Source organism: Chionomys nivalis, chromosome 18, assembly GCF_950005125.1.
Source record: "Chionomys nivalis chromosome 18, mChiNiv1.1, whole genome shotgun sequence".
Taxonomy (NCBI): Eukaryota; Metazoa; Chordata; class Mammalia; order Rodentia; family Cricetidae; genus Chionomys; species Chionomys nivalis.
The window spans coordinates 41340664-41469100 of record NC_080103.1 but is presented as its reverse complement, the minus strand read 5'-3'; the positions used below and the strand labels follow the sequence as shown (position 1 = coordinate 41469100).

General features: G+C 43.6%; 1 protein-coding gene across 2 annotated transcripts; it reads left to right on the top strand.

The window, feature by feature from the left end:
- Positions 1-52061: 52061 nt before the first annotated feature.
- Positions 52062-126022, top strand: Sgms2 (sphingomyelin synthase 2). 2 transcript variants are annotated; one of them, XM_057793540.1, is made up of 6 exons: positions 52062-52198; positions 105747-106438; positions 111635-111752; positions 117543-117696; positions 123113-123279; positions 124539-126022. In XM_057793540.1, exons 2-6 carry the CDS (start codon positions 105984-105986, stop codon positions 124740-124742), a joined length of 1098 nt encoding a protein of 365 aa, XP_057649523.1. In that variant the 5' UTR covers positions 52062-52198; positions 105747-105983; the 3' UTR covers positions 124743-126022. The 2 variants fall into 2 exon arrangements, with proteins under 2 accessions (XP_057649523.1, XP_057649524.1); XM_057793541.1 differs by lacking the exon at positions 52062-52198 and adding an exon at positions 53302-53336.
- The last annotated feature ends 2415 nt before the right edge of the window (positions 126023-128437 follow it).

Below are 128437 nucleotides of genomic sequence, written 5' to 3'. Positions count from 1 at the left end.
AAAAAGGTCACAGTGACCCCAAGTTTTATCTTTAGGGCAGTGATATAAGCTTCAAGATTAAGTAGAGAAAGAATTGGAGGTAGGAGCAAAGATGAATTTGTAGTTCAGCAAAGTGTGGTCTGGGTGATCCTCATCTCAGTTCTGGTTCTGCAAGGGGACCAGAAGCAGGTCTCATTGCCTGAAGGGAACAATCTGGTACCCATAAGATGATCACTCTGGCTCCTGAGTAATGCCTACCCATCATAGATAATTTTTTGCATGTGGGATGTGACCCATCCTTTGATGCTCTACTGTTCCAAACTAGATGACTTCAGGTTTAGGGACAGTGGCACTTCACTTAACTTTGTCCCTGAAGCCTTAAAGGAAAATGAGATAGATTATATCTCAAAGGGTTTTAAATGGCATTCCTGGAGTGATAAACATGGATCCATGCAGAGATTAAAAAGGCTAAACTGTAAGGTGATAGGCACAAAGTGAACACATATATGCTAGGCTTTCAGCCTGCGTTTTGTTACCCTGTTGTCCCATTCTTTTTAGAAAAAAAAAAAAAACCAGCTTCTAATGTTTGATATCACTGTTTCACTGTCGGATATCATTTTATTACTGCTTTCACCTGCCTCTTTCCCATGCTCAGAAAACTACTGTTTGATACATACTGTGGTGGTTTAAAATAAAATGTCCCCCCCCAAAAAAAAGAGAGCAGGACTCTGTTGAGGTAGGTATGTCCTTATTGGAGGAAGTGTGTCACTACTGAGGCAGGCTTTGAGGTCTCATATATGCTCAAGCCATACCCAGTATCTCAGACCACTTCCTGTTGCCTGCATATCAAGATGTAGAACTCTCAACGCCTTCTCCAGCACCATGTCAGCCTGCATGCCACCTTGTCCTACCACGATGATAATGGACTAAACCTCTGAACTGTGAGTGAGTTACCTGATTAAATGTTTTCCTTTATAAGAGTGGTCATAGTGTCTCTTCACAGCAATAGAAGCCCTAACTAAGACACATACCTTTGTTGGGTTTCCCTAGCTGTTTCATGAGAAAATATATCTGGTCTCTGCTTCCTTATCTACATAGAAACCAAAGTGGGTTTTTAAATGTATGACGGTTGTTTCTTTTTGTGTGATACTTTATGATAGTAACTGTCATTTTAAATTTTAAAATTATTTCAGTATACTTCCATATACAATGTAACAGTCTCCCCTTTTTGGTTGGAGGGGGGAATCAAGTCTCACCAAGAGCCCAGTCTTATGTCTTGCCATGAAGTACAGGCTTATCTTGAAGTTATAATCCCCCCTACCCAAATCTCCCATGTGGTAGGAGCTTGACAATTGAAGTGTGCCAATCTTCAAGCATGCTAATCACTTTTAATGTGTAAATTCCTCCTCTAATCACTTCCATTTCTCCACAGCCTCACTAAAAGCTGGGGTGGAGGAAGATTCCAACCTAAGTTATTATGGAAATGAATGGAATCTCTGAGATTAAAGACCAATGAAAGCTGGGTATGGTGGCACATGGCTTTAATCCCAGCACTTGGGAGACTGGCAAGTGGATATCCATGAGTTCAGAGCCAGCCTAGTCTATATGTCAAGAGTTCCAGGCCAGTCGATGTTACATAGTACAATCTTATTTATTTATTTATTTATTTATTTATTTATTTATTTATGTTTTTTTTTTTTTAAGACAGGGTTTCTCTGTAGCTTTGGAGCCTGTCCAGGAACTCACTGTGTAGACCAGGTTGGCCTCAAACTCACAGAGATTAGCCTGCCTCTGCCTTCCGAGTGCTGGGATTAAAAGTGTGCGCCATGACCACCCAGCCACATAATACAATCATATCTTCAAAAACATAACTAAACTAAACTAAGACAGAAGGAGCTGGGTGGTAAAGTCATTGTTAAAGTCATTGGAGTACCAGCTAACAATTCTCATGTTGTGATATTAATCTGACAGAATCAAACAAGTAAGTAGATGGATGGCTGGCACTGATAGGGACTGAAACTTAAGGTAAAAGGAATTCTTAGTTAAATATAAATATATATAAAAATGTGTGTGTGTGCATTATGCATGTGTATATAAAGAGCGTATGTGTCTTAGTCTGTTTTTTATTGCCATGATAAAACACTGGTTGAAAGCAAGTTGGGAAGGACAAGGTTTATTTGGCCTGAATTTCCCAGGTCACGATCTCTTAACAGAAGTCAAGGCAGAAACTCAAGACAGGAAACTGGAGGCAGGAATTGAAGCAGAAGCCATGGAGAAACACCCTGCTTGTTCCTCGTGGCTGTCTCAGCCTGCTTTCTTATACAGTCCAGAACCATCTGCTCAATGGTGACACCTCCCACAGTGAGCTAGGACCCTCCACATGGGTCATTAATCAAGAAGAGACTTGACTATAGGACAATCCGATGGAGGCAGTTCCTCAGTAGAGAGTCCCTCTTCCCAGGTATGTCTAGGTTAGTGTCAAAGGCTGACAAAAACCAATCAGTACAATATGCAAATATATTTCTTTGTCAGCTGGGGGGAGGGAGGCTCAAAAGAAGTCACATCCAGCAAAGCAAGTACCTAACACCCAGATATTTAATTTCCAGGGTTTACAAACAAGAAAATGCTTTCTAATATCATTTCCAATAAAAAAAAATCCAGGGCTCCATGGCAGAAACTATCTAAGGTGATCTGAAGCATATTTTACTCAGGAAATAAGAAAAATTCAGGCCTTGGGACAGAGTTCAGTTGGCAGAGTACTCGGCTAGCATGCATGAAGCCCTAGATTCGATCCCAGCATGCTGTGAATCAGGTGTAATGCTGCAGAAACCCCAAATCCCAGCTCTCAGGATGGGAAGGCAGGAGAACCAGAAATTCAAAGTCTCCCTTAGCTAACTGGTGAGTTTTAAGTCAGCCTGGGGCCCAAGAAACTTTGAAACAAGAGAGAGAAGAGATGGGAGACAAAGGAAGAGAAGGATGCTAAAAATAAATAAATGGGTTGTGTGCAAAGATCTGTCAAAGGAACACAGGAGCCAACTGAGCTCCCAGTAGTCGATGGTGAGAACATTTGAGCAATGGTGGTGTTGGAGTATCAGCAATGTAAAACCAACTGCTGTGAATCTGCTGGTACACACGCGTGACTGAGTGGGTTAATGGAGAAGGAAGAGACCTCCCGTGCAGAATTTCAGATAGTTGATGTAGAGCCTGTAAAGATGCAGGGGCCCAAGCCTCTGACCTGTATTGTGGGCTATACATGCTTCCTTCCAAAGAGCACATTTTAGAAACAGAGCATGAAGAGCAACTTGGTTGTGACAAAAGTGGCAGAATCTCCCACATCCAGGGCCGGTGAACAATGAGGTTGCTAGTGTGTAGCCGTCATACAGTAGAAGGAATGATGCTCCACCTCTGGGATATTCCTCTACTATCAAATCACCTTCTAAGGCTTGTCATAGGTACTGTTAATATAATATAATACATAATAATTATAAATCAAATTCCAGTAGTGAGATATGCTACAAAATGCCAAACAAATTGTCCTCAGAATTCTCAAGGCCAACAAAAACACTGGAAAATCAGAAGCTAGCCCACTCAGGAGAAGGCTAAAGAGACAAGACCAAGAAAGAGAAAAAAGACAATAAAGAAAAGAGCAAAAAGTAAGGTCATGATCTAGGTAGGATCCTGGTGCATAATAGGATATTATCATTGGGCTGGAGAGTTGGTTCTGTAGTTAATAGACATTGCTGCTCTTCCAGAGGCCCCAAGTTCAAAGCTTGGCATCCCCATCAGGCAGCTAGCAGTCGTCTGTAACTAACTCCTCCAGAGGACCCAGTGCCCTCTTCTGGCACCTACATACACAAGCACATATACATATACACACGTATACATAATTTAAAATAATAAAAATAAACCCATTTGGGGGTTTTGTTTTTTATTATTTTATTTGTTGAGGTTATAATATAAATTACATCATTTCTCCCTTCTCCTTTCCTCCTTCCAAACTCTCCCATAAATCCCTCCTGGCTTTCTTTCAAATTCATGGCTTTCTTCCTCATTTATTGTTGTTACATGTGTTCTGTATGTATGTTCCAAAATACATAAATACAACCTGCTCAATCTGAAGAATGCTGTATGTATGTTTCCACGACTGATCTTTTGGTATTCCATAACCAATTGTACTATTCCCTGGGAGAGACTATTTCTACCCATCTCGGCATTGGTTTGTTGCCAATAGTTCATTGTGTAGGGTTGAGGCCTCCTGAGGCTATCCCTGTCCACATTAGCATGTCTGTTGAAGCCATCCTTGTCCAGCTCATGTTTAGGCAATCATGTTAAGGAGACTTTGTAGGTGTAACTTCTGACATGACATTCCTAGAAGACACAATCTCGCAGCAAACTCCCTGTTCCTTTCACACTTTTAAAAAAAAAAATGTATTTATTATGTATACAATATTCTGCTTGTGTGTATGTCTGCAGGCCAGAAGAAGGCACCAGAGCTCATCACAAATGGTTGTGAGCCACCATGTGGTTGCCAGGAATTGAACTCAGGACCTTTGGAAGAGCAGGCAATGCTCTTAACCACTGAGCCATCTCTCCAGCCCCTCCTTTCACTCTTAAAGCCTTTGCTCAGTCTCTCCTGCAGTGATTCTTGAGCCTTAGATGCAGGAGTTGTGTTGTAGGTGTGTAAGTGCCTACACTTACCACACTAAGGTCACCAGACATGGCCTCAAAAATTAAAATCCAGCAGGTTGGAGAGGCCACAGCAAAACCAAAGCTGTAACAATTTTATTGAGAGCAATCAGGCATTGTTTACCTTTATCAGAAGCAGAATATAATGGCAGTTGCCAGGATCAATACAGTTGTAGTTGCCAGGACACCGTAAAGCTTGCAAGTCATACTGGGTACCCAAGATTAATGTCTAAGACCAATTGTACTGTCAACCTCCATGCTTCATTAACTGCTAAGAGGACATACAGAGACCCACAAAGTGGCCTGAATGGTTCGCAGCCCAAGGGAGTGCATTGGTCTCTTAGGAACTGGAAGGTACGTTGTGCCCCAAGAGCCATGGGCTCTAATCTGAAAAACCTTTAATGCATGCCTCTCAAGATAGCTAAGCCAAACCAACTCCATGGTTCCCTGTATGAATGTATTCATTGGGACAGAGCTCCACAACTCTGCATTTTGATTGGTTGTGGTTTTCTGTAATGGTCTCTATCTATTGAGAAGTTTCCTTGATGAGGGGTGAGGACGACATTCATCCGTGGACAGGCAGTTAGAATGTAGCTAGTGATTGGGCTGGTTTAGTGAAGTGGTGGTTTAGGTTCTTCTTCTCTAAGATCCATGAATTAACTATCCCTGGGTACTGGGTAAATTTTCCAGCATCAGGCATAATTTCCTACATGTTGAGCAGGTCTTAAGTCTAAGTAGACAGTTAGTGGTTACTACCAAAGTATATATGCCACTGTTGCACCTTTAGAGTAACCATGTCATGCTGGTCCTGGATGTGGTTCATAGACGTCATAGCTGGATAAGACTATTGGTTCCTTCTTTCCTTTAGAAGCGTGCACACCACCTTCTAATTTCATGAGAGCTAGTCCTCAAGGAGAAGGTAGTTGGATAAGTTGCAGCTCAGGGGTCTCTGGTCCTTGTGTGTGAGTGAAGTGCATGGAAATTCAGCTAAGGAAATAAAAACTAACAAGTTGTAGTTCGTCGTGATAAAGGGCTGGAGAGATGATACAGCTGGTAAGATTGCATGCTGTTTTTTCAGGTGACCAGGGTTTGGTTCCTGACACCCACTTCAGGCTTCTCACAAGCTCCTGTGCCTCCAGCCTCAAGACATTCAGCATCTCTGGGCTCTGTGGGCACTGAACTTACATGTGCACAGATGCACACACACACACACTTTGAATTATTTTTCAATCTTAAAAGAAAAAAGGAAAGATGTTAGACACAGTTTGGGCACCCTTAGTTCAAGGGACTAGAACTCATTCACAGAAGATTAAAGGTGACAGACATGCTCAGCTTTTGTCCCAAAAAATCAAACTTAAAATAAAGCAAAGGACACTTCAAAGACAGAAGTTTGCCCCTAAAACATTTGTATATGTACTAATGGTAGAGGTTGAGACAATTATCCAAGTAAGTATTTGCACAGGCTTTGCTCTCAGAAATCTTACTATACTTCTAAATACTACCACAGCCAGCTCTCCTGTGCAGAGGGTGATCATCAGCTTCTTCAGTAACAATGGTGAATTCCTTCTCTTCAACTCTTGCTTTGCTTTGTGATCACTAGCAATTTTTAAATGGGTTCAGATCCCCAGTACCCATTTAAAAGCTGAGCACCTCTCCATATGTCTTTAACATCAGTTGCTGGGGAGGCAGAGATGGGAGGAGCCCTGGAGCTTGCTGACCAGCAATAATGAACTCCAAGTTCACTGAAGAGACCCTGTCTAAAAGATAAGATGGACAGTGACTAAGAAAGACACTGACATCAACTTCTGTCCTCCACATCCACATTGTACATGCACACCTGCACACCAACATGCACATATACTCACATACATGCCCAAACATATGCATACCACAGAGAGAGATTTAAAGGAAAAGGTTGACTCCTCATATTATGTGTTCTGTTTGGTACTTTCTCTATGTCCTCCTGCATTTTAGAGACAAACAACTTTGGTAACCTGCTATTTTCTTTCTTCAGTTTTTAAGACACTGTTTAGCTACCTTGACGGTTTCTCCCTTCAACTAAGCTTGGTGGTGCATGTCTATAATCTTAGCATTAGTAAGATGATGGCAGGAATATCTCAGCTACTCTACATAGTGAGGCCCTCTCTCCGGGAAGGCAAACATAGGTAGGTTAGAAGGGGGCAGAAATGAGAAAAGGAAGGAGAAGAACAAGATTTGGAGGGAGGAGAGAAATGTGCGAAGGTGTTGGTGGAGACCGCTAGTTTGTTCCCAGGTACCCAGACTGTGAATCACACAAAACTATATTATTTGAAATACTGCTTAGCCAATCTCTTAAGCATATTTCTAGCTAGCTCTTATATCTTTGGTTAACTCATTTCTATTAATCGGTTTATCACCATGTGGCCATGGCTTACCTGCAAGGTCCTAGCGCATCTGTCCCCAGTGGAGGATACATGGCTTCTCCTGACTCTGCCTTCTTTCTCCCAGAATTCAGTTTAAAATCAACACATAGACAGAAGGATTTCCCACACCAGGAAGGGAGAAGGAGAAGAGAAGGGATGGAAGAAGAGAGAAGAGAGAAAAGAGCAGAGGGGAGGGGAGAGGAGAGAAGAGGTGGGAAGGAGAGGAAAGTATGATGGGGGAGAAAAGAGGGAACGGAGAAGGAAAATGGAAGAGAAGAGGAAAGAAATCCTTGATCTCTGGTTCTGACTTGAAATTTCAGTCAAGAGTCTATTCACATTTTGAAATAATCACTTTAGATTACAGGAATTTTACAAACAATTCCAAAGTTGGACACTAGATGGCAATGTCTGTAAACTATGCTCTTTGCTGGGACTCGGTGTCTGAGAGTGGCAAAAGTTAACTCTGTTTAGGGTTCCTATGGAGATGGGTTGTTTTTGCTTTGTTTTAGTTCTATTGGGATGTAAAAATGTATGAATATTTAGGCTGTTCAGATTTTTATGTTGTTTTAAAAAATCAAATCGTTTTTGAAACAAGATTTTTTTCTCTGAGTGTAGTACAAGCTAGTCTGAAGCTCACTGTGTAAGCCAGGTCATCCTTGAACTCACAACAATCATCCTACTTCAGACTTTTTAAGGGCAAGCGTTACATGTGTAAGCAATCAAATCTAAAAGACAATTGAATGTATTTTTATTATTCTCAAAAGGAACCCTATGGCATTTCATTCTCCAAAGTAAATTCTTTTTATATCTTGCATGATCATTAATTTTCATATTTAAATATTTTCTCATTTCCTAAAAGTAAACTTAATTCATCACACTTCAAGTAGATTTATTGTTTTGAAATGGCTAAGTTTTGTTATTTAAAATCACAGGGGGTGCAAAAGTGAAATGTGATATTTATGATAGAAAGACATGCTTTCCTTATTTAATATATTTATAAGAGTTTAGACACAGAGACTAGCAAATAAAATGGAATACTTCTTTGAGGCATAATTATTTTAAGTACATACAATTTTAATTCCGACCCTCCAGATGCTGAGGCAGGAGGACAACCAGAGCAAGGCCAGCCTGAGATAGATAGTAAGACACTATATTAACAAAGTAATAAAGTCACTATTCTGTGAGTCTTCTATTTTTCTTAGGAAATTAAACTGCCAACTGGCATTTAATACATAATAAACATGTAATCAATTAAGTAAAACATATTTGTAATTGTCAAAGTCATTTACAGTTGTTAGACAAATATGCGAAGCCCAACTCAGAAATAGACCTGAAGACCTTGGCCAGATTGTTTAGCATTTCTGTAATATGTTGTCTTTGTCTGTCTTGTGATGACATAATAGAATACCTCCAAAGGAGGTATTTTAGCTTATAGCTTTGACGGTCCAAGGTAGCTTCTGATGAAGAGGCCGTCGTAGCTCAGAGCAACACATGCTGGACCGGGGCTTTTAAAGACAATGAGGACAGGAGAAGGGCAAGGAGAAGGCAGAGTCCAGGAAGGAGTCGAGCTTGCTGCTTATAGGAGTTCATGCTCAAAGTCTAAACCAGTCCTGAGAACTCCGCACTGAGATGAGCATGAGTCCCTTCCAAGGCTGGTGTCCTGTCATCGGGTCGCCTCCCGCAAAGTTCCACCTTAAAAACCTTTTCCCACCTCCCAATATTGTTATGTCACAGCAAGTTTCTAGGGTCCAATGCTGTGTGGGAATAGGTGATAGCAGAGCACAGCAGGGGTCTTCAGGAAAACGAAGTAAAACTAATGCGAGCAAAGGTCTTCAGAATACGCACTGAAGTGATCGCATTTGAGGTGTACAAGTTAAAGAAAACCTACTGTTGTGAATTTTTGAAAAGATTGACACCATGTGATTACACATACAGTTACTATATGTAACAGTCATATTAACAGACTTTTCCAAAACCTTATTAAGGGAATCTGACTTCATTGAGAAGCTTTATAAATTTGGCATGGTGGTGTATGTCCATAACCCAGCCCTTAGGAGGTGGAGGCAGGAAGACCACAAGTTCAGGGTCATCCTCAGCTACACAGAGAGCTTAAGGCCAACCGGGAATACATGAGCTCCCAATTCAAACAAACAAACAAACAAAAAAAAATGAAAGCAGAAATGGAGTTACAATGGTTTTAATCTTGTAACATTCGGTGAAAGTCTCCAAAACTGTAAAGCCATTGGCTGATAGAGTTTCAGGAGAAATTGGCAAATATACCATATAAACAGAATTTTCAGTATCTGTTCTTACTTCTTTCATTATCAGAATGTCTCCCTGCTAGGAATCATTAATAGTAGTAGTATAACTGTGGATTAAATGATAAAAATCCTCAATTTTTTGAAGCTTAGATTAAAATGAAGAGAAAAGGAGGGAGGGAGAGAGGGAGGGAGGGAGGGAGGGAGGGAGGGAGGGAGGGAGGGAGGGAGGGAGGGAGGGAAGGAGGGAGGAAGAGAGAGAGAGAAAGAAACATAAATAAAGTAAAACCTTGCTAAATACACCCAGGATATCATGAACTCTGACACAGAGAAGATGTTTACCTCCTGTCCATCACAAACCTCGATACCTGGACTCAATTTTTCCAAACCGGGAAAACAAAACTGTGTTACCCATCCAAGGAATCCCCAAATATCATTGACGCTTCCCTGAAATCCATTTAGAGAGCAGCTACCACTAGATGGCGCCAAAGCCAGACTTAGGACCACTTTGGATAGCGGGAGAAAGTAGTATCAAGATATCAGACTTCTGATGGTGGCGCACGCCTTTAATCCCAGCACTCGGGAGGCAGAGGCAGGCGGATCTCTGTGAGTTCGAGACCAGCCTGGTCTACAGAGCTAGTTCCAGGACAGGCTCCAAAGCCACAGAGAAACCCTGTCTCGAAAAAAACCAAAAAAAAAAAAAAAAAAAAAAAAAAAAGATATCAGACTTTTAAAGACAAGAAAAAGAACAAAGTCAAATGTTTAGAAAGGAAAAGGACTTCTTTGTTGTTTTAGGAGACAGGTTCTCTCTCTTTAGACCAGGCCTGCCTCTGCTTCCCAAATGCTGAGATTAAAGGCATGTTACACCATGCCCTGCAAGATGTTATTATTTTATAGGGAAATAATAGCTTCTATAAATATCCTAACCTCAAGTAATAGACACACGTTTCCCATTAAGTCAACATGCAAAATTCAGTTGCATTTCAAAAAATAAAATAAGCACTCCATAAACATTTCTCTGATATAATGATGTCACATAGTAATACCACTTAAATGGCTCAGAAGTAAAATATCTAAAAATAAATCTAATTAATTAAAATAAAATTAAGACAGTGAAGCTGTATTGTAAATACTCACGTGGAAATGTATTTTGTTCATAGCAATGGAGGCCTAATTAAAAAGAAAAATACTAAAAAAAATCCAATTCCTGCAAATTTGGCATATAATCTAAATCAAATTATAAGCAGAAGTTGTGTTTCTATAACAAATTCTTAAATTTCACTAAAATAGAAATATCTGAGATAATTGTGTTAACTTGTTTTTTATTGCTTTGACAAAACACCTGAGATAAATAACTTTAAATGAAGTTATTTATTGTGAGTCACGGTTTTAGAAGATTCAGCCCACGGTCACTTGACCCCATCCCTGCAGCCTGTGGTGGGATTGAACATCATGGTGCAAAATACATAATGGAGCAAAGCCGTTCACTTTGTGGCCACCAAGAGCAGAGTAAGAACCAGAGACTGTGAATGAAATACCCCAAGAACCCACACCCTAAGTTTCTAGGAATCTGTCCTAGGCTAGCATAGGACTGTGAAAGGGTGGAATGGGAGGATTATAAATGACATTTTATTGGGACAACCGATGAATTTTAAAATTGATCATTGATTAGGTAGACATAATAATATACTATATTATAATATAGTAAGATATATTAGTATTACCTTTTCTGACTTTGATAATTGAATATCTTTACTCTTAGAAAATATAGTTTAAGCCGGGTGGTGGTGGCGCATACCTTTAATCCCAGCACTCGGGAAACAGAGACAAGCGGATCTCTGTGAGTTCTAGGCCAACCTGATCTATAGAGTGAGTTCCAGGAAAGGTTCCAAAGCTACAGAGAAACCCTGTCTCGAAAAACAAAAACAAACAAACAAAAAAGCCTAGGGATTTGAAGCAAAATTATATCATAACTCAAATGATTCAGAACTAACAGCATACATAAAAGAGAGAATAAGATTTTGATGTGACAAAATGATAACTGAACTATAAGTATACTTCGAATACTTTGTAATGCGATTTAAACTTTTATAATGCCTTAAATTATTTTGAAATTAAGTGCTAAAAATAGGAAGGAAATACATGAGAGAAAAACAAAAATAGCAACTTTTTAATTTTCTCCATAGTTTGACTCTTTTTCTTATGCCAAAAGCCTAAATGAATTGAAAAACTTCAACCCAGGGCAAGATGACAGGAAAAGAAGGAAAAACTCATATAGATGCACCAATAGAAACCTCTATTTCCTGAGGTAAGTAAGGGAATTATGTACATATGTATTTGTGTAGACATGGAATGCTGTATCTTATAAGAGAAAGAAACTTGGCCTAGTGGGTATGAGTCTGTATCTCAGAAGCTAGGCGCCCTTGAGGCATTTGGCCTTGAATATGTTTATCTCTTTTTACTCGAGGTTTCTCAGCTGGAAAATGGAGAATAAAATGGTTCACTGTGTCATTTTGTTGGTACACGCTTGGCAACAAGAGCTCATTAAACGGTGGTTGTTATTGCTGTATTTCCTCGAGCAGGCAGTTTTCCAAAGAAACACCTCCTCCTGTTCTCCACAGACAAGCAGGACAGACCAAAGAAAAGACTGTGTTCACGTGCCACTTGAACTACAGTGTTGATTACAGAGACTTAAAGGAACACAAATGACTCAACGGCGGTCAGTTACACTATAGAAGAGTCCCATGCGTGGACATGACTCACAGAACACTCTGAGGAAATGAGGTGGCTATGTTAGGAAAGAGTCCCCAGCCACATGGATGACTAATGACTGCGCCTGCTGCAATCACTGAAGAGGCCAGAGGGCAACTCTCAGGCACCTGCCCTCCTGGAGACTTCTACCCTACCAATTGTTTACCTTCTATACAACCCTGGGAAGAAGAAGGACCTTGGGATCCTTGAGAATGTTCCAGAGCACGCCTTGAGCTCCACCTGCCTCAGGAGTCAGGTGCCCTCCTGCATGGGAGAGCATTAACAGGCCCGACCTCTTGATGGTCTTCTGTGAATGATCATTACTGCTCTAATTCAAGATGTCAATGCTTACAGCCAGCCCCAGTGAAAACAGCTATGCTGTACAGCCACAAAGATAGAGCTTGATGAAAGTGATAAGGGTTTGGAATAATTCTAAGACTCATTAATAGGGAAGCTATCTAGAAATAAAGATTAATGTAATGTTTGAAATCATCAGATAGTTATAGCACCAAGAAGCTCTATGTAACATTTCCCAATTCACTCCATAGTCTGGAAGGAGGAGACTTGGAGAAAAAAAAAATAGACATTTCTATGAAAAGGTCCAGAGGAATATCCCAGGGGATTGCATCATCAAGGAGGTGAGCTTTCTTCATAAACATTTTGGAAATGAGATAGTTTTGAGGGGGAGTAGAAGGTTTACAATGGGTTGTAGTTGGTTGGTTGGTTGGTTGGTTTTTTTTTTTTTTTTTAACTCTTTGGAGATCCACCACCCAGATCCCAAAAAGATACACTGAGACTAATTCTTACTTATGAATACCTGGCCTTAGCTTGGCTTGTTCCTAGCCTACTTTTCTAACTTAAATTATCCCATTTCTCTTTAAGGATGTGTTGCCTCTGGGCTTTTTACCTTCCTTTGTCCTATATATCTTTCTTTCCTTCTTACCTGTGGGTAGTTGTGTAACTGGGTGGAGGGCCCCTGGTTCCTCCTCTCCTTCTCCTTTCTCCTTTTCTTGCTCCTTCCTCTTCTCTAGACTTCTTCTCCTATTCATTTTCTCTGCATGCCAACCCCTCCTCTCCTTTCTCCTGCCCAGTTATTGGCTGTTCAGCTCTTTATTAGACCTATCAGGTGTTTTAGGCAGGCAAAGTAACATAGCTTCACAGAGTCAAACAAATGCAACATAAAAGAATGCAGCACATCTTTGATAATAATCTCTTGATAGTGGTTATCCTTAGGAAATAGTGTGGTTAGGCAGGGAGATAAATTCTTTTTTTTTTTTTTAACTTTCTCTGCTTCAGTATTACCTATGTTGCTATTGTTAATTTTTAACAGAAAAAGTATAAGTCATAGAAGTAAAACTCTTCAGGGAATTGTTGAGCCTCTCCAATGACACCCATGCTAGCAGCTCTAGACCATCAGGAGACTCAGCAATGTTTGGTCAAAAGTGAGATCCCAGTCCCCTGACACCCCTATATCCAAGTACTCTGGGGTGTTTGGGTTGGAAGCATCATCCCAACCCCTGGCATTCATTCTTGGGGCACCAATGGAGTACCAATGGAGGAGAAAGCTCCATCTCAGGCCCCCTCCCCCTGGGAGTTGCCTTGGTCCAGACCCCACCTCGGGAAAAGCCCACCAAGCGATGACCCCTCCCCAGGGAGGGTCAGGACCACTCCCACAGACTATTTAGTCTGCCCCTTAAGAGAAAGAACACGTCGTCTCTGGGTTTTGTGTGGGCTCCTCTCTTTTTTGTCCCCTCGCATGCTCTGGGCCACCCAGGAGTGCTGTATTTATTAAGCATGGGCATCTTTTATTTTGGTCTAATTTAGTCTGAATTATTTATGTGGGCAGAGAGGTTGGTCTTAAGATTATTCCTAACAAGGAGCCCCCTCTTAAGGAAAAACTGAGTGCAGTGTTCTTTGAGGTTGAACGCATTCTGGAGTCAGTGTGTTTCTTAGGTGAATAGGAGCTATGTGTTGTCACAGTCTGGCAGTGCTCCATGTAAGTGGGAGTGAAAAGAGCAATCAAAACTTTTTCAGCTTTTCCCTTTTCAGATCCTAAAGGACTTTACAGATAGGCGGAGGTTTCTAAGAATGTCTTCTCAAGTTTAGATTCTGTGGGGTTTTTTAATCTGTTACTTTATAGAAATTAAAACACAAAGACACAATCAAAGTCCTAACTGAATTTTTTTATTGCAACTTTTAGAAAAGTGTAAAATAAAATGGAAGTGTTATGCCCAGATCATGAAGTCTCCCCAAAACCAACTAGTAGACCAAGTCCTGTGTGTAAAAGCAAAGAGCCTTTTATCTTACACAAGCTTGCAAACTCAGATTCTCCATGTGTCCAATGTATTCAAGAGACTGGAGAGCCCAGAGCTCAGTTGGGGTTGGGTTTTTATAATAGAAAAGGTACGGGTGAGGAAATTCTAAGGTTCAGGACCCCTGATTGGCTGACATTTGTCTAGGGGTGTCCTGGTGAAAAGCAATGGGTGTGTGCTGGCAGGTGATCCTATCTACAATGGTTGAAACATTAGGAATTTCCTTTGGATGGTCTGTTCCTGGGTGGTGCCAGTTTATGGCTTTTCCTGGAACTGGGTGCTGCCTGCAATAGCAGCTGTTTGGCCTGGGCCTCATATATGCCCAGGCTGCCCTGGGTCTCACATTCTCCGCTTTTCACAAGTACGGATGGCAGGACCCAATCATGGGTCCTGTGTGCTGGCCAAAAACTGCAGGCCCGGGCTGGAGAGATGGCTCAGTGGTTAAGAGCATTGCCTGCTCTTCCAAAGGTCCTGAGTTCAATTCCCAGCAACCACATGGTGGCTCATAACCATCTGTAAAGAGGTCTGGCGCCCTCTTCTGGCCTTCAGGCATACACACAGAATATTGTATACTAAATAAATAAATAAATAAATAAATAAATAAATAAATAAATAAATAAATATTTAAAAAAAAAAAACTGCAGGCCCATTTCCACCTTGTCTGAAGGTCAGAGAATTTGGAGACTAACAGGCGTAATTGCACCTTCTAACTCAGGAGGTGGTTGCCTGGCCCTTTTGAAGTTAAGATAGCTCAGTGCCATTCCTGATGGGTGGTCAGGATACGCAGGTGTGCTTCTGCTCCTTTCTTTTGTAACTGTGAAGTCACCTAGGGAAGGGTGGTCTTCAGTGTACATGACTTAGAGCACCTCCCTACCTAGACAACAGAATGCTAAGGATTTGATGTCTCAGAGTTGACTGTGTGAGTTATCCTTTGTATCATGTTGATAAAGTCTTTCGTTACCTTCTCGCCTGTTTATATTTATGCTGTGGAAAAATAAACACGGGCAAATTACAGGGTTTTAGTAATCCCTGGAATACCCTCCCAATACTTTCTATGTTTTCTGTCTTATTATTTTTATGGTCTTCATATCCTTCACTTAGATTCCTTCAATTCCCATACCCCTACCCTGGGAAGAAGTATTTTTGTTGAGGCTAGTCCTCAACAGTCCTGCTTACCTAGAGACTCAAGAGGGTAGTATTGGGTCCCTAGTACCATTGGCTTACAGATTTTTTAAGGCCATATAATTCCTCTTTGGTTCTGCATAAAGAAGGTCAAGTGTCTTATCCTATTGCAGAGTTACTTTAGTTAATAAATCTATCAATTGACAATTGGGGCCTATTTTTCTGGTGTGTCAATGGGCACAATAAATAGCCATTTCTCCCAGGTCAGGGAGTTCCCCCTTGTCTCAGCATTTTAACCTATTTTGGGCAGGGAACATGGGATGACATGTTCATCTCCATCATCACTTTGAACCGACATTGTTATCAGGGCCCAAGAAGGCTAAAAGGCTAGCCAAAGGTAAGAAGGGAATTCAGGCAATGGGGCACTCACCAGAAGCATCTGGTTCTCAGACTCTGTTGAAGGGACAGGGAGCGTTTATATCAGCTGGACTGGTCCACATCAGCGTTCAGCAAGTCAGCCATTTGGAACAGCTTGTAGTCAGCAACTGATGCTTAGATGTGTCTGCCAGGCAAGTGGAAACCTGTTGAGATAAGTTTAAACTATCAACAGAAGTTAAAATTTATTTACTTAAAGGAAAATAATACATTTGAAACTTTTAGACCCATATTGAAATCCATAGCATAGGAAGAAAGCAGATAATGAGTATCTGTAAAACAGTAGGAATAGACTCATACCTTTGAGTCCTAGCTAAAATTACAGATTTTGGTTAGAAGCATGTATATTTTTCTACTGTCCAGAGAGTCACGTATGAATTAGACAGAGATGTCTTTGGCCTGATGGGAAACACCTTAAAGTCTATACCTAGAGGCAACCAAAATAAATAACCCAAACAGTAAGTAGTCATTGTTTTATCAGCTTATCAGAACTATTGTAATGGTTTAAGTAAAATGCTGCAGGTCCCCGAGTGGCGGCAGTGGACAGCGGGCCATGAGACACTCTGCAGGATCCTGAGTGGGGGAAGGCAGTGGGCAGCAGGTCCCGAGACTATGGCAGGCCACAAAGGCAGCCAGTCCCAGGCAGGGAGCCCCCAAGTGACCCCATGGGCCATGAGTGTCAGTGGATTCCAGGCAGGAAGCCATGTGGCGGGTGAGAGATTGAGATGGATATGCCATGCAGAGTGAGGTTTATAATTAATGTAGACCTCTGTGTGATTTATTTGGGACTAAATGGCTGTGGGACCTGGTGGGCAGAAACCTGTCAACAGAATGGCATGCCAACATGGAGCTGAACAAATCTACTTAAAAGCCTGATAGAGTTTGGGAAGTTATTCCAGATAGAAAAGAATAGAGTTAAGCACGGCTTCTTGATAGCAGCACTTTCTCTGGTCTGCTCTGCTTGCTAGAGGCTTCCTGACTAAGCTTTAGCTGCAAAACCTTGCAGCTCGGGCTGGAGAGATGGCTCAGAGGTTAAGAGCATTGCCTGCTCTTCCAAAGGTCCTGAGTTCAATTCCCAGCAACCACATGGTGGCTCACAACCATCTGTAATGGGGTCTGGTGTCCTCTTCTGGCCTACAGGCATACACACAGACAGAATATTGCATACATAATAAATTAAAAAAAAAACCTTGCATGCAGCTCTTTTAAGAGGTCCTACCATGAAACACTTAATGAGTGCTGGCACCCATTAAACCTAGGCTTTTTCTAATTCTGTTTGATTTGGTCTGATTTGGACTATTGCATTGGTGGAGAGGTTTTTTGGAATGCAAAAGCTTTTCACCAAATCTTTCTCACTTTTCAGACAACATAAAAACTCTTACCAGAGTTGTTCTTGTGGTTTCCCTCAGTAGTTTATAATATATTGTATGACTACAATATTTTAAACAAGAACAGAAACATGCATATACGAGAACAAATTTTTTTTTTTTTTTTTGGTTTTTCGAGACAGGGTTTCTCTGTAGCTTTGGAGCCTGTCCTGGAACTAGCTCTTGTAGACCAGGCTGGCCTCGAACTCCCAGAGATCCACCTGCCTCTGCCTCCCGAGACGAGAACAAATTTAACTTTAAATTTACATCACATGAAATCCCGCACCAGTGTGGAACATCTGAGACTAACAGCAGTTTTTTTCGTACCTTAACCAATAATAATTTGTAACCAATTCCTCTAAGTAATGACAGCTATTTATAACTCATTGGATCTGAATAACCAAAGCAGCTTTAATGGAGGGAAGTCTGGCTACAATGTCACAACATGGCCACCGCAGCTTAACACCTGCAGCCAGTGACTGTGACTCATTGCCCTTGGCCGGCCAAGCTAAACTGTGGCCAGATTTAGCCAGAAGTCGAGGCACACAGCCCCCAGGGCAGATCAAGGGAACCCATCCGCCAGCATGGGAAAGGGCAGGATGGCACTCAGCATAGGAAAAAAAAGAATGTTAACTTTTCCAACCGTAGCAATTAACCCCAGACTCTTTGTTCAGTGTTTGAAATCCTTGGGGCACATCTGCCCCCTACAACTGTGGCTGGCAACCTTGCTACATTGCCACAAGGCTGTATAGCCCAGCCACCCATCCATACAAATGGGCTGCCCTGCCACCTGGTGCTAATATGGCAAACCTGTTCGTGTTGCCCCCGCACTACAGGCCAAGGCTGCCTCCTTTCCATGAAATGTTTAAGGTGGGTAGATGTTGTTTGTCTTATCCCTTTTAGGAAAATCCACCCCTATGCTTATGGTCCTATCTCTAAAGTCCTGTAAGGGATCCAGTATCAAAGTCAAAGAAGTCGTGCTTGAGTCTGTCTCATGACATTAGTCTCAGAAGTCAGAAAGAGGACGTACAAAAGACAAAAACAAAAAAATGCCTCACAGAGCAATACAGTCCTCCTGGTGCCCCGAGGCAGAACTGAAACTGAGACTCCATGAGCATCCCGCACATCTACCAACAGAAACCAGAGAGATTCACTCTCATACAGAAGGATCCCGGGACCCAAATACAAAGGACGCTGGGGATGTCTCCCTAGGTACCCTGTACCTGTAATCTTTCCACACGTCCACAGAGTCCATCTCTCACAGATTTTGGGCCCACTTACAGAAGAATATCTAAACAGAGAGACATGAAACAAAACTTACACACAGAAACCTTATCGACTCACTGAAGGCTCTACAGGGTGGTGACCCACTGGGCTTGGGGGATCATGGAGAGTCCCCAAATGTTATGCCCGGATCACAGAGTTCCCCCCAAAACCCTGTACGTAAAAACAAAGAACCTTTATTCTTATACAAGTTTGCAAACTCAGACTCTCCGTGTGTCCAACGTATTGGAGTGGTCAGAGAGACCCAGGCTCAGTTGGGGTTGGGTTTTTATAGTAGCAAAGGTAGGGGTGAAGGACTTCTAAGGTTCAGGACCTTTGATTGGCTGACATTTGTCTAGGGGTGTCCTGGTGAAAAGTTATGGGCGTGTGCTGGCAGGTGATTCTATCTACAGTGGTTGGAATGTTAGGATATTTCCTTTGGATGATCTATTCCTGGGTGGGGACAGTTTATGGTTTTTCCTGGGAACCTCGTGCTGCCTGCTATGGCAGTTGTGTGGCTGGGCCCCATGTGTGGCCAGGCTGCCCTGGGTCCCACAGGAAGCACATAGCAAGATTTCTCAGTATTAAACTATTGATATTGAGAGTTGAATAACAATGCTTTGTTGTAAGGTTAGGTCTCTGAATGATGGAGGTGGGTCTTGTATTAATCTGTTGCTTTTATTGGTTAATTAATAAAGAAACTGCCTAGGCCCATTTGATAGGCCAACCCTTAGGTGGGTGGAGTAAACAGAGCAGAATGCTGGGAGAAAGAAGCCGAGTCAGTGAGTCGCCATGATTCTCCCACTCCAGACAGACACAGGTTAAGATCTTTCCTGGTAAGCCAGCTCGTGGGCTACACAGAATATTAGAAATGGGTTAGATCAATATGTAAGAGCTAGCCAATAAGAGGCTGAAACTAATGGGCCAGGCAGTGATTAAAAGAATACAGTTTCCGTGTAATTATTTTGGGGCATAAGCCATGCGGGCGGCCAGGTGCCGGGGACGCAGCCCCGCCACTCATATTACAACATCTGAATTCGATGCCCCAGATGCCAGAAGCAGCTCACCATCCTATATGACAACCAAAACATATTGTCTGACACTGCCTAATGTCCCTTGGAGAACAAAATGGACCCACATTGGGAGTACATTGTAATGGAGTAATATTCAGCTGCCAAAAATAGTGGATTATTTCTATATGCATTTATAAAACGATTTCCAAGATAAAACAATAAATAAACAATGAAAGATACAAAATTGCATGTACATTGTTTTATGCCAATACTGCAATGATTAAAAGCCTGGGCTTTGGAGAAAGGTTGCCTGGAATAAAATTTTGACTCTTTCAACCCAGTTAGGTGGATTGTTTAGACAGTTACTAGATTCCTTTATTTTAGAAATCTCCACCACCGTGGAACCATAAAGCAAGATAACTCTGCCTACTCCTACACAAGTTAACACCGAGCTGCTAAAAGAGTAGTAACATATGCTTGATAAATAAGGCATATTTGATAATCAATATTTATAAATGCTTACGGTCTGCTCAGGTTCATTCACAGGAATATTTGTCTAACCTTGTCCTTGCTCACTTTTAGGCTTTAGCTATTTGGATAAGCTAAGCCATACAAGAGACTGCACTATTCTATAATGGAATGCTTGGTTCCTTAGACAAAAATCCCCATTCCCACAGGGGCTTGAAGAAAGTTTCTGCTGCCTGGCAACAGAGACATTCCTATCTCTGGTGAGAGAAACTTGTGGCCCTTCCATAAACACGTGACTGGCTCCTATTTAACTTGTCAAGGTCAATGCTTTCTTATTACTTGGTCAGGAGCCGTACCCTAGCTCACGCCCGGTTTTTCCCCATTTAGTCCTATGTGTAACTATAGAATATAAAAAGTGTATTCTTTTTTCAGTAAACACATGGGCAGCCATCCTGATTCACACTCAGATTGTGTCAGTCTCCTCCTTCCCCAGCCAACTCCAGATGGGACCCGAGCCCCTCTGAAGCACACCTCCAGCTGTGCAGCTTACTGGGACCCAGAAAAAACACAGTAAAAACCACCTGTGATAGCACAGAGATGACGTGATCCAGGCAGAAAGCCTAAAAAGAGTCATCAAGGACACCTGGACCTGAGTAGCATTATGACAGGGGTTTAGAATACGAGGTCAATGTGTATTAGGCAATCACTTTTAGATACTAGCAATGAGTAAGTAGACTTTGACATTTAAAAACCCAATGTCATTTATATTAGTGTAGGACCCAGCCAGGACAAGTTCAATAGAGGCCCGAATCTCAGTAGTTTACACTAAGACGATACCTGGTTCCAAGAAAGACCACAAACTGAGACCACCCAGACACCACTCAGGAACAGACCACCCAAAGAAAATTCCTAATGTTCCAAACATTGTATGTAGGTAGGATCACCTGCCAGCACACACCCATCGCTTTTCACCAGGACACCCCTAGACAAATGTCAGCCAATCAGGGGTCCTGAACCTTAGAAATTCCTCACCCCTACCTTTGCTATTATAAAAACCCAACTCCAGCTGAGCTCTGGGCTCTCCCATCTCTAATATGTCGGACACTCAGAGAGTTTGCTAACTTGTATAAGAATAAAGGCTCGCCGGGCGGTGGTGGCGCACGCCTTTAATCCCAGCACTCGGGAGGCAGAGGCAGGCGGATCTCTGTGAGTTCGAGACCAGCCTGGTCTACAAGAGCTAGTTCCAGGACAGGCTCCAAAAAACCACAGAGAAACCCTGTCTCAAAAAACCAAAAAAAAAAAAAAAAAAAAAAAAAAAAAAAAAAAAAAAAAAGAATAAAGGCTCTTTGCTTTTTCATTTATAAGAAATATTAAGCCTCTGTGTGGTAATTTGGGAAGTGGATGCTGGGTATTTAGGACCAAGCGGCTCCAAGACAGGAAGCTTTGGCCAACAGTCTTCAGAGTCCTTTTACCATGGAGGAGAGATGTGTATTCAGGCAGCCTCCTTGACTACTATATAATCAAGGCACTGACTGCCTCCATGAGAGGGGCAGTCTGACTTGGAAATTCCAGGCAAGCATGGCCCAAGTGTTTTAGATTGACAGCTCCTCCACATCCCTCTACACCTATGGCACTGGGGTCTTCAGACAGTAAAGAAGCATTGGTGTGTCACTGACCTCTTTGTAGCATTAAGTATCTTTTATTAAATCTCATTTTTTTTTATTCTATAGTTTTGCTTAACAGTAGTCCTGGCTCATAGCTTCAAATAAACAGTAACTTTATAATCATTTTTATTGATGTTATTGCTACACTATGATAACTCTTTGCTTACTTTTCAAATTTACAGCTAGGTCTTCGAAACTCAGAATATCAAGTTGCTGTTACAGGAGAGGACAGATCTCTCTCACTCATGTTCTCGCAGCGAGCACAATACGGGTGCACAAATCAGATGCATTTTTCTCACAGTAGAAGTCATGGCATGGTGCACATAGACACACGCCCCCATACAAACATGCAGAGAAACTGAAATAACCAGCTCTATAGTCTGAAACATGGACGTTTGGATAGGGCTTTGTGTATAGATAGCACAGCAGTTCCCAGGCAGGATTCCTTCATCTGAAAAACGGTCACGGGGAATGCGAGTTGTATAATACTAACCACCTTCTCCTGAGGGAACCATCCATGAGGACCTAGACAGGAAATTTATCTTCACTAGGCACAGATCCTTTGCCAAACCCATTTGAAAGCCGTTCATTTGGAATGGGTTTTTTGATCAATCTAATTTGCAGCCAAGGCCCCTTCCTGTCCTGTAATCAAAATCTAGAGTAACAAAGCAAGCAGAACTGGATCTCAGGCATGAAAAGACAGATAGGAAAAAACCCTTGGGAAAACCACCAGTAAGAATACAATTGAAACGAAAATACACGCCAAATTGCGTTTAGATAAAAGGCACAGAAAACTATTTTTATCGCCCAAACAAAGCAAGATGTTTAGTCTGTTGCTTTCTCTGCAGTCAGAGAATTTCTTCTTTGCACAGGGCGGTTCAGGGGTACGCAGGCTCTGGAATCAGAGTCCCTGCTTTTTGATACCCCTTCCAACCATTTCCAATGCTGCACTCCTGGCCACGTACTAAAGCGTCTTCAGGCCTTAGTCACGCTTATAGATGAGGGGATGCAGCAATCCTTGTTTTATGAGATGGTTGTGAACACACATTAGACAATACAGATAACATGTTATACCCGTGTCGGACACAAAAAACACCTGTGTTTATTACGAGTAGTAGCAAGATACCATAGTTCTTTGTTGTCATTATTGTCTTAAGACAAAGTTTCACTATGTAGCCCTGCCTGGCCTGGAACTACTATGTCAACCAGGATGGCTTCAGACTCACAGAGATCAGCCTACCTCTGACCTGGGTGCTGGGATTAGAGGTACGTGTCACCCTTCCCAGACTAATAGTCGTTTTATAGAACAATAATAGTAAAGTAATTAATAGTTTTTAGTATTACTGTAATTCCTAGTATAATAAAGTAATGATTCTCACTATTATTGTAATGAATAAAATAATAGTAGGGTAATTAAAAGTTCTTAATACTATAATTCATACTATTAAAACTCTTCAATTAGTTTTCCAACTTTCCACCTGAGATTTCCAACTTAGGAGATAACATCAGCTAATTAAGGTAGATATCCATCTATCTGCCTTACAACAGGTACTGTTTGTGTGTGTGTGCGCGCATGTGTGCTTGTGTGTATACGTGTGTTTGTGTGTGTGGGGGGGGTCTATTTCATTTACAAGTGGATACCAGTAATGAATACTAGTGTTTTACTACAAAAGAACAGAAAAAGCCCTTTAATTCCGGGTACGCTACCCTTGGGTTATAAAAACAAGCTAAAATTATGGAAAATAAAGATTAGAGGACACTGTCTATAATTGTAAGTACAACTATCCCCTAAACCGCTCTCAAAAATAAGCCATTTTGAAAACATCACACTGAAAACTGTGATTTAAACCCCTTAATTTAACTTTGCTTTGCCTTTGAAGGACAAAACCTCCTTGAACTGTAAATAACTCGACTTTTAACTCGACTCTGTCATTGAGTTTCCCAGGTCCACCAGCCTCTGACTACAGAGGGCATGGGAGAGATAGGCCCCTCACTAGCCTTGCTCATGTACTGACTAGCCAGATACCTTTCTGAGCTAATTGCAGCTCCAGACCAAAGGGCTCCAGGGGAGGAACAAAGGCCAAGCCAGCAAATTGAGCCCCCCTGGTCATTGTCCTTCTTTCCAGAGTTAGATTCTCCCATGTAGTAAAAGGGGAGGAAGGAAGGAAAGAGGAAAGGGCTACTTTATTTTCCGATCATATACTTGGAAAATGTCTTCCTTCAGACCTGTACCGATCCTAAGTTATTAGCTGTTGTAACCATCACAAATGCGCAAATGCAATCAGGTGAAAGCTAAAATAAGTTTCAAAACAGTTTTGCCTGTGTCGGTGGTTGGCAATGCTGGCTCCTGGGCCTTGTGCCCTGAGACCCTGACATAAGTGGTCTCCATCCGCATTTATAATCTAGCAAGGTGACTTTAATAGGCAGCCATGGCTGAGGTTCACAGGTCCACTCTTTCTAAATGAGTTCTTGAGAGACTTGAAACCAAAGGACCCCGTTGCTGGAGCACCAAGCAGCATCTGCTCAGATTCTTGACATGTTTAGATGCCAGGCTGGGCTCCAGGCACACACAAAAACTTGAAGACTGCATAACATACCTGTTATTCATATTTCTACCAAAGCAATACTTTTTAAAGAAAAGTTTCCCTCATTTTTACTAGGATAGGGATCTATAACAGCAAGTATTTCTGATGAAGCAAATAAACTCATTACAATCACCAAGTTTGATTTGAAAACAAACCAGTACTTGAAAAATAAGGGACTAGGCATGGTGGTTCATCCCTTTAATTCCATTGCCTGGGAAGCAGGAACAGGTGTGTAACTGGAGGTTTCTCTCCTGCCCATCAGTTCTTGAATGAACACTCTGAGGCTTAATTTAATTATAGTTGCTATGTGACCAGTGGCTCAGGCCTATTACTAACTAGCTTTTACTTTTAAATTAATTCACTTTTATTATTTTATATATTACCACGAGGCTTGTGGCTTGTTACCTTACATCCTGCTTCTCTAATGGCTGTTGGCATCTCCCTCGACTCTGCCTTCTTTCTCCCTGTATTCATTTTGGCTTTCCTGCCTACCTATATTCTGCCCTGCCATAGGCCAAAGTAACTTTATTCAGCAGCCAATAAAAGCAACACATATTTGCAGTGTACAGAAGAATATCCCACATCACAAGTGAATCTCTGTGAGGGGGGACAGTCCACTTCACACAGAAAGTGTGGTGGTTTGAATGAAAATTAATCCTGTAGGCTAATAGGGAGTGGCACTGTTAGGAGGTGTGGCCATGTTGGAGGTGTCACTGGGGGTAGGCTTTGAGGTTTCACATGCTCAACCCAGACCCAGTCTCTCTCTCTCTCTCTCTCTCTCTCTCTCTCTCTCTCTCTCTCTTCCTGTTCCCTGCCAATCCAGATGTAGAACTCTCATCTCCTTCTCCTGCTCTGTTTGCCTGCGGGTCTCCATGCTCACACCATGATGATAATTTACTAAACCTCTGGACCTGTCAGCCAGCCCCAGTTAAATGTTTTCCTTCTTTCTCAAGTGCTAGGATTACAGGCGTACACCTCACCATACCTGCTCTATTGAAAACTTGAGGTCCAGCACATCCTAGATAAACAATCCATTAACTGAGCTATATCCACAACCCCATAAGAAGTCTTTCACAATAAAACCTCCCAGGAATAACGTCCGTCATTTAACTGTGAATATGCTTTCTAAAATCCTAAGGAAATAGAAGTCATAAATAGAAAAACAACAGCAACAACAAGACGAAAACACAGACAAATGGAACAGGGCTAGAGTGATGGTTCTGTGATTGAGAGAGCACTGCTCTTCAGTTCCCAGCACCAATAGGGCAGCTCACACCTTCCTGCAATTCTAGTTCCCTGGGGCTCCATGGCCTTTTCTCAGCTCCTTAGTGACTGCACCTACAAGAACAGACGCCCACACATGGATACACAATTAATGGTAGTAGAGTCGAGTATGGTAGTACACACCTTTAATCCCAGCACTGGGGAGGCAGAATCCTGAGGCTCTCTGTGAGATACAGGTTGATCTGTCCACACAGTGAGTTTCAGGTCAGCCAGAGCTACATAGTGAGATCTTGGCTCAAACAAACCAACAAATAAGTAAATAAAATCTTTCTCTGAGCCTGACAGTTCTATGGAACACACGTAGGCCAGTGCTTTGGACAGAGGAACGAGACAGCGAAAGAACGGATGACGGAGGACTTCAGACAACAGGGAGTCACAAGACTGACATGCTCTCCATCCTCCTCAGAGGAAAAGTGAGTGTGACCTTTTGCTACTCTGCTGTGCACATTTAGCTATGAGAAGGAAGACCTCCAAAGTGAAATTCCCTGTAGATGCAAACATAGGAAAAATTCAATTTGTGCTCCGGATGGCCTGGAGATTCGAACCACAAGAGGGCGCTTTCACAAAGCTCAACCCTTCTTGGATTTTATTTGATTATCAAAAGAATTGTTAATAGCAATAATGAATGTGGCAAGTTTTAATAAAGGGTAAAGAATCCTATGTTAGAGTAACATATTAACTACAAGCAAATAGGATTTGTCAAGGATAAAAAACAGTCATGTTAGTCTGGAGGAGCTTGCATCCGTTGTAAATTTCCACATCAAGCCGTTTTGACACTGTAGAGGGAAACTTCATCAGAATCAAATCCGCTATAACATCAGAAGCTCAGAATTTGGAAATTCAGAAATCCACTGCAGAAGCAAATGGTAGATCCTTAACATTGGAGGAAATCTTCAATTCTGCCTGTTCAAACCACTGGACTCTGTAACAGGCCCACTAGGGAGCAAGCGTGTATTCACAACGACACACTGTGTTCCAGTCCATGCTACTTCCAGGTTTTCCTAAGAAAGTCTTATTTTTAAGACTTTCTTATTATTTTATGGTGTGTTACATTTCTTCCTACTGCCTTTGTTTATACTGGGAAAACATGTTCCATTTGTTTGATTAAATACAATTAACCTGTAGCCAGGAGGCTGCATGAAAAACTAGTTGACAGGAAGTGGTAGGAGGAACCAGGTGTGTTCTTAAGTGGCAGCGAGCATAAGGTCTTGTGGGTTTCTCGGGAGATGCAAGGAAAGAGAAAATGTTAGCTACTTGCAACTCAGGCTCTCTGAGCGAGCAGAGTCAGTTCAACATTTGAATCCTGAGTTCTATAGAGGAGTAGAGATCTAGATAAAGTTTCCCTTAGAGGCTTTGAGAGAGCCGGTGCATGAAGGAGCAGAATTCCCATAAGCGGAGGCCTTTATGGTAGAACCACTCCTGGTTGAAACGGAGCTGCAGTTGCTGAATAGGAAGGACAGCAGTTGCTTAAGGGGCAGCCACTGAACTGGGTGAAAAACAGTATTAAATGCTGTGGAAAATTATTTTAAGGTATATTAATTTTTTTTGCGCTGTGGAACATTTGTTTAACGATGTAAAGATGGGTTGCTTTTGTTTATGCAACGTTTGTTTAACTCTGTGAAGCTGTGGTTCTTTGCCTGTCTAAAACACCTGGAAATCTAACCAAACGCTGAAGGGCCAATAGCCAGCAGGAGAAAGGATGGGCGGGGCTGGGAGGCAGAGAGGATAAATAGGAGGGGAACTCTGGGAGAAGAAGGAGCAAGAAAACAAGGAAAGGGAGGTGTCAGGGACCAGTCATTCATCCAGCCCGGAGTAAGAATGAAAGTAAGATACACAGAAGTAAGAAAAGGGAAAAGCCCAGAGGCAAAAAGTAGACAGGATCCTTTAAGAAAAACTGGCAAGGAACAAGCTAAGCGGAGGCTGGGCGTTCATAGGTAAGAGTCAGCCTCCACGTGTGATTTATTTGGGAGCTGGGTGGCTGCCCCTCCCACACCAAGAACAAAAAAGCCAAAAGAGTAAGAGCAAGGAATAATAATAATAATAAAATACCAACAAGTACAAAGCCTCCCAAGGAAGGAATGTCCCATATCCCTGAACAGAAGTTCCAGCAATCATTGCTGAACTGATGATGGCCACTTCCCTTCTGCTGGCAGAAACTCTGCTCTGACCACATCCACTACTGAGCTTGCAAGATTCAATGATTCAGTGCCCTGTGCCAAGGTTCCTTTTTTGTTTGCTTTTTGGTTTTTGTTTTTTTTTTGTTTGTTTTTGTATGTTTGTTTTTGCAATCCTCCTGCCTTAGCTTCTTGAGTACTGGGATTACAAGTGTGCACCACCTCTTTTTTCTCTTCTTCAATTTGTAATAAATTTTATCACAGTGTGTGTGTGTGTGTGTGTGTGTGTGTGTGTGTGTTGCACCTGAGTGCGTGCGCATGCACAGGTACGGAAGCACAAAGCTCTGTGGGAGTTGGTTCTCTTCTGCTGCATGGGTTGTGGGAATCAAACTCAGGGCATCAGGCTGGGCAGTGAGCAGCTCAAGCTGCTAAACCGCTTACTTCATGGGCCTGTTTTCTCCTTCAAACGCTCCATTTTTATCCGCCATCACTTGAACTACTTGGAACATTTGACACTAATGACTGCAACGTGTGTTTAACTTGAAGCCTAATTGAATTTCTCCTCCTTAAATGAGATCAGTTAGCCTGTCAGATGCTGTTATGACAAGCTATACTTTTCTGCAGAACACTTGCTAGAGTGTCTAAACAAATACTTAAGAGCCTGGACCTCGCTGCCAAACCTGTAGGCTTCAGACCTTGGCACAGTATGGAGTAGATGAATGACCTTAGCCACACTTTCTCTGTAGCTCAGATTTTTCATCAATAAAGTGACAATGATACCCATATATATATTTATACCCATGATGTATATTTATAGATACTATAAATATCAATAACAATATTTACAAATTCCTTAGAACATTGTAACTGTCAAACAGTAAGTATTAGGTATAAATAACAATAAGAAAAAAAACCTGTTCTCCACAGCTGTAAGCTCTGTGAGGGCAAGAATCTTTTCCTTTCTGCTTAGCATTTTATGCTTAGCTTCTCCTGTATTCTGTATTGAGCTGTTTGCTCATGAGTGGAAGAATAAATGGAGAAGGGAAAAGAGAATCAAACTGTGTTGGTGGAACACACGCTGTTACTGTCTCACATGAAGAACACACCTAGGCTGGGGAGACAGCTCAGTAGGTAGGAAGCACTGGCTGTAAAAATGAGAGGACCTGAGTTCAAGTCCCTTGCACTCACATCAAAGCCAGGTGTGGCCACAGGCGTCTGTAACCCTGGCCCAGGGGAAGGGCTGGGAAGACCTATAGATCCCAGGAACTTGATAACTAGTTAGACTACCTGATCAGCGAGCTTCAAGTTCAGCAAGAGTCCTGGTCGAAAGAAACTATCATGGATCCAGGCATGGTGGGGCATTGGCTGGAAGCTGAGGCAGGTAGTTTTCTGTGAGTTCAAGGCCAGCCTGGTCCACATAGTGAGTTCCAGGCTGCCAGGGCTATCTCAGAACCCTGTCTGATAAATGAATGAATGAATGAATAAAGAAAGAAAGGAAGAAAGAAAGAAAGAAAGAAAGAAAGAAAGAAAGAAAGAAAGAAAGAAAGAAAGAAAGAGGGGGGGAAGGGAGGGAGAGAGGAAAGGAGGGAGGGAGGGAGAGAGAGAAAGAGAGAATTAATCCTTCCACAACTAGTCCATAAGTTCCCTGGAACATCTTCTCTTCTCCTCCAGGTCAGTTCTCCTGGCTTTCATGTCTCTGGTTATATAAGCTGAGCTATGAGCAATGCTTCTGGCCTTTTGGGACTGGCAACCTGAAAATTGCCTGAGGGTTCAGGACAAACGACCACCAATGCTAAATATTCTTTCCCGGCCCTCAGGGGTGCTCACTCCCTTAGTTTTGGTGCCTCACAAGACCACAGTCCACCACCTCTGTATATTCAAGCTGAAGCCCAGGCCTTTTCGTGAGTGATGTATGGTGACTTTAACTCTAGAAACTGCTATTCATCAGTGAATCAAGACATTTGGCAGTCTCCTATTCAAAGTGGTTTTCTGAGTTAAGATCTTATTTGGACTAGATCTAAAGGTGTGGTTCCCACTGGGATTGCATATCTATCTACTCAGGAGCAAGTAAGGGTGGATTCTTTTTTTTTTTAAATTGGTTTTTCGAACTGGGTGGTGATAGCGCATGCCTTTAATCCTAGCACTCAGAAGGCAGATCTCTGTGAGTTCGAGGCTAGCCTGGTCTATAAAGTGAGTTCCAGGACCACCAGAGCTGTTACACAAAGAAATCCTGTCTTAAAAAAGCAAACAAAACAGCCGGGCGGTGGTGGCGCACGCCTTTAATCCCAGCACTCGGGAGGCAGAGGCAGGCGGATCTCTGTGAGTTCGAGACCAGCCTGGTCTACAAGAGCTAGTTCCAGGACAGGCACAGGCTCCAAAACCACAGTTTTTTGAGACTGGGTTTCCATGTGTAGCCTTGGAGCCTGTCCTGGAACTGGCTCTGATGGACTCTTTATGAAGTCAGTTTGCATTACAGTTTCTGCATTCTCTCCATCTCTTCAAAGGAGCCCTTACCAGCATTTAGACTTGGCAGGACACTGACAATGCCACATATTGTTTGCCTAAAAGGGAAGGTTACCGGTGTAGAAAAAGTCATCGCTGCTCTTAGATGGTGGGCAAGATCTTCAGATTCTTTAGAGTCTGAGGTAACAGGAGCCTGGAGGGAGGGGATGACAGCAAACAGGCTTTGTCTAATGATCCTGCAAGCAGCTTCCCCGTGGACCACTCGCTTACTCACTAGATTGTGGCGCTGATAGCAACCAAAATTTGGAAGCCATAATACATCTAATGGGTCCATCTGTACTTGCTCTTTTCCTTCAGGCAGAATTATTCAAGCTTCTTTGAGGAGATAATTTCTTGGTCTTTGAAAAATCAAGAGAATTAAACACAACAGAACCATGGGATGACTAGGTCAAAGGTCAAAAAAAGAGGCTTCAAATAAGATCTCTCTTGTTATGTAAATGCCCCAATTACTTGTTTTATATAAAATATAATTAATTTGCATTACATATAAATATGTGTATTGGGCTGGAGAGATGGCTCAGTGGTTAAGAGCACTGGCTGCTCTTCCAGAAGTCCTGAGTTCAATTCCCAGCAACCATATGGTGGCTCACAACCATCTGTACTGAGATCTGGTGCCCTTCTCTGGCGTGCGGGCATACATGGAGGCAGAATGTTGTATACATAATAAATAAATAAATCTTTAAAATAAATAAATAAATATATGTATTACTTTTGTTTCAAAACAGGGCCTTCTCTAAACCAAAAGTAGTCCTAAATTCCAAAATATGTGTTTAAAGAATGTTTCAGGGTCTCAGCAGGTAAGGGTACTTGCCACCAAGCTTAAGGATCTGAGTTCAATTCCCAGAGCCTACATGGTGAAAGGAGAGAACTGACTCCCAGCTTCTGTGAAGTTATTGTCCTTTATCTCCACACTTGAACACTGGGGCATTCATGCACCAACACACACACACACAGACACGCACACATGCACGCACGCACGCTCTATATTTCTCAGTCAATATTTAAGAATTTTTAGTGTGTTGTGTGTAGCTCAGTTGACACAACACTTACCTAAGATGAACAAGATCCTGGTTCAACGCCCAGCAGTACACAATCCAGGTGTGTGGCTTACACCTATAATCCTAGTACCGTGGAGGTGGAGCCAGGTAGACCAGGAGTTAAAGGTCATCTTTGACTATATAGCAGGTGTGAAGCCAGCCTGGGAGGTCTGCTTCCAAGGAGTCATCTCCAGCCTCCTCGAAAATTCCTGGAAGCATGTTAGATTTCATCTTACAACTTACAAACACACGGAAACATCAGTGCATAGGATACACATATGTGGCTGTCAGCTTCCCGCCACTGTGACAAAAAATCAAGGACAGCCAACTTTATTTCTGTTTATTGAAAAAGGAGCTCACCATGCAACCCTGGCTGGTCTTTAGCTCACAGACCCCTGCATCAGCCTCCCAGTCCCTGGGATAACAGGCATGCACTGTGGTACTCACCTGAGATAACCGAACTTTAGGGAAAAGGGGATTATGTAGGCTCTCGGTGTCAGTTGGTGGCCCATGAGTTCCAGACCTAGACGTGACACATTGTGGCAGGGAGGGCGTGGAAGAGCAAAGCTGACAACTTCATGGCAAGAAAGATGGGAAGCAGCAGGGTCCTAATCCCCTTACAAGGGCACCCCAGGAATAAATGTCTACCTACCAGGCCCTACATCTTAAAGGTCTCACCTTTAAGGTTCGGATTGGCAACCGAACGCTTTTTGCTGTTGTTTTATTTTGTTTTTCAAGGCAGGGTTTCTCTGTGTAGCCCTGGCAGTCCTGAAACTCACTCTGTAGCCCAGGCTGGCCTCGAAATCAGAGATCCTCCTGCTTCTGTCTCCCGAGTGCTGGGATTAAAGGTGTGTGCCACATTCACTGGACCAGGAACCAAACTTTTAATACATGGGCCTTTGGAGAAACATTTCTTGTCCAAACTATAACAATTCACCAAGTTAATTTGTAATCAAGATCTCATTTTTTTTCTTCTTGATAGCAATATCCCAAACTCTCCTCTTGCTGAGAAACTAGTTCGCTTGGTGCTCTCAGCATTTACTCGTTTTCATTGCTAAGGACTTTACTGCTTATTGGGAGATTTCAAAGACTGTTTAGTATGAGAATGTTAATAAGAGAGAAAATTCAAAGCATGTTTTCCATCTTGGTAGTATACTAATCTACTTGAGCTGGAACTCCAGACAAACTGCCAAATCAGGAAATCAGAGAGGCCTCTCCACAGTTTTAATTAAAGCGGTGTTTGTTAGAAGCAAGAGGATCATTTCCCCCTTTATTAGCATACTCCCCAAATATTAATAGACCCAGGAATCAACCCTCTTGGGGCCATTACTTAGGAGATTAGGAGGCTGCCTAAGTGAAACGCTAAGTTTCTTGAAACTAAAGCAACTGGGGAAAAAATAATTTATGTTGAAACAAAATATGGTGAAAAGCCTTTGGAATCATTTGGATTTTAAATAGTCATCAGAATTGGGCTCGCTCTCCTCTGTGCCTTCTTCACAGTTCCTAGAGAACCATGAAGGACCCCAGCGAGCTATCTGTTTCCAAATCTTGTCAGGAGGAGTTGAAGAGAGTTACCTTTTTACAATGTGTCAAGTCAAATTGCCACATGTTTAGTAAGTCTGAACTCCGTGGAGATGGCATCACGTAGGCTCCAGTCTATTCCCTTGGCATTTGTGATGGAGCTGTAGAGCCTGTCACTACTTGGTGGCAGGGTAGCCTTTGCCTCGTGGCTTCCTTTTGCAGCTATGGGACAAATCGCTGCTGAGAATGGTCTCTTGGGCAGTCTTGGATGTGGTCACTTTACTAACCCCACCTCTAGGTGGCCCCTGCATCATCTGTGCTCTTCCCACAGCCAACTTCTAACCCGTGATTATCTTCACATCAGAGACAGTCCTTAGTGGTCTCCAAGGCCAAGAGCAGGGCTGGGAGCATTCCACAGAATTGTTGTTAGAAATTCTCCCTCTGAGCCAGCTGACTCTTCAGTTCTGGGGCCATTTCTTTTAAGTGTAGTTCCCTTACAATTCCTAAGTGGCTTTGGCCATGCATAATTCATGGCTTCTATTTTTAAAGTGCAACAAGAAATCAATAAGAACATAAACACACCCACTGTTACAAATGTCCTCAAAACAGTTGTCATCCTGGGCCATGCTCCCCTTTTCTCAGAGGTAACCAGAGCAAATGGCACCCTTCTAATGCCAGTTACTTCACGCAGGCTGAGCTGTGGTTGAATGAAATATTCAATAGCACTAAGGAAGAACATGTTACTTTGGAACTGTAAGTTAGGATGAGCAGTTTGAGGAAGCATTGGAAGGCAACAGTGCTGTAGGGCAGTTGCAGTTCTGATGTTAAAGAATATCTACTCTATTGGTTATCATGGGTTGTTTTCTAGATAGCAAAATCCTATTGAAATTCTTACCATGCAACCCACAATCTAGCTTTTTTTTTCATTGCAAAATGTTTGGCTTATAGCTCAGGCTTATTGCTAAGTAGCTCCTACAACTTAAATTCACCCATTTCTATTCATCTATTTTTTTTTGTCACATGGCAGGAAAGCCTTCATTCCTGCCTTTAAGATGTTCTTGATCTCCTTCATAATGAGTGACCCCCCCCCATTGAGTGCCTTGCAAACCCTGTGTATCACTGAAAGGTTCCTGAGTGCGCCAATAAACAGACTAATGAGTGAAGTGAGAAACAGAAGCTTACTGAACAAGTATTTAAAGGTCCAGTCAGGTCAGAGGACCCTGGATCGGAAAGCAAGCAGTAGTCTGTCTGGGTGTCTGTCTGCACTGTCTACCTTTCTGTCTTTCGTCTGTCAGGCTCTGTGTGTGTGTCTGTCTGTCTGTCTCTGTGCCTCTCTCTCCTCTCTCTCTCTCTCTCTCTCTCTCTCTCTCAACAAGGTTTCACTTTGTAGTCCTGGATTACCTGGAACTCACTGTGTAAACCATGCTAGATTCAGACTCACAGAGACTTGCCTGCCTCTGCCTCAGTTAGGTTAAAGGTATGTGCCACCACCCACCATCACCACAACCACCACTACCTTCACCCCTCTAATTTTCTTTCTTTCCTCCTCTTCCCTTTTGTTCTTTCAGTTCTTTCTTTCTTTCTTTCTTTCTTTCTTTCTTTCTTTCTTTCTTTCTTTCTTTCTTTCTTTCTTTTTCTTTCTTTCTGGCAGGGTCTTGCTGTGCTCCTCTGGCCAGCATCGTAGATAAACATCATCAAACCTGGAACACGATTATTTTATCGCTACTCTTTGAGTTTAGGAAACACTACATCCTTAGTTTTTGCCACTCGTTATACCATTTGGCACCATCCAGTGTCCGGTACTTACCATTTTCCAGTTGACATATCAACCCCCTGCTCTTTCGTTTGTTCTATATGGAACACCATGTCCAGAGCAGCACAAGGATCAGTGATTTGCTTTAATAAAGAGCTAATTAGATAGGGCTTCTCTTCCCAGCTCCTCTAGCAGGTCACGTGAGCAGCTGGCATCAGATTCTAATTTAATACTCTTCTAGTATACACTTTTCTTTGAGTTTAGTAGCTCATGACAATGCATCAAGGATCCCAGAAACAGGGCACCTTGGGAACATTATAATACAGCAAAAAGGTCATTCCCTTCTATCTTAGGGTCACTATTGCTCGATGAAACTTGGGGAGGAAAGCGTTTATTTCACTCACAGTTCCAGTTAGCAGTTCATCATCAGAGTCAGGGAGGGCAGGACCTCATGTGGGGCTGGAACCTGGAGACAGGGCTGATGCAGAGGCCATGGAGGACCGCTGCTCACTGGCTTGCTGCCCATGGCTTGCCCAGCCTGCTTTCTTATAGACCCTAGGACCACCAGTCCAGGGATGGCACCCCCACACACAATGGGCTGGGCCCTCCTCTATCAAACACTAATCAGTAAAATGCCCTACAGTCAGATTCTACGGCAGCTCCTCAGCTTCTCAATCTCCTCTCAGATGACTCTAGTTTGTATCAGTTGACATTAAACTAACCAATGCACCTTCTTTATGTCTCAAGTGGGGGCACCAGAGCGGTACATGGCTCCCCATTAGCAAAGGCCCAAGGAGTCACAGCAAATCTTGAAGGAGACTTTTAGGAGAATGTTTAGCAGGATCCCTGGAAACACTTGAGTAGCTGGCGGGAGATACACTTCCATGTAGAGAAGTTGGGCTTGTCCATGGAAACTATAAAGAAAGTTCCAGTCAATGAAAAAGAACAAGTTCAAGGAACTTGTCACCAAGTCTCATAACCTGACTTCAATCCTCAGGACACACAAAGTGGGAAGAGTGAACTGACTCCTGAAGGTTGACCTCTGATCTCTACACACATGTGCCCCAACACACATGCACACACACAAAAAAAAAAAGGAAGGAAGAAGAAGTAAAGAAAGAGGGAAGGAGAAAAAGAAAGAAGGGGAGGGAGAGAGAGAAGAGAGAGAGAGAGAGAGAGAGAGAGAGAGAGAGAGAGAGAGAGAGAGAGAGAGAAGCCGGAGAAATGGCTTGGTGGATTGGAGCACTTTTTCTCTAACAGAGAACCTAGATTTTATTCCCTACACCCACATGGTGGCTCATACCTATCTGTATCCAGTTCTAGAAGATCTGTAGCTCCCCTTTGAACTCTGCATGCACCAGATACAAACATGGTAAACATATATACATGCAGGTAAAATATTCATCCATATAAAATAAATAAATCTTTTTAAAAAGTAATTTTAAAAAAAGGATGGCCAACAAATGGTCACATCTCTGAATCTAAATGATTGGTACTTTTGTTTCAGTGTTTGAAGTAATCATAGTGCATAAGACACACAATTTTCCAGACTGATTTGATTATATCAGGAAAGTTATGAATTGACCTTTTGGTCATCTACTTACCTAAAAACTCACCCACAAAGTCATGGGCAGAAAACTAAGCAATAAAGGTGTCTGTGAACCAGCTCATGTCCTGGAAGGGTTCGTCATCCAGGACAACAGGATGTGTAGTAGAAGATAGAGATTCCAAAGGTGCTAAGTGTGGGGCAGGGGAGGACTTAGCCAACCTGCTGTCAAGATAAAGAGGGAAAGACGAGTCCCCTGTCATCCCTCATGGAGCTCTCTGGTTGCCAGTGTGGAAATTGAGGACACAAAAGAAATTATTCTTGTCATGCCCATCGAAAACAGAGTCAAAAGGTCACAGGGGAAAATATTCCCGGGTCACAAATGATTGTTCCAGGAGCTACTAGAGCCTCTTTATCTTCAAGACTGTATTTTTTCTCCTTAACAACTATGAGTGAACCGCCAACTGTGGCCTTAAACCTTGCACAGCCCTTGGTGTGTTCCCGAATCAGAGTTTGCCAGATCCCTGAGACAACTTGCATGTGTTTCTCTGTCCTAGTAAAGCCTCCACTTGACTTTCGTTCTCCGGGCCTCTGTATGTATGTCCCACATTGCATTCTCAGTTTTTCTTTCCCAAATAAAAGTTCCTTTACTGGAAGTTCTTCTCTGTACTCGCGCTTGAGAAATACATACTCTAGAGATAGATTCTCCTGCCTATAGCCCTCACTGATCAAGGTCATGTATATGTTCAAACATGGTTAGCATTTCTCCATACATGAAGGGGTCAGACTTGCTCAGATGATGTTTCTTTTCTTTCTTTCTTTCTTTCTTTCTTTCTTTCTTTCTTTCTTTCTTTCTTCCTTTCTTTCTTTCATTTTAAGATTTATTTATTTTTATTTTACGTGCGTAGGTGTTTTACCTGAATGTCTGTGTAACACGTGTATACCTGGTGTCTATGGAAGCCGGAAGAGGGCATTGGATCTCCTTCCTGGAGTTATAGATGGTTATAAGTCATCATATGTGTGCTAAATATTGAACCTGGATCCTCTGCAAGAGCAGACAGTGCTCTTAGCTGCTGAGTATGTGTGTGTGCACGCGGTCGCACACGTGTGTGTGTGTGTGTGTGTGTATGTGTTACTTGTGAGCAATTGCGCACGTGGAAATCAGAAGACAACTTCAGGTGTCATTCTCAGAGATGTCATTCACTTTCTTTGAGACTGTGTCTCTCACTGGCCAAAAACTCACCAAGTTCAGCAAGCCCCAAGGATCTGCCTGTCTCTGCCTCCCCAGCTCTGGGAATACAAGTATGTGTTGCCGTGCCCCTCTTTTCACAGGGGTTCTGGGGATCTGAACTCGGGTCTCCATGCTTGCATGATAAGCACCTTACCAACTGAGCCATCTTTCCAGCCTCTTCCACTGCTGTTTAAAACAGTATCATTGCTTCATGTACCTCTCCATTTTTTCAATATTAAATATTCACTTCTTTCTCCTAAATCTTAATTGAAAATCTAAGTACATGTTGTTGTTATTTTATATATATATATAGTTGCAAACAGCTATTTATAAGACCAGTGAGAACATTGGCAACAACAAAGTTCAGGCCTGAAAGGACCAGCTCCCAAGGGGATGGCCAATTTGAGGTGGCCCCATATGCACCAAGGAGCACTCTAGTTTCTAGCGTCTAGGTAACCAGGTTTATCAGTGCACACAGGTACACATCTGGGCCCAGGAGAGACAGAACACTCCAGCAGACCATTTTAAAGCAGGCCTCAAGCAGCCCCAAAGAGATAATTGGCCCCACAGCCACCACTGGATGCTATTTTGGGGAACAGGGCAGCTTATTTCTAACTCCTCATCTTCAAGAGGGAGGTGGGGGCAATCTCTAAATTCCAACGCTTGGAGAAAAGGAAGAGCTAGAAACAATCTGGACGCTACTGGCTTCTGTGTCTTCTCCCCAACAAAGTAAAAATGACGGCCTGCCTGGAGATGAGGGGAAGAAGAATAGTACTTGTCTTTACCCCTTTGCTCTTAATTTTAGAGGGCGCATTGCCAGGATGTTATGCGTTGAACTATTAGGAAATAGTGTGATATAGTTTAAAGGGGTTGATATGATTCCAAATACTGTGTGACTGATATCCTTACAAAATGAAGAGACTTGGACCCAGGAACAGACATGAACGGAGGACAGGCAACGTGCAGAGGCAGCAAGAACACAATATCACGGTAGAAGCAACAATTAGAGCGGTGCTGCCACAAACCAAAGGCTATCTGGGGCTACCAGAAGCAAGGCTGGAAGAGCCAGAGGAGAACCAGTCCCCTGGAGGCTTCAGAGGGGCACGGGCCTGCAGCAGCTTCCCTTCCGGCTTCCATCTAGCACCTAGAAGCGTGAGACCACAAATTGCTGTTACACTAAGCCCTAGCAAGCTAACTCACAAGATAAACGGCCTTTCTGCTCTATCCCACCTTCCCCTTCAAAGAAATAGTACCAGTGAAACGTCCTGGCAGGTGAAAGCACTCGCTGAACAAGACTGACGAACTGAGTCCTGTCCCTGGAACCCACAGTGGGGAGAAAAAGAAGGGGGTCTGGAAAGTTGTTCTCTGACGTCCACAAGTGTGTGTGTGTGTGTGTGTACATGTAACCTGGTCAGAATACTCAGCCCCACCCCCCCTTTCTTTTTCTTTTTTCTTTTGCTTTGTCTTTTCAGACAGGGTCTGATGTAGCTCAGGCCTTGAACTCCCCATGTATTCAAGGCTTGTCTTGATCTCCCTGCCGCCCTCTCTCACATGTCAGCCCACAACTCCCAGCCCCGCTGTGTTACTTTCCAGGCAGAGCTCTGTGTATCCGTGCCTGTGGTTCACCTTCTCTCTACTGTATCGTAGACTCCGATTATCCTCTTGTGATTTCCTCTGACACAGGGCGGCAGCCGCAGGCACTCCAGGCTCAGTCACCAGGATCTCTGGGTCTGAATACTGATTACTTCTCGGAAATGACCAATTTTTAGCCAGGTCTTGCTCCAGGGCTTCCATGATGCCTCCAGATACGCCGTGTGACCATCAATGCTCCACAGATTAACAAGACTGCAGTGTTCCTTCTAGAAGGTTAATGTTTCCCTTGCCGGAGAAAGTACAACCACTTCTCCATAAATCACAAGTTACAAACTCCTTCCCACCAGATCACATGACCTTCAGCTATCTTAAAACAATCTATCAGAAACACTGGTGCTGGGGAAGGGGGAGGGGAGACACTCCCTCGTTCGTGGGAGCCCTACATGCTGTACCTAATTCACCAGCGTGGCACGGCATACCTCTTCCAGAGGCTGTGGGATATGAAAAGTTAAATGAATAATAAACACAGTCTTTACTCATATAAAGAGTCAGTGGCGCAGCCATTCTCCTCGACTGATTTCCTTTTGGAACATTATAAGATGTGCAGGGTGGGGGCAATTCTGTCATTCATTTTTTTCTTTTTCCTGAGAAGCCCTAGGTCAGTAGTCTCAAGCAAAAACTGATTACAAATAAGAGAGCTTAGCCCTTCGCTTTATTAACCATTGCTTTCTTCATTCTCAGTCTTCAGTGCTCTGACCCCATAGTCTCCTCGAACAAGCAGGAAAACGAATACACTGGTTTGCAATCAGAATTAATTGTTGTTGTGTATTGGGTAAGTTTTGTTTCTTTAAGATGGGGTCTCACGAGGTTGCCTACCTTGAACTCACGATCCTCCTGCCTCATCCTGCCCAGGAGCTGGGAACACAAGTGTGGTCCACAGCACCCAACAGCAGTGTTTCTTTGTCCAGGGAAGAATGTTCCATCTGCAGCCGTGAGCAAGTCCGACCCCAGACAACTCCAACAGTCCACTCCTCTGAACTGTAGCCTCAAACCTTTAACTGCCATACTGTGCTAGTTCCTTGCATCCCTTGATCATGGCTGATCCAATCTTACAACCACTGTGTTCATTCTAAACTAATGATCTTTTAAATCTCTCCCCAGTTACCATGGTCCAAATTCACACTTCATAAATATGAACTGCAATCTTTTCTAGCTTCAGGGCTTCTGTGGAGCAGCCTGAATTCCATTCCCTCAGTAACTAAAGTTACTGAGTTTCTGTTTTATTCAGACATTGCATTGGACCTCTTGGTCTCTCCCCTGGATGGAGAGCTTCGGAATAATCACTGTGTCAGGGGCCCACAGCGAGTCTAACTTGATCAGTGCAGGGTGAAGTTTAGACAGTAGGATCTAAAGCTCTGTGGGAATCTAATGCACAGGCAAGTCACCATTTCCTCTGGTATGAGAAAGCCAGCCATGGAGACAGGGTTCATGTTCTAATTAATTTAAATTCACTGTGAGACAGGGTCGTACAGTCTCTCTCTCTCTCTCTCTCTCTCTCTCTCTCTCTCTCTCTCTCTCACACACACACACACACACACACACACACACACACACACACACACTACAGCTCCACTTTCAGGTTGACCTTCAGCATTGGCGAAGTTTTATCTCTCATCAGCTCCTGTTCTTCTTCTGGACAGTAGAAATTCAAATCTTTCTCTCAGACCTTTAACCAGATCCTGCCTCACTTTTCCAAGCAGATAATCCAACTTAGCATATGGTGATAACTTGCTATATGCCTGTAGGATGGATGTTTTCAAAAGTGGAGTGAAAGTCTAGATATTGAAATGTAGATATGAATAGGCTATTACTAAAGAACTTAAATATAAAGTATGAAAATAAAATTTTCTTTCCTCTGATTCAATTAGAAGAAAAGTAAATATATCAAAGTCAGACAAAGGAATATAACTAAAACTAAAAGAAGGACAAGATTAATTGTCCCAAAGAACCAACAAAAGAGGCTGGGGAAATGGCTAGGTGGGTAAAGAACTTGCAATGTGAACTGAAGAGCTAAGTTTGAGGACCCCAGAGTCCACATAAGGTAAGCGTTTGTGCATCTTTGGTCCCAGTGCTCCTGTGGAGAGATGGGAGGTAGAAACAGAAGAATCCTTGGGACCTTATGTTCCATTCCTCCTGATGTACAGCATACAGTGGGGGACAGCAAAGATAGATACTCAATGCTGTCTTCTGACCTCTACATTCATGCCACAACACACATGCACATGTATCCACACGCATGAATGTATGTACACTTACATTATAGTACATATACATGGTAAACACATATAACTTATACATGAATGTATATCATTCATACATACATCATATATAATTTATACATGAGTATATCATACACACATATCATATACATGATTTATACAGGAATATATCATACATGTATACGTCACATGCATTTGATTTATGCACACATACATCAGATGCATGTATCACACACATGCAATTAAAAAAATCAAGAAAAATGGGGTGAGGGTGGGAGAAAATGAAGAACATCATCTGGGATTGTGTAGTGGTGGTGTACTTTTTTTCTTCTATTTTTTCGTCTTTACTCTTTGTGGGGGACCTGCCAGCCAGCTCCCAAATAATCACTTGGAGACTTACTATTTCTTATGAATGCCCAGCTTTAGCTTGGCTTATTTCTAGTCGGATTTTCTTAAATTATCCTGTCTACCTTTTACCTCTGAGATTTCACCTTTTTTTACTTCTGTATATCTTTTCTTTCCTTCTTATTCTGTGGCTGGCTGCATGACTGGATGTCTGACCCCCGGAATCCTCCTCTCCTCTTTTTATCCTTCTATTTCTTCTCTCTGCCTGGCAGCCTTGCCTATCCTTTCTCCTGCCTTGCTATTGGCCACTCCGCTCTTACTTAGACCAATCAGGCCTTTTAGGCAGGCAAAGCAACACTGCTTCACAGAGTTAAACAAATGCAACATAAAGGAATGTAACACATCTTTGCATCATTAAACTAATATTCCACAGCATAAAAGAATGTAACACAGTTTTAACTAATATTCTACAACAGGGTAGAGCATAGTATTGAGAAATTAAATTGAAAACATTGAATTTTAAGAGCATAAAAGAAACGTTTTTAAAAAGAATGATAGACAATGACCTTCTTCTGAATCTATAAGCACTTGACACTAAATACCCGATGCAGACAAGGGAGCCACAGAAGCTTCATTCAAGACGACGTGTAGAGACATGATGAATAAGTTAATGGTCTATGAAAGGCTCTGGATTCTTTTCAGCAACACCATTAGTATAAATGCAAGGTGTTGTTCCATGCTGAATTTATAGATCATATTTGTGATATATACTGTAATGGCCACTGTTGGAAGCAAAAGTCTAAGAACGCTGAGGAGGCTGCAGAGAAGTCAAAGATCTAATCTGTTATTACTCATCCTTTATCAACTTTTTATCCATGCCCATATTTCACTGCAGTTCTAGGAAGTTGTAAAGATAATTAATGGAAGATTTATTACATGCTTGAGGCCATTGGCTGGACACTTTCTTATAGGAAGCACAGCCTGTGTAATTATTACCACCCCTTTATTACAGAACAAACGTGGAGGCACAAGCCAACTTGGGACATTTCTCATTATGCATTTCCACTTCAGCTACCAGCTGAAAACTCGGGTCTACCTAAGTTAGCATCTTCCAGGAATGCTACCTGTCTCTACACATTTTTAAAACAGCCTGCTTTAATCTTCATCTCCAGACCACTTAGGAAGGTGAGTGGTCAGGAGGTGAAATATGATCAATAGTGACTTCATAAACTGTATGGAGAAGGGTGTGTGTGGGAGGGAGTTGGAGTTGAAACTAAGGTAGGGAAACAACTAGAGACCAGCTCTGAAACAAAGAGGGGAATCCTGGCAGGCTGTACTCGCGAGTCCTACAGGGATTTGCCTTCCTGGTGCATATGCCAGGATCTGAAGGCTGACTTTAGCTTTATAGCTGGAGACTCCACTGTGCAGGGTGACTGGCCTTCTATAAACAGACTTACAACTAGTAACGGAATCCTCTCAGAAACATGAGCGGCAAGGGATTGCCCAGTCAGTGAAACACTTGCCTTGCAGGCATTATAGATGCTTGAGCATGATTCCCAGAATCCGTATCTGCAAATCCAGGCATGGTGATGGACACCTATAGCCCCAGTACTGGGGAAGAGGACACAGGAGGATTGCCCCCGGGCTCACTGGTCACATAGTCTACCATAGTATCAGGGAAAGGAGAGACCCTACCTCCAAAGAGGGACACAACACTTTCCTGAGGGTGACAGCTGGAGTTGATTGCTGGCCTCGGTGCGAATGTGTACCACACACACGCATGAGCACGCTAATACCTTGAAAAAGAATTCTCTCAAAAACCAGAAAATAATTATTGACCTGGTTAGAGACTTATCTTCCTCTAGCCTAGAGTTTATACCACTGTCAAACAGAGAAAACAGTCAACAGTGGGGTAATGGGGTAACCTTCAGTCTTTAGGAGAGATTTGGAAGTCCCTTTCAAAAAGGCACAGTCCCTGATGGAAATCCTGGCTAAGGTTTATTTAGCATGGTATAACTTGCCACAGTGGCATAGTCAGAAAGGTAGAGGATCATTAGGCTAAAACCCTCCAGAGTCTTCTTAATGTGAGCGTCATCTGGGCGCTTCTCTAGAACAGTACTTGGTCGCTCTACTCTGTGGGCTCATTAAGTCGCGCACAGATGGATGTCGCGATAGGGCTGATGGAAGCAGCAAGTTCAGACAATGCTGTTCCAGATTCACCTTCCTGGGAACCGCGTCATCGTCAACATAAGGCCTCCTTTGCTCCTGCTGAACGGAAGGAGGCATGCTCCTTCCTGCCACCCTGCAGCAGGCCCAAAAGTGGACCTGCCATGAGCCACAGGGACCCCACACTCTCCTTCTGTAGTGGAAGTGAGACCATCAAGGAGGAGCCAAGCAACCTGTTCGCCAATCACAGAGCCCTCATCTCCTCTCAATCAGTAGGTTTCAGTCAGTCAGAGTCTCCTGAGTAAGGCGACTTGTACCATCCTCTCCCCTAACTACTCCTGTTCTCTCCTCATCTATGTGTGATCTCAGTGGACCCCAGGCTTCACCTACTGATCAATAGGGAGTGGAACCCCACTTTCTGCTTTACTGGAATCAATCACGCTCTCCCTTTTCTCCCAAAAGTGACTCCCGATGATCCCCACGACATTTGTCCTTCGTCCCCAAGCATATCAAAGTACTAAAGGTTAGTGGCCCTTGGATCCGGAGGGAAGAAAGAATGACAAACGGATTAGTCATTTGGCCTCTGAAGGAAACAGCAAATATAAAACAAGACCATTTGTACTGGTGACATGATCCTCCTTGAGACCGCGCTCCTAAACTTGCATGAAGTCTGGCTCCCCTTGAGGCCCATAGGACTCCCACCTGTTGGAGCGGGAGTTGGTTTCAGGCTGCTGGTTCCAGAGAAGTTAGGAAGAACTTCTCCAAGTCCCTCTCCAGTGCCCCTGCCCTAGTTTGGGCTAGTTGTTGCTGTGATGAAACACAGGACCAAAAGCACGTTGGGGAGGAGAGGGTTTATTTGGCTTAGACTTCCGCATTGCGGTCTATCCCTGAAGGAAGTCAGGAGAGGAACTCAAGCAGGGCTGGAACCAGAAAATGGGAGTCAATGCAGAAGCCATGGAGGGCTGCTGCTTACTGACTTGCTCGACATGGCTTCCTCAGCCTGGTTTCCTGGAGAACCCAAGACCACCAGCCCAGGGATGGAACCACCCGCAATGGGCTGGGCCCTCCTTACCAATTACTAAGAAAATGCCCCACAACCAGATCTTATGGAGGCGTTTTCTCAATCAAGGTTCCCTCATTACAGATGACTCTAGCTTGTGTCAAAGTGACATAAAACTAGCCAGCACTCCCACTCACACATTACTCCTACATGCCTCCCTGTCCACCACTCCCACGCTCATATAATTGATTTCCCTGGCCATCCACCACCCCACCCATTGCTCCTTAACCCCTCTGGTGTATCCCCCAATATCCTATCTCGTGATCATAACCTTTCCCATATCCTTATACCCTTGATCTTATTTATATATCTTGATCCAGATGAAGTCCTCTCTTCTTTACGTTGCTTCCATCAGAATATTTTATCATGGCAACAGGAAAAGCAACCAGGATGGGGTGTTAGGGTAAAATGCCACAGGTGGAGTGGCTTCATCAACTAAAATTATTTTCAAACATTGGGTGCTAGACATCTTAGATTGAAGGTCAACTCTGATTTCTCTTGAGGCTTCTCTCCTGCACTGGTGAGTGTTCCTCTTAGGGCTTCATCAGCTGTGGTCTCTCCTCCATGCGTATCCATCTCTGTTAGCACTGTAGGCTCCCCTTCCCTCCGCCTATAAGGACACCACCAGATACAGTTAGGTCCATCTGACAGCCTCCTTGGCATTGAATCTCCTGTTGACAGTCATTACCTTCATATTCACACAGGACCCTACCTTCAAGGTCCTGCTTACTTTTTGCCTTTGCAGTAGCTCATAATCAATCTGCATAACCTAGAAAACATACTTCTTCGATTTGGATCATTTTCTGAGCCAGCAATATGTAATGCGATCCTTGTTTCTGAAGTCAGGCAGCAACAGCCCATCACAGCTCCCAGACAGCCGTGAGACTATAGTGTCCACCAACCAACATTACACAGGCTACTACACGGTGAAGCTGTCAGCTTTAGTAGGTAAGCGTTTTACATGCTTACATTTTCAGACTATGATGAGTTATCAGAGAAGGCCACACTGAGAACAGCTGTACGGTCACATTCTGGTGTACGGGGACAAGGGCTTCAATATACGAATTAGGGGAAGCACGACTCAGTCCATAACAGGGACTGAAGCAAACACAATGCCCACGTTTCCCAGATGCTGGTGGTTGACCCACTATCTCTCCCCTTACCTTCCTTTCTCATTCCTTCTCTTTAGCATTCCACCTTTCTCTGGTCTTGTTTTTGATTTTGAGAAAGGGTCTCAAGGAGCCCCCCACACTACCCTTGAATTTGTTAAGTAGCAAAAATGACCTTGAACTCCTAATCCTCCAGTCTCCACCTGCTGGGATTACAGGAGGGTACAAGATCAATCACCCAGTTTATGCAACACTGGGGACCTTTGGATTTCCCAAGGCCTTGTGAGTATCGGGCAAGCTCTCTCCCGACTCAGCTACACCCCCCAAGCCCCATTCCATCAAATTCAGAACATTTTCGTCATCTTCAAACACCCGCGCTCATCAGCAGTCACTCCTCATTTTCCATCGGCCCCCGATGTATAAATTTATATTAGTAATGCATTGGCTCTCCTTATTGATTGGTCTACAGCGGGTCTCCACACTGAATCCAGATTTCAGCCCATCATGGCCCAGAGAAGACCTCTGTGTCACCAAATCTGAGAATGTCTTTGCCTGTCTCTTCATTTTCTTTGTTCTCTCAGGAGCCTCCTCCTCAGAAGGAGGGCTTTGGCCGGGTTACCTGACTAACTTCTGGTTTTCATCTCTCTGTGAATCTGTATTTCAGCCTCATCTGCCGTGGGCCCCTCTTACCTCACTAATAACATCTGGTCTCCTTTGGACCTCCTCTCACTCTGGACTCCTTCCCACCTACGCCATCCCCTGCCCCTCCCTCATTCTCCCTCCTCCCTGGGACATTCATTGTTATTATTTGCTGACTATTGTTAAATGTCTATCGCCACATCATGCTTCTCTTCTGAGTCCCAGACAAGTATCAATCAGCTTCTCACGTGACATCTCTGTTCACACATTCCGTACTTGAAACACACCATCTCCCCCACAACCTGCTGCCACTTCAGTATCCCCTGCCTTGCTGCATCCTCTCAGTGCTCAGACAGAAGGAGCAGCCCTGCCGGCCTCACCTCTATGCTTGATTGATTAGCAGTTTCTGTCCATTTCCTTTCAAAGCCACTTGTTGTTCTCACTGCTCTGTCGATCAGACACTGTCATGTCAATCAGACGCCGCCATCTTGTACCTGGGTTGTAAAGCTGCACCCGCTCTCATTCTGCCCTCCGCACCTTCTCCTGTCGGGAAGTGCCATGGGTGAGAGTGCCAGCGAAAGGTGGTGCACAGTCTTTTTGTTCCTCTTCTGAATGCCCGAAACACATTTCTTTACTATGCGACCATCTTACTCACAGTGTAACAGGTCCTGACTATGAAGACCATCCAAAGACTGTTTTTTTGTTTGTTTGTTTTTGTTTTTTTTTTTTTTTTTTTTTTTTGAGACAGGGTTTCTCTGTGGCTTTGGAGCCTGTCCTGGAACTAGCTCTTGTAGACCAGGCTGGCCTCGAACTCCCAGAGATCCGTCTGCCTCTGCCTCCCGAGTGCTGGGATTAAAGGCGTGCGCCACCCACCACCAAAGGCTGTTTTAATAAACAGAAGGATGCAAAACAATTGCCCTAATTGTTCTCAAATTAAGAACTAAACTACTTGAGGGAGAGGCAGGCGAATCTTTGTGAGTTCAAGGCCAGCCTGGTCTATGGAGTGAGTTCCGGGACAGGTTCCAAAAGCTACAGAGAAGCCCTGTCTCAAAACAAAACAAAACAAAACAAAACAGACATACAAAAGCTGGGCAGTGGTGGCGCACGCCTTTAATCCCAGCACTTGAGAGGCAGAGGTAGGTGGATCTCTGTGAGTTCGAGTCCAGCCTGGTCTACAAGAGCTAGTTCCAGGGATAGGCATCAAAGCTACAGAGAAAACTTGTCTCAAAAAAAAAAAAAACCAAAAAAAAAAAAAAGAAAAAAAAAAAAGAACTAAACTACCAGGCAATGAAAGTATACACATTTTCACACACCAAAGAGCTGCCAACATGATCCCAAGGACAAGACGTATACACAGACCACATTCCGAAAAGGAGATGTATACAGCCGCCTTTGCTTCATTTTCAGTTTGCTCTGTCGTGTGGCATTCTGATTCTTTCCTTTTGGCTCACCAATCAGCTGACTCTATTGACAAGATACGGGTTGCTTACGTGTTGTAGAAAGCACAAAAGACAACATACACGAAAGGTTCTTCTCCCCATCACCTACCCTCTCCTCCCTTAGCCCCCTCCCGAATACTCATTATCATGACTTAGTCAAAACAGGGCTCAGAGACATCTGATATTTTGAGTAACTTAACCCCTTTTAATTTTCAAATCACATTTATTTAGAGTGTGTGTTTGTGCGCGCGCGCACGCTCGTGTGTGATGCCACAAGGCACACGTGGAATTTAGAGGCCAACTTTCTCTTTCCACTACGTGAGTTCCAGAGATTGACCTCAGTTATCAGGTGGGGCAGCACAAACCTTTATTTACCAAACTATTTCACTAGCCTTTAGCGGTTTTTGTTCTGTTTTGTTTGTTTGTTTTAATTCTAGCCTGCTTTCTAAAGTGGTTTCACTGTCTCCCTCCTCCAAACATTGTATAAAGTAGAACCATATTATTCTTTTTCTCCCAGTGGTTATGTGATATTCCATTACACAGAATTTTCTTCTCATTTGTTCCTGTTTGTGCATTCCTTTATTCCCTTAATGATTACAGTCCAGGCAGAATATATGACGTGAGGGAAGTTACAAAAGACACTTCCATAAACATCCTCATACAATTAAAAAAGAAAAAGAAAAAACAAGAAAAAAAACCACCTTTCCTATTGTTTCGACATTCTTAGAAAGGACATAGGGTGATCCTTAGATAAACAACCAAGTAGAAACTCAATAAAATTTACTGATCAAACACCAGACTTTAGATATGTTGAAAGCAGAAGATAAAATAAAAGATAAGTACTATTGATGTATTTTTCCCTGCCTTAATCAGTTTGCTTTATCAAACCAAAGAAACATTTGTGAAAGCTGATTTACAGGGCGCCCTGGCTTAGAAAAGCAACTGGTAGGAACCATTTACCTATAAGCTGTCTTCTGCTTCTCCAACCTTCTGAAACAGGGTCTCACTAGGCAGTCCAGGCTGATTGATCTCTGGATCTTCTTACAGAATCCTACCCAGGGCTCAGATTACAGGTACGTACCACCACACCCAGCCCTACCTAACCCTACCATACCTTTCTCTCAGGAACACTGATTTCCTCTTCCCTCCCAGGAATCCAGCTCACAAATCTGGGAAACACTGTACCGCTGTGTTTGATTTCCAGCTCTTTCTCTCCTTCAGAAAGGTCATCAACATCATTTAGTCGTAAAGACTTATTTATTTTTATTTTATTTGAATGGGTGTTTTGCCTCTTGCCTACGGAGGCCAGAAAAAGGCATCAGACCCCCTGGTAATGGAGTTCCAGAGATGGAACTGGGTCTTTTGTGAAAGCAGTCTGTGCTCTTAACCTCTGAGTCTTCTCTCCAGTCCAAACAAGCAACATTTTTGAAAAAATGATAAACCATGGATTTAGTTAACTTTATGCATTGCAAGAAAAGCTAAATTTAAAGAAAGACAAATCACCTCTTTCTGTACAAAGTTACTGTCAAAACATAGGCATTGAGATAAATAATTTGCTTTTTTAAAAATTGTGTTTATTTCTATGTGTATGGGTGTACAGGGATATCTGTGCATCATTAGTGTGCAGGGCCTACAGAAGCCAGAAGAGGGCATTGGAACCCCTCTGACTGCAGTTACAGAAGGTTGCAAGCTGCCATGTGGGGGCTGGGAATTGAACCCCTCCCCTTCTCTGTAAGAGCAGCAAGTACTCTTAACTGCTGAGCTATCTTGCCCAGTCCCAAAATTTTCCTTTAAAAAAAAAAAGCCAATGAGTGAGTGTCACAGAGAAACTACACAAGGTTCACTCATAAATATATTCTTACTCATTTGTTTTTGTGTTTAAAGTTTTTAGAGTCAGGGTCTCACTTAGCCCACGTTGGCCAGAAGTCCCTTTATGTGGAGGAGGGCAGGCTTGAAGTGATCCTGACTCTGCATCCAAAGAGCTAGGAATACTGGGCAGCATACTGCACAGGCTTTTAATCCCAGCACTAGGGAGGCAGAGCAGGTAAAGCTCTGTGAATTCAAGGCCAGCATGGTTTGTGAAGTGAGTGCCAGGACAGGCTCCAAAGCTACACAGAGAAACCCTGTCTCACAAAAACAAACAGAGAGCTAGGCTGATGGGAGCGCCTCACCACACCCAGTTTTATTTTTTTAAGTGGCCTGGTGGGAAAGCCAGCTGAAGCACAATAGGGCCACATGTCCCAAGCTGCCCATTAAACAGCCTTCTGCACACAACCTGTGCCTTTGTATCCGGCAACTGTGCACACAGGACTTTGGGGCTTCCAAAACCCTGTTCATGTACATGGTTCAAAAACCCTATAATGTCTTTTTTTTTTTTTTTTTTTTTTTTTGGTTTTTCGAGACACCGCCCGGCCCCTATAATGTCATTTTCTGAGTTCTGTAGAAATTTTTACTTATCCCTATCTCCTTAATGCACGCACATTTGAATCATAAAGTAGGGAGCACGGGACGGGGGGGTCACCCAAATTCACCTACATAGACTCTTGACCCTCTGTGTCACCCATGTACCAGACACTAAGCCTCTGCATTACAGCTGTGGCTGTTGAGAAAAAAAAATGTTGGTTCAAATTTCCATTTACTCGGACAGCATGCTAGCAAACCAATCCATTTCTATTGCCTTCTGGGCAAAACGCCTGGGCTTTGTAAATGTAAAATGAACTCCTACTGAAAAGGAAAAACAAACCCAAGGAAAAGAAATTTCATTGCTGATGCCCTTTTCTGGATTCCTACCTTTCTGGAGCCTAAAAACAAGGGCATTCCCCACTACAATGGTATCTAGCCTGTGGTTAATCGCAGGGCCATTTCATTTAACCTTCTGTATTGTGACATCATCTTAGGCCAGCCAGCTTGGGACCTCCCTCGCGTGCTCAATTCTGCTACCATTAAACACCAAATATGCTTATCCTTATTTTTGTTAATTATATGTTCATTCCCGTAGGACAGTCTGTGCGATCCTACACATATGCACCAAAACCAGAAGGGAAGTAGAGACTGTCATAAAAAAAAAATCATTTCTATCAGTTAAATTCATTAAAGGTTGAGCAGTTGCCTCGATTCCTAGTTAGACGACCATGGTTGGTTGACTTGGAGAACTATCACCAAGTATGGAAACTGCAGCTCCAAGGAAATGCCAAGTTTTGACCATTTTTTTAGACAGAAGATCCTTCCTACAACCTACTGCTGAGGTCATCAGAGAAACCACGCATGGTCACTTGTGCCCCCAAGGCAACAGAAACGCACAAGTCCATTTACATAGAAAGTCACTCTTCCAGTGGTCATTCTGGTTCCGGTTTCTCATCCTTGCCCAAAAGCAATTCACCTAACGGGGCAAATGGCAAGATGGTTAGCATCATTAACCTCATTAGGAGCAAGCACCCTTCCAGCTCACCTAGAGGTGCCACTAGGCGCGGTGACTAACCCCGTCAAGCGGTCTTATGATGTTTGGAAACCCACCCCCTTGACCTAGGCGGGGCACCACCCCTTGAGTCAGCGCGGGTGTCCCCGGCCCGCACACGTCGCAATCGGGAAGCAGTTTCCGAAACCCGAGGAGGTGCGGAGGTGGCTTATCCCTTCTCGGGCCCCACCCCTGAAAGTTACTGGGAGCGGCACCCAGAGAACTTTCCCAGATTGATCCCCGCCCGCGTTCAGGGAGGTCTGCCGGGCTCTGCGCTCAACCTGCGGCTGGGAGCCACCTCGCGCTGCCTGCCAAGCCCCTCCTTCGCTGCACCTTCTAGGGCCGCAGAGGGGAGGGTCGGCTGTGACCGCCTTCCGAAGAAGTCGCACCGGTTTTTCGAGCTCGGCTGGACGCCGGGAAGAGACACGGCCGCGGGAGTCCGCGGGAGCCTCGGGCCCGGGGTGAGTCACGGCTGGGAGCCGGAGAGGGCAGGCGAGAGTGCGAGAATGAATGATGTCAGGAGCGCGCAGGGCGAGGGCTGGAGAGGGAGGGAGGGCGGGCCCGCGGTAAACAGAGCTGCGCGCTGCCCCGGGCTCCGCCGGTCGGAGACCCCGCCCTCGGCGCCGCCGGAGTCGCCCGGAGCCCGGTTCGCTGCAACGCGGGGACTGCGGCCTGGGGCGGAGCGGCTTCCTCAGCGGGCGAGACCCGCACAAAGTTTGCAGCTTTCGGGCCCGGTCCCCCGGGTCCTTGGCGCCCAGCGAGTGCCCCCCCGGCGTGCGAGCACCGGCTGCGTGCGAGCGGTGAGCGCCGGGCCGGGAGGAGGATGGGCTGCGGGCTGCGCGTCCTGCGGAGCGCGCGGGGGACGTGGCTCCAGCGGGGACGTGGCTCTGACCGCCACCGCCTCCCCCAGGCCGCCCCGCCCCGGGCATCCTTCCTCAGTTTTCATCTGCTGGGGGTCAGCTGGTGGCTGTCTCTCCTCCCAGCCAGCTGCTCATTCATTTGTAACCCCTTTTCGGGCACTTGGTGGTGGCATTGAAATGGCACAGGTTAAACCGTAGATTGTGCAGCGCCACTCTGGGCGTCAGGGTTGAAGTTCGGGTGGCGAAGGAGAGATTGTCACTTGCTGAAGATCTGTGCACAAGAGCAGCCCCAGGCTGCCCAAGGGGACCACCCTGTCTTTGGCGTTCAGACCACAGACTCTGTGGGTTTGTCAGCACAGAGAGGTGGGAGTGGACCGTACCCTGTCACAGTTTGTGGGTCCGGTGATAGTTCCATCTCAAAAGCATATACTTCAAATGTTATTTCCTGTAATCTTTTATTAATTCGCCGTCCCTCTGTTTTCAAGACCTGCTTTTTCTATTCTAAGGTGACCTTAAAATAATTTTGACATGTGTTTGAACTTTTAGAGAGGTTCAACTCTTTTTGTCCGTGGGTTCGTGTGGACTTTATAACAGTTCCGTTCTTTGCATTTCACTCCTAGAGTCATCTACTAACCCTGAACCCTTGGTTTACATTTAACATCCGGAACCCGTAAAATGAGATTAGGACTACTTCAAACAGTGTTGACTATTAAATAAGGGATTAATGCGGTTAGTAACTGAGGATGGAGGCACGAAGGTCTGATCATAAACGTCTTCTCCAAAGCAGACTCCACTAAACTGTAACTGTTGACCTGTAAGGAATCACAAGTTCCAGGAGGCTGAGGTAAACGCCAGGTTCCCTCTGTCGAACCTGTCCGGCCCAGGTTAGCACGTGAAAGGCGGTTCTACTCCCTTAGAGTGGTAAGGGAGGTTTTTAAAGGAAGTCAAATGTTTCAGGGTGGATACCTAAGAAGGTTTTGTCCCCTCCCTCTGTTGTGAGAACTAATAAGTGTTTAAGAGACGTCAAAGCCAGCCCAGACAGACAGAGAATGAGACGCCTGGACTTTGCAGGAAGAAGGTATCTATAGAGCGCTATCTAGCATTTCTTTCTCTCTCTCTCTCTTTCTTTCTTTCTTTCTTTCTTTCTTTCTTTCTTTCTTAATAAGAAACAAGCAAAATTTGACTTGTTTTGTTTGTAGCCCATTTCATTGGTCCGCTTATGGTCTTATTTCATGCTGCTATCCTAGCTGAAGAGGGTTTTTTTTTTGTTTTTTTGTAAAAAAAAAAAAACTTTTATTTTTATTTTATTTGCATTGATATTTTGCCTGCATGTATAAGGATGCCAGATCCCCTGGAGCTGGAGTTATAGCTTTTTTTGTGGGTGCTGGGAATTGAACTCAGGTCCTCTGGAAAAGCAGTCAGTGCTTTTTTATTTATTTATTTATTTATTTATTTATTTATTTATTTATTTATTTTTTTGGTTTTTCGAGACAGGGTTTCTCTGTGGTTTTGGAGCCTGTCCTGGAACTAGCTCTTGTAGACCAGGCTGGTCTCGAACTCACAGAGATCGACCTGCCTCTGCCTCCCAAGTGCTGGGATTAAAGGCGTGCACCACCACCGCCCGGCCCAGTCAGTGCTTTTAACAGCTGAGTCTGAGCTTTCTCTCCAGCCCCTTGGATATTTTTTTTAAGCAAGTTAATCTTTAATTTGATGTTGTTAGTTTCATTTTTAAATCGAGCTGGTTGACCTATGAACCTGCCTAGAAACTCGGGAACACACCCGTAAGTAGTCTGTTTCATCCTGTTCTGAGCTTCTTTTTCCCAGAGCTTGGTAAAAGCCCTAGGAGGTATTTGGAAGGATCTGAAGCATTTGCTCTGACATCTTACAACGCTGAGGTGTGGGGAGGGGGCTGTGGCCACGAGGGGGCCATGGCCATGGAGGGTGGGGTGCAGAGGAGTCTAGGTGACTGGCAGGCCCTGCGTTAACTGTGCGACTCTCAGTGAGTTACGCTCTCAGGTTTTGGGGGACTTCAAACAAAATATACAGAGGTTATCTTACATTTGTTAAAAGAGATAGTGAAATACAGATTGTGACTTTTTTTAAAAGTGATACTTCCAGGTGATATTTTGAGGGAAAAGGTGGGAGGGGAGGGAAGGAAAGAGAGAGAGACAGAGACAGATAGAGAGACTAAAGAGTCAATTTTACTGTGTGGGGCTACCTGACCTTGAACTTGAGAGTCTTCTGCCTCAGTCTTCCCAGTCCTGGGATTTCAGACGTGCACTACCCTGCCCTGTCTCCTCCTCCTCCTTCTTGTTTTAGTGGACAATTCCTAATAATTCTGAACTAAAGAAGGAGTAGCCTTCCTCCGTCTTCTGGTAGAAGCAAATCCTGAACTAGTAGTATCAGGTAGCCATCCAACTCATATTTATTAAGTCATTCGACTTCAGTGCGGAACATTTATTAAGCACCTATTCTATACTAGCACTGGTGTATACGTAACAGTGCTGAGATAATGGAGATGCTGGTACTGCTCTTGTTACAGTTCAGTCAACAAAACCCAAGTGCTATGGGGTTGAAAAGCAGGAGCGCTGGGAGGAAACCAGAAATGACTGAACAGTGCCGGGCTGGCTGCCTTCCTAGTGGCCGTCTGATGGTTCTTGAGTTGGGCTCCTTTATTCTTGGGTGACTGAGCACAATGCAGATAGCTTGCTTTACCTATTAAAGTGATATTGACGAATTAACTTAAATACTGTCAAACAGACTCACTGAAAAGAAATATAAGGGTAAGTTAGCTCAACCAAGATTGATTTCCTTTTGGCAAAGCCTTAAGATAGAGCTTTAAAAGGATTACCATGTGTGTCGGTATCCCCACGTCCTGCTTTCCCTTATATTAGGATTAATGTTAAGAAGTAGTTAGAAAAATGGGCACAATAGACTTATCACCTTAAAAATCACTTAGCATTCTACCTTCCTGTTTGGGCACTCAAGTGCTGTGTGGGTTGAGATGACTGGACGGATGCTAGGGGTTCCTAGAACTACTCCCCACCACAGCCTTGGGAGGTGGCACTCTTGTGTGTCTGGGGGTCTTGCTTGGGTACCGCATGCAGTGTTCGTGGAGGCCAGAAGAGGAAGATAGGTCTTCTAGAACTCAGTGGCAGAAAGTTGTGAGCCTTCATGTCACTGCTGGGAGGCAAACCTGGGTTGTTGGGAAGAGCAGCCAGTGCTGTTAACTTCTGAGCCATCTCTCCATCCCAAGGTAGACATTCTTTAACTTTTTATTGGGGAGAAAGTGATATATAGAGTTAATTAACTTCCAAAAGTTGTCCAACTGAAAAGCTATTCTCTACAAACCGGGGCTTGATTTTTATGTATTCTAACTTTCCCCCCCAAACTCAATTATAAGCTACTCTTGTGTCACTAAGAAATTCTCATATAACACATATCATTTTTAGTTTTCTGAACCAATTCCATATTGAACCAAAACCAAGTTTGTTTCCAATTTTTAGTGTTTCTAAAGATTTCTTTTATTTTTAATTTTAATTATGTGTATGCTTGGGTCTGTATGGAAGTGTGTGCACCTGAGTACTGGTGCCCTCTGAGGCCAAAGGCCTCAAATCCCCCGGAAGCTAGAGTTAAAGATGCTTGTGAACCTCCCAGTGTGGGGGCTATCAATCACACCTGGATCCTGCATCTCCCCACTCTTCACTGCCGAGCCCATGTTTTCACTTTTTTTAATTAAATAGCAATATAGAATGATTATTTTTCAGTCACCACTTTGCTTTTTTTTTTTTAAAAAAGTGAAATCTATTTAATTTAGCTGTTTTCTTGAAAGGCTGTTTTTCAGTATTAGAAAAAATGTTCTGTTTGTTTATTTTTGAATCTCTACTGAAGATATCAAACCCAGCCCCGGCTTTCACCAGGGTCACCATCTCTAGGGCCTCTCCTTTCTTCTCACTCACTTGTTCCTTAAAGCTTTGGGCTTGAGGATCAAGCTTGGTGGAGCTGCCCAGCGGGAACTGGTTCTTTACTCTGGGGATTATCTGATGAAAAGAGAACATTCCAGCTTTCTTAAAGGACTGTTTATGTTTTTATTATTAGTCATGAAGCTAACCTTATTTTTTGAGAAAATACAGCAGAGAAGAACCGGGTTAATTTTGCCAGGCAGCTCTGAAAAAGAAATTTTATTTCTACAGTTACAGTGAGATAGCATTAAATATTTTCAGATATTATGTTTATATTATTATATTTAGTATATTAACTTTAGAATAAATTGCATCAATTTTTATTTATTTATTTATTTGAGATACATAAATAAAACTACATAGTGTCTCACTATGTAGTTCTGGCTGTTTCTAGAGCTCACTATGTAACCAGGTGGCCCTTGAACTCAGAGATCCACCTGCCTCTGCTTCTTGAGTGCTGGGATTAAATGGGTTTCTTTTTCACCTTTTCAAAAAGTTTGTGCCTCACCCGTATGAAATTGTCAGGTTGACTTAATGAAAATGCAAGCATTGCCCGTTGTTTTCATTGCGAGTAGAGTACATTTCTTTGTATAAAGATTCTCAGGTTTTACAAGTATGTCAAGCCTTCTTTGTTACTGAGTCAAGTTTTTGATGTTGCCTTCTATTTCCAGTTAATATAAACTTTATGTTAGCCAGTCGTGGTGGCAGATACCCTTAATACCAGCTGTGAGTTCAAGGCCAGACCTGTCTTCATAGCAAGTTCCAGATTAACTATGGGCACATAGTAAAACCCCGTCTCAAAAAAAGTAATTGATTTATCTGTATGGTTTTGCAAAGCCTATTAAGATGGAAGGAGTGTGGGATTCAGCATCTTTTAGATACCCGGTTCAGTTCAGTTGATCTACCGTGGCTTGTGAGTCAAAGGAAGCTTTAAAGGAACAATAGCTAGGATTAAAGTGTAAATGGGATACTGAATGTGGAGGTTCCCCTTGCCTAACCTTTATACCATTTGTTATAACAACTTGAAATGTTGCCTTATAATTTTAATTTGTTTATTTTGTATTTAAATTGATTTCACATAAATGCTTTAGAGCCTGTCCTGGAACTCACTCTCTAGACCAGGTTGGCCTCGAATTCACAGAGATCCATCTGCCCCCCCCCCCCACCGTGATGTCGCATAATTTTTTTTTTTTTTTTGGATTTTCGAGACAGGGTTTCTCCCTAGCTTTTGGTTCCTGTCCTGGAACTAGCTCTTGTAGACCAGGCTGGCCTTGAACTCACAGAGATCCTCCTGCCTCTGCCTCCCTGAGTGCTGGGATTAAAGGCGTGCGCTACCACATAATTTTTTAAGATAAAACTTTCTGCACATTCTTACATTTAAAGACCTATTTTTATTTTTTTACCTGTGTGTGTATAGGCAGTTGTGGGTCACCCATTTTGGGTGCTGGGAATTGAACTTGGCTCCTGGAAGAGAAACAAGTACTCTTAACCACTCAACCATGTCTTGATCTTTGTACACATTCTTTATTTTATTGCATTTTATTTGTTTGTTTCTTTATTATGTTTTGAGACAGGGTTTCTCTTTGTAGTGTTTTGGTTCCTTTTTTTTTTTTTTTTCCGGATTTTCGAGACTGGATTTCTCTGTAGTTTTGGAGCCTGTCCTCGTAGACCAGGTTGGCCTTGAACTCACAGAGATCCCTCCCCCAACCCCCTTGTGCTGGGATTAAAGGTGTGCACCACCACCGCCCAGCCTTTTCTGGGTAGTTTTGTCTGTCCTGGAACTCACTCTGTAAAACAGACTCGCCTAAGACTCAGACTGTCTTTAGGATTAAGGGCATGCGCCTCCCTCAACTGGGAGGCACAATTCTACAATAAGTAGAATTTTTAAGATTCTTAAGAAAGCTTTTCTGTCCCCCAGAGGGAGAAATAGCCTTGAGGTGGGAAACAGGATGAGAGGTGGTATTTATTGTCCCAAAGGCAGGCTCTACATCCTTCCTTAGGGTAGTGCTTAGCACTCCGGGCCTCTTGGAATCTCCTCTTCCTCTTGGGTTTGTATTCTTCCTTGACCCTCTGGGCTCTGGTATAGCAGAGGACAGATGGGATCACAGGGTTCTCTGCTGCATCTACCACAGAGAAGCATGCTGGGGAACCACCTGTCGCCAGGTGTGCCTTCACACCACCTTGACATCCTAAAGGCATTAGTAGTTGCGAGGACTGTGTTAGTTGTTAGTCTGATCTAATGCTGACGGAAGACGGGAGAGGATGAGCTTCACTGAGGGCAGTGGAAGGGAGAAAAAGTGGTCTTAAGTCATAGATCATTAACCCGCTGTTCCACAGCGGCCAGTCCCCAAAAAGAGCGTACACATTAGTTAAATGTGGGGGAGGAAATCTTTGAAAAAGAGAGAGGACAAAGAATTGTGTTGGTTCTAAGCCTTGCCGCCCAGAAGATGGAGATGCTGGGGTAAAACAAGGGTAAATAACTGTAGATACTAAAACACTAGTGCAATCCCCTGAAGTGTTGCTGTCATCTTCAGATAATCAATCCTGCAAAGTAGAGATTACCTTCTCCTCTCTGGAAGTGGAGGAGCTGGGCAGTTTATCAAGATTCAGGAACCCAAAACTGCAGAGACAGTAGGAACTGGAAGAAGCAGGGGTTTGAAGGCCACCCCACATGGGCTTCCAGGGCTTCTCCCAGCGCCATCTCTCTTCAGCAGCTTCAGAGATGTGTGGGGTTTCCGGGGCCATATCCTGACATAGGGCTGGTATCTATAAACTCCTCGCAAGGTTCTCTGCACTCTGCCTAAGGTTGGGAAGTTGTGCCCAAAGTGCCATGCCTGGCAGACATGAGTGTGTTTCTGTGCAACCCTGCTTGCTACTGGGTAACTTTAAAGAACTTCCTCCACTTCCTGGCTGTAAAATGGGAATGAAACAGTATTTATGGCAGAAGGTGATTGTGTGAATTATGAGACACAATGTGAAAAAACCATGTGAAAAATGCATGCTTGCTAGGTTTTTTTTTTTTTAAACATAGAAGCTACATTTCTAATTTAAACGGAGGTTTCTATCCTATTGCCTCAAAAGTTGAGTCTCTCATTTCTTCTGTGATACAGCTTGTCTGAGTTGGTGGAGTCTGACTCCGTCTCCTATTATCCCATTCCCTTTGGTGTTAAAGGGCAGTGAATGGCGGGTGGTTCACCTCTGTGGAATGGAAGTGCTTCTGTGGGTCCTGGGCCAGCTCTTGAAGAGCGGGCACAATATGCTTGCCCTCCCCTGCGGGTATGCAGATGTGGGGAGGGAGACTCTATCACAGCTGGTGCTGCCTTCTCAGAGCATAGCCTTGTGGGAAGTACTGTACCATTGGCACCACTGTCCCTGAAACTGCAAGGCCATTAAGAATCACAAACCCTACTGTCTTCGCAGATGCTCTGCGGCTTTCTGTAGGAGGCTGGAGACAGCTGTTCAGCAAGGTCGCCACTGTCTTCTGTTAGTTGCATTTGCTCAGCAGGTTCTTTAACTGCCCCTGTTCGAGAAAGCTTAATTGCAACCCAGGGTGTTGTTCTGGTTAAATTAGTGTGTGGGCCACGTCTGGGGAAATGCCACATAACATGTTTACATATATGTAAAATACATGCCCTAAGGTACTTTAGTTGAGGCTGAGAGTGTGGGACCGATTGGTCAGTTATAAAGCAACAATCAGGAACATTGAAATTTAACAAAAATGCATAGTTCTTGCTCGGTCCCAGGGTTTGTTCTCAGTTTTTAGAACTGTTATTCATTGACTCCTAAAAACAAGGCACTATGATTATCTTCATTTTATATTTTCATCTACCACTGAGCTATCCCCAACCCTTGAAGATCCCTCTGATTTGAGAAACAGATATTTTCCGATGTTCCGTTAGCGTGCGTTAGAATGAACTTCTCTTTTTCTTTGATTCTGAGGTCAGCTCAGCATCAACACATGCCAGTCAAGGCCTTCTCCCACTGAACAGCCTCCATAGCCCCAGAATTAGGTTTCATAGGTAGCCGACGGACTATGGAGCCTAACCACTGGTCAGAATAGACTCTCACTGTCGTGTGGCCCCCTCCCCATGTTCTTGGATGTGGAATTAATTGAAAGAAAAATCAGACCTGTCTAAACATGCTTTGTCGCTGCTCCTTACAGTCTTGCATGTAAACAGTCAGAGCTAGAACATGCATTTGGAAAACTTGGATGCTTGATTTCCAGTGTGGTATCGCCAAAGGTTTGGTTGGCCCTCTTGAGTCCAGGAAGAATGAAGTCATTCTCCCATTCCCATCAGCACAGAAGTTGAGCCAAAAGACCAGTCTTTGGCCCTCTATTTGACAAGATTTTATTGGTTTAATTTTTTTTCATTAATGTCTATGTGTGTTTTCCCTGCCTAAGTGTCTGTATCACGAGTATGCAGTGCCCACAGAGGCCAGAGGAGAATGTTGGATTTCTTGGGACTGCAGTTACAGATGGTTGTGAGCTGCCGTGTGGCTGCTGGTAATTGAACCTGGGTACTCTGGAGGAGTAGCCAGTGCTCTCAGCCACTGAGTCATCTTTCCAGCCCTGATTTTATTGGTTTTAATATTAGACTTTCTAGTAATTGATAAGGACTATTTATTTAAACTTACGGAGGACAGTAGCTTATGTACCGGAGATTTCATTGACTCTTCTTTTTAAAGAAATCGTTGTTTATAGCGTGTGCCTATGGCCCAGGAATATGTGCGTATGTATGGAGCTCAGAGGACAAGGTTGTGGAGTCAGTTCTTTCCTTTCACCTTTGTGTGGGTTCCAGAAATCAAACTCAGTCACATGGCTGAGCTGTCCCGAGTCATCCTCGGTCATGTAGGTACACAGTTTTATCACAGGAGCCTTGTAAGTTAACAGGAGAAGCCGATTAGAGCAAGACAGTTGGCATCATTAGAAAATTTCCTGTGGCCACAGTTTGGCCTTAAAAGTGGAATGAGGCCAGGAGTCAAGAACATACATAGCCTCTAGAAGTTTTGCTCAGCAAAGAAATGGGTTTCCTATCCCACTCCATGCCTCCGGGAGGCAAATAGCCCATCTTACACCTTGGCTGTAGCTCAGTGAGAAATCTCATCTCCAGAATGCCTAGGAAAGAAATGTATGTTTTAAGCCATTAAATGCATCATAACTTGTGTGGGCAGCAATGGGACCCTACTGCAGAGCTACTCCAAAAGACTGCTTTTTTTTTCTGTTAGATTGATTTGTTTTATTTTATGTGTGTCTGTGTTTGACTTGCATGTATGTCTGCACCATATGTGGGTGTGTCAGAAGAGGGCGTCAGATCCCCGGAACTGGTGTTATAGATGGTTGTGGGCTGTGTATGGGTGCTGGGAACTGAGCCCAAGTTCTCAGTAAGAACCAGAAGTGCTCTTCACTGCTGAGCCATCTCTCCAGCCCCCAGGCTGCTATTTGACTCCTCATTCAGCCTCTAGAAGGAACCACAGCAGTTTACCTGGAAGTGGTAAGATCAGGATGTAAGAGGTGGCACAGCAGAGCGTGTGTGTGTGTGTGTGTGTGTGTGTGCGCGCGCGCGCGTGCGAGAGAGAGAGAGAGAGAGAGAGAGAGAGAGAGAGAGAGGAGGTGGGGGTAACTTGGTTCTCAGGAGAAATTGCCTTGGATTTCATACATAGTTGGAGTTTTGTGAATACTATAGTCTTCCTCGGTTCCTTCTAAAGTTGATGCTTATACAGCATCTTTTGAGTACCTGCTATATGCTAGATGTCCCCCCCCACACACACACACATGCTAGGCAAGTGCTCTCTACCACTGAGCTGAATTCCCAGCCTTTTTAATTCTTTAGACTGTTCCCTTGGTGACTCAGGCTGGTGTCAAACTCAAGATTGTCACGTCTTAGTGCTGGAATAGAAGATGTGCCCATCGTGGCCATTTTCCTCCGTTCCAGAACACAGCAGGGAACACGAGTTAAGATTTCTCCTCAAATGCAGAGTCTGCGTGTGTTGAGAAGCCAGGTTCTCAGAGAATGACAGGGTGATAAGCATATGATGCTGCTGATAAGAAAATCCACTTAGGTTTGGGCGGGTTCTCTGAAGGAAGTAGATAGCGACGGAGAGGCCTTCTCCTGCAACAGGCTGACTGGGTTTGTCAGAAGAGGTCAGGCTTTCAAGGCTCAGCAGAGGGTACCATGCTTACCAGCCTGTGGAACAGGGCAGGAGATGCAAGGCATCAGAGATCAGCAGTAGCATGGGAGGAGCGGTAGTGACGGGGTGAGGTCGGGGGAGGCAGTTGGCTGACGAGCAGGGCCTCCTGCTGAAGTAAGAAGATGATGATGATTCTAAATGCCACAAGAAGGCAACACGAAGTGCATAAGAGAACGGGTATGACCGACTTGTATTTGTGGCATAGCCCTGTAGCTAGTGGCAGAGAGAGGTAAGAACTCCATTCTGAAGCCTTGGGAGCATTCTATGGGAAAGTGATATAGAGTAGGGGATGGTACTGGAGATGGAAAATGGCAGGTGAGTTGTGGGTGTGTGGGTGGGGCATGTAAATATGATCTAGTCGGAGATCTCTCTGTGGGTGGGAGCCGTGTGATGACTGACTTTACTCTTTGGTAATTAGGTAGTTTTAGTTGTTCCTTAGTGAAGATTGATTTCAGCTGTGACTGATACCTAACTTTTAGGACCCAGGTTAGGGCCAGAATTGTCAACACAGAGCAGCAATGAAGACCGTCAGAATCACGTGGGGGGAGATTTTGTAAACAGGGAACTCCTGACACATAGCCAAGTGAGTAGGTCAAGGTGGACAGCACACGGAGTTACCAGCAAGGCGAGGGGCAGGCGGGGAGCGCCACGTTGCAGGTGCAGCTGACTGTTGGAGAGAGAGTGGGGTAATCAGCTGTGTTGTAAGTCATAGTTGAGTAAGGTGAGAACTCAGCCACCACTGGGTTTAGCAATGCATGTGGTGGGTAGGGGGGAGGTAGAGCGTTTTTTCGGAGGAGGGATTTAGAACACAAAAGCATCCATTTCCAGTACATGCAGTGGGAACACCCCCCCCTCTCTTTATTGCCCGTCCATCTCTTTACGGATGCTCTGTCTCCAAGTTCCTGGACTGTCTGGTCACTCTACTGCCATATAGCAAATGCAGGACCAGGCTGTACCCTCACCCATCTCTCTGATGCTCTCCCTCCGGCCACCTGCCCCCAGTCCCGTCTCTGTCTTGCCTGGCCTGAGGCTTTTGTCCAGGATTACATCTCTCGCCTCATCTCTTTCCAATGTTCCATTTGCATCCTGCCCTTGTGTGGGAATTTTGACCGAAACCCTACGGAAACCATTTGCCCATTTCAAAAGACCCACACACCCCTCTCCTGTTCCTCTGTTTTCCGTGAGTGAAGTTATCTCTCAAGTCTTTCTACACAGTTCCTTTATTTATTTGGTATTTTCATCACAGTCTTGCTACAGAGCCCAGGCTGGCCTCCACCTTCAAAGTACTGAGGTTGCATATGTGAACCACCATAATGAGAATTATCATTTTTGCTTGCTTTTTTGAAATAGGGCCTCCTGTAGCTCCGGCTAGCTTTGAACTCTTGATCCTCCTGTCTTTTCCTCCTGAATGCTGGGATTATAAGCCCTCATCACTATGTACAACTAGCCTCACCTTTTCTGAGACATTTATGTGACCCAATATACTCTAAGTGTCTTGAGTCCGAGAAGGCCTCTGGTTCACAGGCTGGGTAGGAGGTGACCACAGAATGTCACAAACTTCTTTTTGGAAAGGCGCCCGTTTTTATTTTCTCTTTTGGGTGTTACCTTTCTCGCCACTGATGTGTGGTGCTTTGTGTTTTGTTTGTTTGTTTTTCCTTCCAGCCCAATCACCTTGTTTTTCTCTTCATTATTCTCCTGTTGCAGCGCCCCAGTTATACTAGTTGCCATGGAGACAGTAAATGTACTCTAAGTGGACGGATATTCCTTTAGGTAGAGGGATGGGGTGGGGGTGAACCTTGTTTTTCTGCAAATGTTTCCTAGTAACAGAAATAATTAACTTTACTACAGACTGTGATATAGGAACAACTGTGTGAGATTTATTTTTTTTTTTTTAAATAAAAGATTGGTTTTTGTTGTTGTTGTCTTCTTTTTCAAGACAGGATTTCTCTGAGGCCTTAGCTGTCCTGGAACTCATTATATAGACCAGGCTGGTCTCAAACTCACAGAGATCCGTCTCCCTTTGCTTCCGGAGTGCTGAGATTAAAAGTGTGTGCGACCATGCCAGACTTGAATTTTCTCTTTCAAATGATACACTTGAGATGACTCAAAAGAACCTTGTGCTCATTCTGGGGCATGTACTACTGTCTTCTCCCATACCCCCCACCCCAGCTCAATTTGCATGATTTAATTTTTTATTAAAACCTGTTCTTAGTAAACTACATTTTTTTTCTTTTTTTTTTTTTATGTAAAAGGAATGACCTCTGGAACCTTGCATTCACTGAACTGTTACTTATGAAAGGTCTGAGGGTTGAACACGTACTCCAGTGACTGAGTAGCTGTGTTAGCATCCTGAGACTCAGTCATTTCAGTGTGAAGTTTCAAAGAAAGAAATGGCCTTTAAACGTCACTTGGGAGGCAGAGGCAGTCGGATCTCGAAAAACCAAAAAAAAAAAAAAAAAAAGTCACTTGTCCTCAAAAAATTTAATGTAAGAGAAAGTGTCCGTAAAGAGAACCCAGCCTGACCCTTTTAATATATCCAGGCTTTAACACATAGAGCTGTGGGGTGTGCCTATAAGCTCCTTTGGGATGCCCACCGTTTCTCAACACTGGCTTTGGAAGCAGAAGTGGAAAGAAGTGTGGTGTCAGCGGTGAGTTGCCATAGACACTTGTCAACAGGAGCTGTTAGCCCAGGCTGTCACGGCAACGCGAGATTGGAGGTGGAGTCCTGAGGCCAGTCCTTGGGTCAGCCTCTGTCTGGTGTTGACTTGAGCCTCAGAAGGCCCCATGGTCTCCTGCCCTGTGGGCTGGGTTTGGAGAGTAAATACACCGTACAGCGCATGCTGCTTTCTGAAAGGCCTTCAGGGTAGCCAGCCTGTGTAATTGGTTGTTGTGAATGTGGTTCCTAGAAGCCACAGGGAAGATCTTTCGAGATGAATTGTTTGTATTTGAAATTATAGTGTAGGGCTTGCATGGAATTTTTGAAAATTGCTGAGAAATAACTTTGGGTATGTGGTTGTTATTTCTGTAGATGCGTTTCTGTCTGACGGTCAAGTACGTGTACTGTTTAAAAGGAATATAGATTATCAATTTTTGTATTTATTTATTTAGTTAGTTAGTTAGTTTTTCAAGACAGGGTTTATTTGTGTATCAGTCCTGACTGTTCTGGAACTTACTTTGTAGACCAGGCTGGCCTTGAACTCAGATTCTCCTGGAACTCATTTGTAGATCAGGATGGCCTCGAACTCAAAAGATCCACCTGGCTCTGCCTCCTGAGTGCTGGGAGTAAAGGTGTGCACCACCACTGCCAGGCTAGATTGTCAGTTTTTAAGAAGTGATTAAAATACCTAAGAGTTGTGTCATTGTAGGGATGAGTACATGCAACCAACGTGGTCATGCATGAAGAAGGGCTTTCAGTAGATAACAAGAAGACCCTAAGAGAGACATACATGGATCTAATCTACATGGGAAGTAGAAAAAGACAAGCTCTCCTGAGTAAATTGGGAGCATGGGGACCTTGGGAGAGGGTTGAAGGGGAGGGGTGAGAAGGGAGGGAAGTAGAGAAAATGTAGAGCTCAATAAAAACAATTTTAAAAAAGTGGTTTCAAAATGCCAGTGCCTGCTCTGAGCAAGACTGAAAGAAGCCTAATGATAATAATGATGATGATGATGATGCAGCCTGTCAATTTGAAATAGCGCATGTTTAAATGCAGTCTAGCTGTCCCAAACGCAGCTTAAATGCTCATACTTATATTGGCTGCTGGTTTGTATAGCCATGGGTCTGGTTTGGTTACCTGAGTTGTTAGGGCCAGAGCTTAAGCTCTTGGACCCTGACTTACTGGGCTCTGCCACTCATTCCCCCCCCCGCACCAGAGGGAGGTGTGTCCTGTGTTGCCGCCTTAGGGAGAAGACCAAATTAGGAGAAGCCAGTGGATACCCCACCTCCCCCAAACTCCTTGCTGTGAGTCTTGATGAGGCTTAGATTGAAATAGAAGACAAGGAGCCTGTGTAAGGAAGCTGTCCGGCTGCCGTCCTGCCCGGGTCACCCTTGTCCCCTGGTCACCCTTGTCCCAGCATCAGTGTCCCTATCCCCCCCCTCCCCCCAATAGGTCAGAACTGTCTTATCTCTTTGCCGAGGCGGGTTCCTGCTCTGGAAGGCACCAACCTTCAGCTTTTTCTTTCTCTCAGCATGAGATTCCCGAGGAAATTCCAGTTTCTCAGAGACCATTGTTTCAATGGTCTGAAGCCAATGGGAGGGGCACAGTGTCTCTTGAAGGTCCCTACTCCTGCCAGGATCCTTGTGGTCTGATTTCTGATGGAGGCAGGTATCTGTAAGGATTAACATCAGGTCGGCAGGCTTGGTGGCAAGTACCTTTACCCACGGAGCCTTATCTTACAAGAATGTTCGTACTAGAGGCTGGGGAATATAACCCAGCAACAAAGCGCTTGCCTCCCGTGCCCAAGACTCTGGGTTCAATGCCTGGTATCCTATCCACAAACACATCCCCCCCCCCACACCCACGCAACCAGATTTCAAAAACTAAAATAAGCAAACAGGAACAATGTTCTTTCCAGATAGCCTAAGGCTCTTGCTGTTTTGGGAGCAAAGGAGTTTTCTGAGGGTTGGTTTCATTTATTTGCCCTTACCTGTTCATTGCTAAGCCCCACCCCTAACCCCACTGCCACCCCTCACCCGGTACACTTACACTGTTTACTGATTGAAGCCAGAAGGACGAAGACAGACAGGTCCTGTCACTGGGAGCTGAAACATCCCCTGCATAAGGTTTATGTTGAATATGAAAACCTGTAGAACGCAGCATTGATGATGTAGACCAAAGAAAGTTATCAAGTCACAAGATGTAACTCCGCCTTGACCACAGTTGGGATTTTATCAAGGTCGGGCTGTGCTTAGATCGTGTGTTTAGAAGCCTTGAGTGCTTTGGATTGTAGGGGAAAGTTGCATCTGGGAATGTTTGAGTAAACTGACATTGTTTTTCAAGGATGTAACTGGGGATTGTTTTCCTTAATATTAGAGTATTGCTTTTCAGCTTAACTCAGTCTTTAAAATGTTTTGGTTTTAGCCGGGCGGTGGTGGCGCACGCCTTTAATCCCAGCACTCGGGAGGCAGAGGCAGGCGGATCTCTGTGAGTTCGAGACCAGCCTGGTCTACAAGAGCTAGTTCCAGGACAGGCTCCAAAACCACAGAGAAACCCTGTCTCGAAAAACCAAAAAAAAAAAAAAAAAGTTTTGGTTTTGTAAAAAAAAATAACAGTCTGTAAGTATTGCTGAGTTATGGTCAATTATTAAACACAGTATGTTTTTTTTTCTCTCTAGTTGCTGAGACAGACTACCAATTTAATGAGAGAGGGAGGGAGGGAGGGAGGGAGGGAAGGAGGGAGGGGAGAAGATTTGTTTTATTTTAGGCTTATGGTTTTGGTGGTAGCTGGTCAGACTGTAGCTACAGTCAGGAGGCAGCTAGAGCTGAACTCTAATGCCAAGGAGGTCTATTGGTTCGTTCAACGTGACAAGTGAAATTACCTGGTGCGAGTGAGGAGGAAACACAAAAATGCAACAGACCCACTTAGAAGTTTATTGGTGAGGTCAGTCTGCAGAGAGTGGGCTTGAACATGGCGTCCTGCTTTTAAGGGCTGACTAGCGCATTCGCACAGGGGGATGACGTGGTTACATCACACGCAGATGACAGGAGCTCACGCATGCGCGCAAGGGCTCTCGCAGTTGCCTCAGACGTAGGTGCTGCAACCTTGTCCTACGTGGGTCACACAGGGTCCTTTAAGGTCCCTGGGGCCATTCGGCACTTCTGCCTGAGGGCTTGTCTGCTCACGTGGCCCTAGAGTCCCGGAAGTGTCAGCCATGCTGCGTGGCTGAATCATTACAGGTGTATTTACCTTTGTCAGAATTTGCCCAAAATGTCACCTAATGAGGATATACAGTTTTGTATTTTCGGCATCAGTGTGTGAGAGAGCCAGGAGCTTCTCATCCTCTGCAGATTTTGATGATGTTGCTTTCAGACTTTAGCTGGTGACTCTAACAGTGTTTTGTTGTTTTAAATGGTAGCCCCCAATGACACACAGCATCGGAGATCGTGGACACTGATGTGTGCTATCCGTGTGTGTTCTCTGATGAAGTATCTGTCCCACTGTTTGGGGCTTGGTTTTGGTTCTTTAGACATAGTCTTGCTCCATCTGGGCTCAAACTTGCAGGCACCCTTGTCTTTCAACCTCCTGCAGGCTGAGATAAGAGGTTTGCACCGCCACATCCAGCGTCCTTCAGATCTTCTGTGTTTTTTAACTGGGCTCTTTGTTTTCTTATGTTGTAAGAAGTCTGTGAGTATTGTTTTTTAATTATATTTATTTATGATATGTGACTATTGTGTGTATATGTACCATGCGTGTGCTTGGCGCCAGTCAAGGTCAGAAGGCGGCATTGGATGCCCTCAAACTAGAGTTACTGATGATTGTAACCACCATGTGTATGCTAGGAATTGAATCTGGATAACTCTGCAATAGCGACAAGTGCCCTTAACCATGGAGCAGTCTTTCCAGCTTCTCTATTGGGGCTTTAAGTCCTTTGCTAGTTATATATTTTGAAAGGAAAAAGAATTCCCCTAGTTTGTGAATTGTCCTAATCCTCTTAACTGTCTTTTGGCAGGCAGAAGTTAATTAAATCCAGCTTACCCACTATTTTCTTTGTTTATGCTTTTGATGTTGTGTCTAAAATCTAAAATGTATCCTATTGCCTAATACATAGTCATAAGAATCCTCATGTTCTCTTCTACGTCAGCACCTATATGCTTTTGCAATGTGGTGGTGCCCGGTTGCTGAGCATTTGCCTGTATGAGCCTCTCCCTTGGGTCCTTAGCACCGCAGAAAGGCAGGTGGGGAGAGAGTGTATGAATGGATAGTCTACCCTTGCTGCAAAGATGGTGGGGCCACGCACACATTTCTTTGTTCATTTGGAACTGTGATCGTTTACTGTCTGCAAGCTTCAAGCACAAATGAACAAGGATCCTCTTTACTTTGTCCCACGGTAAGTGTTAGACACATTAGAGAGGTAAGATGAAGCCTTGGGGCATTTCCCATGTGCAACATCTCATACCTGTCCTAACGTAGTCTTTACTATCAGGTAAAGAATGTTGGAAAATGATATTCTTGGCGTCACACAGAGAATCACCCAAACAAAGCAAGAGTAATGCAGAAGGCAGTTTCATTTGGTAAAAAGGATACACGGCAGCCCTGTTTGGGTTAGCAAGCACATGGGAGTTGCGGGGAGGGTAATTACATCACTTAGTTTTCATTCTAATGTAGGTGGTGACTGTGTCTCATTTGGTGAGGGCTAATTCATAATCTATGCAAAGGAAATGAAGGAAACGGGAGGGCTGGGCTGCGCTGCTCCAGCTCATAGAGTTCCTGGGAATGTCACAGGTCACACAGGGCCTTTATGCAAATGAAAGTTTAACCAGGTGGGGGTGGGTGTTAAAGATTACATACACACATACACACACACACACACACACACACATACACAGTAGGGAAGATTTAGGGAATATCAGTCTTGGGTACACTAGCCATATTTGGTTAACTGTTTCTCATAAGATAGTATCCAAGATGACTAACGTCTGTTCACTGATCATGACCAGCAGGAATGAAGTCAAGAGACCATGCATGCGTCTCAAACTGACTATCAGACCACTGAAACAGTGGACCCAAAGAAATGGGATGTCCCCCTGGAATCTCCGTGCTGGGAGAAGGAAGAGGCCCAGCCAGTGGGGGAGTTTTATCCCCTGGAAAGAGATCTCACCCAGCTCTGACAACTTGTCAGAACATTCTAGAAGGAGACTGCAGTTCAAACAACAAGAGGTCACAGGGAGCACACCTTGACTGAGATGCCTTAGACTTGTTTATCCTGGGCCCTCTATTGAAACTTCAGCCTCAATTCAGGAGCCTAAAGACAAATTTAGGGAGTTCCCTGGTTCTCTTTGTCCCCCTTTCCAACGTGGCCCTTCTTGAAGAAATCTCCTTTTTCTGCTTTCTACTTTTTTTTTTAGATGATTTTTAAAAACTAACCTATTATTTGTGTGCACATGTGTGCGCCCACATGAGTTTATGTGCAGGCTCCCCCAGAGGGTTGTGAGCCACCTGATGTAGATGCTGGGAACAGCAGGAAGCTTAACAACTGGACCATCACTCCAGCCCCTCTCTGCTTCCTGATTTTAATTTAACTCTTTTAATTTGCTTACTGGGGAGATTACCAGTTGACACCCGCAGTTCAAGTGCAGACTCAAGGCTCCTTCCTATCGTTGGCCCTTCTCACATCTAAGGGATAGTGCCTGACTGTGTATGAATGGTGTGTGTCTGATTTGTGACATTTTTGTGTCAGCCCAGTTGTGTCCAGCCACCACTGTGACAGCCCATGGGAACTTGTGGGGTACCCCAGCCTCACCAGCAGGTCCCTGTTCACATCCTGATGAGCCTGCTCACCCCGAGTGTTCCTAGCACGGGGCTTCCGAGTGCATTATGTTCTCTTCCTTTTTATCTTACTCAAGATTGGGTTGCAAAACCCTCAGCTACCCTTAACTCACTTCTGTTTTTCTTCTCCTTCCCTTTTTTCCCAGTTATTCCTGATATTTGAATTCTTTTTTTCCTTTTTTTTAAACTGATTTTTATTGAGCTCTACATTTTTCTCTGCTCCCCTCCCTGCATCTTTCCTCCCCACTTCAACCCTCCCCCAAGGACCCCATGCTCCCAATTTACTCTTAGTTCTGTGTGGACAGAAAATAACTCTGAGGTCCCCAGAGCTCAATTTCTTAACTTGCATCTTGTTCTCTCTCAAAAAAAAATCCTTCCTGCAGAACTTAGTATGTGGGAGACTTTTCCGTGTGAAATAAGTTTAGATAAATCTGCCATGATGCAGTTTGTTCTGGGATTCCTTTGGAGGAGTGTTGGAGCCTCTCAGGGAATAGATGTCTGAGACAGATGTTGCTGAAGCCATGTTAACGCTGTCATTTACAAGACAGGCTACAAGAACAAAAACCAAGCCAAAACAGTGTCTCAAAAGGAGTGGACTGCTGAAGGCCAGAGCAAGAAACATCACATCTCAGAAACCTCACCAGGACAAACAAGGACCAGTGCTGGGACTGTGACAAGGGTGTGGGTAATTACAGGAAATGGATTGCTAACCAAGTCTCTGTAGCAGATTATGGTCGGCTGGGGAACGGGTCGAGTTCTTATCAGTCTTGAGGGGCTGAATTTAGTCAAGAACCAGTCTCACAGAGGTTGGTTTGGCAAAGGAGTGGTTAAGTTAGTCTAAGCAGAGCCCTCCCAAGACGGACAGCAACCCAGTGAGTTCTTCGTGAGGATTTTAAAGTTTCTGACTATGTATGAGGTGAGTGTTAGAGCATCCAGGCCCTTTAGGCCCTAAGCACACAAGCTACTGGGAAGCCCTGGAAACCCTACTGTCAGGGATCAAGGCAACTTGAGTTATAGCCACAGCCACACGTTAGTCTTGTCCGGTCAGCTCAGCTCTCACACCCAGCTGCTAGCCCTTTTGTTTTCCTTCCTCTGGGTACCCATCCTTCTGTTTTAATGCTCGTTTTTACTGTGATTTAATGACCAGCAAGAGAGACCTCCACAATGGATGGGAATTCAGTGTCCTCTTTCTTGGGGAATCCAGTGTTAACCCTGCTGAGATACTTAGCAGCCGTTCATCCACTAACTAACCTACTGAGGTACATATACCACAGGATCCGGTGATCCTAAATTCCACATTCACTGGCTGCACTCCCCTTGCCCCCGCCCCTTGCCAAAGGTCTCTTCTACCTGAGACCTTCATATAGCTCTGCCCATAGGCTAAATGTTTCTTCATATTTAGTAAGTCTTTCTTGATTGATTTTTATACCGAGCTCATTTTCTTTTCTGTTTTGATTTTAAAGGGCAGGATTATATAACCCAAGCTGGCCTTGGGTTTACTATGTAGCAGAGGTTGACCTTTAACCTTGAACTCCTGGTCCTCCTGCCTTTACCTTCCAGCTGCTAGGATTACAGGCATGTGCTGCTCTACCCAGTTTCACTTCTATTTTCAAAGGTGGGATTTATTTTCATTTAAGTAAGAGTAGTAATTGTAGTAAATAGGTGAATTGTACTTTAAATCTATCAACTATGTAATTAAGTTATATTTAAGCAGACATGTGGACCACCTTGCTACTTGGTGGTGTGACCACAAGTGGTATATTGCTTAAAAGCAAACTTTTAATAAACCATGACTGAGTAATTCTATTTCTTCACCAACACCCATCCCCTACTATGTAATAAGCACAAGGAGGCTTGCTGTTTCTGTCCTCAGTTTATGATGATAATTGAAAAGACTTATTATCATAAACTTCTTTTTATAGAGACTTGTTATGGTAGCTGATATTGGAAATCTGTCTCAGAAATTTTTGGCCCATCTTTCTTTTTTTATTCTTTCCTTTTCTTCCTTTTCTTCAGATGTGTTGAGTCTTTTTCTTAATTATAATAGCAACCTTTGTTTAAGAAAATTTGATTTCTAAATAAGAGGAAAGTTTAAACAATTTATAAACCTGTTTTCTTTGTTGCCATCTTTATATTTACATATGGAACTTTAAAGAAACAGGATAGAGGTCTGGAGAGATGGCTCAGTGGTTAAAGGACACTTGTTGCTCTTACAGATTCAGTTTCCAGCATCCCCATTATGGCTCCTAACCATCCAGTTCATAATAACCCCAGTTCCAGGGAATCTGGAATCCTCTAGTGATCACAACAAAACACTTAAAGTCATAAGATAAAGATAACGAAATCTAAAACAAGAAAAAGCAGGATGGTAAGGAAACCCCTACCATTGTTGTGTAGCCATGAACAGATCATGAACCTCTTACACCTTGCAATGATACATGGTGACGGAGTATTTAATTATTCCATTGTATTTACTATAACTTAAGCAGTTTCTTAACTGTTACAGGCGGAAGTTTTTAGAGTTTCATTGTTACTAACAATGTCCTGATTAATACGTTCAGGTAAATTTTGTTCCTATTTGTAAAATCAAAGACGCTTTTATTTTACAGCTTAATAGCAGTTTGATAATTTTGGTTGTTTTTTTTTTTTAGGCTAATTAGTAAGTGAAAAAAATAGTAGTTTTTAAAATTTGAATTTAGTTGTTCACTAGTCAGGTTAAGTACTTTTTCAGTTCCAGTGTTGAAATATGAAGGGTTTTTTCCCCCTTTTTTTTTTTTATGAAGATTCACAGGCATTTGCTAAAATTAAAAAGTAGTTTAATTTTTCCTGTTATAGTATGGTGCATTTTATGGCTTCTATTTTTCCCTCTATTTTAGACGTTTGGATGTAACACCCATGAGATTACTTTGTGTTATGGAGGGGAAAGCCAGACTGAGCCAGGGAAGACGCACCCACTGTGGAATGCAGGGGTTGTAAGGCACAAGCTTGTAATCGCCCCTTCTCTCTGGGCTTTAAAAATGAAAAGATGAGTGACCTCTTGTTCCCCGGATGGTCCAGACACAGACTGTATTGAGCACAGGGAAGTACAGGGTGGCCTTTCAGATAGTTTAAATTTCAGAGTCTATAATTAGAAAACACTCTGAGTTTTTTATACAGTTTTACCCTGATCACACCCATCCTTATTAGTGGCTCATCTCTTCTCCTTTCTCCTCTTTTCTTTTTCTTATTTTCTTGAAGAAAAAAAAAAAAAGAAAAAAATCTCAAGATCTCACGCTGGAGCCCTGGCTGCAGTTCACTGTGTAGACCAGGCTGACCTTGAACTCAGATCTGGTGCTGGGTTTAAAGGTGTGCACCACCATGCCCAGCTCTGCCCCTCTTTGGTATACACCTGTAGGTACATCCTACACTCTGCCTCTGAGGGTTTTCAGTGCCACGCTTGTGTGCCACACTTCTAAAATGCTGTCGTCTCTCCCTTTCCATTACCTCAGGGACTTTTGCTCTTTTTTTGCAAGACATTGACACTTTGTCTATTGAGACAGAGCTCCCTTGGCCACCAACTCCCTTGCGTTAGTGTCTTGTGCGGGGTTACAAGCAGACGCCACCAAGCCAACTTTAAACTTGTGACTCTTAGCATGACTTAGTGAAGAAATATTGGCATATAACCATCAACTCTGCCAGGCCTTGTATCTAAAAGTCAGTTAAAAGCCTAACAGTGGCCGGGCGGTGGTGGCGCACGCCTTTAATCCCAGCACTTGGGAGGCAGAGGCAGGCGGATCTCTGTGAGTTCGAGGCCAGCCTGGTCTACAAGAGCTAGTTCCAGGACAGGCTCCAAAAACCACAGAGAAACCCTGTCTCGAAAAACCAAAAAAAAAAAAAAAAAAAAAAAAAAAAGCCTAACAGTGCCTCTTGTGGTGCTTACAGCCTCACAGAGAGGAAATAAACAAATCTTATCTACCAATTGACCAAATAATTGCTCTCAGAGAACTACATCACTAGAATTGCATTTATAGAATTTCTTCTACATTGATGGAGAAGAAAATGCAGAGTAGGGTAGAACAAGAACAGGGGGTCCCAGAAGGTCTCTTTAAGGAAGTAAAGTTTGTCCGGGGATGCGCAGGGTTAATGCCATTCCCACGGCAGAACGCTGCACATTGTCCCTGTGAACGGCAAGTAGAATATTCTGTCTGCTTTCTATAGCAATAATACACCACGTGAACCAGAATGGAAATGAGCTGCGGCAGCCATTTACACATTTACACCCTCGGCAATGTTTACCATCTGCACCATTTCAAAATAGGAGGGGGTTGGGATGTTTGTGAAAACACACACACACACACATACCCTCCACACACACCCCTCCCTCCTTCTGTGTATGTATGTGTGTGTGTGTATGCATGTGTGTTGTGTGTGTGACAGAGAGACAGAGGTAGAGAGAGAGAGAGAGAGAGAGAGAGAGAGGGATTTTGGTTAGCCTGATTTGATCTTTGCACACTGTCCACATGTATTGAAATTTTGAAATTCCACAGTGTATTAAAAAAGTATGTTCAGTCTTTATGTTGTAGTTAAGTAGAGAGATCAACAGCATTTTACCTTAAGAAAAAACTCTTCGCACGCCTTTAATCCCAGCACTTGGGAGGCAGAGGCAGGCGGATCTCTGTGAGTTCGAGACCAGCCTGGTCTACAAGAGCTAGTTCCAGGACAGGCTCCAAAGCCACAGAGAAACCCTGTCTCGAAAAACCAAAAAAAAAAAAAAAAAAAAAAGAAAAAACTCTTAAATAGTCTCTAGAACTTAGTCACATTAAACAGGAAAGGTTGACAAACTGGGACGGGGTTTCCTCCCAACTTTATGAAACAGTCACGGGGTTTCGACACATCACAGTGTCTGTACAGTCCAGGGGTGTCTGAGCAGACATTGTTTTTCTTAGCTAGGGTTTCTACTGCTGAAAGAATCTTTCAGTTTACAACTCCCTGGTCACACTCCATTGCTGAGGGAAGTCAGGGCAGGGACCTGGAGGCGGGAGCTGATGCAGAGGCTGTGGAGGGTGCTGCGTACTGCCTTGCTCCCCATGACTTACTCAGCCCGATTTCCTGTAGAACCCAGGACCACCACCTTAGTGGTGGCACTGCCCACATCAACCATCACTTTCAAAGCACATACTACAGGCTGGCCCACAGGCCAGTCATACCAAAATGACTCTAGCATGGGTCAGATTGATGTAAACGCTATTCAGTACCGACCCCTCTTTAAAAGCTGAGACTTTTTTTCTAATGGTAATCGAAATTTACAGAAAACTCACCTATCACCTGATTTACAGTAATGTATGTTTTAACCACAAGAGTTTAGAACCTGAGTGACCATAACAAGACGGAATACATTTCTGAGTTGTTTGATCCCAAGATGCTTCTCTTCCAGAGGATGACTCTCAGATCTATTAGATCTGGGTACAGGGAGCTCTTCTGCCTCGAGGCATGGAGTGTTTCCCCATGGCTGTATTTCAGTCATCTTCCCTTCTTAGAGGATATGTCTTTCTTTCCCGCCCCTCCTCCTCCTGCTGGCTGTGCAGGACCATGGCTGTGGGAATGGATGAGAGGGTGGGCAAGGTTCTCTGTGTAGTGCTGACTGTGACATCCCCTTGGCTTCTCACTCATCCAAATGAAACCTGATGATGTCTTAACAGTGGCAACCTGGCCTTCACCAATGCTCAGGCCTGTTGTGTTGAGATCTGCAGGACTGTGTTAAACCAAAGTGTAAACAGGGCTCCTCTGAAGTGTGAGGAGACCTTCACCCACTTCAACCTGAGCCCAAATTGTAGTCATTTTGTAAGACCTTAGGAGTAGCCTGCCTCTGTATGGATTCTATTCCGTTTACCAAATCCGTATGAGCTTTACCATATGCTCAGTGCTCTTCCCTTAATATGAAGTCCTTCCATTAAACCAATTCTTTTAAGGGCCTTGTCAAGTTTGTATGCTTACCGCCTCAATCCATGGAGGAGGACACTAAAAGCCCGTGGCATTAGGGCTGGCATTCTTCATGCCCAATTCTCCCTTGGCTGCCTTTGTGAGCAAGAGCCCCTGTTCTGTGTTCGAACAAGTACATCCCCTACTTGGTAACAGTTCTTTACTGATCTGAGTTCTGTGAACTTGTCCGTGGCCCATCATCTTCCAAAGAAAAGTCTCCAAATTCTGTGGCACTCTATCTTTTCTCAATGTAACAGTGTACTTTGGGATGGGTACATGATTTTGGCATGGTTACCCACCCCCAGTTTGACAGAAAGTGTCGCGCTTAACTGTGTTGCTGGACAGAACTTGATACCAATCTGTTGAACAAGCTGACGATATTAACTAATAGAAAATACTGTGTTGTACATGCTTTTAATTATGGGCCAACTTGTTTGTCCACAGCACAAGAGCAATCACTTGCTTTTGTTTGACTTATCTTGGCTGTCTAAGGAATTCAGTGAACTCTATCCACGCCCTAGAACTCTCTGAACTGTGAGGAACCTCTGAAGTGTTCAACGTGCTGACCTGAGTTCTTAGAAAGGTCAGTGTGGACTTGGGAGTCAGGAAGCTCCAGTGTAACTCAGTTGATGTCCTGGTAGAACTGTGTTGATGGCCTGGTGTCATCGTGGTGATGGCCTGGTGTGGCTGCGCCAAGAACCTGGTATAATGGTGCGTGATGTCCTGGTGTAGCTCTGCCAAGAGCTCTGGTGTAGCTGTGTGAATGCCTGGTTTAGCTGTGCTGAGAGCCTGGTGTGGCTGTACCAAGGGCCTGGTGTAGGTATACAGGTACCTGGACTTTGTAAACTCTTCACCCTCAAGTGAATCTGAACTCCTCAGCATAGCTAACACCCTAACTTCGTGTTACTACTCCAAGGGAGCACTCAGTTGTCTGCCCCAGCTGATCCTTAGGAACAGCTTGTGGCTAAGACCCTTGAAGCTCAACTCCTTACCTGGACTTCTTTGAAATTAGGGTTAATTTTATTCTTGAAATTAAATTCGGTACAGAAATCTTTCTGTTTGCTGTCTGGTCCTTTGGGCACAGACAGGGTTTCTCTGTGTAGCTCTTCTGTCCTGGAACTTGCTACAGAGCTAGTGGCCTATACCAACTGTGTGGTTTTTATTGCTACAAATATGTAGTATTGACCTTGTGGGAATTCAACCCTCATTGGGCCATGCAATCCAAGCATAATACTGTTTTCTTGGAAATGGAGCAATGTCTCAGTGGTTAAGAATACTCGTTGGAGCTGGGCTATGGGTTATGGTTGCACATGCCTTTAGTCCCAGCACTTAAGAGGCAGAAGCAGGTAGATCTCTGTGAGTTCAAGGCCAGCCTCGTCTACAAGAGCTAGTTCCAGGACCTGCTCCAAAGCTAGAGAAACCCTGTCTCGAAAAATAAAACAAACAAACGAACAAAAAAAAAAAAAAAAAAAAAAAAACAAAAACAAAAACACTCACTGACTGCTCTCCCAGAGATCCTGGGTTCGATTCCTAGCATCCATCCACCTGGTTGCTCACAGCCTTGTGAAACTCTAGTTCCAGAGGATCTGATATCCTCCTGACTTCCACAGTCACTGAGTGTACACAAATGCATGCAGGCAAAACACTCCCACATTAAAAATAAATAAGTTAGCAAAAAAAAATCATTAAAGTTTTTGTCCCTCATCAGTTAAGCTTCATTGTCCTACACAGCATTCTGTAGGCTTGTTTGTCTTCTATAATATGCAGACTAATTCTTGGAATATTGTTAGGGTTAGAATGCCTATATGGGCTGAGATTAGGAACGTATTTCTCAATACCAGACAGTGGTGCTGCCTCCCCGCCTGTATGGTAGCGTCTGTCCCATGGAAATTGAGTGAAGAAAATAACTGAATTATTCTATAGATACTTACTGAATTCTGTCTGTTTTCCAGACACTCTTTTCAGTGTTGGGATAAGCAGTGAACCAAATAGGAAGCTCCCGTGTTGCCTCCATCCCTAGCTGGGAGCAGGGAGGCACAGAGAATTGGTTTTGCCTTGGGTATCCTCAGAACAGTCCCTTCAATATGGCAGATAAACTGGGTGGAGAGGGAAGGGATCAGCGTCTGCTTTGGAAAGTAATGCAGCCCTGAGCTCCAGATGCTGCAGATTTCAGAAGTTCATGAAAACGACAGAGAAAAAGATAGGGCTTCATCAATACAAGTGGAGCTGAAAAAAAGAAAGGTTACTTTTTAATTATACTATTTTCATTCTTCAACCTCTTGTCAGGGTCAAAACATCCTTTCTAGAATGCCTAAACAAGCAAATGAATTTATGCTTCATCATGGAAAAAGTGTGCAGTAGAGAAAGCCATGCTGTAACGTTCTCCTAATTGTGTGTGGAGCGGGTTTGACAAAGGAATCCGTCCATAGTTACAGTGCCGTCCAGCATCCTCTTCTGGCCTCCATAGACTCTGCATGCACCTGCTGCACAGGCATAGATGCATAAACAAAAAACAAAGGTTAAGTACAACAACAAAATGCCAGAATTTTAAAAGTTTTATTTACTTAGGCTGAGGATTGAACAAGCATCAGGCCCCACATGTGCTAAACATTACTCTACCACTAAGCTGCATCCATAACCCCTAGAATTTTTAGCATTTCTCATCCTTTTGGCTAAGATCAAACAAAGAGTTTATGTTTTCTGTAGTCAAGAGCAATGGTTTCGAATGCTCGGCTCTCATTAGTATGTTTTTGCAGATTATTGGTGACGTTTCTTGTTGCTGAGAGCAAATGCCAGATAAGAAGCTCATTAAAAAGAGCTTATTTCAGTTCGAGGAGAGATAGCCCAGGGAAGACACAGGCCTGGGAGGTGACTGGTCATGTTGTGTCTGCAGTCAGAAGGGAGAGGGGGGGAGGAAAGAAGGGGGGAGGGAGGAGGAGAGAGAGAACTAGTGATGGCCCAACTGACTTTCTCATTATTCAGTCTGGGGACCCCAGTTCATGTGGTGGGGTCCTCAGAGCGGGTCTTGCCTCCTCAGTTCTGGAAATAGTGTCAGAGACACACCCAGAATCTTGTTTCCAAAGTGATTCAAAATGCAGTCCGGTTGACAATGGAGAGTAACCATACCGGCTGACATCAAATAGTACACAGCTGTTGCTTCTTCTAGGGGGGATAAGGAACACTGAGTGACGTTGTGACAGCCGCCCTTCTTAGTGTTTTCCATGTGTTACCTCCTAGTTTTCATGCTAACTTTATTCAGTAGCTACTTTACTATTGGTCCCACTTCAGAGTTAGAGGCTTATGTCACTTTCCCCAAAGTGATTTGCTAGAAAAGGACAGGATAGAATTTGATAAGTCTTTAAGTCTTTCTTATTGACCAGCTAGACCATTAGGCAGCAGCCTTTCCTGAGCCACGCATGCTAACATCTCCCTGGTACCTCAGGAACCTGGGTAAACATAAACACACATAAACATATCCATTCATTCTTTAGTATGGCTGTGGTCTAATTCCTTGTTGCTGAGTGCCCAGAATCATATTTGGAAGTTTTGAAAAATTTTGAAAAATGGCGAACATCACCCCCAGGTCCTGTTATTTCTGAGGCAAAGCCAAAATACGCTAGCGTGGCCTTGGTGGGTTACCGAGGATCCAGACTCTCTCTTTCCAGCCAAGTTCACTTGCTTACTGCTTGTAAACATAATAGTCCCTTCTGCACATACCATCCCTTCTGTCTCAGATGAGCCCACACTTAGCTAACAGGACTCCTCTTCATCCTTCAGATCTGAGTTGAGAAAGCCTTTCTTCAGAGAAGACTTCTGAACTTTCCAGACAAGTTGTGTCCTTGGCTTTGTGTTGCTAAAGCCCTGAACTTTTGATTACTCAAATAATATCTCCGTGTGATAGGGAATTATTTATTTTCTCAACTATTCTGTAGACTCTCTGAAACACGGGACTAAGGCTGGCTTGTTCACCTGGCCGTAATGGGCAGATGCCTAAATGAAGGTTAAATACCTTTTCTAAATATGAGATAGTCCGGGGTCATTTAATTCTCAAGGTACACACACCACACACTGCTTACTGTCCTAGACGGCACACTGTGTACAAGTGATGATCAGGGATCCTTAGTCAATCAGAGGAGTGAAATTCCTTTAGAGTTTTTATGGAACACATTCATGAGTTTAAATTCTTAGGTGTCAGCAGGCAGACTCGTTTCTCAAGGTCCAGACTCTGACAATCTGAAGACCTGAGTTTTCAATAATGCATGAACCTAAACCTTACATGGTTAAGGACTTTGAAACGTTTGGGAAGTCATTCACATCTTTTAGATCTTGCAAGTAATTATAAACACAGCCAGTTTTGGTCATGGCAATACCTTTTTCTTAAATATTTTATGAATTTTTATTTTAAATATGTCTTTAGAAAGAACATTTTTTTTTTTTGGAGATGATAAAGATTTCACACGATGCTTGAGATGGTCAGACCTAAACACATAATGCATGCAAACAATGCTAAACAAATTTAGCAGTCTGTACTTACATGGCACAGGAGGTATTGGGGGAAGTTTATGTGATTGATATTTTAAAATTAAAAATAAATTAAGAAAAATTGCAAAGTAAGTCTATACTTGCCTTGCTGTCAAGAGTAAAGTAACTTCATATAACCCTTAGAGTGTTAGTGCCTACGGCGTGAAGCACACTGAAGACGCAGTATCAGGATGAATACTATGTGCTAAGAAGAAGAGAAACTTCTAAGGTTGCTTTTTTACCCTTCAATCTAAAAATGTTAAATAAGTTTAGAATATAGGGCTTTCCCAAAAAGATTAAGCCTACACCTTACTTTGTTGTATTTATAGTAGGTATGTTCACTGAAATGTAAAAACACCCAGAATACTCAAAATGGAAAATTAAAAATGGGGGGGAACCATCCATGTATCTGATACTTATGTTTTTCAGCCCCCCAAAATTTTGTTGTTGTTGTTTATTGAGACCTGGCTGTAACAGTCCTGGCTGTCCTGCAACTCACTCTGTAGAGCAGGCTGGCCTCAAACTCACAGAGATCTGCCTTCCTCTCCCAAGTGCTGGAATTATTAAAGATATGCGTCCACACCACGTGGCTAAAACAAAATAAACAAACAATTAGCAACTCATTTCCTTTGAATATTTAATATAGAAATAACCAGGAAAATGAGGAATCCAAGACAGAAAAAAATAGTGGCAGAATGGATGTGATCATATCTCACGGTATTTATGTGTGAAATTCTCAATTCAAAAAAAGGAAGAAAGAAAATTACAGAAAAAAGCTATTATTGTTGGAGACTTATACCAGGAGTCTAGGCTTCTAGCTCAGAGTGTTTGGGGGACGGGAAAATGGAAGGTTCATCCCAGGGCTTTGGGTGCTGGGCAGACAACTCTGCTGTGTCTCCAGCTAACATCCTGTCGGTTTGGATTCTTAGCTTCTGTAGGAACCCAAGTACAGGCACCACCCTGAATTTGAAGATAAATTAGTAAAACGACACTAGCCAGCTGTGTCATCTTAATGATATTTGAGGGTGAATTCTCTCAATTCTGAAACTGATTATTTTGCAAGCCACAATTCTTGATATAAGAAAAAAAAAGTGAAATAGTTTTCTGGTCTGGAATATATTCTACCAAATGAGTCAATCTTCTTACAAACAAACAAACAAACGAAAACCCTCGTTGATTATGAGGTCAGAGTCCCTGACTCAGTGCTGTTAGGGAGTGTGTTACATGCACTGAGTTCCTAAGAGGGAAACTCACTAGTAAGGGCTGACGGGTAAGTAACTTCCGGACTCTTAGAATTCCATTGTCCTTGGATGAGCAAGAGTCCTTAATGACCTTCCAATCTTGCCATTCCTTCAGTCACAAAGGAATGGGTGTGTTGTCTGGATGGCGTGTACCTCTGAATTCTCTTGACCTCAAAGGAATGGCAGTAGAAACCTCCACTACCAGCAAGGAAAAGGGAGAAAAAAAATGTCAGGGTTAAGCATTAAACCAACAGCGAGTGTGCAGCTGGGAGAAGGTCACCCCGAGTAAATAATCAGCCCACGTTCAACTGTACCTGGACTGAGCAGCTTTTCCATTGCCAAACAGAAACCAGTAACTAGGCAACCGTGACTCGCACACCCAACCCCCACGCTTCCAGGAAATGCCCTTTTTAGTCGCCGGAGACCCCGGTGAACACTCACGCTGCACTAAGGTGACCCTTAGGTTGTTGATGGGCAGTGTTTGAGAGATGTCACTTTAGAACAAACACAGATGTGCCTGAGGTGGGGAAAGTTGCACCGTGAGCCGGTCTTTCCACCAAGTGATTCATGGGCAACGAAATCCTTTGCCTTTAGGGAGGGAAAATGGCACATTCCTAATTACTAACACAGCCTAGGATCCCAGCAAGTCACACCGCAGCTTAGTGGCCGAGAGAGGTTCTAGATCCAGATCGCCGTCACTCTGCTAGACTTCTGAGTTTGGCTTGTGGTTCCTCCGAGGTGGACAGTGATGGTGCCTCCCACACGAAGTGGCTGTGCGTATTGAGGCCATTAGGTAGGAAGTACTAGGATCATCAAGTAGCGCTTCTTCTGTGTGCTCTGGAAAAGGGGCTGCTGACCCCCAGTGAGGCCCGACTAAATTAGGAAGAAAGGCAAGGAGAGAAGACACGGAAACGGGACTGTTCCCAACATGTTAAAATATGTTGAGGTTTTGAGAACTCTGATTACAGAAATTCTAACTACACGAAACTGTCTAAGGGTCTCCAGAATTCCATACTTTGGAGATGATGAAAAGCCCCATTAGCATTGCACCATGAGAATGTGTTTGTGACTCCTAAGATTGCCCTAGCACACCGCAGGAAGAAATTGGCTTTTGTTTTTCTACATTATGCCGTATCACACTTTTTTTTTTTTTGAAGGATTTATGATGAAAACTGTAAGGACACAAAGTAGCCGCAGGAAGTCACGGGAAATTCTGGGAGCTTCTATCTGACAGATATGCAAATAAGCACACGTGTGACTGACTCAAGGTACTTAAGGGTTTTGGCAAAATGCAGCAGCCACTGTAGGTCCAGAATGGAGGTGCTTGGCTAGAGGCCAGCGATGTTGCATTGTGACAAGGCCTGGACTCTCTCAGCTTGGAACTGGTGGAAGAGAGAGCCCTGAGTAAGTAGTGAAGTGGGCCATTTGGTGGGCCTGTGGACAGGTCTGTAGGATCATGGAGAAGGAGTGGAAGCCAGTGGCAGCACCGTCCCACCTGACCTCTTTAGAGGTCTGTCTGACTTCTTGAATTTCGCTTTTAGAGGGAGGTCAGTTGTTAGGGAATCCTGTGGGGTCAGTGTGACTCACCTTGGGTCAGGAGGTCAGCGGGACCGGAAGGTGTTCTGTGTCTGTGAACCTGTGGGAGCTGTGACATTTAAAAGCAGAATGAGGAAGGGTAGGTGGCACTTCCTTCCCATTGAACTTGCTGCCTGGTTCTGTCAGGTCTGGGTGGGGCTGATAAGCAGGTAAAAATTTCTTACGGAAGTGGTAGTACCCAGAGTCCATCAAGGAACTGGCTTCCAGAACTGCCTCCAAGCCAGTCTTTATTAGTTAAATTAACCAGAAACCTTGTTCAACTGTACGCCATAAGCCACCTTTGTCAGGTGACTTCTGCCTGGCTACTAGCCTTGACGGGTTCGAATGTTCCGGGGTAGGAGCAGGAGGATTAGAATTATTAGGCAAAAGAGAACACAGATCTAGGAGAAATACGAAACATAGGATAGTATCGAGAGGGATATCCAGTGAATACTGAAAGTAGCCTGCATTTAATTTCCATTTGCTTAAATATCCCAACCCTGAAAGGTCGGAGTAAGATAAACTACATTCACGCGATACAAGGAATGAACAGATCAGTTGAAGGACTAGGGGCTGCATTCTTACTAAAACATTCTGTTGCCAGAACAGGACAAGTGACACTCACACTCTAGACCCAAAGATTCTAAAGGCAAACCACTTCCTGCATGGAATCCATAGTTATCTCCCAAAGGGAGTAGGAACCTACTTGGATCCTTAGATTTTTGTTGAGGTAGCAACAGATCCCCATCTTAATGCCTGAAATACCAGGACTGGATATTAGCCACACCTGTTGACAATAACCTTGAGTGAGTAGAACTCTCTGACGTGTTATTTGAACTGTTGACAATAACCTCGAAGGAACAGAGAAGTTCCAACTCTCTGACCTTTAGTCAAGATAGAATGGTCCCATACCTGTGGGCCCGGTCAACTGGCCCACATTCCTTCTTGTTAACTATGAAGACTTTTTTTTCTTTCTGTTTTGTTTTGAGACAGCACCTCATCTAGCCCAGGCTGGCCTTGAACACCTAACCTTCCTGTCTCCCTTCCCAAGTGCTAGAATTAGAGGCAGATGATTGAAAAGACAAATTAGCCAGAATCAGGCAAATATCACACATTTCCTCTCACATGGATTCTAGGTTTTATATACCTGAATACATAGATGGATGTTATTTTGCTGATAAAGACATCTTTATATTGTGCTGCATGCATATAATATATGTAATATTTATGCATATAATATGCTACACATATTTATATTAACTACTACAGTATGTGATTCAGATGCATGTGTGTTGTGTGTGTGTGCGCACACGTGCATGGATGTTATATCTAGGTTATGGTATGCCATCCATAGGGAAAAAGTCAAATAGTCAAATATAGGATGGAAAATTGTATTCTCATTTGATAAAGTATCTACCACTAAGCAGTAGTGCTAATGGATGGCCTTTGTAAATCAAGGGTTGCAGGGCAGCATGTGGGGTTTAACTGAGTAGTGGAACACATGCCTACTGTGCACAGGCTGTGGGTTTGCTCCCCAGCTCTGGAAGGTTACTTGAAATATTTCATTTTCCAATTTTAAATACTTGGTGTTACATTTTCTACATTCCTGTGCTACATGTGTTCTCTGACTACCATACATGTCAAGAGGCTGTACTAAATGAGAAAACTGCTGAATGACTTAGCCTGGCTTGATCATGGTTTGCCCACTGTCAGCGGAGATCAGGATGCCGGTGTCTGACGAGATTTCAGATACCTCTCCAGAAACAGAAGTGACAGACTTCCCTGCCAGTTGTTGCAGGATGGAAGCTGAAGGCTTGCATGGAAAGTAAGGCCGCTTGTTAGACGCGCCACCCAAGTGATACTAAAAAAGTTATCTTAGGCAAACCACTAGTAACAAGTTCAAGGCCAGCGCTATCTGAGCCTCTGTCTCACTTTGCATTTGAGCACACACACGGAAAAGACCTCAGAGTCAGCCCAAGATGCCCCAAGACCAAGTTCCCAGCACTAAGGAGATTTTTTTGCCCCAGAAGGACTTCGGCAGAGAGAGATAAGGGACAGACAGGAGGTGGAGAAGCGGAAACGAAGGAATGAGGAAGAGAAGGGAAGGGATATTTGCCCTGAAGGGGCAAAGGACTGTCTCTGGATAGGGAGGAGGCAGATGTGGCCAATAGGCAAATGGTGTTTTTGTTTGTTTGTTTGTTTGTTGTTTTGTTTTTGTTTTGTTTTTTTTTCTGATTTTCGAGACAGGGTTTCTCCGTAGCTTTTTTGGTTCCTGTCCTGGAACTAGCTGGAACTAGACCAGGCTGGCATTGAACTCACAGAGATCCGCCTGCCTCTGCTTCCCGAGTGCTGGGATTAAAGGCGTGCGCCACCACTGCCCGGCTCAAATGGTGGTTTATGAAGGAAGAGGGGAACCCCATGTTAGGATGTGGTGTTTAATTTTTATTGGGCATGGTAATTAGGTAGCCAAAGGGGGACTTCTGATTGATGGGCGTCAATGCTGGACCATGGTAGTCAACCTTAGGGAAAGTGGTCGAATAAGGGACTAGACTTTGGTGGCTAACTTTAGGGATGTAATCTAACAGTTTAGTATGGTAGAGGGGACAGGGGAAGCGCAAGGTCTGCCCGAGCCTTTTTGCCATGTTCGAGTTGGCTAGAACCCCTCACACACATTCCAGCCTAGTTTTGTTAAGCTAAAGTCATTTAAGCAAGGTGCAGTGACTTATGTCTGTACTTTCAATTACTTGAGAAACTGAGCTAGGTAGGAGGATTGGTTGAGGCCAGGAATGTGAGCTTGTCTTGGCAACATAGTGAGATTTCCTAATTTAAAAAAAAAAAAGATTTGGTAGAGAGACTAGAACATATTATAAATTACAGGAGCTAGAGATGCCTAGAGATGATCTTGAGATGCCTAGTTAGAGAGTGGATTAGAACACCTGCTGTGCAGCCCTAAAGACCTGAGCATAGACAGCACCAGATACCAGGCCTTGGCTTGTGCACAGCTCTCACCCCAGCATTGGAAGGAAGTAGAGATGCGGTGTGCTGGGGCATGCTGGCTGCTAGCCTAGCAGAAACATGTGAGTCCCAGGCTGGGGAGAGATTCTGCCTCAAAGAAATAAGACAGAATAAGACAGCTTCTATTAACCTACTCATAGGTATATGCACACACACACACACACACACACACAGCACCTCTGCGCTTAAAAATCTGTTACTTAAAAAAAAGTTTATACATGGAAGGCAGAGGCAGGTGAATCTCTGTGAGTTCGAGACCAGCCTGGTCTACAGAGCTAGTTCCAGGACAGGCTCCAAAGCCACAGAGAAACCCTGTCTCGAAAAACCAAAAAAAAAAAAAAAAAAGTTTATACAAAGTAATGAATTCCAGTTGGTTGTGCACGATCACAATGGTGATAAGATCATTTAATGTACACGTAGTATTTATAAACAAAAGCTTTCTTAAAAATAAAATTTTTAAAAGCCAAAAACTGGTTTTACAACCTAAATTAGACTTGTTAGCATAGGGAATTCTTTTGACTTCTGCCTCCTTATCAGTGCCGGCACTTGTTATTGTAATAGGGAGTCTTCAGAGTGCTCCACCAACATTTCCTCCAAACCTCACAGTTAGTCTTCAAGTACAGGTTCAGACTGTGAGTCAGGGAGAGATCTTCAGAGAGTCTGTGGGCAGCTACCACCTCCTGAAAGCAAAAGTAGCCTTGAATTTGGGTTGTTTGTTTGTTTTTGCTGTGTGTGTGTTTTCAAGGTGAAGCCTCTTTTGGATCAATGTGTAACTGTTTTCCACTTCATTCATTCATTCATTCATTCATTCATTTATTTATTTATTTATGGTATTTTATGAATTACCTGCATTGAGAATGGCACATACGAAACAAATGAATTTGTGTTTAGATTTGGGTCTTATCTTCAGGATACCCTTTGTATGTATGAAAGTGTTCCAAAAATTTCAAAAGAACAATAGAAATTTGAAATACTTCTGGCCATAGTCTTAGCATTTCAGATAAGGTGTACTTCAGCGCGTTGACAGATAATCTTTGAATCTTCTTTCCACCTGTAGGACACCTGGGGTTTTGTTTGTTTGTCGTGGTATTTTTGAGACAGGGCTTCCTGTGTATATAACCTGGGGTTGGCCTCAAACTCAGCATCTTCCAAACCTCATCCTCCTGAGGGCTGGGATTCTACATCTGCTCCATCACATCCTGCTGGGTCATTTCTAACACAACTGTGTGACAATAATGCGTACTCATCTGAGCCAGAAGCCAAGCTAAAGAGTGGCAACTACATCGCTGGTACGTGAACGCCACGCCCAATGGGAGGGTCAGTATCCACCAAGGAAAGCTGTAACCAGTGGTCTCAAGCAGGGACACTAAGGAGAGGTGGACCTTCTTGAAGCCTCACCAAGCTACTTGTTCTGTGCTTCAGGGTCTTAGAACATTCCCTATGGGGTGTCATGGAGGTGTTTCTTGGAGGTTGGTGTGGCCTCTGTCTGCCGAGACTTGAGGCAGGACAGGCAGTGTGTGAGGAAGAAAGCCTGGTACGAGGGGGCTGTTCTAGTGAGGTGAACAGAAAAAACCAAGGAAATTTAGGGAAACGGAAAAAGTTAAATATGAAAATCAAAGACTGGAAAGGAAGGTGGAGGTCAGATCGTGAAGAGCCTTGTGCACAATTCTAGGAAATGCTGGAAGTTCAGGAAAAAAAAAAAAAAACACAATATTATCCTCCCAAGAAGCAGGCTTGAGGAAAATGATGACCGGCCTGGGGATTATTATTAAGGACGTGATGTCCACTCTGGTGAGATTAGCATAAATAAAAGCTTCCAGCTGGCTTAAGAGATTGCTTTAAAAGAAACTAATAGAGTTCACTATATTATGCTCTGTTTCCTTTATGTTTACATCTTCTTATTTTTCCCGTAGTCAAAATAAGCAGTGACCTTTTGGGGCAAAGGAAGCCGTTAGAGGGATTTAAAGAGGACACAAAACCAGGAGAGGGCTGGGAGCCCCGAAGTAGACTGCCTTAGATATCTTGATGGCTGCTGGCGGAGCTTGAGTTTCTGCTTGATCAAGGGCATCTGTGCCTTCTGTCTCCATGAACGGCTCTCTGCTGTCTGCCCGCTATCAATACTTTCACTGTACAAAGAACCAGTGGTGCCCGGTGCTCAATGACCATAGCAGCTTGTTTCCCAAGTGTCCCTTTAGTAGATGCTGTGTTTGCACTTTCTCTGGTCCTCTGGAAGCAGGAACTGGGAACTGCTTCTGAGCCGAATTCGGCTTGACAGAGAAGCAGCACCCGGCTAGTGGGGAGGTGAAAAATGCCAGGATTCAGAGTGAGCCTTGGTGAGCTTGGGAGGGGTGTGGAGCGGAGGCAGTAGCCTTGCGTTTATTTACTCTGAGAAGTTAGGTAGATGGTAAAATTTACTGTGGAATAAAGTAAGGAGGACGATACATTCCTAGTGGGTGGAAATGGCAGTGTGGTTTGGGGCAGGAGTTGTAAGCTTTTGCCTTTTCCATTCTCAGCGCTCTGAGCTCTTGGGTGGACATCACAGTTCTCAGCCCTCTAAGCATGATGTCAAGGTGCTTTTTAGCCATGTTATGCATGTGTGAACCGGCTACATGCCAACAGCTATCCGTGTCTGGTGCTCAGTGCACACTACATATAGATTGAGCTGCTTTTGTCAGTTTAGTTAGTGATGTAAAACGTGCTGTATCTTTTTTCAGTGCAAAAAGATTCAGAAGTAGATGTTCCATATTGTGTCGCTAAGATACCCGGAAATATGCATGTACACAATGTGAATGTCCTCCCTCTGGGGCATAATCTTGGGCAATAGGCTTCCAGTATCCCATAGGCTCTTGTTATGAAACACATTTCATGTGTTTTAAGAGATGTTTTCCGAACAAATGCATAAAAACCAAAACCTCATTTTTCTGGGCTCTTAGTTCATCGGGGAGGAATGAGGCAGAGTTTCATTGAGACATCTTCGAGTGGTTATTTATAGTCAGGTACTTGTATTTAGGTAGCATCGTCAATGGAAATTAGATTTCATGGAAATAATATTGAATATGAAATTGCATCTTTTAGCTTCCTGATGTTAATTGAGCACTGACTTTATATTGTCTTTTGGCCCCCTGTAAGCACTATGTCCAGATGGGAGATACTGCTTTAGCCATGCACAAAAGATGACAGGGAAGTGCTAGCTTTGCTTTAGCTGTTGGCTCCATCACACTGGGCTCTGCCCGGTTCTCTCTTGTCTGGCTGGTACATCCTGACTTGGAAACAGCACTTTTTCCAGACTTTCTCAAGCAGTAGTGGAACTGTAGACTTTCTTCTAATGTTACATTCTGAGTGTGCTCTTGGTTCCCATTGAAACTATGAGAAGACATAAGGTAAATAGATGAAGATTCTGTCAGATGATCCCGTGCAAGCATCAGCAGCAACTGTACAGGGCTCAGAATACATTTCAACGTAACAGGCTCACAAATGAAGAATGCATATTATATATAATGTGTGTAGATTTGAATTTCATATGTTTTGATCATATTCATGTTCCCTCCCCCAACTCTTCTCCGATCCACTCTCCCTTCCATTCCCTCTCAACTTTGTGTACTTTCCCCTCTGTCCAGACCAGTCTGTGCTGCCCTTGGATGTGTGCCTTCAACTAGAGTATGCTCAGCATCTCAGGCCTGACGCTCTTGGAGAAACTGGCCTTTCCTCTCCTAGCAGCTAAGACTTGCTGGTAGCTCCTAGGCTAGGGGTAGAATTCTCCTTTCCATGCTGGGATTTGGTGTGGTTTGGGCTTGCAGTGGTGTGTGTGTGTGTGTGTGTGTGTGTGTGTGTGCTGTCACAACTGCTGCGCGTGCCTGTGTGCAGCTGCCCAGCTGTGTCCAGAGGTACGCTTTCCCTGTAGCCGCGCCCCCCCCCCCCCCCCCGTCACCTCTGGCTCGCATACACTCTTTATGCCCCCCCTTCACAGTGATCCCTGAGCCTTGTGAGGAAGGGATGCAAATGAATGAAAATCGTTTTTAAAGGTAGACTGTACAAAACTGTTGGAACAAAAGCATCCCATACGTCTATCACTCGGGCAACTGTTCTTTTTTATCTTTTCGATATTTTATATATTTATTTTTATTAACATCTATTGATTGTATAAAATAATGGATTCCATTATGTTTCACTCATGTATAGAATATATTTGATTATCTTCTACCTCCTGTAATCATACCCTCTCCCCTTCTCGTGCGCAGTTCCTCCTCTTTCTGTCTCCAAACCTTCCTTCTATATATATTAGCTCTTCTATTTTTTTTAACTATTGCTGTTAAGCAACTATTCTTAAACTTTTAGAAATTGTACCTTTTTTGCCCATCATTACACATTTAAATTGTACAAAAGAGAATACCTTCTAAAAGCAGACGCATAGTAATTCTCCCGTTGCTGTAGACAGCAGAAATTTCTTTTCTTTTTTTTTTTTTTTTTTTTTTGGTTTTTCGAGACAGGGTTTCTCTGTGGTTTTGGAGCCTGTCCTGGAACTAGCTCTTGTAGACCAGGCTGGTCTCGAACTCACAGAGATCCACCTGCCTCTGCCTCCCAAGTGCTGGGATTAAAGGCGTGCGCCACCACCGCCCGGCCAGAAATTTCTTGAATGTAAGAGTTAATTAGTTAATGCAGCAAATTAGAAAATATGATCTAAAAATAAAATACTACTCATAAACGTATAAAGGTGGGTGAACAAGTAGTGTTTTTTTTATGTATCTTGACTTTCTGTGTATATGCAATGTAGATTCTTTACTGAAATTTCCCCAGCATTAGCATCTTAGACAAATTCTTATGAACTCTCAGGAAATGCTTTTGTACTTAGATGTCCCATTTTAAAGCAAACTGTATCTCATGGCTGCTTCGCTCCCCAGTTGTAAACACAAGTTCCTTTGCGTGTCTCACTGAATTTCTCTTGTGATATTTGTTTCTGTAATTTGCTCCAAGATAAATTCTCAGCAGCAGAGTTGCTGTTTTGGGAGATACAGTCATTTTCAGTATTCATAAGATGAATAGAAAGAGGTCCTTTTAAAGGAGCTGGACCACTTTGTGTTGCTACCAGTAATTCACTTTTCCTGTGGTGTCCTTTTGGTGGTGGTTGCTTGGTTGAGTTTTTGTTGCTTTTGAGTTAACTAGGTGGTTGATTAGTTGGTTCACTAGTTAGCTGGCTGGTTGGTTGGTTAGTTAGCTCACTGGTTAGCTGACTGGTTGATTGGTTATTTGATTGGCTGGTTGGTTGAATGGGTGGGTGAATGAGTGAGTGGTTTTGGGAAATGGTCTCCTGTGTAGCTGGCCAAGAATTCTCCGTATTCTTCCCTCTGCATCAAGAATCTCAAGATTAAAGGCACAAACCACCATGCCTGGTTCAAGGTGGCTTTTATGCTCCTTCTGAACTACAGTTTAATTGCGCTGATGCATGGCTATCACCTTTCCTCCTGTCTCCTCCAGGCTCTCTCAACGGCAGTTGGGGATGGACTTCTAAGGTCAATACCCCCAGAGGACAATGAAAAGCCCCTTAATAGGCAAAAATAAGTGGGGGGAAAAGCCCCCAAGTGAAAACCTCTATTAAACAAATGTTTACAGTTGTGTTTTACAAGCTATTTATAAAGAACGTCTGTCTTTATGTCTAATGCTGTATGTTTATTTACATTCAACAGTATTCGTGCTCATAAAGCACTTACCATTTCCCATGTACATCTGTGGTTCTGTTTTCTTTTGCTACAGCAGAAAGACCTCCATTATATAGTCATTAGACTATGTGTTGCTGTGATAGTCTCTAAACTCTCTGCTTCACGTGGCTGTTTGGCCTCATCTCCCCACAATCCCTAGTATGACTTGATTTCCCACTCACCTTCCTTAGCAGCTTAAGCTGTAAGGTGCATGCAGTAGCCCTCTTTTGCTTTGGGCCCCTTGTAGCTGTTGAGTCACAGCTCCAATGCTTGTCTGCACTTAGCTTCCTTTGCAGATCGTTTGTTCCTGTTCTGTTCTCACGTTTCCTTCATAAACTCATTTCCTTTTTTTTTTTTTGTCTAACTATTCCATAAAGGGACCTTGGGTATATTAGAACTGAAAGTCTTATGTTGTGAATTTTCTAAAAGAAATATTAAATAAGAGCCTGTCGTAGGTTTTGCAAAGGGAAACCAGTAATTGACCTTGAATCACCTCAATGTCAACAGTGTGCAGATATACCCTCCAGGATAGTTGTTAGATCCCTGTAACACTGTGGTGGAGCGTGCAAGCTCTGCACAAGGACGTGTAGTAGCGGAAACTTTTGAGAGCCCCACAGTGGTTCATGGAATGAAGTGACGTTCTTGACTGAACTCCTGTCCCTGCTCTGAGAGAGCAGGGTCATTCTCTGAAGGTTACTGGACCTCTTGCTGTAGAAACAGAAAGATTTAGTTCGTTATTTTGTTTTTTGTGTATGTGCCTGAGTGTGCGTATGTGCATCACATGTGTGTGTACATGAGCCCTTGGAATTCAGAAGAGGCAGTGGATTTCTTGGAACTGGAGTCAAGACGGTTGTGAGTTACCAACTAAGTGCTCTTAACCGCTGTGTCTCTCCAGCACCTAAAGGCTGGGTTCTAGTGAACTTCATCTTCCCCTAAGGCACATATGTCTATTGGCAGTGATTCAAAATACTATAATTAACCACTAATGTCTCCTAAAACAAAATTTAAATTCTGAGTTTTCTTTTCTTTATTTAGCAAAGAAAAATCAGTAAAAGAATGTCTTATGTGTACATTCCAAATAACAATGTAACTCTACATATTCATTAAAACTGCTTAAATAGCATTGAAATTTTAATCCCTTGACTAAAATTAATCTCTAATGTTATTTTCTGTTCTTTTCCTTTTATGTGTCCCTCCCTTTGTGGAATATTGAATTAGACTGGAAAACCTGGGACCCGAATTTGGGGAACACAGAAACTAATGTTGAAAATGTAGATCGGAAGCATTGGTCAAGTTAGCATTTCTGAGAGATAACTATTCATTGCAATGGGATAGTTGACATTCTAGGAAGAACTAGGACTTAGAGAAACTGGTACTTTCTAGAACCCAGAACATTGCAAAGCCTAAATAGCTGTGTAATGCATCTTCTAGAGGACATTGAAACCAGCATCGACTGTATGAGTGGTCTACATTTGTTACTATTTCATTTGTGGAAGACTTTTTTTTTAGTTGGCATAATCAAATGAGAAATGAAGATATTCCAGCCTTCCTGAGTCTTTTGTGGTCTCTTTTGTTTCTGAATTATTCTTTCCCTTATGAACATCATACCTCCTTATTATGTGACTTTTCCTAGGGAAATATAAGCACTTTAGGTAAATTTTATGACCTCTTCTTGCAGAGTATTAAATATTAAAGCCTAAAGGAATCAATTTCTAGGTATATAAATTCTGCTGCATAAGAACTGAGATTGTATAAGCAGATTCGTATGATCGTTTTTCAACTAGGCTGCTAGAACTAACCTTTCTGGCACAACACCACCCACACTAAACAAGTGATGAATACTGTGTTTGACCACTGACTGTGAAGTGAGAAATGTCAGTTAAATGGGATGAATCTATTGAACAAATATCTGCACCATATAGTATGCTATACATTGACAAAATTATAGTTTAGATTACTGGAACACCACAGCAATCTCATGCACAGCTATAATTCAGATTATTGAAAATACAAACATCTTTTTTTTATTGTATAAAGGCTGCTTCCTTGGGCTAAAGTGGAAAAGTACTTTAGTGTAGAGACACGCTTTCAACCCAGTTTATCCCATCATCCATAGCTGTGTGTTCTTTTCTTGCTGCAGAGACAGAATGTAGACAGTAGGGAAATAGGTAGTTCTTCATACTACTGCTAAAAACATCTTGATGTTGGATGAAAGTACCATCTGCCGTCTTCCATCTCACCCTCCAAAAATCCTACTGATGGGGGAGAATGGGGACAAGTATTTGGGCCAAACAAAAAAACAGGATTTGCCACCATTTGGGAAACATAAGCCAGGATTTCCCACCATTTGGGAAAAGTTTTAAGAGCCCAAGAGCATCTGATTTAAACTGAATAAAAGCTTAAAGGAGTATTTGGACTATTCCTTAGTCTTGGAGTAAACTTTATAGCCACTTATACCTTCAGGGTCTGGGTAACTCTGTTAGTCTGCTTGTCTATTGATTCTACCAACCTACACATCACTCACTTGTTTACCCATCTAATCTACCCATCACTCACTTGTTTACCCGTCTAATCTCCCCATCACCCACTTGTTTACCTATCCACTCTCCCCATCTCCCCATCACTTACTTGTTTACCAACCCAATCTCCCCATCCACCCATTACTCACTCCTTTATTCACCTTACTGAATGCTCCCTGCTGTACCAGGGTTTGTTACATTGTCCTTTGGTGTCTTCCCTTCTCATCAAGATTTTCCTTCTGGGACTGGAGAGCTTGGTTCTCAGTTCACAACCTCTTGTATGTAACTCCAGTTCCAGGCTATCTGGATGGATGGACACACACACACACACACACACACACACACACTTTGCTTTCCCATCGCTTAGTGGCTGCACCTGAATCTACTAATATTTTAACTTTGACCACATGACTTTACAATCAGCCCTAAGCTCAGGCCACAGCATGATGGGATTTCTGGTCCTGCAGGTACTGGCTCTGCTGCTGCCACCAAACGTATTTTTTAACTAAGGTTCTATCATTCTATTTACAAATAATGATTCAGGAGTCAGACATTGGGATGAAAATCTAATAGCTCAGAGAGACCGAGAAGCAACCTGCTGACTTTTCTTTGTGGCAAGAGAGCATTTCTTCATCTTTTCCGAGCCAAAACAAAAAAACAAACAAACAAACAAACAAACAAAAAACAGTGAAACTCCAAGTCCCTCCCTACTCCCACCTTGTGTCTCTCTGTCCATCTTCCTGGAACCTCTGTACTCTGTATGGTGAATTTCTGTCAGCTAGTTGCTGCCTCCACCCCCTGATCCAAAGTTGATTTTTTTTTTAACATAATGAAATCAAATATCCCACAACAACAGAGAGAGAGAGAGAGAGAGAGAGAGAGAGAGAGAGAGAGAGAGAGAGAGAGAGAGAGAGAGAGAGAGAGAGAGAGAGATTCTTCTCCTGCTATAGTGGCACCCTCACAGTTCCAAGTACAGTTAGTTCTCTTTACAAGACACACTGGAACCAGAGCCAGTAGCCAGAGTTCTCCAGCCATCAGTGCAATATATAGCCAGAAAATTGTCTAGAAAAAGACGTCAAACTTTAATATCCTCTGGAACGCTCTGCAGTGGGATCTCAATGAAGTGACTTCACAATGCAGAGACAGTTGCCTCTGGCAGCACCCTGCACCCTTGTCTCCCCCACTGCACCCTGGACTGTAGGTGATCCCTTCCTATAAAGTACTCCTTGCACTATAATTTATTGTTTTCAACTTTGCAGAGCAAACATTTGCTCTGGGTAAGTACTCATTTCAGCTACTCAAGAGACCAGTTGCCAGTGAGAGCAGCCTTTCCTTGTCCCTAATCCTACGCATGGTGCTTGAGGTGTGCCTCGGTGGTGGAGGGCTCTGCCAGCCCGGTGTCAGTCTCCATTCCTGCAGGATTGTTAGAAAACCTCAGTCACACAGCGTGCCTTTTGATCAGTTCCGTGGGGAAGCTCATCTTTCCTGAGTCACTTCATATTGTTTAGCTACACTTTGTGGGGTGAGGGAATGTAGATTGTATAATTTTAATTAAAATGTTTATCACTGGGTAGTTTAGTTAAAAGGTTTATCATTGGTTAGTTTAGTTAAATGGTTTATCATTGGCTAGTTTAAAGGTTTATCATTGGCTAGTTTAGTTAAAAGGTTTATCACTGGCTAGTTTTTTGCTTTGGTTTGTGAAAAACAGAAATGCATGACAGTTCTGAATCACTCCTAACAAAATGCCCAGCTGTTCAGTCTAGCACTGTAAAGTGATATGCCAGCCTAGAAGGCAGAGTGTAGAATAGTCCTCGATTGCCTAGTTATTTACAAAAAGTTTAGTCCTGTAGACTAGATCAGTTTTTAACAGGTGAGTTGTGTTGTAACTCAATACCATAAAATTTATTTAAATAAAAGTGAAATGATTTTTAGAAAATTAATAAATTTTGCAAGTATCATCAGTATCTAATTTTAGAACATGTCAACTGCCCAGAGAGAAACTCCAGCCTCCTTGCAGTCTTTCTTCAGGCCTCTTGTGGTCCCAGATAAACAGATTACTTCCTGACCCTACTGAATACCTTTCTCTTTCTCTCGTACAACTGAATCCAGGACCGAAATAGCCCATTCACCTTAAGATGTACATAACAGAAAGTAAAATCTTATAATCTCCGCCAAAAATTCTACCTCAGGTTAATACGGACAGATAAAAATTGATTGAAATTGGGTTTTCAGTTATTTTTATATTAAAAAAATTTGCACGTCACCAAGATACTTTATGAACCTACTTCCCTAATTGGTGCTGTATTCTATTGAAAAGACAGGGACCTTGTGACTGTCCAAAATTTATGATCCAAGCTGGAGGTGGTGGTGCAGGCCTATAATTACAGCATTTAGGAGTCTAAGCCAAGAAGACCGCTACTCCAAGGCCGGCTTGGACTACAGTGGAGTTCCAGGCTAGTGTGCGAAATATGGGGAGACTGTGTTTCAAAACACACACACAGAAAAAATGAAGACAGCATTAGATCTGGCAGGGATATTCACCAGGTTATTTTTGTTGGCAAAGCTTATTGATGGTTTTCAATAAGCAAGTGGTTGGTCATCTTTAGAATTTTCCAAATCATGTTGATAAAAATAACAAAGCAAACTTTTGTTTTGAGATAATGTCTCGGGCATCCCGGTCTGGCTTTGAACCTGCCACTTAGCTGGGGGTGACCTTGAACTCCCAATTCTCCTGTCTCTACCTCCCAAGTGCTGGGTCACTAAACCCAGGCTATGAAGTGCTGGGAATCCAACCCATGCCATCTTGCACGCAAGGCAAGCACCCTAGTAACTGAATCACACACACAGAACACAGTCTTGACACCACAAAACTTTGTGGTTGCTTCTGAAGTGGAATACATCTCTCCCAAAGCACCCTTGTGTCTGTGAGCATGTTGTTTTATTTGAGGAGGGAAGAGTTTCACAAGGTTAAGATGTCCTGACCACTAAGAAAAGCTTCAAGGCAGGCGATCTGCTCAGCTGGATCCTGTTGCCATATGGTGATAGACCAGTGGTGTGAATTTAACATGATGGCATATTAGTGACACTAATTAATTTGATGAATGTACATGACAGACAGGTTGTCAGAAAGCTCCTTTTGCTCTGCCAAGATGAAGGACAACTTATATACTAAAATTTTCCTACTTAGGTGTATTGTGTATGTGTGTATGCATGTGTGTGCGTGAGTATGTGCATGCATGTGGGTTTTATATGCTTTGTTTTGTTTTTATGATGCTGATGTTGACCCCAGGGCAAGAGTTCTGATTCTACCCCTCAGTCCACCAGCCCTCTAAATGTATATTGCTATTTAGAGGTGTAATGGTCTGTCCTATCCCTTTAAGAGACAAACCACACCCACACCCTCCCCTGTCCCCTGAGGCAAGTTCATCTTCAGCTTTTAGCCTGAGTCCTGACCCCCTCTGCCCCTTTCCTCTTCCCACTTCTCCCCTTCCCTTCCATAACCCACTAAATAAGTATCCAGCTTCACTCTGCATGGTGTGCCTGTCTGTCTTGCTCTCTTATCCACCATGGGGCTTCCTGCCTTTGTGGCCTGCTGTGGTCTCAGGACCTGCTATGTGGCACTCAGAGACCTGCAGCATGGTCTCATGGCCTGCTGCCCACTGCTACCCCTTGGGGACTTGCAGCATTTTACTTAAACCATTACAAGAGGACTTTCCTATGTACTTATGTCTCCTTCTATACACAAAACAAAACTGATCCTTTTCTCTTGATCTTTGCACTGACTGATTGTTTACATTAAAATGTCATATCCTGGTGTCAGTGGTGTGTCATTTAAGTGAAACCTCTTGAAGTCAGAGTTCTGATTTAAAAGTAAGATTTGCTATTTCCTATCTGACCTTGGGCAACTTGTTTTGCCTTGCTGTTTCTTTTCTGACCTTGCCTTGAGTGACTAACCAGCTTTGTCTTTTTCTTCTTTTTCTTTTAAATTGGGCTGACAATATTTTCTAGGGTCGTTATGAGTGATTGATTGACTCAGGCACTAACCAGACACACAAGTGACATTTACTGTGGACCATTGCATTTTGTTACTCTTTTAGTCTGCTTGCCTTTTCAATGACTTTATGGTGACTGCTGGGTTTTCAGGGTTGATAGAACTTTGGGGTTGGTTAACAAGCTCATCAGGTATTTGTTTCAGTTCACTAATAGTCTGTCTTAAGACCTAATGTTAAGCTGCAGCTTTTTCTGCATCTTACAGCTCAGTGTGCACATCTCCATCATTTATAATTCCAATTTGTACCAGTAGGATAATATTTGCTTTGACTGGGGTTTAGCTTTTATCTTGAGTAGATTAAATTCTTCTAAACATTAAAACTCACACATAAACTCAGGTGAGTTTTTTTATTTTATATATATATACATATATATAATTGATTTTTATTGAGCTCTACATTTTTCTCTGCTCTTCTCTCTGCTTCTCCCCTCCCCTTCCACCGTCTCCCAAGGTCCCCAAAGTCCCCGTGCTCCCAATGTGCTCAGAAGATCTTGTCTTTTTCTACTTCCCGAGTTCTTTTCTTTTTAAGCAGTATTTACACACTTATATCTTATCATGGTAAAGGAGTCAGGCACAGAGCAATGCGGACTTGGAGGTCTAATAAAGTCTTTCTGAGCCTTGGACTTTATGCCCTGCCTCTGAATGTCTTTATCTAGCTTCCCATCAGCCCTGCAGAGGGAGATTCTTGGGAGTGAGTGGCCTTTCAGACTCCTTCCTTAGCTTGAAACTGTGATCTGGATCCCAGGACCCCTTTCCTATTTTATTTACTGTAACCTCTACTAGGCATTGTTGACATTCTACTGCCCATCCAGGTTGAATTCCCCTTAGCCATATACTGTATCATTTTAGTAGTTATGTATCTCTTTTGTATCCTTAATAAAGGATATTAAACACGTTTGATATCCTTTATCCTGAGTGCCTGGAGTCCGGAAGGTTTCTGATGAGGGGGATAAAGGGCAGAGAATGCTTGTTGCCCTTGAGGACAACTGACACTGAGTCCACAGCTGTTTGTAACTCTAGCTGCAGGGTCTCTACTGCCCTCTCCTGGCCTCTACAGGCACCTGCATACTTGTGGCATACACATTAATTTTTTTTTATTTTTTTTTAATTTTTATTTATTTATTTATTTATTGGTTTTTCGAGGCAGGGTTTCTCTGTAGCTTTGGAGCCTGTCCTGGAACTCCCTTTGTAGACCAGGCTGGCCTCGAACTCACAGAGATCCACCTGCCTCTGCCTCCCGAGTGCTGGGATTAAAGGCGTGCGCCACCACCGCCTTTAATTAAAACAAATCAAAAAATGTTTTGGATTTGGGAATTTTTTTAATTTTGGAATATTAGTATATACATGATGATGTTTCTCAGAGATAGAATCCCAGTCTAACTCAAAATTTACTTAACATACACACACACACACACAACTGGGGATAATTTTATACAGTATTTTAATAATTTTATACGTGAACCATGAGTTATGAACTCATGTGATTTTAGATTTTTCAGCATTTCAGAGTTTTTCAGATTACAAACAGGCAGCCCATTCATACCACCCCAGAGTACTTCTTAACAGTGAGAGATTCACAAGTTTTTGAATTAGGCCCTACGTTGGATATTGAGTGTTTTACAAATTTTTCTTCCAATGAACATTGAAAACATGCTTAAGTAGTTTGTATGCTTCTTATTTCATTGGGGGGGGGTGCACTCAAAAATTAGTGATGGGGTGAGAGTGCCATCGTGGCAGCACCATTGTGTGGTGTAATGGCACAGATCTAGTGCCACTCCCGTTTTAGAGCTCTTGTCAAATTACAGGAGAAATCCTACCAAGATTGTTAGAATTCAATGACAAATTATATGACTATAATAGTGTATAGCATATCATCTCAATAGCGTATCATCTGTGAATATGATAGTGTAATAGCATATCATCTGTGACTATGATAGTGTTATTGCGTATCGTCTGTGAATATGATAATGTAATAATAGCGTGTTGTCTCAATAGCGTATCGTCTCTCCCTTCTTACGAGGGTGGTGTCTCTTTGTGTTTGTTTTCTCACCATCAGTATTGTTTTTTTCATAGTTTTCTTCACAAAAATTACAAATATTTTCTTGTAATTAATTACAAGGATTTGAGGACAGTTTTGTCCTTTGCTATGGGGAGTCTATCAACCCAATAGCTTGTGGTCAGGTGTTCAGCATATTTATGTTAGGTTTTTCAAATCTTACAGGTTCTGTCATAAAGATGCATGGGTGTTTAACCTGTGTAATCCAATAGTATGTGCATGAGAAAACTGGTTTCTTGTGTACGTGTTTTATGCTTTTCATTAATTACCTGGCTTTTCACTTGTCCTGGTGTGCTGACTGGTTTTATGGCAGCTTGACCCAAACTAGAGGCATCTGAAAGAAGGGAACCCCAATTGAGAAAATGCCTCCATAAAATAAAGTTGTAATTGAGCCTATGGGATGTTTTTTAAATTAGTGACTGATAGGGAGGGCCCAGCTCATGGTGGTCAGTGCCATCCCTGGACTGGTGGTCCTGGGTTCTAGAAGAAAGCAGGCTGGGCAAGCCATGGGGAACAAGCCAGTAAGCAGCGCTCCTCCATGACCACTGCATCAGCGCCTGCCTCCAGATTCCTGCCCTGCTTGAGTTTCTGTCCTGACTTCCTTCAGTGATGTCCAGTGCTGTGGGAGTGTGGGTCAAAGAAACCATTTTCTCCCCAGCTTGCTGTGAGGTCAGTGTTTCCTCACAGCAACAGAGACCCTGGCTAGGACAGTTGATTTACTGAGCAGTAGTGAAGATGACAGACATAAGATGCAGAAAAGTGATACGTGATCTCCTGTCATTCAACAAAGGATTCTCTACTCAAGAGGGCAAGGGGAAGTGCCAGTGGGAATGTTTCACACAAGACATCAGCTCACATAATTCACAACTAAACGTGGTGTTGACACCGGCAGAGCATGGCAATGCTATTCCCATTCCAACCCTGGATACTTTCATCTGCAGAATAGAAACTGAAACTTCTCAAATGCCCCTTTTACTTCACTCAAGATAATTGCTTTAAAACAGGTTGATGTATTTCTGTTTGTGTGTAGATGTGAGGAAATGTGTCTGCATGTGCACCATATGTGTGCAGGTGTCCCCGGATGCCAGACAAGGGTATGGCTCTCCTGGAACTTGAGTTACAGGCGTTTTGAGTCACCCAGTATGGGTGCTGGGAAACAAACCCAGGTCCTCTTCAAAGGCAGGTGTCCTAACTGCAGAGGCATATCTCCAGCCTGCTAATCACTTCTGAAAAATGTGCTTCTGTTAGATTTTAGTATAATCAGTTTCTAATTATAAACAGTACTTCAGTTTCTGTAGTATGTCCTACTTTGTAGCTATAAAATGAAAAGGGTCATACTGATGCACCAAAACCCAATCTCAGCATATTGCATTTGCTCTCACGAGACAGGTGGGTTTGTAAAGATTTTGAACTGTCTCTGTGTTACCTAGGTTAACTCATGGTACTTGGTGAGCTTGGTGCTGGTTTGTGCTCTGGTGTGGAAACCGAAACAGGTTGACTAATGGAACTGTCACCCAAAGAAATGGCTTTGGTCATTTTCTCAGGCAGTGAGAGGAAGGGATAATATGGCATGGCCATCATTGTCACAACATTGAGTCTGGTGGTGGAATGACACAGACGAGGGGTTATTCAACCATAACGAAATCCCTAGGAAAATATCTGTTCTCCTGCTAATGACACTCAGTGGGTACTGTGCTCCCTCAGTGACTCCTCCATTTCTTCCTAAGGGCTCACACCCGACACGATCATTATCTCAGTGAGGTTCATCCTGGTCCCCTGAGGTAGGTGCTGGAGCTCTTCCTCTTGGGGGGAAAGAGTGACTGGATTTTCCTCTCCACATTCTATGTTCTAGAACTAGATGACGACCTTACAAAGGCCACCTGTATGTCCACTGATGAAGCTTCCTGTAGGCATGAACACCAGGCTAGGAGCACATGAGGAATATGTTAGTCAACTAGGCTGGAGTGGGTAGACACCAGCCCTTGCTGCTTGAGGGTGTCTTCCTCAGAAGAAGGTGTCCATGGTGGAGAGAAGTTACTGTTGGAGTCGTCTTGCCAGGGCTCCTCTTTGCGACACTCATTCTTCCCGTGGCATTTCCTAAGGCACTGCAGAGAACATTGGTCAGGCTGGAGGAACCCTGGCTTTCCCACCTTCTCTAGTGCCTTGGTAGCTGGGAGATTTTTCAGAGGGGCAATAGGAAAGTGAGCCATTGGGAGTGACCCCTCGTGGCTACTCACCCTCTGCTGATCCTATTTTTCTACCAGATCAACTTCCCTGCTGGTTTTTCTTTCTCGAGGGTGGGCTGTGTCTGCAGGGGTATGTAACACATAAATCTAATTTTTTATCTGGGGGCCAACTCTTCTCAGTCTTTCCTTCACAATATGGATATTTCCTTGTCTCCCAGAGCCGTGTGGTGGCTCTAGCTCTCCGACTCAACTAGCTGCTCTTGGCTGAGTTCATGTGTGAGCGCACATGCATGCACGCAGGCCAAAGGTCAACATCGGGTATCTTCCTTAGACATTCTGCACCTCTTTTCTGAGCCGGGGCTGTCAGTCTGCCTCCCACTAATTCAGCTAGACTGCCTGGCCAGCGAGCCCAAGGGATTCACTTGTCTCCAGTTGCCGTGCCCACTCCTGCATGCACACTGGAGTTGCTGGTGTGTTCCACCTTGCCTGGTGGTTTTAAGTGGTGCTGGGGATCCAAATTCAGGTCCTTCTGCTTTCACAGTAGGCATTTTACATGCTGAACCATCTCTCTAGTCCCTGTGTTCTTAAAACAACAACAACAAAAACAAACAAGCCAACCAACCTTTAATCTGCCCCTGCGTTCCTCAGTGTTGAGATGGGAAGTGTACAATAAACTCCTGTAGTTGATCTGTTTGCCACCATAGTGTCAAGGAAATACCTGGAGGTATTAACTGAGCCACTTAAACTTTTTCCTCTTTTTACATCCGTTTAAAGGCTTAGCTGTCACTACATTGAATGTAACCGTATTTACCCTGCGAAGGAGGCCTTTAAGACTGGAAGAAGTATGCTAAAGTTGTGCAGTGTACTCAGGGTGGAGACTAATTACAAGGTTGCAGAACTCTTCAGGTGGCTGGGCTGGTGGCCCGACTGAACTACTGCTTTCCTAAATTGGGAACAGCTGGGCCATAGTGCGAGCTAGTATAAGAGTCGCCGGCTTTGCTCAGTGTGGTAAGAAGTCTCTGCTTCTCGGTGGAGCCTGGGGCGCTTCAGCCAAAGGTGCCTTTCCTCAGCCACAGAAAGGTAAGCGCTTCAAGTGGCCCGCTGAATGCCAGATGCTGTTGCTCGGTAGAAACTGGTGGTTGTATCGAGGAGTTATCAGTTTCCTGTAGCGGTTTTAGGAAGTTCCCCTGCGGCTGTTCCTCTACCCCTCTCCCAGATGAGACCCAGCAAAGGCTTTGTAACTTTGTTAGTTTGAAGGTTGTTGACTTTGTTTGTGGTGTGTGTGTGTGTGTGTGTGTGTCTACGAAAGGGGAAACCAAGGCAGTGTCATTTAAAATAGGTTGAATGTGTTGCTTTGCAGTTCATGAAAGCAGTTACCAAAGGGATCATAGGTTTTTAAATAGGGAAGTTAGAAACTGGACTGTTCTGGAAAATGAGTGTGGCAACCATCCAGCAATTCAGCAGAGCTTCCAAATCCTTTAAAATTTTATTGTATAGTTTTGAGGCAGGGTTTCTTTCACACTTTAACTAACCTGGAACTCACTAAGTCACCCAGGGTGACTTCAAAGTCACCGTAGTCCTCCTGCTTTAACCTCTTGAATGGTGTCATTAGAAGTGTGAGCCACCATGCCCCACTGTTGGATCCCTTTTCTTAGAAAACATCCATCATTCATTCTTTGCAGATCAGGAAGGAGTGATGTGGTCTCCAGGTAGGTTCTAGTGTATTATGACTTCGTGGTTAGCAACTTGTGAAGTGTTCGAAATGTTAGGTCCTGGCTCTATCAGAAGAAATGAACAGGAAATTGATTGTTAAGATATGCTGACATCAGCTCAAAGGCAGACAAGAGTCCCAAGCTTGGGCACTGTACAATCCAGCACTGTATAAATAAATCCAATATCAGGGGCACTGATTTTGTTCTGAGGATGTCTTTGTAAAGCAAGCGCTTTGGTATTAGTTGCCTTACTTCTGAGAATGTTTGCATCTTGAATGGTTGGGAATTAGACAAGCCATTGCTGATTTTGTTTTCCTTTGTTCTTAGGAGGAACAACATCATCTTCAGTGGGAAAGAGAATTGGCTTCCTTGTGTGAATACCCAGCAGATTGTTGTATGGGAGGAAGTAAGAACCAGAAAGCCACCATCTCCATTTTGTACCAGCACACACAATCCCTTCTAAGAGTCCATGTTGATCTTGGAAGTGGAAGGATTTAAAAGAGTTACGTTTCCACAGAGAACAAGAACCTTACCATCTCCTGTAGCTCTGAAGGCTGGCAGACGATGGATATCATAGAGACAGCAAAACATGAAGGTCATTTGGAAAACCAAACCAGTAACTCTCCCGACACTTACACAAGTCCTGCTGAAGCTGTAGAAGAAGAAAACAAAAACGGCAATGGTAAACCCAAGAGCTTGTCCAACGGGCTACGAAAGGGCGCCAAAAAGTACCCGGACTACATCCAGATTTCTATGCCCACTGACTCCAGGAACAAGTTTCCCCTGGAGTGGTGGAAAACAGGCATTGCCTTTGTGTACGCTCTCTTCAACCTTGTCCTGACGACTGTCATGATCACAGTCGTGCACGAGAGGGTCCCTCCCAAGGAGCTCAGCCCTCCACTCCCAGACAAGTTTTTTGATTATGTCGACCGTGTCAAATGGGCATTTTCTGTATCAGAAATAAATGGGATTGTATTAGTTGGGTTATGGATCACCCAGTGGCTTTTTCTGAGATACAAGTAAGTATTGACTAATAATGTATTTGGGTTTGGGTTCAGTTTGCTTTGTAAAGAGATGATGTATCATTAATATTATCTTTCTCAGAATCTTCTAATGCGTTTGGTTTTACCTAGGCATTTGAGGAAAGAAATTGGAGGTAGGCATCATTGAATAAATTCAGCCGCTCTTCTGTAAGTGTTCATTGAGTGGCCACGTGTGAAAGCAGGAAGCTGCAGTAGTCTTGTGTGTGGAAAGTGACTCAGTTTACCAATTTACAGTACAGTGCCTTGTTTCCAGTCGTATGGTGTCATACTCCTACCCTAAATCAAGATGCTTGGACATGCCTTTGATCCCAGCACTTGGGAGGCAAAGGCAGAAAGGTAGCAATGAGTTTGAGGTCAACCTGGTCTACATAGAGAGCTCAGGACAACCAGGACTACAAAGGAAGAAGATGGTAAGAAAGGACTAGCATGTTTTCAGGCTCTCTGCAGGTGCAGTAGGAAGTAGGCCAGGACACTAATTTATTATGGGATGATTGGTCTGCCGTCAACAGTTTGCTTTGAGTTTACGTCTATTCAAAAGTTCTTAAGCTTTCTTTCCTTTCTTGTCCTTTTCCTGCCAGGCACAAAGTAACCAGTGTTTGTTTAAGAAGCTGAATTTGGAACTGGGTTTCAGTGGTTAGGGTTTTAGATCTCTAAACTTGTCTTCCTCTTGGCACTGAAAATGAGAACACGGCTCAATAGTTTAGCCCCTGCCTTCCTCCCCCATCTCTGAACTGTACCAACCGGGGAGTAGTAAGCTATCACCTTGATGATATGTTACAAAACTGGACACAGCTCTGACATGGCTATTTCTGCTTCTCTGTGTGAATTCTGGCATCTGGTCCACAAAATTAGAGGCCACTCAGTTCCCTGTCCTCTCATTTGTCTTCAGATGTTTGCTTTCTATTGGATCCCAGGAATTAAGTCCCTAAAATACAAGTTTGAGTGAAATACCCACAATTTAGGGCTTTTTAACAAAAAGTGAGGCATGGGAACTCCCACAACACAACTTCAAAATTCAGAGTCAAGTAAGAGTTCAGTGTTAGTGCCACAAGATGGCTTTTAGGAGAGAGTCAGCGGGCAGTGGCGGCGCACACCTTTAATCCCAGCACTTGGAAGGCAGAGGGGGGATCTCTGTGAGTTCAAGGCTAGCCTGGTCTACAAGAGCGAGTTCCAAGACAAGCTCTAAAGCTACAGCAAAACCCTGTCTCAAAAAACCAAAAAAAAAAAAAAAAAAAAAAAAACCGACAAAACAAAACCAAACCAAAACCCCCAAACAGACAAAAACTCCATTTAGAAGAGAGAATAAAGTTGACTGTTGCTTTGTATTTAAAAGAATTCAGCCTGCTTTCCCAAAGACTTTCCCAAATGCAACCCTGCAGTTTTCAAAACTTGCATGGCAAACCGAAGCCATCTGTGCATATAGTTTCTTTATTATAACTCTCAAAAGATTTTCATCAGTATATTTAGTTAAAAGAGCGATCAATTGCTTTTTACTTAGTAGAAGTGAATTGCTTCTGCTCATGTGAGTTATGGCTTTTTTTTTATGCTTAAAACCAAGGCTGTATTTATTGACCCATAGTTTCATTTTGGTGCCTGGACGCGACACTAAACATAGTAGGGCTTGTATAGGCTGTGGCTGGTTGCCTTCTCCTCCAGTTTGGGTCTAGAGGCTCTTCATATTCACATTTGCGTGAAGAGCTATTTAGCATGTAGCTGGAGTCTGTCTACAGAGGAGCCTTCATGTTGGTTTAGGTGAAGTCTAGCTGTTATAACTGTCTTCCTGTCCACCATGTCAAGATGCATGGTATTGGCGGGGGATATAGCTCAAAACATCCCTGGGCTCACATGTACAAAGCCCTGGGTTACATCCCCAGGCCACAAAGGAAAACATAAAAAAGAAACAAAGGAAAAGTTATGCCTTATTCTGCCCTGATCATTACACATTGATACTGAAATTTCACACTGTCTGCTATGAAACATGTTCAATTGCTACATGCTAATTGAAATGAAAATATCTATTAAAAAAACACTCAGGATCACACACCTAGGCCATGTACTTTATACCTACTGCTAAGATCACAAATGGCACTAATCTGCCATTTCAGTCTTGAAGTAGATTTGGACCTTGGCTTTTGGTAACTGGTGGAATTGTCATTACCTTCTTCTTAAAGCCCTAGCCAAGTGAGAAATCCTGCCAATCTCAGCCTCTCTCAATATGTCCTTTTTAATATTTTTTTCCTTTCTTTTTTTTCTTGGTTCTGGTATCCAGAACCTCACACATGCCAGACAAACCCTCTCTACCACGGAGACACCTCTCATGTCTCTGTTTCTTTCAAAAGCTCTGAGGAAAAACACACTGTGAACAGTTTTTTTTTTTCTAAAGAAGACTGCGGAGTGAGTGTTTCACCTAAGTTAATCTTCTGTTCTGGGCACAGAATGCTGGAATGAATCTAATTGACTCCTAATAATATTTCCTTATTTCTTGTTGTTGTCTAATAGCATGAAGCACAATTCAGAGCAGCGCTCCTGTGGGGCCTGGACTTGAATTCACAGAGTGAATTGCTTTCACTTAACCAAGGAAAAACAGCCAGCACTGTTGACTGTCTGTTCCCTTTCAGTACTAAGACAACAAGGCTAGGTTACCAAGTACACAGTAAGTCAGCACTTCCAGCTAGCTACCCTGGGTCTACTTCTTTCATCTCCCCTCACCTGAAACCCAGGAATGTTCTTGAAATAGCTGTCGGTGGTGAACAACCAAAATAGATATTTATACTTTTTTTTTCTTTTAAATTAGAAGTCCCAGCAGTTACCTGAATTTGACCTTGGTCCGTCCATGTGAGAACCATGTGTCTTGGAGAAAACTTAAAATACTCCTCATCTCCGAGGGTGACAGTTCTTCCAAGAGTCTTTTGGGCAGTGGTGGTTTGGAAAGTTTGAGAGCTGGGAGGGTGAGAAGCCCAGCGGAGTGAGTACACGGTATGTTCTAGAGAAGTTAAAGCCAACAGCTGGAGGTGGGTGACACATCCCCACTCATTCCCATCCATGTTCAGAGCCAGCGCTTGCAGACGTAACAGAAATGGGGCTGTCACCGTGAGCTGGAACCGAGAGCCCACAGACCTTTATACCCACGCTGCCCCCATGTAGTCATGCCATTGGAAAAGCCCTGGTTGGTGAGTTCAGTCAGCTTCTAGAACAGGCTTAGGCTGAAGGTTGTGAAGAGCCCAGAGCCACAGTCAAGACGCCATCTTCCTTAAAGCTGCACAGGGAAAAGGACTTTTGCCTTTTATTTCTTGACTAATCTCTTTTTCTTTTTGTTTTAATTTTATTAAATTTTGTTTTAATTTTCGAGATAGAGACTGGCCTTAAATTCATTATGTAGCTAGTGTTGACCTTAACGTTATTGATTCTGCTGCTACTGTCTCCCAAATGCAAGGTATTGGTTTATGTAGTAATAGAAATCAAACCAAGGACTTCTTGTATGCGGCAAGTAGTCTAACACCTGAACCACATCTCTAGTTCTTTTCATTTTTATCTGGTACATGAAAGCTTACAAAACTGGATTCCTTAATGAAGTATTATATATAAATTCATGTGTGTACTAGGTGACGTCCAAGTTAAACATGCCTCTCTTTAAGCACTTCTTTTAAAAACATTTTTAAATTTGTTTTATTTTATGTATATGGGTGTTTTGCATGCATGTGTTCTATGTGCCATGTACAAGTCTGGGGCCCACAAAGGCCACTGGATTCTCTGGAACTGGAATTACAGGTGGTTATGAGCTGCCATGTAGGTGCTGGGAATCGAACCTGTGTTCCGGGTGAGAGCAGCCAGTACCCTTAGCTGCTGAGCCATCTCTCCAGCCTACTTATCATACCTTTATGGCAAAATACCTTATCTTTCCAACTTATTTTTGAAATGGAGAGTACATGGTTCACAGTAGCCATCTTGCTGTATGGAAAATCTCAGCACATCCTGTTCCGAACTGTAACTCAGTACGCATTGATCAGCCTTCCCATATAACCCCTCTTAAACATACCAAGTCACCCCCATCGCTGGTAAACTCTACTCTGTGCTCAACTTCTCTAAACAATATTTTTTTAAGTTGGCAAAAATATTATTCTGCGCTCATTTTCCTATGCCTGGCTTGCTAAGTATGATCTCTAGTTCCATCCAAGTTGTCACAAATGACAGGACTGGACTCGGCTTTCATGTCTGAATAATACGGTATTGGACATACACATGGCCTCTCCTTATCTGTTCATCAGCTGGTGGGCACTTCTAGGCGGTTTGTATTTTGTGGTTGTCATAAATAATGCTTTCATAATGCCCCGATAAACGATAGTGCAACCTTGTTCAGAAAAAGGCAAACAGCTCTAACCCTTGTACTCCTTTTTATTTTCTTTTGCCATTTAAAAATCAATCATGAATAAGATAATAGCGAATCCATCCAGTAGTTACTTTGGACGCGGTCAGAATATAGTTTTCTGCAAATGTATAGTCAGAGAAAGCAACTCAGGCCTAAACTGTCAGACTATCTCTGGATGGTCCCAATTAAAATCTTGCTTACATAACTAGGGTTTAATGAGTTGTCACAGTTCCCTGTGTATCCAATTATGTAATGTCACCTGATCCATTAGATTATTCCTCCATGGCCACCGCTCACTTACACCTCCGATGTGTTCTCTAGAGGGTTTTGTTAATCAGCGAGTTGTCTGAAAACAGAGAGGCTGATTGAATTCCCTGGCAGAGGAAGACACTCTTTAGGAGCGGAGACTATATAGACTCTTTGTGCTCTAAAGTTTCCTCTGTCCCCACATTCTTCGTCCTTTTAGGCCCCGGATGACTTAGTTATACTTCAGTGTATGAATATTTCTTTATGGAGATGTGATCAGCCCCACTATGGACTATGGGATTGCTCACAGGCTTTAAAATTCTGTGAAGCTGAGATTTATTTGTTAATTCCATTGTTTCTATTATTTTTAGTCAATTAAACATTGATTTACATTGCATTAGAAATACAGGGAGCCAAGCCTGGTAGCTTGCGCCTGTAATTCCGGCACTCGGGAGGCTGAGGCCAGAGGATCATGAATTTGAGACAAGACTTGGGTGTATAGTGTGGTCCAGACAGACAACTGGTAAACCTGTTTCTCCCCATCCCTGTGTTCCCTTTAGGTCTATAGTGGGGCGCAGATTCTTCTTTATCATCGGAACGTTATACCTATATCGCTGCATAACTATGTATGTCACTACGTTACCTGTGCCAGGAATGCACTTCCAGTGTGCTCCAAAGGTAAGTCTCCGGTCCACAGAGATGAATCAATAGAGCAATCCCAAAGCCTCACCCTTTCACACATTCCTCCGTACATTTCCATAGGTGTTAGCTGCAATCTAGCATAGTCTCTAGTTTTCTTTAGATCAGGGAAAACGTGTTCATTAAGAACTTTGCATTTCCACATATAAAGAATTGGTTTTCTACTGACTAAAAATCCAGCAGTGTTTGGCTCTTTGGGTTTCTTCACTTACTTATTCTGTACGGGATGGTACTTATGGTCCCAGGCATTGTAATGGCCAAAGCGCAGACCCTTCCCCTTAGCGTCTTTCAAGGAACAATAAGTAATCAGTAAATTCTTTTTTTTTTTTTTTTTTTTTTTTTTTTTTTTGGTTTTTCGAGGCAGGGTTTCTCTGTAGCTTTTGAGCCTGTCCTGGAATTCCCTTTGTAGACCAAGCTGGCCTCGAACTCACAGAGATCCGCCTGCCTCTGCCTCCCGAGTGCTGGGATTAAAGGCGTGCGCCACCACCACCCAGCCCTAATAAATTCTTTTTTTTAAAATATTTATTTATTATTTATTATGTATACAATAGTCTATATATGTGTATGCCGAAGGCCAGAAGAGGGCACCAGACCTTATTACAGATGGTTGTGAGCCACCATGTGGTTGCTGGGAATTGAACTCAGGACCTTTGGAAAAGCAGGCAATGCTCTTAACCACTGAGCCATCTCTCCAGCCTCCCCTAATAAATTCTTAATATATCACGTGATGCTAAGTCAGGCGATTGTCACAGGAAAACAGCAGAAACTTTTCTACAGAAAGGTCAAGAAAAGATGTTAGAAAAAAATGGCAGGAAGCAAGGGAGAGAGCTAACCACACGGGCCGGTTGAGAACTACAGGCCGGGAGAACAGTTTATCTGCATTGGGTTCAAGGAACAGCAGACAGTGTGTGTGTGTGTGGGGGGGGGTGGTCAGCAGCACTGGCCACAGACTGCAAAGGTTCTCACTGCTCCTGTGAGCCTTGGTGGTCATGATCGCGGAACTGATGTCATTTCATCCAGGACACATCTTACCAGTAAAACTGACAGGACATACTGGCGTGGATAGGGCTTGAGAGAGAAAAGCCAAGAGCCACTCCAGATGATTAGCCACTGGGAAGACAGAGTAGGCTGTGCTGTCGCTGAAGTGGTCTGAAGGGAAGTTACAGTCTCTTCACAGGGCATCCGGGCCCAGGGGGGCCAGTCTTCATCTTAGACCCCTGTGCACTCTGGTTTTATGAAATGGAAACTTACCGATCATGTGTTTTCTGGCCGAGGGAAAGAGGGCTGACATTGGACTTCACTGAACACTGAACAGATGTCAGGAGGGAAGGAGGGCAGAATGGTTCGGGAGGAGCCGGCCGTCTCCCTTACCAAATATAGGTGTGGTTTGGAAAGGCGGTCATTTCCTAAAGCCATCGAAGCAAAACGTGTCTGTAATTAAAACAGTGTACACACTGAATTTAAACACCGACTGCCTTTGACTGAAACTAATTTAAGACATGAGAGTTTAGAAACATAATGAGTCTGCCTGAGACTTCACTACCGGACAGTATTACAGTGTGCTCCGTGGTGAGGTGGCCACCGCAGAGGGGCAAACCCTTCCTAGGAATGGATGAGGTTAGCCGGGAAGGGTCACTGATGAGAGAAAGGCAGACTAAAGGTTACCGTTTATGGAAGAACTGCAATTTTCCAAAGCCACCCCACTAAAGACTCTGTGCAAGAACCAAGCTGCAGCCCCGCCTGTTGGAGGTTCCCCAGCTCATCTCCCACCACGTTCAGTGAGCAGGCTCTCCTCCTCAGCAGACTGTCTTTGCCTGCCCCTGCTTTTCCTGGATGAGATGTGGTGATAGAGGGCAGGGATCAAAGTTGCTTTCTAAATTTGGCCCAAGTGCTGCTTCCAAGCTTTCAATGCTTGTGGCCACAAGGCTCTTCGATATCTACCTGTTTCCTGTGTTGGCAAGGCTGGTGAGTGTCCTTCAGAGGGAGCAATGACAGATGTGCACATGCCAAAACCTCTCTCTGAGACGGCGTCCCTGTCTGGAACCAACGGCTCACAACACTCAGAGTTGCCTCACAGTGGGTTCCCAGGCTCCTGCAGTTTGGCCACCAGCATTAGCCTCATCTCTCCTATAACACTTCTTTGAATCCTTACAGCCTTCTGTCTCCACTTCTGAATGGTTCCCTGAGCCCTGAGGGGAGGGATAAGATGGAGGCATCTAGGCTGAGTGCTCTAAGGTCTCTCTCACTGTATACAGTGTCTGGCCGTGGCTCACAGGGCTTTTGTTCCTGGGAGGGACAGTTGTGAACGTCAGGTTTCTTGTTTGTCAGCAGCCACCGTGGACTGCTGTGTGCCTCCTTTCTTTCTCTGGGAAGCAGTATATGGGAGTCACAGTTGGGGAAATCCTTAAGAATGCTGGGGCTCCTATATGTTTCAGTGCTTTTTTTTTTAAATATTTATTTATTTATTATGTATACAATATTCTGTCCATGTGTATGCCTGCAGGCCAGAAGAGGGCACCAGACCCCATTACAGATGGTTGTGAGCCACCATGTGGTTGCTGGGAATTGAACTCAGGACCTTTGGAAGAGCAGGCAATGCTCTTAACCTCTGAGCCATCTCTCCAGCCCATGTTTCAGTGCTTTGATTGATGCTTCTTTCTTAGGTTTCTGTGGCTTCAGTTTTCAATTTGGTAGCGCACTGCACAGACTGATGTCTAAAAACAAGGAAATGAGTAGAAACAAGTGTTGGTGTGTGGTGGAAGGGCCTTGGGGAACTGAGCTAGGCCTAGAGGAAGCCATCAAGATTGTCCAGTCCTCGGACTTCACAGTCATCCTTCCCTTGCCCGGGCGGGCTTGCCCTGCTCACTTCCCCTCCTTTCTTCTCGTGAAGTTCGTTGAGCAATTTTTAAAGTAATCCTCCATCTCAGGATTACCAGTGATTGGTTTAGGGTTAAGAAGTTAACAGAGTAAACCAGTGAGCTGGCTTAGCTGGTAAAGAAAGGCATTTGCTGCCAAACCCAGTACACTGAATTTGATCCCCAGGACCCACATGGTAAAAAGGAGAGGACCAACTCCCGTGGGTTGTCCTCCAAGCTCCACGTGCCTGCTGTGGCATGTGCACACACACACATCTCTGCCCCCCACACAAATAAATGTACACATACAAATACATGTACAAGGAAAGCAAGAGAAGCCTTTCCTCTGTACAGTAACAGTATCCACCCAAAGGCCAGTAGAAATCTTCTTACAGTGTCTCTCTTTTCCGCAGGAGGCACATCCTAAGATGTATCCAGATAGTACCGAACACTATGTATACAGTTGCCCCATATATATGCGTACATAAATACATGAATGTTTAAATTTATAAACTAGGCACAGTAAAAAAAAGTTTAAAATAGCTAATGATAAAATGGGAGAAATGTATTGTCAAAAACGTTAGTTAAGACTTGAAAAACTATTGGGGGGGGGAGGGGCTTTCCACTTAAGATTTCCAGGCTGTGGCTGACTGTGAGCTCTCTGAAAACAAACTGTAGGTGGGTAGGGGCTATCAGATACCGGCACTGCTGGACAGAAGATGGGGCAGATGTGCGGTCCAGGAGTTCCTTTGTTTGCACCCCAGGGCTTCTGGCCCCAAGTAGAGAGAGGCTAATGACTCTAAGTGCTCCTACCTTCAGAAAATTAGAGTCTCGACAGGTGAGTGGAGGAGAAATGAGGGCAATAGGTTCTTCCGGTCTCAGGATGCAGTGCTTGGGCGTCTGTTCTATTTGATCTCATTGTGGTAGTGCTTTTGTATCTCTTGACAGGAAAGAATGACCGCGGACAGCTCCCGTGGCTGTATTGTAGCTTCCATGTCAGGGACGCTGCTTTAGCTGGCATATTTCATTTGCCTGCCTTTGGGGGAGTTCCTGATGTCAGTCACGTGACCTGTCAACTGGCTTCATGCCTTCCTCAAGTGCATGCGCTCCTGTCCTCCCCACAATCCTTTGGGCCTTTGAGAAGGTGACGTCCAAGTCTGTGACAAAGCAATTGCTCAACTTCCTGGGAGCCAGGAAGAAGAGAAGATGGGGAAAGAAAGGGGTGGGCTCCACACCCCTGTGAGGTTCACTGCAGATAGCCAAAGATCTCCCAGAAAGTCCAGTACCTTAACATGTGTCCCCTTCCTCCCTCTTAGTCCCCACACCCTGAACCAAGATGGCCTCCAACTCAGAGATCTGCCTGCATCTGCATCCAGGAATATGAGTACTGGGCTCAAAGGCATGTGCCAACCTGCCTGGCAGGTGATAGCTGACTCCCGATAGCATCACCCTGCTACCCTGGAACCACCCCTTAAACATGGCATAGGAGACTCTTGGCCAGATCTTAGTAAGGACTGTCCGCTGCTGGGTACTCATTTTGGTTCTGCCATCTGGGCAGGCTTGAAGCGAACTTTAAGTCAACATGTCTCAGAAGCCTCAGCGCCTCGCGACCCAAATTCTGTTCTGAGTCATTTCTGTGTAGCGGTTTATTACGAGTTGAGCAGCTGTGTGTGTGTTTCCCTCTTTACGGGGGTTTCTTAGTAACCAGGTGGCTCTCTGCAGTAGTACTGTGCTTTAAATCAGGGCATTTTCTGGTCCCCTAGAGGGAGATGTCTTAGGCAACGATTCTGGATTTGGTTCCTTATTGTGCTGGGCGGGGCTGTGTTCTACCTGCTTTGAGGCTCTCCCCATCCATCTGGACACGCCCTCCTTCACAATCATGTGCCCACCTGGGCAAGACCCAACAGCGTTTGCTCCCCCTCCAGCCTATCTGCTGGTAAGTTGGACTGCCACGCTCTGGGGACCAGCGTGCAGAGGCAGAAGCGCTGAGTACAAAGAAGACAGGACCAACCTGTCCCCAAGATACCAAATGGCTCCTCAGCACCAGTCCTGTGTTTCTCCTTCTTGTAGACTGTCACTCGCTCTCTCCCCAAGTGCCATTCTTATATCCCCAACACTGACTTTCACTGTGTTAGGCTTTCCTGCGATTGCCCTCCCAGGTGCCCAGGAGGTCTCTTCTAAGTTTCCTGCCTCGTATCATGACTTTTTCTTGTATGCTTATATTTTAATAGGATATACATTTTTTTTTTAAAACTACTGCCAGACATTCCTGCCCTACCTGTCACTATTTTTTATGACATCACTGTGGTTTAGAGAAATTCCTGTACCCTTGACCCCCAGTGTAGAACTAGATTCCTTGTGATAGGCTTTCCTGGTCAAAGCTTTGAAAGCTTGCTGGTAACAGTCCCTAATGTCATTTCCAGACCTTACGTAATGGGATGAGTTTCCTGTAACCGTGTTTCTGGCATATACCAATGAGGTTGTACATACACTTGATGCAGCCAGTTTAACACGGTACTGACAGATGCGGCGTATAGTTTAGTCGAATGGTAATGACCCCAAAGCCTCACTTCCTCCTGCCAAAAGGAAACAATGTCGCTCCAATCTGCTTTTTAGCACATAGTGGTGAAGTCATTGGTTATTAATATTTTTAAAAGCTTTGCCCAAGGACACCACCTCACCACTAAAACGTATTATTAGTAACGTACTGAATAATTTAGGACAATTCAATAAGCCCTCCCAACATATGAGGCGAACCTAGTGTGAGGTGGTTCCTCTTGGAATATTTTTGACTTTTTATGCTAGAAGGAAAAACTTCGAAAGACGTTAAAAATCACAGCCTGATTACTTTTCTAACAAGCATGATCTCGAGCCTCTTGTAAATAAATGTTCCTCCGTGTTTTCTGTCCCTCAGCTCAACGGAGACTCCCAGGCAAAAATACAGCGGATTCTCCGGTTGATTTCTGGCGGTGGATTGTCCATAACGGGATCGCACATCCTGTGTGGAGACTTCCTCTTCAGCGGTCACACAGTTGTGCTGACACTTACTTACTTGTTCATCAAAGAATGTAAGTCATAGTTCCTCGCTCACTGAACCGACGGCTGGTGGGCGGGGTCCCAGGGCCCTGACGCGAATGCTGGTGGGCGGGGCCCCAGGGTCCTGACACGGATGGGATCCCTTCTGCAGAGAGGACAGTTGGGAGAGAGACAGCTGTAAATACTCTGTGCAGATACGCAGTTTATCCTTCCGCCTGGTCATTTGTGACCTGAAGCCTGAAGAGTAAAGCCCTGGCTCTGGTTTCTTTTAGCATCTAGTGTGCCTCCAAATATCCCCCTTCTTTCTTAGTGCTCCCCAAGGCAGGGAGTTCTTAATATGGAGACTAAGAACAGGTTGAGTATGGTGGTGCACCCCTTCAATCCCAAGATCTGGGAGGCAGAGAGAAGCAGGTGGATTTTTATAAGCTCGAGGCCAGCCTGGACTACAGAGTGAGTTCTAGGCTAGCCAGAGCTCTAAAGTGAGACTTTGTCTCTAAACTTTTTCTCACAAAGGGAGGTGGAATGAAAAATAAATGAATGGATAAATGTGTTGAGGAAAGACCTGTGCGTTCTGAAGACAAAGCCAATGACTTTTGACTTACTCACTGACACTTCAGTTCTGTGATTCCCAATGATTGATGTGTATTTCCTCGGCTTTATCCACATCCTTGTCCTGTTCTATTCCAATGCCGCCATTCATCACTTCCCAGCTGCCTTCTCGGCAGTACTAGGGCATTTTTTGGAGCATCTCGTCCTTAAGAAACTCACAGGCAAGAAATTGACATATTTTCCCATATCATTACACCAAGTTCCCATTGTTTAAGGCCCTTATAGTTTGTTGTTTAAATGTTTTTAGTAGTTTATTTTTTCAACTTGATTGGTTCTTGAAATGCTGTACAGTGCAAGCTGGCCTGGAACGCACAGCCCTCCTGTATCCTAAGTGCTTCCCAATCTTTTTTGATTTTTTTTTTCAAGACAGGGTTTCTCTGTGTAGCTTTGGAGTCTGTCCTGGAACTTGCTCTGTAGACCAGGCTGGCCTTGAACTCACAGAGCTCCACCTGCCTCTGCCTTCCTTGTGCTAGGATTAAAGGTGTGTGCCACCACTGTTCAGCCCTTCCAGTGGCTCTTATTGATGAGACAGTGCCTTGTTCACTGAAGGGCTGTAACTGGTTCTCGCTGCCTAGCAGGTCCCCTTGGTGTTGCCTTCTGAGTGTTGCCCATTTCCTCCATCCTTTTGAAGGGCAATGTTTCTTTTTCCATGTTTAAATCATGATGTGTGTTCCAAAATGCCCATTGTCCTGTGTTTCCAGAAGCGTCTCTGACTTCTATTTGCTTGGCATGGACAAAAGAGCTTTGGGAATTGTCTTAGTTACTTTTCTGTTGCCATATGGAGACATCCTGTCCCAAGGCATTTTTATTTTTATTTTTATTTTTTTTATTTTTTATTTTTTTTTTGGTTTTTCGAGACAGGGTTTCTCTGTGGTTTTGGAGCCTGTCCTGGAACTAGCTCTTGTAGACCAGGCTGGCCAAGGCATTTTTAAAAGAAAGAGTTTAATTTGGGACTTGCTTACAGTCTCAGAGAGTGTGGAGAATTCACGAGCATCATGGTTGAGAGCATGGCAACAGGCAGGCCTGGCACTGGAGCCGCAGCTTAGAGCTTACATGTTGAGACAACAACCATGAGGCACAGAGAGAGAGAGAGAGGGAGAGAGAGCATGTGTGCTCTAAGTAGAAATAGTATGGGCTTTTGAGACCTCAGAGCCTACCCCCAGTAACACACCTCCTTTCACAAGGCCACAACCCCTAATCCTTCCCAAGCAGCCCCATCAACTTAGGATCAAGCATCCGAACACATGAGCCTACGAGGGCCATTTTGATTCAGGTTATCACAGGCATAGACCTGTATCCAGCGGGCTCCCCATCTCTTGCTTTCCTCTCCTTTTGGCCCTCCATTACTCCAAACAAGTTGAGCGACATGCGAGGGTCTTATCACCTTTGCATTAAAAGCCCAAGGGTTTCTGCACCTCTTCCTTATGTCCATGCACGATGCGTGTTGCTGAATAGCGTCCTTCATCTCTCCACAGGCCCCAGGGAATCCTCATTAAATGGAATTGCCCCATTCCTAATGCATAATTAATAGTTATGGCAGTGTGTTCCTTATGGTTCTAGTTCTGACTTTTGTCCGAGGAAGTTCCATCCGTGGAGGGTCCATCATTTTCTAGTCCAGAGGTACACACACCAATCTGTGGATCATAGGACTCTTACAGAATAAGGGCGGGTAGGCGTTGTCTGTCACAGTGAAGATACTGTGTTGAAAAACAAAATATTGAAAAGAAAACGTCCCGGGAACTTAGTGTCAATTCATTCAGTATCTAAAGAGCAAGTGATGTGACTCCTAGCTCACAGATAATTGTTCTGTGCCTAGCAGTCATCTGAGCGCTTGACACAACCTAACTCTCTGGTCTTTGCTGCCCCTCCGGGAGGTATTATTTCCCCTCTGCTTTTCTCTGCTTGTGTGTACAGGAAGTGACCTGACTATCATATACAACTCCAGTATTTGAGGATTGGGTATTCAAACTCAATCAGACTCTGGAGATGGCAGTTTTAATTTCTTGGTTCTGTTTAGAAATTTTAGAGATGTTTAAGCTGGGATGATGGCTCCGGCAGTAAATTTATTTGCTGTTGCAAAGCATGGGGAGCTGAGGTTGAGTCTCTGGCGCTGCTGCTAAAAGCTGGATGTAGCAACACATGCCTGTAATCCCAGCACTGGGAATGTAGAGACAGTGGGCAATGGAGGGATGGCAGGGAGGAGAGGTTCTGGGGTTCGCTGGCAACTTGTCTTGCTGGAGCTGTGAGCTTCAGCTTCAGTGAGACATCCTGTCTCAAGTTCAAATAAGACAAAGAGCAACTTAGGAAGACACTTGACATTGGCCTCTCTAGCCAGTCTATAAACACACACACACACACACACACACACAAACATGTACACACATATACGAGCATATACACACATGCGGCACACACACAAACTAGGAAGAAACAAAGAAAGTCAGTTCAAGTTGTATGATCTCATAGGATTGTCTAAGAATAATCTACTTACTGATAAACAGGACATAGCTTTCTTTCTTCTTTCCCACCAGAGCAAGAAGAAAGGCAAGGTGTGATTAATTCTATATATGATATATAGAGGCATAATTCCCATGGCAGGATTTTTTTGTTATATACATTTACATATGGCATGGGAAGATTATATTTTTTTCAACAACTTTTCATGTAAAATAAAATATTAGATCTGTCCTACCTAATATACATTTTTCTGCATTGCTGGCCCTCTGTGGACACAGGACATTCTTTGTTTGCCACCCGTAGTCACCATCTGAGTCCTCCGTGTCTCGTTTCCCTGAGTGAGCAATGTCATGGTTTGGAAAGTCGGCTTCTAGAAGATGTACTGTCTATGTGTGATTACTCTCCTGCCTTTTGAGCATCCTGGGTTCTTTCCTTGCTAGCACTCTTGTTGGGAGTGGATTGAAACGCAGTTAGGAGAGCATATGGAAGCGGGACCATTTTGTTGGTTAACATGAAAGGGTTTAATTGCACCAATATGCTCGCTGGAGTTTGAAACCTGCGCCTGCAGAAGACAGCGTGGCTGTTAATGCTAGATGTCTGGCCTCACCATCAGTGGGTTTTCTTAGTGCTTGTTACCTCTGCTGGAGATCCTATGTAGACAGTAAAGTCCGTCTGTTTTCAGCTCTTAACTAGGTGTCATCCCTGTGGCTAGAAGGAGTGAAAAAAACAGGATTTTCAGTTGCCATTTTGATTTCAAAATAGCTTCTGCTAGCTGGGTCTGTGTATGGAATCTTAGCACTACAGAGGCTAAAGCAGGAGAGTTACTGGTTTAAGGCTAGCCTGGGTTACATAGTGAGACACTTTCTCACGGCAATAGATAGCAGCAAAAATAATCATCATGGTGGGGGAAGAGAAGGGAGTGGGTTGTGATCTCAGTGTGGTAGCATCATAGGAAATGCCTTTTCCTAGAACAAACGGGGTTTTTCAGAATTCCTAAAAAGCCTACCTTCAATGCCACCAGTCATGAAACAGTCATTTCACCACATCATTGCTCCTTACCTGGTTCAGCTTCTGGTGGTTAATGATACAGAGTAGTTCTAACGGGCCCAAACATTTTGAGCTGTTATTAAGTTCCCCGACGACCTTTGTATAGAAAAGTGGGTCAGATATGAAACCTCAGGAGGGCTGGGAGGGGGCAGTAGAACTGGAGAACGCATTGAATGAGACCTTCAGCATTGTCAGGGTTGCCTCAGTTTTTAGGGTTCTGATGCAACAGTCACTGGACACCCCGGCATTTAAATTCTAGGATTCTGTAAGCTATCTTGGAGAATGTAGCAGGAGGATGAAGTAATTAAGTAATGAGGAAGAAACTGAAATGAAAGAATCAAATATAGGACTATATTTCCACTTGGGATCCACAGACCAAGAATCACTTTGTGTAGGAACAATAACCGATAAGCCATTGTCTGAAGCTTTGGGGACTGAACTTTCTCTGCTCTTCAACCGTTCTTTTACAACTGAGCCTGTGTGCTGCTATGAACATAAACAAAGTTTAATATGAAATTGATTTCAGTCTACTAGGTCATTAAACTTTTATTGTGAGCCAGTAAGGCTTTAAATAGACAGAAAAGGAAGGGGACCAGATGGCCAGATAATACAAACAGACGGGCTCAGCCATGTCTCTCAGGAACACTTACGTGAGAAGGGCTTGGGGTTGTGACCGTGTTAACCGGATAAGCGCCACGGTTCTCTCCCAGCTGGCCAGTGGCACAAACTTCACAATAACTTCAGCAGGAGGCTAAATGTCGGTGCACGGAGGGGCAAGAAGCCAGAGCGTTCCCCAAGAGGAGAGCTGCACCATTGCTAGTAGCAATGGTGGTATAAAATTGCTGAGGATCAAATCTTGCTTGCCACAGTGACATTCCCCACCACAGAGGCACACCTGAAGAAATAAAAGTCAACTTAAGATCTCTCATTTCACCCTCCTTGTTTTCATAGACCTTTTCTTTAGGCCCTTACTAGTTCTCTTTCCAGTGTGGTCATGTATGTATGCTAGGACGAGCCAGCTAGAGCCAATCTAAGTAACAGTTCTGTTCTCTTCCTTATTTAATAGTTGTGCTGAAGGTAGGCACAGCCTGGAATATCTCTTAGTGCCCACCAACCTCCTAAGAATGACTACTGTGTGTGCTAACGTGATTCCCTGTGCCCTCTGGGCAAACTAAAGCAATTCATTGCCATAGCAGTCTTCATGGTCCTGCTCAAGGTTATAGGAGCAGGTATTAAGATGTGACTTGGTGGGAGGACATTTCCTTGGCTTGCATAAGTCAAGTTCCATTCCCAGTTAGCCAGTCCATGAGTCCATCTCTGTTTCCCTCTGTCCAGATTCTCCTCGGCACTTCTGGTGGTATCATCTGGTCTGCTGGCTGCTGAGCGCTGCGGGTATCATCTGCATCCTTGTGGCACACGAACACTACACGGTCGACGTGATCATTGCTTACTACATCACGACACGGCTGTTTTGGTGGTACCATTCCATGGCCAACGAAAAGGTGAGAGCTGTGAAGACCCTTGCGCGAGCAATGCCCATGATGTGCAGGGGACCCGCTTCCGTAGACGGGGGTTTTAGATAGCTTCGTGGAGAAGACTGTTGTTGCTCCCTTGCTATACGGTTTGGTCAGTTCAGCTGAACTTCCTGCCACTGCTGCTTATTTTAAAAAGTGACAGCGGGGAAAAAAAAAGAAATCACAAATATACATGCTGTCTGAGGATTAAGAACATTGTAAAATTATGGATAACTTATTTTACCAACTCAGCTGATTGATGGTAGAACTGGAGGACTGTAAGCTAACTAAAAACCTAGGAACCTTCTCTGGAGATCTTGTGACACAGCTTGGTGAGAGATTGCAGCCTGCCTTGTTGATTATGTTTCGGGGTGAGCAGCACCTCTACCTTCCCTTCTTCTTCCTGTTCCAGGATGACCCCCGTTCTTCTCCCATTCATTCTTCTAGTGCTTGCTTAAATGTCCCCCTCTTGCCTCCATCCTGGGAAGCTTCCTGTTTCTCTTGTTCTCTTCCTGTAGGCCCAAGGTTGCCTCACCCCTATCACCACCCACCAGGCTTTTCTAGCCTTGGCAATGCTATTGCTGTAATATGACTAATTTATCTTGGAATATATCACCCCGTGGTGGTGGTGCTGTGCTGTGTGTGTATGGTGTGTTGTGGAGTACTGTGTGTGTGCGTGCGTGCGTGTGTAAAACCTACAAGCGATTGACTTGTCATTACTGAAAGGTCTACTCAGAGCTCTTGGTGTCCACAAATCATTGCCTTCTATGGATCTTTTTATTTGGCTTTGCTGCTCGGTGGCTAACTCGGTCTGTAGTCCTCTGCTTTCATCTGCCTTCTCACGCGGTGATCTAGATGCTTCCAGACACCTAAACCAAACTCTCCATCTTTCTTCATGATGATGCTCAGCCTTCCGAGTTCTCCTTTTACTCCCCCTTGGCCCTTCTATCTGACCACAACCTATCCTGAAAATACTTCTCTTGAATGCCCTTCACACCTATTCCTGAGCCTCTTTCTGAAGAGAACTGCAGGCAGAGGTCTCATGACCCACAGAGTATAGGACAGGGGGACCAAGGTCATAGGAGAGCTGGGGAAAAGGCAGGACAGCAGGTACTGCCACAGGATGTCACGGCTGTTCACCTACTAAGATACAACATAAATAAGTAGATAAATACGTGCCATTTCATTGAGAAGTCTAGACTGCAGTCATAAACAATGCCTCATTTTATTTTTCCCACCCTTCACAGAACTTGAAGGTCTCTTCCCAGACAAATTTCTTGTCTCGGGCTTGGTGGTTCCCCATCTTCTATTTTTTTGAGAAAAACGTTCAAGGCTCGATTCCTTGCTGCTTCTCCTGGCCACTGTCCTGGCCCCCTGGCTGCTTCAAGTCATCATGCAAAAAGTATTCACGGGTCCAGAAGATCGGAGAGGATAATGAGAAGTCCACGTGAGCCGCCAACCTGGCAGCAGCTTTTCCACCAAAACAGTCCGTGCTGTAACCAAAGGCGCAGCTTCGTATTTATTTTCAGAGAACTGACTGGTAAATGGAGTGGACCAAATTTTGTGCAAAAGATCGGAGCAACGAATGAAGTATTACCTTTGGGCTTTTTTTTTTTTTTTTTTTTTTTAAATTCATCCCAAGAAACATATATTTTCCTGCTGCTCTTCACTCATGGGTGACAAAGCCTCCAAACTGGGATCCTAAAGAGGTGGCAATTAACCCGCTGTGCCTCTCATTCTTTCTCCACTTCCACATTCTTTCCAGATTGTTTTTTCCCTTCAAGGTCAGAAGAGTGTGCTAATGTTGTGAAATAAAGTGTCTGGATATACACAGCCACTGTGTGAATGCAGGCAGTGAGGGCAGGAGCAGGTTTCCACCAAGCAGCTCACTGAGGGCAAGCCACAGGTGGGTCATGGTGGGTCAAGGTCAAGTGCACTTGTTTCTATCCAGTCTGGGGGAAGGTTAGGGTGCCATCTGGGGTTCGCTTTGCTGCTACCCCCCGATGTGCTATGTATGACTTTTCCTCTTCTTTTTTTTTTTTTTTTTAACCTTTACCTGATAATTGTATTTCTAAAGAAGGGGTGTTCCAAGGAAATGAGAGTGACCCACCCATGGATGTTTCCTGTGTGTGGATTTCTGACTTTCCAGTCTCTATGACAGGTCCACAGGAAGTGTGGGGCTTTTCCTGCTATACACATTCAAGGCAGCCTGCCTGGAGCCCAGCACTGTTAACTGCAACAGCAGGGCCTGCAAACGCACATGGGAAGTGATACTCACACTCACCGGGGAACACGCTTGTGCTCCCCTTCTAGTGTGGACCCTGCTGTGATGTGTTTCTAATCGGAACCTAGAGAAATATTCGCGCACATCCCACTAAAACAGTCGCCTCTCAGTTAGCATTGCGCTTTCCAGGAAATGCAAGATGGATTCCAAAGGTTTACTGGTTCCTTGCCTTTTAGCAAGGAACTCTATTCCCTAAGTGCTCCTACGGGCATACACCACCACTGAGCAAGTTGGCTTTCACCCTGCGAGCGTGCCACATGGTGCTGCACTTAAACATGCCGTTGGCATCCACACTTGAGGTAACTACATCTGCATAGGAGCAGAGCCAAGCATGGGGCGCACGCCTTTAGTCCCAGCACTCAGAAGGCAGGGGCAGGCGGATCTCTGTGAGTTCAAATCCAGCTTAGTCTAAGAAGCAAGTTCCAGGAAAGCCAGGGAGATCCAGAGAAACCCTGTCTCACAAAAGCCCCCCCCACCACCATTAAAAAAAAAGAAGAAGAAAGAAAAGAAAAGAAAAGAAAAGAAAAGAAAAGAAAAGAAAAGAAAAGGTGGAGGGGAAGGAGCAGGGACAACTGTGTCAGATATGAACTGTTTTTTCAAAATCTGGTTGATTTAAGAATATCTGATTTAATGTGTTACTCAGTGCTAGTATGCATGATCCTTGCCTTGATTTCTTAACTAAGATTAGTTTGTGAACCTTCTCATTAAGGTTAAAAACATTCTCTGGTTACGTGGATGTCAGGATGGGAGCAGAGGGGGGAAAGCCAAGCAGGGTGGAAGGAGGGGTTGCATTGGCATTGATGAAATGAAATATCCTCAGGTCAATCCTTGGAAGCTGGTCGGCCTTGATTATTCAAAGTCAAACTTTAAATTGCTTGGCACAAAAGCACAATACAGATCTGTTCAGAAGGGCCATTGTCCTCTGGTGCTAAAATTCTGTGTGTGTCCAGAGTGTCTCTTTTTTCTGTGATAGGGTAGGTAAAGGGAAGGGCGCTGATTCAAAGGCAAGAGAGTGAGATTCTCAGTCTGGCTGTCTTCACCAGAGTGCGAACTCTAAACCCCTTCGGCAGAGTTGGGAATGCAAAGGTTTTGTGTTTTTATGGAATAAGCCAATAGTAAATACATACCTAGTTTACCTTGTGTTAGACATAATTCTATACAGTTCTCACATGTTCATTTCCTCACCTCTGATCTTGGGTTAGAACGAAGTGTTCTGCTCGGAAACATGCATTTAACTTCTGTGTCTTATTACAAGAGAAGCACTCAGCGCTGCAGCCCCGGTTTTGGTCTGTAGGCTTTCATTGAAACCAAACACCTGAGAGCCTCATCCAGCTAAGGCTAGGATTCCCCGGAATTCTTCAGTTAAAGGAAATGCTTAAGCATTATTACACTGCATGTTGATTGTTGGGAACAGAAAACCTTGCATTCCAGTCACATCATCCAGGCTGTCAAAAAACAATACTATCACTTTCCAAAGGACTCTGAAAACACCCGTGAGTCTCGCGTGGACACTGCTGTTCCCAAGTTCTCTGTGTGTTTGCTGTGGCTCTTTAGTCGGTGCTGATGTGGAAACATGTGTCTTGAAAATAAGAGAGGGAGATGTCCACATTTCAAGATGCAAAAGATGACCAAACTCATTTCAGTGTAGGAAAACAAGTTGTGGAGACTTGGCTCGACATGCCATTGGGGATATAAAATATAGACAACTGTGACGTTGCCTTTGAAACAGTAATTTTATTTTTGAGATGGTCTCATCTCACCGTGTAGCCCAGATTAACTTACAATTTTCAGTCCTCCTGCCTCAGCCTCCAGAGTGCTGGGATTGCAAGTGTGTGCTCCCACGCCTACCCAACCAAAGCAGTAAATGATTGCAACACCTTTTCTTTGCCAGTAAAGATGCAGGTCTTACCCACTACCTGTGTTTTCGTGAGCCCATGCTTCTGGCTTTCCTGTAACGCAGCACTTCTGGAAAATGCCTGTAATATAAAAAATATGCTACATGTTTTCTTCTGAAGCATCCCAGTGGAAATGGAGTTCTTTCAAACTTGGGTGGTTGAGCTAGATCCACTAGATCCAAAACAAGGAAGCCTCCTTCCCCATTCCTCCTGAGCTAATTCTGTCTGTCCTTTGAGTTACCCGTCTCAGGAAGCAGGTTTTACTGAGGGCAGAAGGCTGGCTGAGAATCAACTCTTGAAATCTCTGGGCAGGTTTGTAGCTGTGGATTCTTGGCTGTGCTAGCAGTGCCTCCTTGTGGCGATGTGTCATGTCTGGAATGCAAACGCCACTTTAAAAATAGATTTCCAAGGTTTCTCCAAAGTCCGTTTTTTGGCTTTTTGTTGTTGATGTTGTTGCTCAATTTTTTTTTCCAAAAAAAATCTGAAATTCTCATGGGAAAAGAAGGTATCTTAAAAAAAATTCTAAATCCTTCCCTAAGGGAAAGTGCTCAGAATCTGATCAAAGAAAATTTGCGGGTCTTTTTTACCTCTTCTGTCACAATCATTATTAACATCTAGTCCATAAGTACCAGACTTTACTTCCGAACCCAGAGTCAACTGTCTTTTTCCTTCTGTGCTACGACTCATCATTTCATTTTTAATTTAAAGTTTGTATCTTGCTCCATAAAGTTTGTATCTTGCTCCATAAATATTTTAAACTTTTTGTTATTGTTTTGGTTTTGTACTATAGAACTGATTGAAAATTTAAGCTGGTCTTAACACACTCACCCCTTTAGTGTAAGGAAGTGTGAGATGGAATCTTCTAGTAAATGAGTTTACATGTGTTAATCAAGTGTAAGTTATATGCTTGCGTTTGGAACCTTTTCTGTGTGTGTGTGCAAAGATTTCTGGTGGTGTTGTTTTTAAT

What these genes read in the sequence shown, in the direction of transcription:
- Sgms2 (XM_057793540.1), top strand. Translation starts at nt 105,984, where the DNA reads ATGGATATCATAGAGACAGCAAAACATGAAGGTCATTTGGAAAACCAA. An exon ending in TGGCTTTTTCTGAGATACAA is followed by an intron (nt 106,439 to 111,634) that starts GTAAGTATTGAC and finishes TGTTCCCTTTAG; the next exon opens with GTCTATAGTGGGGCGCAGAT. An exon ending in ATTCCATGGCCAACGAAAAG is followed by an intron (nt 123,280 to 124,538) that starts GTGAGAGCTGTG and finishes CACCCTTCACAG; the next exon opens with AACTTGAAGGTCTCTTCCCA.